Raw genomic sequence first — 135,251 nt, 5'->3', positions numbered from 1 at the left:
TTCGCATTCTGTCTTTCCTAAAAATAACACCCCCTTCCACAATAACTGTTTCTTTCCTGTCAAACTGAACAGTGTACCAAAAGCCCTTTGATAATGTAAACTCCGATAAGAAGCGTCCTCTAAACAGAGAAACTTTACTTGCTACAAACATGTCACCATTTCAAAAGATTTAGCAATTCTTAAGAATTACATTCTTCCTTTGAATGTACAAAATATTGAGGTGTCTATTTAGAGTTAGAGAAGAGAAAGCTGGAATTGGAAAATTTGTAAATTATTCAAACTCTGTCAAACTGAATAGTGAAGCACACTAGCAAGAAACAATTTTCTAAAGACAGTAAGTATTGTAAATGCTAAAATTTATTACAAATTGAGAACTATAAAAAGAAATATGTTTAACTATCCATATAGATATTGCAATTGTGCACAATTGTCTGAGGTATAAATTCAATGTAATAGAGCATAGTAGAATCTAAGAAAATGTCTTACAAATCCAAATATTATGAAAACCAATTCATTTGCACTCACTTAACTGCTTCTTTTCCCCTTTTAAGCTCAAGAATCTTTTACCACTATTATTACCTCTCACATCTGCAAGCTGCTTTTACTACCCTGTTTCACTACACATAATTCCTTCACCACTATTATACTGCCCTATTTCATTAACCCACTTTTCTTTATCACTTAATGTTAAAATTATTGAATAGTTTACATAAGTTTGGCAAACTCTTTAATTTTCCAACTGATGCAATTTTCTATCCCATGTGGAAATGACTCCCTTCATAAGGAACTTTTGATTTTATTGATGTTTGATAGGCTTTTTGTTCACAAATATTTTTCCTCTTCAAGCATTCTAGTTCTTTGATAATGTGTTTATCATTATGTTAGTCATTCCTTGGGTCAATTTGTTTGTGATAATATTTTTCAGATTGGAGTTTTAGTTGTATTGAACTTTGGTCATCTAACAAATTAATTTTGATTCATTTGTAATTGTTTTTAAGGGTCACATTAGAATAATAACTTGGAATGTGTTGTTGAAAGGGATATATTCAGTCACCTCTTTCCACAGTATGATCGTCTATTAAGGCAACCTTGGAGAGTGTCCACTGTATATTGTAGAAATTGATAATATTCTAGCAACATGGCCACCCCCAATCAGTACAAAATATTCGCCAGTTCGCTAGACAATATTTAGTGTTCGTGGTTTACTTACGAAGACTACATAAACGATAAAAGCTAGACAATATTTAATGTTCATGGTTTACAAAAAGGAGGAACTTATACACTCAGTAAGGACAACGTTATTATCAAAATGGAAGAGAACCATATACAGCTACTCATATATTACAAAAAAAATTAGATTTTCTAAAAAAAACATTAACTAACTTTTGTTCCCTTGCTTTCACAAATCTGTTACCTGTAGCAGAACTAGTCTTAGAAAATACATAACTATATTGTACATATGATAAACTACACAGTTTTGCTTTTCAAAGGCAAATTATCACTGTTTTCAAAGATACATATCATAAAGTAGACAATTTTGTTTTCAAAACATCTTTATGACTTCATGTATATTAAACAGCATTTTGTTATTCATTTTTTCTTAAAGATTTGCTTAAGGTTTCAGATAGTTTGAACTTTCATAGGTTACATATCCTAAATGACAATCATTAACATTTTCAAAATGGGCAGAAGACTTTGTCACTATTCTTTGAAACATATTATGCCTTCAATAAACTATTCATTTTCATGCAAAATACAGCCATTGCGGTGTAACTGTGATTTCTCAGTAAGCTCTTTTTACATATCCTGGACTGTTTGACCATGACCTCAGATTTTGCAAGAATCGTATCAGAACGGCTAATTACTATGTCAACTTCATGGTGATCTAGTAAAATTATGAATGCAAACATCTAAATAGTAAGTTTATTCGCAATCTACTTTGGGTTTATTATGTTCTTTTAAAAATCAGATTGATTTTGAGTACTTCTTAGGGACTGATATTGTAAACAGGTGAATGATTATGTACTAATAAAGGATAAACCCTTTCAGTTGATATGCAATTGGCTTTGGCAAAGCACTCTTATTGGTTATATAGAAGTGAATATATTTAGCTATGTAATATGTTTGCAAGGCTGTACATCCATTTAGGTGTCATCCTCTGTTACTAGCACTGTTGGGAGTTTAACCTTTGTACATTACCATATTTGGCTCATCAACTGTATACTGGTTTTCTTTTTATGACAATGTTATATCTAACATGCCTTAAAATAAAAAAAAGACATATCCATAGAATACCAGATCGTTTATGCTTACATAAATTGAGAGATTTGCCACAGGTCTCCTGTCTACACTTTCCAATTCCTAAATTACATATCATGAAATTAACATTATCGAGCAATGTTCAATTTGATGTAACGTAACCCCATTTCCAGTATGTAGAGATAATGGTATTGAGATTTTACTATTTGCAAGCGTAGGATAATTCCTCCTATCCATTTATGTCACCATCTTCAAATTGTCTACTGGGCAATGACTATCATTCTTTTCCATGCAATACCTTTAATCCTTGCTTAAATGATTTTGAGAGTAACATTCATGCTTATGAGCCCCTTACACTCTATCCTTCTCTTCATTTAATCATTTGCTAAGGCGGTGTCTTCTATGACAGTCATACTCTTACCATTCTTGAATCTTTATGTCCATGCATCAATCATCGACTGCTCACTCTGATCTTCTTTGTGTCTTTTGGAATTGCTAACTCATTGCTCTATCTATCTCTTTAACTGTTGTTGTAATAAAAGTTTCGCCTATGAATATGTAAAGTCTTCTATGACAGTCATACTCTTGCCATTGTTGAATCTTTGTGTCCATGCTTCTTCATGTCTTTTAGAATTGCTAACTCACTCAACCATTTCATCTCTGTGTTGCCATTGTAAAAGGCTTTCAAAAATTGCAAATACACAACTACACCATACTATCTTTGCTCTCTCTATCTCTTTAATTGTTGCTGTAATAAAAGTTTCTCCTATGAATATGTAAAATAACAAAACAAAGTTTAATTCTTTACTAAATGGGAAAATGTGATTCTCTCTTATGTATTAAAACTAAGCTCTAAGTTGCTTAAGTGGCTTGTTTCATTATTTAGGTATGAGATTGGCATTTGTTTTCTTTTAATTTTTTTTGTCTTTACCAAAATATGGAATTTTTCATTGCAATGTGTTGTCTATATAATGACAGTTTTAATGTATCTATTTTATAAAAAGAGACCTCAATATCTACTACAAACTTTCAACATACATTCAAAATTTATTGTTATATTACTTCCACTGTTTCTTCAAATAGGTCCTAAGTCAAAGTGGTCAGCAATCATTTTGTACATATTAAACTAAAATAATGGCATTTATTATATTAGTCTATAATGCATATAAAGTCAATTTACAAAAGCTTATAACATATATGTGTGTGTGTGTGTGTGTGTGTGTTATTCAAAACAAGGTTACCAATACACATAAAATATAAAATTACTTTCTATATCATACCCAAGGTACATACATCATATAAAATCTTAATAATATCTATCATTGCTCCAAATAAAATGATATAAGTCAAACACTTACAATACAAGAATACAATAATGGAAATATCTACCAAAAATCTAGTACTAAGACAAACATAATTACCAAACTCACAAAAAAAACTTTTCCAACACAAAACCTTTAATATAACTATTATATCATTAAAGGATATGACAATCCTAATAGTTAACACTACCAATAGTTGTTAATGTGTTATTCACCAAATATTTTATAATTATACGTAGATCGACTAGACCCTTCCACCATATAATCACTATACCACTTTAATGGTTTGTAAAATAATCCGCAATATATATGACTCCCTACCAAAATGACATTCAACATCAAAATATTTGATCATCGCATAGAAAGAAGATTTTCCATGCAAAAAAAAAAAAAAAAATCTAATTAAAACAATATATTAGTTACGATTAATAAATATTATTGATAACTATAACAAGTATTACTATTTCAACTATGCAAATTAACACAAGTACTCGCCACTACGTGGCACTTGTTAAAATAAGTCTTTCAATTGAGTTTTTTTTGAAAGAGAATATGTTTTTCAAAACTTTTAAGCTTATTTTAAATATATTTATTTTTCTAAGTGTTTATACTAATTTGTTATTTATCAAGTCCCATGTCCCCATGTTGCTGCTTAAATGTAAAATTTGCTTAAAATTAAGCAATTGGAGTGTTCCCATGGAAATTTTTAATTAAGAAGAAAGGATAAATTAGAATCTTTTCCTATTTTCGTGTAGCAACCACTGCTTAAAACTTAAAAACAAGATTTGAAAAAAAGGGGGGTTGAAAATAAGCAGCAACTGCTTATTGAGAAAAATGACAAGTGGCTCCACAATTTTTTTCCCTCTTTTTATGTTTCCATTTTTTGCTCTAAAATTTAGGTGAAAATTTTTATTTATTTTTTTGATTGGTAAGAGGTCGCAGCCAAAAAATTTATTAATCAAAATTTATTTTTACATCACTCCACTCGTGCGGGCGTCAGTGGGAAAGAGTGGAGGCGAGAAAACCTCCAGCCTTGCCCAGGACCGTAGTCCAGATAGTCTCTACATCTAATTACAAATAAGCATAGATTTAGAATAATACAATAACACCCTGGGCTAGGGTGAGCAAGTGGGAAGATATTTTTTTTCCCTTACAGGCCCATATTACTATTTTTCAATTGTCATTGTTCTCCTTGTACTTTGTTTAAGAGTTTAAGCCTTGATTGCATATAGTTTTTAGTCACTTTAGCAGCTTTCATCCTGTCATTTGTTCAAGATGGCCCTGCACCTCCTGCATGGTTAGTGTTCAAAACACTTGCCCAGATTGTTAGTCACATGTAGTATTCTATTTCAGATAAGAATTTTATCTTCCAAGCTAGGATACTTCCTTAGCCAATTGTCTGATTGGACCTATCATCCCAAAACTTAAACAGATAAATGTAAACATAAAATTATAAACAGCGTGATTTGACATCCTTCTCTGATGTTTCTAAATTCTTAACCTCATATATCTGAAATTATAAAGTCGCCAATATGACATATTCATAAACAAAGTTTCTAGATAATTTCCATTTTGAGAAGTGATCATCCATAGTTATGAATCACCTGTTTACCACCTTTTGCTTATGTACCCGGATGCTATCCCTGAAAATGGATGATATCCAGGATACAATAACAAAATGAGGTAAATGGGACTTCTGTCATGCCTGAGTCCAACTAAGGGTAATAGAGGTAGATGAGTTTTATGGCAAAATTTAACCTACATTCTTTACTCAAAATATTTTGCGTGCAAGCCACGTATTACCCGCAGTCTCTGGAGTGCCAGATAACCTTTCATTTATAGAAAGCTCAGCAGCAAGTATCAAATGAGTATATGGCAGGGCACTTGGGCGTTACAAATGATTTTCTCAGTTCCTATAGGCCAACACACGCAAAAAATGAGGGCCTTTATTTCCTTAACAGATCCCTCCCTGATTATGTATCCACCAATGTGAATATGTACCTATATATGAGTAAATCTTGTTGTTTATAATCATATATATGAGTATATATTCATATTTATGAATATCAAAACAGAGTAGGCATTTATTGGCCAATTTTCAACATATGTAGACCTATATGAACAGAAACAATCAATAGTAACTGAAAATGACACTTTCAGGCTAATCTTATGATGTTTATCTAAGTGAGCCATAAAATTAACGGTTAATGCATAGTGTTTAATATTATTTAAACCGACTATGTTTATCTTTAAGATTTGGTGAGATTATTATCTCCTCCGAAGTCTGTATTTGATCAGAAGTTAACATTGTTTTACTTGATATAATAATAAGCTAACTAACCAGTCTATGTTGAATCTATGGTGACAAGGAAGGGGCAAAATTGTCACATTATCTAACCAGGAACCGTAGCCTCCTTATTCCGAGCTTGAAGAAGGGGTCGCATTAGTATCCTCGTCCAATTCCAAGCCTTCATCCTTAAGGAAATCCTCGAACCAAGTGGGCTTTGGTGGGATTCTCACATGAAATAATGCAATAGAAAATTAACATTCTTGTCAATTGCATCACTCCTCTCCCTGGTAAAGGCTGCTTCATCCATAATGATAATGAGGTTGTTGGTGTAAATAAATATTCATTATGGATATTATTACACTTTACTTAAGTTAACTTAGGATAATGCATCTCTTCGTAGTTTGGATTTGAGACACTTAGGGAAGTGTGCACATAGCGATAGAGCTTGTAGGAGAAATTCCACTTTTTGTGGTCTTATTTTGTTGTTACACTCCACATTCGGTGGGTCATCCACCTCTTGTAGAACATTATATTATTTCTCCTACCTACCCCTAATATTTCTTACCTACCCTTGTTTCTCATTGAGCCACATGTCATGATTGTGTGCTTATACATCCATATGGCCTTGCCTATATAAGCAGGCCTATATTCATTATATTGGTGAATCCAATTGATCATTTTCATATTGACGAGAATACAGTTTGTTCTTGTCATTCTTTTGTCTCTATTTTAATACTTTTCATTGTGCCCTTGATCTTGGCAAAATCTCACGGGGGTATCTAGGAACTGGCTTATTGTTTCTTATGAAGACATCATAGTCTCTAGGCCTTGGAATTGTCCAGTCATTGTCAATGTCGACAAGAACCCTCTCCAAATCACCTAAGATCGAGGCAATGAAGACCTCCCTGTAGAGAGCACCTGTGTCATCTCTTTTCTTGGTGGAGGTCACCGTAATAGCCAAGAACATGGCCGCCACATTAGAGTTGGCCCTAGTTCGATCAGTATTTGTGAGATAGACAGGGCCGAGGATAGTTTCTACAACATGTATTACTAAGGTATGAGGCAAACGGATAATATGTTTGAGGCGGTCCCTAGTAATAGCACCATCAAAGGCCATCTGCCTCTTTGAATTGCTCAATTTGATTAGGGTGTCCATCTTTGGTTTCACTTCAAACCAGGAGGTATCTATATCACAGAGTTATACCGATCTAAATTGGTTTGAAAGCTTCTGAATTTTAACGTGAGGGCTTGGTTTAATAGCCATGTAGGGTAATTATATTAATGACTGAGCTGTCACATCCTTTCTTAATTCATCTGTACCATACATCCTCCTTAGACCTTACTAATTGATTTAATATAAATGCCAAATCTTCAAATGATGATCCGCCTGTGGGAATATCATTTTGAGTTGCCATATTTAATTTTGGCAAATGATCTTTCAGGTTACTGATTCGGACAGCTAGCAAATGCCCTTCTCATCGGGACACTAACCTGCCATAATGGCCCAGATATCTCTGAGATCAGATTTGTAATGATGATCGGGCGCTTTAATTAAGAGTTTGATTTTTTATACAGTTGTATCCCCATCCTAAGAGCTAATGATTATCATGTTCTTAGGAAGGTTAAATGTTTTATTATTTAATAAGCAGAGTGTATATAAATATGTGATAACTTATATAAATATGATTATAAATTGTATATTAATATATTTGAATATATGTTTAAAATTTCCCATGAATAGTTATAAATATATAAGTATATTTATGTGTATATGAATCTATTATATATAATATGTATTCATATATAAAATTATATATATAATGTGTGTGTGTGTGTGTGTGTGTGTGTGTGTGTGTGTGTGTGTGTGTGTGAATGTATATTTATATATATGTATCCAGTTGGTATACATATGCCTGAGTCTATACAAATTATTAAGTGTGTGTACATGTATTAATATGAATGACTCTGAATGATCTGAAGCACAGAGTGTTAAGGTTGAGATGTTTAATACTCATCCCCTGCCTCTAATTTTGAGCTCTGTCTATCTCTATGTATGTGGTGGGACAAAGTGTTTGGATAAACTGTGTGAATGCTACTATATGGTGTGAATACTACTGTTTTTATAGGTTTTGTGTCGATGTGAAATATTTTTTAAGGATAAATGTTAGGTGTCACATGGATCACTGTCTTACCATCAGTCCCCATGTTAGCTAAGGAGTCGGCTCTTTTGTTGCCCTCTCTGTAGATGTGATTAAAGATGACCTTGTCAAATGTTTTGATGTTCATCAGTATCTTAGCAAGGGAAGCATTTAGCTTCGAATCAGGCATTGCCCCATTTCTAAGGGCATTGATGATTATAGTCGAGTCCCCTTCAATGCTAATCCTCATTATATTCAGTATAATGCATAGGTTTATACCTGCAGCTAATGCTTTCATCTCGGCTTCATTGTTTGTGCATTTACCCAAGGGAAAGGCCATATAGGCCACTTCATCCCCATTTGAATTGTGAAGGTTGCAACCAAGTCCAGCTTCCCCTGGGTTGCCCCTAGAAGCCCCATCAAAGTTAAGCTTGATCCATCCAGCTTTGGGGGGGTGCCACTTGCATTCAGCATGTGTTATGTTGTTGGATGGTGGACCTTTTTCCTATGAAGGGTGGAATCTTTAGACCTTTCCACCTTAGTCTCATTTTTTCATCCCAATAGGACATATTGACATCCCTCTGATTGTTAAAGGTCTGGTTGTTTACCATTTCAACTATGGTTGCTTCGATTTTAATGGTTAGTTGGGCCCAGTGCATTTTACTATCTTTGAAAATCCTCCCGTTTCTCTCCTTCCAGATTTCCCAGATCATAATGAAGGGGGAAATAATCCATAAATTCTCATACATACACCCTATATTCTGAATGGGCCATGCATGGAATAGGTCAGAGATAGTGCTAGGAATAGAGGTATACCAATTCAACTATTTTTTCAACCATCCCCAACAATTGTGTGCATAATCGCATGCTAACAATAAATGATTAGTGTTTTCTTCCTCCATTTCACATAATGGGCATCTGTTGGGGCCTTCATATCCTAGTTTTCTGAAGGTTTCATTGGTGAGAAGCCTATTTTGAATTGCCAGCCATGCAAACAAGCCAGCTTTCGGTAGGCACCTTTTATCCCAACAAAGTGTTAGGGGTAGGTTGGAGCTCGGGTTATTTTCCTTGATTAACAGGTGTTTATATCCTTCCTTAGTTTCATACTTCCCCTTCTTGGACCCAACCCACATCAATTTATCTTCTTCAGAATTTAAAGCAGGGCTTCTTGAGGCTAGGATCCGTGCTAAGAGGGCTCTCTCCTGGTCCGGTAGGTTTAAATTATCCATTGATTTCCATCTCCATTGTTTGAGGCCCCCAATGCAAAATTCTTCCACATAGTCTTTTACTTTCACTCCCCATTATTCTTCAAGGATGGGTATTATTTTGTTGAAGTTATGAAGTTTGTTGATGGGGGTTTGAGCCCCACATGAGTCCCTCCAGAATAGGGCATCCGCCCCATTTCCAACATTCCATGTTAGCTTGTCCATTATGATATCTCTATATTCAAGCATAAAGTTCCAAATTGTGGAACCTTTGTGTGGGTGGGTTGTCCTAAAGATGCTTGTGGGGTCCTGGTTATGCAAGTATTTTTTATAAAGGATTCGCGCCCATTTGAATTTAGGGTTATTAAATATTCTCTAGACAAGCTTTTCTCCCAGGGCCTTGCTTTGGATTTTTAGGTATTTGATACCCAAACCCCCCAGATCTTTAGGCAAGCATATCTTATCCCATGCTATCAATGGGATTCTAAATTTGTCTTCAGAGCCTTGCCAAAAGAATGTCCTAATATGTTTTGTGATTTCCTTTCTCTTAGTTGAAGGAAGATCCATGCATGAGAGTTGGTAAATTGGCATTGCCGAGAGAACCGACTTAATCATGGTGGCCTTGCCGACAGAGGATAACCATTTCCCCTTCCAAGAGGAGATCCTTTTTGTAATTTCGGAGACCACCTGGTCCCACAAATTGGATGATCTAAACCCTTTGTCTAAGGGAAGTCCTAGGTATTTACATGGTAATTCTCCTATTTTGTATTTAAGAATGTTTAAGATTTTCCTTTGGAGTTCTTTATTTGTGTTAAACAAGATAATGTTGGATTTTAAAGTGTTGATTTCCTGTCCAGAAATCGTAGAATAGTTGTCTAAGATTATTTTAAGTGTTTTTGCTTCTATTGTATTGCTTAATCCAAACAACATGGTGTCATCAACAAATTGTTGATGGGTAATTGGTTCCATGTCAGAAGTAATTTTAATACCCTTCAGCTGTTGTGTTTCTCTCTCCCTGTTGATCATCCTTCCCAATGATTCTGCCATGATGATAAAAAGAAAGGGGGAGAGGGGATCCCCATGTCTGAGACCTCTTGAGATTTTTAAAAAACCTTATAAGGCCCTGTTGACTAAGATTGATACTCTAGGTGTTGCAATGCATTCATAGACCAGATTTATCCATTGCTTATTGAACCCGAATGATTCAAGACATTTGCATAGAAAGTGTCAGTCTACTTTATCATACGCCTTTTTAATATCCAGTTTTGTCATCATGCTCGGCACCTTGTTTTTTTGTACTGAATGGATTGCTTCTTGAGCAATGATTATGCCATCGTAAATAGATCTGCCTAGCACAAAACCAGTCTGTTCCTCACTAATGATTATGGGGAGAAGTTTGTGAAGTCTATTTGCAATTATTTTTGTGAGTAATTTATAAAGGGTATTGCATAGTGCTATTGGTCGGAAATCCTCAAAACAATCCACTATTTCCTTTTTTGGGATTAAAGCTATGAATGTGTTATTTAGTTCTCTTAGGATCTTCCCTGAGTTTCTCATCCCCTCAAGTGCTTCTGTAATTTCCTGCCCCATGAAGCTCCAACATTTTTGAAAAAAGTGTGCTAGGAAACCATCAGGGCCAGGAGCCTTATCCGGTCCCATTTGGAATAAAGTTGTTTCCACTTCTTCCATAGATAGTTTTTTATTAAACATCAAGTTGTGTTCTTTAGAGATTAATTTGGGAATGTATTTTAAGAATTCACTCTCATTTGTCCACCTAGAACCATCTTTATTATTAAGGATATTTTCAAAATACTCTACTGCTTCCCTAGCTATAATCTCAGGGTCATCACTGAGATCTCCCGAGTTTAATTTTATTTTGTTGATTCTATTTATAGCTCTTCGTTGTTTTGTGTTGTTGTGGAAGAAGCTTGTATTTCTATCCCCAACATCCAACCAATGTTCCCTGGATTTGTGTTTCCAATATATTTCTTCTCTGGCGAGGATTTCTTCATATTGGGCCATATTGGTTTTTTCCTTTTAATAAAGTAAGTTATCCATCCCAAGCCTGATTATCTCCTCATTAGTTCTTTCCATTTCTATCTCAATTTCTTTTTTTTGTGTAAAGATATTTCCAAAGTGCATTTTGTTCCATATTGTTAATTGTTGCTTTATCTTTTTTAGTTTGGTGACCACTTTGAAAGTTTTGGAGCCTATAACTTCTGTTTCCTTCCACCATTTTTCTATTAGCTGTATTAGATTTTCATCCCTAAGCCACATTTTTTCAAATCGAAAGGGGGTTTTGGTTGGCTTTAGTTCTTCTAATATGATCAAATGGACTGGGAAATGGTCTGATCCTAAGAACGAGAGAACTGAGGACTCATAAGACTGTGTGAGATTCCCACAAAGGAAGAATTTGTCTAGTTTTTCTGCAATGTTGCAGAAACCTTGTCTCCGATTATTCCACGTAAAGGCATCATTTTTCATCTTGAATTCCATCAAGTTACACTTATGTGTCCAATCTTTGAAGTCTTGACTTGTTTGGGTCATTTTTTATTACCTCCCCATTTTTCCTTGGGATCTAAGATTGCATTGAAATCCCCACCTATTATGTATGTTTGATCCGTATCACTTAAAAGGAAACTCTCAATTTCATTCCACACTTGTCTTTTTGCTTGTGTTTGGATAGGTCCATAGACATTAATTATAATAAATTTTAAGTTGCTTTTGATGCTTATAGCCCACCCGCACATCCAGTTTGGGCTTTTGCTTATTAGTTTAAAGGATATTAGCCTAGGATCCCATATGATGGCCAATCCACCCGAGGCTCCACAAGTGGTTTGTCCTTCTAATTCTTTGATACCTAATTTTTTGTTGAGATTTGTCATTTCGATGTTATTTAATTTAGTTTCCTGTATTAGGAATACCTCTAGATTGAATTTAGCAATGCAACATTTAAAGATACGTTGCTTGTTAGGGGCATTCAAGCCCTTAACATTCCAAGTAAGGAGTTTCATAACGCCATGGGAAGGTCCTTCCCCTTCCCTGCCTCAAAAAGGTTTGTGATTTTAATCTACCCAGCAAGGCATCCTGCTTTGGTTAATAATTCAGCAATTGATTTTCTCCCTCTCTTTTTTAGTTCAGAAGCATAATCCAGGGGTAAGCAAGTTTCTATGGTTTAAGCTATTCCCAGGTTGTCCATTTTATCTATTACCACATCATATTTATGGATCTGTACTTCTTCCTCGATTACATTAAGTTTTCACATTTTTCTTGCTAACAATGTTTTTTGTAATGCTGGTTCCTCCTCATCTGCTATTTCATTAATGAATAGTTCAATGAGGTCATTTGTAACTACATTGCCAACATACTCAAGGATACATTTATTTTCTCTTTCCATCCTTTCTTCTCTTTTCATATCCTGTTCACTGTTGTTATTGTTGGAGTTCTTTTTCTTTTTCTTTTTTCCTTTTTTATTTTTTATTTTTTCTTTTTTGTGTTCTTTTTCTTTTTTTAGAGCATCTTGCCTTCTCTACTGCGTGTGGTATGGGGTGATTTTCTGGTTCCACCTTGTTATCGTCCTTGTTTTCGATGTCTTTGATTGTTTCCTCCTGGTTGTCAATGTTAGCTTCATACCTCAGGGGGCTTAGTTCGACTCTAGAATTTATGTTCTGTTCCTTTGAATCATTGATTTGTTCACTCACTGGTTCTTTAGGTGTGTTTTCAATCTTTGCTTTATCTTTTTCATTTTCTGCCATTTTTTGAGTGTTTACTAGTTCCTTAGCCCTGGGGTTTTGTTTGTTGAACATAAAACCGCCTTTTGGGTTGAATTTTATGTTTATATCCTTATCTGTTCCAGAAACAATTTTAGTCTTAGTACTATATTTCTCAGTATTCTGAATAGGGGAGATAACATCCTTGGATGTGATATCCCCCATAAGGATCTCTGGATGAATCTGGTAAATTGAATAGTTTGTAATGATTTTGATGGGTTCGAATTTCAGTTTGTCTATCTCAACGCTAGCTAATATTTTAATGTCAGAGGATTCCATGTAATTTTCCTCCAAACACTCGAATCCTCCTAAAAAATCCCCTAATTTTTTTAGGGTATGATTGTGGATTAATTCAATCGGCATTTTAGGGAGTTGAATCCATTTTGGCACCCTAATTTTATCAAAATCTTTGGGTGAGAAGTTAGGTTTCCAATTAAAATTTTTGAAACAATAACCTTTAAAGAAACTGTGATTGTTCCTAAGTAAATGACTTTTAAGTTCACATGAATTGCATTTGATAAACAAAAAATCATTTTCTAGACAGGTAATACTGATCTGATTATCCGTGGCAAACTTCAACCAATGGAGGACATCAGAGGTCGACGCTCCAAATCCAAACCATTTGCCAAAGAGCCCAAGTTCATTGTAACGTGCACCCATAATTCATCTGTGTGTTTTCCGCTAATTATCACTATGTTATCCGTGTTGAAGCTTGGTGGCTTCTGAGTGATTTTAGGGCATTGTTTAGGGTTGAAACCCTCCTTGCACCTAGTTTGGCTGTATGACTTTGAGCTTGTCACGGAGGGTCTTCTTAACCCTAATTTTATTCTGTTAGCCCCAGAAGCAACATCGTTTTGGGCTCGAGATAAACTCTCCGCATGGGAGAATGGTAAATAAGAAATCCTTTCATTGTTAGGGTGCCATTTATCCTGAGAGGCCTTCGAGATGGGCTAAACTTCCCCTTTCTGCTCTGTTAAAGGATTTGCTTGTTTTATTAAAGGTGCCCAAGGGTTCTGCTGAGTTTGTCTCCAGACTAGCTTTACCGAAGTCAAGGGAGAATCATCTGTGTTTCTCAAGATGAGGAGGGAACCCTTTGGGACCCCGACAACCCTTTTGCATATCTCATTAAGTCGAAGATTAGTTAAATTTGCTCCTGTGGCATATGATTGAGAGACATTTAGGGCTTCGAATCTATTCGAGGTGCGCACATCATTTTTATGGACCCCCTGTAGATTAAATCCGCTCTACCATGTCCCGAAAATCCTCCCCTGCCTTCAGGGATGTTTCGAGGGTTTTGTAGAAATGTTTCTGCTTATCGCAATAGTTCGCATTTTTGCCATTTCTTTTTTAATTTAGGTGAAAATTTATTATTATTAAAGACTATATTAAAAATACAATTTAAAATAAGTGTTTGTTTTTATAAGTAACAAAATTCAACTTTCATGGGGCCACCAGCTCCACAAATTGCTGCTAAAAAATTTGAGCAGCAGTTGCTAGCCAAAATAAGCTAAGCAGTCGCATGGGGATCCGCCCTAAGGATTTAAGATTATATCTCTTTATTCTTTTTTAATTTATTTATGTAAATAAAAAAACATTAAAGTTTATTTTATTTGTGTGAGAATTATTCTATTATTATATAAAATTGAAGTTTGATGGAATTATTTTATTTACTATATGTTTGAAAATATAAGTGTCTTTATTTTATTATTGTAATGGTGGAAACCCTAAAAACCATTTTTTTTTTTTAGGACCTAATTACATTAAAGAGGGGTGAATCCAATAGATCTAGCCTCAATCCAACAAAGGAAGGGCTAAGAATTCTTACTAGATTCACTATTCGAACTGTGATTCTCTCTTTCTAAGTTGAATTGTGAAAGTGTTTGAAATTAGGGTAAATATGTGGATGTTGAAGATATCAGGCATAAATGGTGAGCTATAGTTGTCAAACAGAGCCACGAACCTGGATCTGAGCAATATGTGAATGTTTGGACCTATTCCCAAAAGGTCGACTTGAATTGTTAGGACCAGAATGTCGGTTGCTCTAGTCCTCCGCACTTTTTGTTGCCCAAAAGGGAACCTATTCATCTTCGTGAATTATGTCGATCCTAAAAAATTACAGCTCTGTACCTATTCCTACACATAGTAGAGAAGAAAAAATGGTTGGTAATAGGGGTTTGCCTAAGTCAAACCCCAGTTTAGGAATTAACTTTGAATGAAATAATACAAATACTTAAATAAATAATGAAAAGGTATACGTCAAATCTAAAATTGTTGATAGCGATGCTTTGCTTCTTGAATGTAATCACATATGTTGTATGAAATGGCATGAAAATGATAAAACTCTAATCACACACACATGCTTTCATGTGAATGATGTAATTTTGCTCCACAATAGATGAATGAAGAATATGCTACCTTGAAGATCTCTAAAAATACTTGATGATGAATGTTTCATGTATGCAAGGATGCTTGATTGCTTGAGGATAATGAATTAGGACATGGATAAATGAAATTAAGTTGATCAAATGTCTTTATATAGGGGTATCTAGGTCATTTGCCAATTAGGCTAACCTCCAACAGCCATGCGAAGCCACAAAATTGAATTCCCACTGGAGAGATAAGACCCTTCTCCCATTTAAAAATAGGGCCCAACTAAGAGGGTCCAGGGTGAAGGCGCTTTGGTCTTAGCACCAGAGCATGGGCACCTTGGTCCTTCCCAATTAGGGACCATCATTAAGCCCCATGGTGAAGGAAACCCCTCTAGAAAATCAATTAATGGGTATACATGGCATCAAAACTTAAGAATAAGCACAAAACAAACCTAGATAGGAGACGTTAAAGTAGGGGCACAAACATGAGATGTAAATTGGCCCACTGACAAATTATGACACTAAATTTAGCCCCCACTTTAATAGGAGTATGAGCCTATGCAAATACTCATGGTAAAGTAGACGAAAGAGATGAAAGAAAGGAGAAATTAGGAGCATAATCACAAGGAGTATAAAACATCACTAATTTCAAGGAACCAAGCCCCCAATCTTAGGATCTTAACAAATTCAAATGCATGCAAGGGCACACAAAACAAGACAAGGAAATAAAAAGATAAAAGACACATGAAAAACTAAAAACCAAAAACAAGACCTCAAGTCAACTAGTCGAAGAGACCTCGATATGAAAATGTCTCAACCATTAATATCATTCTTGAAAAATGTCATCTCAAGAACACAAGTGATCACATAAAAGAGCAAGGTCATGCATCATACATGAACTACAAATAGCAAAGCTATGAGCTTATGAGAAGAAAGAATGAAGCATGGATACACATTCTAGATGTGTTTTTCTAGGCAATCCATGAGAAGAATAAGAGAGGACATGGATACACATTCTACATGTGTTTTTTTAGGCGATCCATGTTGGAGAGGAGAGTAGGAATAGTCTAGATGTGTTTTGCTAGTTTCACTTACCCTTGTGCATGTGTGCAAGTGATGTTTGGTTTATAGTGTTAAGCATCTCGTATAAGAGTTTATTTTCTCTGGTTTCAAGTATGCAACAACTTGTGTAAGACATAAAATGAAAATGCCAAGGGGTGTGTCTGGTATCAAGAAAATCTCATGTAAGAGTTTGTTTGCTCTAGTTTTGAGAATGTATAACCTTCTATAAGACAAATATATGCTTGGTTTCAAGGACATCCCGTGCAAGAGTTTGTTTACTCTAGTTTTGGGAATGTGCACCTTGTATAAGACATATAAATTTTGTGTCTGATTTTGGGCATGAAACATCTCGTGTAAGAGTTTGTTTTCTTTGGTTTCAAAATGAACACCCCGTTTAAGACTTTGCAAAATAATAATACAATATAGTACAAAATGGGCGATATGTATGTCACCCCCTCCCCCACCTTAAGATGTCAATATATCCCTATGTTGATGTCTTAAGGAAGCTAAGAACAAGGATACCCAACCTTCAACACCAAGGAAATATCCCTTAGGCAATAATGTTCGTAAATCCAAGATAAAGAGGCAATACTCTTATAAGCAAGAATAAGATAGTTGAAAAAGAGATATATTGTAACAAGTGTAAAGGGGATCCTTGGAGGAGAAGAGATCTTTTCTCAAATACATCCACCTCCAAGAGGAGTTTCTTGAACAAACATAACATCTTCTACCAAAAGAAGGGAAGGAGAACAAGAATGCATACCTTCCTCTTATTGTTAGGTTTCTTGATGAAGGATGACACACTTTTGACCCAATGTGAGAGGTAAGTTTATAATAGGTTACATTGCCAAGTATAAAAGAGGTTGTAATCAATGATACACACCTCTTGCATGAGAGAGAATACTCGAGAAAACAACAACTTCACACAAGGAATGACATTTGTAGACACCCAAAATTTTCATGTCTAATTAAATAAATATTATTTATTTAATTATCTAAGCTTAATTCTTCTATTAATTAAATAAATCTATATTTATTTAATTAATTCATTTATCCTCTTCTAGCCTTATTTCTCATTTAAATAAATACATTTATTTATTTAAATTATCCTTTTCCTAAATTAAATAAATATTTTTATTTATTTAATTATCCCACTTCTTCTATTAATTAAATAAATCTTTATTTATTTAATTAATTCATTAGCCTTTTCTACCCATGACACATGTCGTTCATCTCTTAATTCATACACTACCTACCCCTTTCATTATTTTATTATTTCTTTTACCTACACTCTGATCATAGTCGACCTCCTTTTACACCTCTCAATCTTATCCCTCCATTTCATATAGTGTCTTCTATATAAGGAGATGTTTCCTTCATTATCAAACCCTAAGGAATCAATTTATGCAATTGACTACACTACGATCCTACTTGCAACCACATTCTGTTCTTTGTTGAGCTCTTGTGCACATAAAATCTGAGAGCAAATATATCAAGCAAGATCAATGGAGATAGGAAGAATGGAGATCAAAACCCTATTTGACATGTGATGGTATAATCTTTGTGATTTCATGTGATTTGCATTGTCTTAGGTAATCTTCATATGTTATGGTGGATCTTTGTTGATTGTTAGGCTAGGGTTTTGTGGTTCGATTCATTTAGCCTTTCAATATTGTTATTATTGTTATCCATTTTCACCATATACATTTTGGCACGCCCGGTGGGACTCTTGTCCCTTTTTGCATTTAACATCTTATTGCAGATTTTGTATTTTGAAGTTGTAGATCTGACGTTTTCGATATTTCCGCATCTGCGAACTTTCGGATCGCGTTTTTGATTTTTTGGCGCGTCTGCGACATCTTGGATCGCGTCTGTGTTATTGGCATCTTTTTACTTTTGCAGGTTCCAGGAAAGCGCGTCTGGGTTTTAAAGTCGCGTCTGAGTTGTTTTTAGACATGTCTGTGTCTTGGAAGCACGTCTGTGTTATTTGGGCACGTCTGTGCTTCACATAACCGCGTCTGTGTCACAGAGGCGCGTTTGTGTAGAGGGTAACCGCGTCTGTGTTCACCAGTTTTGAATTTCGCATTTTTCATTGATTCAGTTTTTCGGATTTTGCATTTAGGGTTTCAGATCTGGTTTATTTTGAGCTAACATTTTCAGATCTAGCTAACAAAATTGGTGCAGCTTGTCTTGAAGGCTAAATCGTTTGGTTGAAGGCCCCTATTTTCACAAAGTCTTGGGTTTAAAATTTACCTAACTTGTGTGCTTGCAGGAAGGGGTGATTATTTCAAACAAATCCAAACTACTAACAACGCTTTGTTGCAGGACCTTGGCAAGGGTTTTTGGATTTTTATTGTGTGCCTTGTTTTCATAGACTAGCAAACACTTCAATTGGTGCACTAAAATTGAATCATTGTCTTTTGTGTCTTAAGCAATAGGCTCTTTTTATTTAATCTTTAAAGGGTCTGTCTTCCCATGTGGTCATTAGGACTACTAGTGAGAAGAGAACGACCCAAGTGGTAGCAAAAGAAAAGCCATCTTCTTCCAAACCACTATAAATAAATGTATTCATGGTGAAAACTATGAGTAACGTGTGCTGATTAGTTCATACCGACACTATGTCTCCCCATAAACCCGTTTGATCAAATTTATTTGATCAGTTGTAGGGCGTAACCCCTACCAGCTGGGAGCCTTCTGTATTTACAGAGCTGAAAGTGCCGCATGTATGGCCACATGAGCGGATGCCCTTACTAGCACCATTTTGTTTTAGAAGCCCAAATCCTTCTAGTTGTTGGGGCAGGAGGTCGGACCTCTGGTAGCGGCCCACACACATACGGTTCTTAGTAGAGATACAAAGTTCGCCACGGGGAGTTTTCGTGGGGACTGATGCTTGGCTGACCCGAGAAGTGAGTGCCGAGGGTGGAGCCAGTGAGGTCAAGCATCTAAGTATCCGCTCTGAATAGCGTAGCTTCAGGGGTAAAACCCCATGTGGGATCAACAACTATTGTCTTGGCCAGCCATAAGAATTGTGCTTGACTTATTTTAAACATTCAAAACACTCAAAACCAAACAACAAAACATTGTGTCTTTTGTGTCTTCAAGTGTATGCAAAACATTTTACATCAAACAACACATTTTCTTGGAGTCATTTTGGAGTCTAGACACTTGCAAACATTAAGTCCTCATCAACACTGTGTCCTCTTGTCACGAAAAACAGTCAAAAAGTCAGATTTGGTCACAACAAAACAACTTCACAGATTGGAAAAATTGCACAAAATTTGCAGAAACGCGTCTGTGTCGGGCATAATAGCGTCTGTGTTGCCTAGCCGCGTCTGTGCAGGGCAGAATCGCGTCTGTGCTCCAACAGCAAACATTGCATTTGACAAAAAATCGCAGAGGCGCGTCTGTGTTAAACATAGTAGCGTCTGTGTCGGGAAGCAACGTCTGTGAAGTATACAGGTGCATCTGTGTCCAGAATTGAAAAACTGTTACAGTCCAGCAAACAACATAGTCAGTTTCGGAATTCTTGAGCTTCCTAGGTCATCTCTCTAGGGTTTCATTTAGCATTCAACCTGTCCTTGGGTCTCACAAAGTCAATCATTGCTTTACATCTCACATTACATTCACATTTGTCTAAACTTGAGTCAAAAGGTCACTTGCTTGTCCTCATCATACTTTGTCAACACACTACATATAACAACACTTTGCTAAGTGGTCCCTCATCAAGGTTTCTTACCTTTGGGTCTCATTTGGTCTTACTTAGAGTCAAGGTCAACTTACCTCATCAAGAGAAACTATCCTCTCTTTGGAAGTCACACCTACTCTACTACATACATACTTGGTCTTACACTTTGGACATTGCAAGTACACCTCAGATTCATTTACATTCCATCCAACTCTTGGTCTTCCATACTCTTTCTATTTTTTCATCTAGTCTCACGCATCTTGGTCAATACCTAGTTCATGGTTGAAACCCGTCTTCAAAAATCTAGGAGAGAAACTAAAGAGGCTCAAGAGTTCGCAAACATGAGTTCTTATGAGTATGACAATGATATCTTTTTCAATTCTAATCATACTACATTACCTGACATGGATGTCTATAGAAACATTCCAAATGTTGAGAACATGGACACTATAAACAACAATGCTACACACAATGACAATGTGGACAACTTTTCAGTACATTCAGCAGATGTGGAAGAATCCATTATGAATCCCCATTTCAATCGATTGGTTGAGGAAATAATGAGGAGGGATAGACAATACTTCTTACAAATGATGGCACAAAGTGGAGCCAAGATAGCTCATGATTTTGACATGTCTCAAATAATGGAACATAGACCTTTGCAACAACCTCACCCCAATATGGATCAAAGGAGACCTAATAGTGGAGGAAATAGAGGACCACACATGGTACCTGAATCACCATCAGCTCTGCTTCAAAAACCAGAGGTCCCACATACGCATGGTCAAGCATATGATACTTACCTTCGTAGACCATTATGGAAGTCTTATGTAGAGAAATATGCTCAATCACATACCAATGCTAAGGAACAACCACCAAAACAATTGGATGTTCAAAGGCATGCTCAAAATTTGGACACAAGGAAACCTCATGTCAAATTTGGAGGCAACACAATAGAACATGACATGCCTGTAGAGTATGGTATACATGCACAAAACAGACATGGTGTTCCTCAACATGAATCTATACCAAGTGGTCCATATACACAGCATCACTATAGACCTCCTCCATATGAACATGTGTATGATCAATATCATCCATATATGCAACATGCTCCTCCTCCAATTGGCGCCTCAAACATGGGGTATGGTCCAAGAAGTCGATCTCCACCTAAAAGCAGTTTGGAACAACAAATCAGGGACTTACAAAAGAAAATGGAGGACATAAATACACCAAAGCCAACATACACAATGAGAGACATATGTCCTTATCCATTTGACAAGAGCATTCCAGTGCCTCCTTTTCCTACACACTTTGTGACACTTAAATTTGACAAGTATAGAGGAAAAGGGGATCCTAAGGCGCACATAAGACAGTTTTTCACAACTTGCATTGAGGTAGCAGTAGAAGAGACATATTTGATGAGATTATTCCCACAAAGCTTAGGTGATCAAGCTATGGAATGGTTCTCCCAACTTCCACCTGGAATTAAGTCATGGGGTGACTTAGCAGAGACATTTATTCAACATTTCTCCTACAACATAGAGACAGACATATTAGTCACTACTTTGTGCAATACTAAGCAAAAAGAGGGAGAGTCTTTTGCATCATTTTTACAAAGATGGAGAAATCTAGCCAGCAGATGCTCTTGTGAAATTCCACAAAAACAAATGGTAGAGATGTTCACACAAAATGTTAACAAAGACATTGGCTATGATCTAAGAAAAGCTTGTTTGTCCACCTTCAAGGACGTCATTGAAAAAGGCTTAGCGACGGAAAAGGTCCTAATTGAACAAGGAGTCATTAAGATATTCAAGGAAAACAAAGATGACTTTAAAGGAAAAGACAAGCCAAGATTTTGGAATAAAAACAAGAACACAGTCAATGATGGTGTTGTGGATGCCAACATAGTGCGACCCAAATTCATCTTTTCGGGATCAAGTTCTACAAACAATCAAGTAAATACTCAAACAACTTCTAGATCACGAAGGAAGTACACTCCATTGGGAGAACCACTTGAGTCAGTTTTCAAGAAACTAGTGGCAAACAAGGTAATCACAGTTCCAGATTTTCCTCCATATGAACCAAGGATTAAACCAAATTGGTGGAATGATGATGAGTATTGTGAATTTCACAAGAGCAAGGGTCATAAGACAGGAAATTATCATCGACTGAAGAACATCATACAAGATCTCATTGATAGAGGTGACATTGAGATTAAGGGACATTCGTCTAATTAAGAACATGAGATGTTTAAGGAACCATTCCCAAAGCATGACAAGGGAAAAGCTAAAGTCACAGAGGATCAAACCAATTATACCAGAGCATCTTACAACTATGATTCAACCATCAAACACATCTCGATGGACAATTATGTCTCTACCATTATCATCAAGGACAAAGCGTCTGAGAATTCTACCCAGAGACCCAAGATTGTCCTAAAAGGTGTTCGATCTTCTTCCGAACCTACCTCTGAATGTCATGTTACAACCCGTCGAGGTAAAATCACTTTGCAAGGTGCTCCAACTAAAAACACCACCTCTTCATCAACCAAACCTGAGTATGACCTTGAAGAACAGTTAGGGAAGACACCTGCGCTCATTTCAATCCTTGAGCTATTACGCATATCTCCCGCACATAAAGCCATTCTTGACAAAATCTTGAGAGATACTGCTGTTCCTACTGATCTGAACGTGGACCAGTTTCAAGCCATGGTGGGATACCTTTCCATTCCACACTCCCTTGCATTCACTGAAGCCGATGATGCATCCATAAGTCAGCCACATAACGCACCATTACACATTGAAGCCTTCATACACAAACATCGAATAAAACAAGTCCTGATAGATGGAGGAGCAGGTCTAAACATCTGCACATTAAGCACTATTACACAATTGGGATATTCTGATAAAGCTGTGAATTCTACAAACAAAATCACCATTAAGGCATATGATGACGAAGAGCGTTCATCCAGGGGCACAATCACCTTACCTCTTAGAGTTGGGCCAGTTACAAAGGATGTGGTTTGTCAAGTCCTGGATTTAAATCTCACTTATAACATACTGTTAGGACGTCCTTGGATTCATTAAATGAGGGCAGTCCCATCCACATATCACCAATGCATTAAGTTTCCTCGTAATGGAGTCGAAGTAACAGTTAATGGTGATCCTAATCCATTCATATACTGCAATAACCTGAAATCAAAGACTGAGACCATCATTCCCAGTAATCGTGAGGCTATTCCTTCATCGGCATATATTGATCCCGAGTCATTAAAACCTTCGACATCAAAACAAGGTGAGCTTAAAGGCAAATTTCAGGATAAAGGCATGGGGGAATATACTTTCAATCAGACCATGTACTTACGACAAGTCATGAGTTCCCCAAAAGAATATGGAAGACCACATCCTAACAAGCAAATATCCATCATGATGCTCAAATGGGACCCTACTACCTTTCAAAGGTGGGGCGAACTAGAAGAAGAAGATTTATATAAAATGCTTTTCAGGGACAATGAAGAGGAAACACAAGATCACATCAACCTACCATGTGAGAAATATGGCAAAGGCTTCAAAATGCTACAAAAATTCAGCTATGATGGAAAAAGCCCTCTGGGGTTACGAAAGGAAGGCATCATGGAACCTCTATAGCCTGAATTGACTTTCAAGAAGGAATGCTCGAAAGGACTTGGTTTCTTAACTTCCAAGGTCCACACCAAAAGGACAGAAGAAACCTTACAAATCAAAGCTACCAAAATGCAACAAGAGGATCGCTATTCCACAGATTCTAACGAATGGGAATGGGGTTCAGACAAGTCTTCCAGTGACTACGAGCTCACCGAGATATTCAGAGAGCCAAATGAACCCACAGAAGAAGAGAAATTTTATAACAAGTTCATAGTTGGTCAAGACACAACTCAGCAGGATTCTACACAATCCTTGTCTCAAGGTTTTAGGTTGAAATCACATAGGATGAAAACACCTGTCCCAGAATGCGCTACTAGTGATGATAATTTGGATTCGCTCGTGATCGAGACTGATGAGGAGAGTGCCATCGATGACCTCGATAATTACCTTGACATACCTGAATATAATCACATCTTCACTCTTAGCTCCCCTAACTTCGAAGACATTAACGGCCTTCCCCTTGTTCACCGCCAACTCATTGACTGGGATCATGAAGGACCTGCACAATTGGATACATTCCAAAATGATGAAGCTTTCATTGACTGTCTGGGCATACGAGATGATCTTCCCCCTGGGGACCATAAAGCGGGATACACTATAGAACTCAATAGCGTGGCATATTTTGGCGAGGGTGTCGGACCTTCCAGTCGCAAAAATGTGAAAATAAGAACAACTCAAGGGTCTTATGGCGAAAACCACACTATGGCGCTATCTGACCCCAAAAAAGTAAAAAGAAAGGACGTATCTGAGGGCGAAAACCTCTCTGAGGCACCCGAAGATGGAAGGCTCGACATTCTCCCAGCATCATATGAAGAAAAGTCATCCATGTTGGTAGAAGAGACTATCAAAACAAACATTGGTACAGAAGAGGTTCCACACAACATATTCCTAGCTCAATCATTGACAGAGTTCGAAAGGTCAAAATTTATAAGTTTCTTCAAAGAACGACAAATTAATTTTGCCTGGTCATACACTGATATGCCTGGATTGGATCCGGATTTGGTAATGCATCATCTGACAGTCAAACCAGGGGCAAAACCAGTGAAACAAAAATTAAGAAAAATGCATCCACAAGTGGCATTACTAGTCAAAGTAGAACTTGAGAAGTTATTGGATGTCGGATTCATACGCCCAATTGATTATCCCGAATGGATCTCCAACTTGGTACCTGTTAGCAAACCAGATCGCAGCATCATAATATGTACAGATTTCAGAGACATCAACAAAGCTTGTCCAAAGGATGACTTCCCATTACCAAACATTGACTTGATTGTTGATCTCACAGCAGGTCATGAAATGTTATCATTGACGGATGGATTCTCTGGTTATAATCAAATAAGGATCGCGCCCGAGGATCAACACAAAACATCATTTACTTGTCCGTGGGGAACTTTCTGCTGGAATGTCATGCCTTTCGGGCTAAAGAATGCAGGTGCTACATATCAAAGAGCCATGACTACTATCTTTCATGATCTCATGCATGTAACCGTGGAAGATTATGTTGATGACCTCTTGGGCAAATCCATAGATAGGAATACACATTTGGACATACTTTCAGTCATCTTTGATTGGTTAGAAAAATACAAAGTAAGATTAAACCCCAAGAAATGTGTCTTTGGAGTAACCTCCGGGAAGCTCCTAGGATTCATTGTATCCAAAAGAGGAATTGAAGCTGATCCAGCAAAAGTCAAGGCCATCTTGGAAATGCAACCACCAAGAAATATCAGTCAACTTTGATCCTTACAAGGCAGACTCTAGTCCATCTGAAGATTTATAGCACAACTGGCAGATAAGTGTAATCCGTTTCAGCACCTGCTACATAAAAACATCAAATTCAGATGGGATGATAACTGTCAACAGGCTTTCTAGATGCTCAAAGATTATCTTCTAAATCCACCAGTTCTGATGCCACCAGTTCCAGATCAACCTCTGTTACTATACATATCAGCTACTCCAACAGCACTGGGGGCACTCTTAGCACAACAAAGCACTGAAGGCAAGGAAAAAGCAGTATACCATATCAGTTGCACATTGGTGGGATACGAGCTAAACTATAGACCAATTGAGCGTGCATGTCTCGCCATGGTCTTTGCTTCGCAGAAATTACGACATTACATGCTCACTCATAAGACTAAGTTAGTTGCAAGGATAGACCCATTGAAATACCTTCTCAATAAAGCGACACTTATTGGGCGATTGGCCAAATGGGTGATGATCCTAAGTGAATTCGACATCGAATATGTGGACAGAAAAGCAATAAAAGGACAAGCCATCGCAGATCAATTAGCAGAGGCTCCCATGATAGATGATGTTCCTCTAAGTTCAGAATTTCTAGATGAATCCATTTTGACAATGTCACATGCAAAGCCATGGCAACTGTACTTCGACGACTCTTATACACAGCATGGGGCAGGGGCTGGCATCCTCTTTATAACTCCTCAAGGAGATTCTATACCAAAATCATACCACTTATCATTTCCTTGCACCAACAATATAGCGGAATATGAGGCATTAACAACAGGATTACGAATTGCAGTTCAATGGAAGATCCAGGAATTTCGCGTTTTTGGGGACTCCCAACTTGTCATCCGTTAAGCAACTGATGATTACCAAACAAAAGATGAAAATTTAATGCCTTATAAACAAATGGTGGATGACCTGAAACAACACTTCACAAAGATAGACTTTGAACAGATACCGAGAGAGCAGAATCACGCTGCAGATGCCATGGCTACTATTGCTTCACTGATTGATTTACCTCCAAACGAGACCCGCTATGAGTTCTTGGTGGATAACCTTTTGGTCCCTTCATATGAGATCATGCCTACTGAGACAATATGTGTTGTCGGTCCCAAGTCCCAGTTATATGGTTCCATTTTCACATACCTTCGTGACAATACTTTACCTCCTGATTTATCAAATAACCAACGTCGCACTTTTATTCGCCAATCCTCTCGATATGTCATTTTAGCTGATATCCTATACCGGCGAGGTCTAGATGGCACTCTTCTTAGATGTTTAGAAAGCGACGAAGCTCAGATTGCATTATGAGAGGTGCATGAAGGGATATGTGGTCCACATGCTAGTGGTCCTACCTTGGCCAAGAAACTCATCAGGACTGGATATTACTGGCCCAATATGGAAAAAGACTCATACCAGTTTGTCAAGAAATGTAAGCAATGTCAAATTCATGGAGACCTCATACATGCACCAGCACAAGAACTTCAACCGCTTGCGTCTCCTTGGCCCTTTTGTCAGTGGGGACTCAATCTCATCGGCAAGATTCACCCTCCTTCTTCCAATGGTCATAAATTCATTATCACTGCCACAGAGTATTTTACAAAATGGATTGAAGTCGTGCCTCTCACACAAATTATGGGAAAACAGATTGCTACATTCATCCTTAACTATATCATTTGCCAATACGGTATTCCTGTTTCCATTATCACTAATAACGGGCGTCCCTTCAAAAATCAAGATGTTCATGAACTCTGTGACCGCTTCCATATCTCCCATCGTTTCTCCACACCATATTACCCCTAAGGTAATGGCCAGGCTGAGGCGTCTAATAAAACAATCCTTAAAATCCTAGAGAAGACAGTCGACGATGCTGGCCGTAATTGGCATATCCAACTCAATCATGCACTTTGGGCCTATCGCACAAGTGTCCGCACACCTACAGGAGCTACACCCTATTCACTTGTCTATGGCGCCGAAGCTATCTTGCCTATTGAGGTCAAGCTACCCTCTTTACGGGTTTCCCTACAAAACATCATCGGTGATGAGGACTATAGGGTCTCTCACTTACAAGAACTGGAACTACTGGATGAATGAAGACAAACTGCTTTTAATCATCTCAAGGCTTACCAACAACGAATGAGTCACAACTACAATCACAAGGTCAAGCCTCGCACATTTGAGGTTGGTGACTTAGTTCTCAGAAAAAATCCTAAAAAATCAGCAAGACAGAAAGAAGAAGGGCAAGTTCGAACCAAATTGGCTTGGTCCCTACATTGTTACAGCAGCATATGGATCTGGTGCATATCAGCTCTCAACTACAGAAGGTGAACCTTTGGAGGATCCTATCAACAACATGCACCTTCACAAGTTCTACGCATAGCTCTTCAGAGTATCCTAATTCAAAAAATACAAAAAAATCAAAAAAATTCAAAAATACAAAAAAATCAAAAAAATTCAAAAATAAAAAAAAATAAAAAAATGTCAAAACTACAAAAAAAATTATAAAAAAAAAAAAATCGTTACTTGGTGAAAACCTGACAAACAGGTGCCTTGTGACACAAAAAAACATTGAAAAAATCAAAAAAAGTAAAGAGAAATAATTTCGTCCAACGGTGAAAACCACTTCGGTGGCGCCCTGGGCAAGTACCATGGTGAAAACTGGGTCACCAGCGCCATGCGTAGAGACATTGCTCCTCCCTCCTTCAGGATTCTCTTTCATCATTTCACTTTGCACACACTCACAACCTATTTGTTCATAATAAACTTACACATTCCCATCATGGCTTGTTATTGATCTACCCAAAATTGGTTAGCCATTCATAATAAACCTCCCTTTTCACATCCCTTTCCATCCATAATAAATCAGATCCTATCTGTGGCTAAGGCAAATCCTGCGTCTAGTGATGGGTGTGGAACTAAGAACATCACATGTTGCGAGGAGTACAGTTTCTTCCAGCTTTCTTCAGTTTATCCGCGCACAATCCGCAATAAAGCAGCATTTGCATCACAAATACTCAATAAAGTTTCATCTTCTCCACAATAAAGTATCAGTTTCATGGATTCAGTCAGTTTTAGATGAGACACAGCAGCAACAATGGGCTTTGACAAATCAAATCTTTCAACAGACTCAGACAACATATGGTTCAGTGCTATCTATCCATTTTGTGAAAGTAAACATTGTGACCACAATCAAATAAGACTTATACAAGTGACAAGAGACACAAACTTGAGGACTACAGTGGATGTTGGTGTCGAGTCTTGGTTTTCTTTTGATTTCATCTTTTTTTTGGTGACATGTCTTTTAGCTTTTCTGGGATGTCTTTAACTAGAGATTCTATCTCCAGGATGTCTTTGACTAGAAAGGTGAGGATGGGGTATCGTCACCTATTTGTATTTGCTGTCTGTGGATTGTCTCTTAGTAATACTATGACTTGTCCAAGGATATGAGGACACTATGAGTCTAGTGTGAACTAGGGCATTCCTTGTTTGACACTGTCTTATCTCCATGCAAACGGATACAATGACTTTCTGGGTCGAACATATGCCTCGATTGTCATAACCTACTTGCCATAATAAAGCTCAATGATGATTACGCACAAGAAGCTCTTTCACTTTCATATCTTGTGTCTTCCATCCCCCTTTCTTGATTCACTTCCATCATCCTTCTCGAGTCTGCGTAGCCTGCTATCACATGACTGAGTATAATGACACACCAAAAACATTTGCATTTCATGTAGTTGCACCTGCATTACCACATATAAGTATTTCATACATACATATAGATATCACAACTGCATCACATCCTGCACACAACACATATTAGCACATTTTACATTTTCATCATGTAAATAATTATTTGCATTATCATATTCATTTACATTTCATACATTCACATTTGCATTGGCATAACATATAAAACATAAAAGAAAAAAATAAATATATATTGCATTGTATCATATACATATTTGCATCCGTATCATAAGCATCACATAGAAACATACATCACATAGGTACGCATGCATATAGCTGCCGCAAAGATGAATCATCTCATATATATATATATATATATATATATATATACTGTCATGATACAATGATGTCAAAATCAAATGGCTACAATCACCCACAGGTGTCTATATCATCATACAAAATGGTACAAAATTGATACAAAGGAACCCACTGATAACTCCTACCAACACTGTTGGTAGTGCTAATCCTGTCCATGTCATGGTATCCCATGCCACTTGTCCCACCCTCATCTCCAGTCCCGGATCCTAGAACACTCATCTAAGGGCATCCCTATCTCCGTCTCGATCGTACAAAATCAGCTCCCCATCAATTGGTATCCGCATAATCCTGTATACATCCTCCAGGGTGACTGTCATCTCCCCCATCAGCAAATGGAATGTGCAAGTCTCGGAGTGCCATCTCTCCGCCAGTGCAGTCAGCAGTCCCATGTTCGCCCGAAACTCAGGCACATACAGAATATGTCACAGACCCATAACCTCTATCACAGCTCGGTCCTCAGCTGTCAACTCAGGTCGCAACCTCTGAGTCGATGAGAATCTCTCCCGTGACTCCAACATAGGCAAATACTCCTGCAGTCAAGCAAATCAATCATGTCAGTCATCGTGACATTCACTGTTCATCACAAAATGCTACTTTTTATCTAAGTGCATGTGGCATTCTATCCTAGTGACACTCACTGTTCATCACAAAGTGTTGCTATCTATCCTAGTGACACTCACTGTTCATCACAAAGTGTTGCTATATATCCTAGTGGTACTCCCTGTTCGTCACAAAGTACTACGTGTGTTGCACTCCTTGTTCATCACAAATTGCTAATCACATTTGCACTCCCTGTTCATCACAAAGTACTACGTGTGTTGCACTCCCTGTTCATCACAAAGTGCTGCTCACATTTGCACTCCCTGTTCATCACAAAGTGCTGCTCATATTTTAGTACTCCCTGCTCATCACAAAGTACTCTATTTTGGTACTCACTGTTCATCACAAAGTGCCTTGATCTATCCTAGTCTTCCCTAGAGGACCTGCTTGAGTGTATCCCCTCAGCAGCTTATCCAATCGACAATGTATGTTCATCACAGAACTGCCGATTTGACCTAGAAGACAAAACTTCACACTTTTTAAACACAAACACGCTTTCTTGACATAAATGCACATTTATTACATTACCTACTATGCATTAATGACAACAACAAATGCATCAAAGTACGAGGAGGTTTTGTGGTACTCACTGGCTCTCCTGCCTCAGCTGGCCTCTAGAATCGACGAACACGGTCGAATCTGTAAACAAAAGCCATCGCTGTTGACTGCTGTTGATCTTTTCTCTCTCTGCACTTTAATCTCTTGGATGTGTAGATGACAATGAGGATGTATTTTCCCTCGTGGTCTATCTTATAGACTACCCTAGCCCTAGCCCTCGCCTCCCGAATCAGTCTTCATTATCCCGTGACTCTGTCACTTTATCCAGCTAGTCCATTCTATCATGTATTTCTTATCAAGAGATTGTCTGCAATCTTTTCAAACATTTTCATCCAATCTCTCGAGGGGGCATATCATTCCCATCTTGGGGCAAATTTGTATCAGTTCATCTTATCTTCTTTGAAACAACGCGACAAGCCGCATTGTCTCAAAGAGGGCAAAATGTAGACACCCAAAATTGTCATGTCTAATTAAATAAATATTATTTATTTAATTATCTAAGCTTAATTATTCTATTAATTAAATAAATATGTATTTATTTAATTAATTCATTTATCCTCTTCTAGCCTTATTTCTCATTTAAATAAATACATTTATTTATTTAAATTATCCTTTTCCTAAATTAAATAAATATTTTTATTTATTTAATTATCCCACTTCTTCTATTAATTAAATAAATCTTTATTTATTTAATTAATTCATTAGCCTTTTCTACCCATGACACGTGTCATTCATCTCTTAATTCATACACTACCTACCCCTTTCATTATTTTATTATTTCTTTTACCTACCCTCTAATCATAGCCGACCTCCTTTTACACCTCTCAATCTTATCCCTCCATTTCATATAGTGTCTTCTATACAAGGAGATGCTTCCTTCATTATCAAACCCTAAGGAATCAATTTATGCAATTGACTACACTACGATCCTACTTGCAACCACATTCCGTTCTTTGTTGAGCTCTTGTGCACATAAAATCTGAGAGCAAATATATCAAGCAAGATCAATGGAGATAGGAAGAATGGAGATCAAAACCCTATTGGACATGTGATGGTATAATCTTTGTGATTTCATGTGATTTACATTGTCTTAGGTAATCTTTATATGTTATGGTGGATCTTTGTTGATTGTTAGGCTAGGGTTTTGTGGTTGGATTCATTTAGCCTTTCAATATTGTTATTATTGTTTTCCATTTTCACCATATGCAACATTAAATCATAAGCAAACACCACTTAACAAAGGAAAAGTGGATCCTTAGAAAGGATATGACAGAGATCAATGCCCCCCGAGCGTAGGGACAATGAGAAGAATTACACAACCTCTAAGGAAATATCAGGCACGAGAAAATGCACAATGTACTCACATGAAGCAATATTCAACGCAAGAAAAGACATCAAGATATGTAAAATATAACTCTAAAAAAGACGTAATCTTTAAAGAGAGGAAGAGAGAATTAGATGAAAGATCATAAAATACCCTAAGGAGAGATTATTCATAAACTCTAAGCATGCACAAGTTAAGATGAGAAGTGTCCCAAAAGAGGAATGAACTAAAAGATTGACTTAGCATATAGGAATAAAAGTGTCAAGTGAACTCATCTTGACGAGGGAGTGGCAAGACCTAGCTCCATCAATTCTTTTGGGATAACTAATGAGACGACTCATAGCAATGTCTCTCATAGGAACAACTCTTATTTTGTCATCATGTGCCTTTGAACTCTCATAAAGGGTCAAAACTTTTATCATGAACTTACTAGTCATCACGTGCCTTTGAACTCTCTCCATTTGCGTCCACTTTGTCTAAGATGATGTTGTTACAATCCTAGGATATTTATATTCATTTACGTCTTCCCAAATATTTCCTTCAAAATAAAACTTTATGTTGATTTATGTTGACTTTTCCCTTTTATTAGAGTGTATCATGGTTTTGGTCTTTCTAAGGCAAGGGTCCCATGAGGGACACGACTAAATTGGCTCCAAAAAGTGGTTATAACTTTGGGTTATTGATTTTTTCGAAAAATTAAAGTCGCAACTTGTTCTGCTGATCGTGATCAAAGATCTTGATTTTTCAAAAAAATCAATAACATGAAGTTTATAACCACTTTTTGGAGCCAGTTTAGCTACGACCTCTTATGAGGAGGAGTTTGAAGAGGTGGTCTCATGATTATTTTTTTTTGCTATGGGATTATTTGAAATCTTTTCCAAAAAATTAGGAGCCCTTACTTTTTAGGCTTGTAAATTTAAGTAAGTGAAAATGGGTTGGAACTAGAAATTACCCCACCAACTTACTTAGCTTACTTGTCACATAAAACTATTAGCATCCTTAAATTCATGGGATCACCACCTTTAAAATATTCCTAAAAAATCTCAACATCTCAACAGCTCCAACTCTATTTTTTAGAAAATCCAACCTAAATTCTTTAAAAAAAAAAAAAAAGCCGTGATCAGCCCAGCCCCCTTCCATAAGACCCCAGCCTAAAAAAAAAACCCTTCACCCGCTAACCAGAAAGCACACAACGGATAGAAGATATTTTATTTCGCCGACTAAAATATTTCCCGGCGCGAGGCAGTTTTTGACCTTTTTAAGTTCGAACAAAAAGCTTATCGACTGATAACCAGAAAGCACACAACTGTTAAAGGGAATATTTTAATTAGTTAATTTCTGAGTAAAAATAGAGAAAGAAATCAGCGATGGGCGTTTATTTGGTCCAGCAAATGTTCGAAGGGCAGGGTGAAAGCAGGTGGTAACAGGTTTGCAATGGCAAGGGTGATGGCTGCTTCTCCGTCCATGTCACTCTCTCTCCCTCTAATCAAGGACTGTTCATTCGTCGTCCGCTTTAATTCCAAGGTATTCATTTTCTTCCCTTCCCTCGTAAAGAAGCAGCTGTATATGTATAGCTTAGTTTAGAAATTCGGAATTCAATGTTCCATAACAGAGGAAGAAAACCCATTTTGAAAAAGCTAATGAATTATTTAGCAGGGGTCCACCCTGCTATTCAAAAGGTCCGGGTATATCCCACAAGAAAATGCAAAGACATGATTCATAAGCTATATCGAAGTAGAAGAATTGTATCAACTAGTCCTGTGCAGTGATATAGGGTCTCTTACGCATAAACTCCATAATCAGAGTCAAAAAAAGTTTTCTAGCCATCAACCTCTCGCCCAATATGCAAGTTAAAACTGATTTAACGAGGTAATTGATCTTATTATTTCCCTGTATAGTTGGTGTCGGTTGAGTGAGGTAGTCCTCTCTTTGTTCTGTAATTTGTTACAAACTACACTTGATCTACAACCAACCAATATTTACTTATGCTCTGCTTGGGAATTATTTTTAATCTATCTTTCGACAGGGACGCTTTCTCTGGGCATTTCAACCTGTCAATGCGAAGATGCGGAGACGGGACTTTGGCGGGTAGGAAACGCCTTAGAAATGGCAGGGGACGGCTAACTGTCCTAAGGAATGCTAGCTGCTCACTTCAACCTAGCCTGGAAAAAGAGTAATTAGAAAAAGAAAAAAAAAGAAAAGAACGCAAAAAAAGAAAAAAGGGTATAACTGCTGTGTAATTTTCAGACTCAATTGAGAAACTGCATCATATAACTGTTGTTATGCTATGTTGCACCAAGTTTCCGGGATGGGGACAACAGCAGACAGTAGAGCAAATTACCAGGACAGCTGGGATATGAGGTGACAACAGCAGACAGTAGGACAAATTTTCAGGACAGCTGGGATAAGAGGCCATTTTTTATATATAGTTTTTAGGATGTACTGATGCATAAGTTATGATGTATGAGGGTAACTTATATATTGGTGCATTCTGGTGTTGGATAACCATTTCCATTTTTTAAGGGATGGTAGTTAAAAAATTTAGAAAAATAAAAAATAAAAAATTTCAAATATTTATATGATAAGACATTCACAATATTTATTATCTAACCACATTTTGGACTATTAGATCCGAATTGAGAATTCATGTGAGCAAATTAATAACATTTCAGTGTCTAATCATATGAGTTACGAATCTTCATTACCAATGTGAACATAAAAATTTAGCCTCGTTTTCTGTTAATGAAGTTTTTTAATATTAGATGATAAAAAATCAGTTACCTCTAGTTTAGGTTTGATTTCTTTCTTTTCAATGTCATTTTGAGCTTAAATGAAACATTATTTTTGTGGGGTTCGTTTGTGAGTTATAGACTGTTTGTACCTTTAAATAAAGACGTATGCTAAGCCTCAATACACTAGTTTCACTATATTTGATTGATTTCCAAACTAGCAGGTCCCTTGGGGTTCGTTTGTGAGTTATAGACTGTTTGTACCTTTAAATAAAGACGTATGCTAAGCCTCAATACACTAGTTTCACTATATTTGATTGATTTCCAAGCTAGTAGGTCCCTTGTGAGTAGAAACGTCAATCTACCTAGCAAAAGCTATCTTTCAGTAGCCAAATCTAAACATGACCGAGCCTTGGAGGGATCTTCTCTTTTTTAAAGAGAGGTATGCCCATGCAGGGATCAGAATACACCTTTGACCATTTTTTAATTAATTGAAAATAAAAAAATAGTTGTATTCTGATTTTCAATTAATTAACAAATACAGACAAATGTGTATTCTGATCCCTGCATAGACAATTCGTTTCAAGAGAGTGTCTGACCACTTACGTGTATTGATGTACACTTTTGAAACTCAATAGTTGACAATAAGGAGCATACAAGTTGGCCTCTATAGGATCATACATCAAATTGACAACCCTTATGAGACCTGTCTTCACCTTAGCATCCTGTATGGATGTGACTCTACTATGCCTTTGCTTGTACCACTTGGGTTTCAATGCATAGGCAACCATGTGCAAGTGAGTGTTGAGCTTCTCTCATCTCTGTTGATTGATTGGCTGAATGGGCTGATTGTAGAATGCTAATGTGGGGTACTCTCGCACAACAATGCTCATTTGGTCTAGCATAGAATCAATGCACTCATACTCCTCTCCAAGGCTAGGGGCATTGGCATCCTCATATCGAGCTACTTGGATATCTAGAGTAATGATGGAGACTATATATTTTGTATCACCCCAAAAACATCTCTCTTGACTACATCCTTCACTCTCTTCCCTTGCTTTGTCTTGGATTCGGGCCGCTGATTCCATTTTGCAGTCATAACCATTAGTTTTAATGCCTCTTGCAACTCAAGCATTTTCTCCAAGAGAATGAAATAGGATGCATATCTCATCTCATTAGGTTTTAAAAATTCCTTCTTAGAGAAGGTCTTGAAGAGTGCATGTGAAGTTTGGTGGTTGCAGTTAAACGTTTGGACAGATGACCATACCATTTTAGGGGTTAGGTTAGCTGTATCATCAATATTTGATGTCTTTTTTAATCATGCAATCAATGAATTATTCAGATTTGTTGTATGTAATCTTGTGAGTGGATATTTGTCACTCAAAATCCTGAAAAATAATTTTCTAGTTCAGCACATCAGCATTGGTATTTGTTTTAGTTGTTACAGTTATATAAAAATCAGATTTGTGTTTACAATGTTGGTGTTTCCATGTTTACAGCTGCTGTCATAATTTATCCAGCAATTCATTATCCAATTCATGCACAAGGGTGTCATATAAATATCGGTGAATGATACTATTTGTATCCATAAGAAATCAGTCATAAATTGTAATGTCCTTGCTATTATATTAATGGAACTAGTTTAAAAACCTTCTTCAAAAAATTATTTAATCAGCTGCTCCACTACCCAAGTAATATCCCCAATTGCTATTAACATGTAACTAAACTAGAGTTCCCTCGTTTAACTAGAACATATAGGACTGTATTGAGCTAGAACAGATCCGTTAATGATTCATTTGTTTGAGTTAGATATATAGGACTGTATTGATCTAGGTTCATCAATCTTTAAGTTAATGTTTGAACATTGATACTAAGGTAGCATTCTCTGCTATCAAAATGTATAGTTGTTATGATCCCAAATGGATCATCAGAGATTAAGGCATAAGTGCGATAATTAAGACTCAGGCATCATTTCTTTCTCATGAACAATGGTACCCTTTGGGGTTTTAACTATATACAAATATTTCTATGTCAAAGACACTTCCTTTATTACAATTAAGCTGAACTAGACATGCATGATTCATCGATGCATAGAATAAGAGATCAATCTTAAGTATACAATGTTCTTTCTTCCTAATTTTTCTTTTTCACAGACAAAAAAACCATATATTTGTTGTTACTATTCCAGAACAGAAAGTGTATGCTGGAAAATGCGGTGACGAAAATGAACAACTCGAGTCCAAAAGACCCACACACCAGTGAGACTCTTGGTGCAAGTATGTGAACAAATCAATTAGTTCAACTTCCCAAGGGGTGTCCCATTGTTCTCTATCTCACAAGATCCCTAAAGTCAATGTTTTTTCTCTCAGATCATTGAGCAAATAACTTAGGAATGACAACTCCAAGAATGAGTGATATTTGATTTATATGCATGAATGCATTCTAAGATATATATGATGTTAGAATTATGATGATTAAGCTAGTATGAAGATGATGATATGATAAAAGATTAGCAAATTATCCTAGCATGATATATTATCCTAGCATGACATATTTTAGGATATGAAAATATACTTCTAAATGCTATTATGATGATTTATCAAAGAGAGGCTAAAATACTTAGTTAATTAGACTATAATGTAGATGCATAAAGACTTGGATATATGAAAAATGAAGAATGAAAGCTCTATTTATAGGGAAAATAGGGCAATAGATGGTTAAGATTTGAATAATCTTAACAAGGGTTAGGATTGAAAGTTAATCAATCCATGTTTACAATTCTCACCAATGAAATGGTGACAATTGTCAACAAGAGGTTGCTTGAAAGGAGATGCAAGAAGCATTAAATGGCTGAGAAGACACGAGGGTTACCTTAGGAGGTAAAGGTTAAGGTTAAGTTAGGGTTATCTAATGGATAAAGCTTTTACCCAAGGGGTAAACTCTTGTGGAAGGGTTAATAGGATAACCAAGGTTAAAGCCATGAATGCTTGATGAGACCCTTGGGTTAGATGAGGGTTAAGTTAGAGAGAAATCTCTAACCAGAGGTCAAAGATAAGTTAACCATAAATGGTTATGTAAGAGCCTTTAATGGTTTGGAAGACTTTTAGAGGTTAACCATTTGAAGACACAAAGCCTTTAATGGTTATTGAAGACTTTGGAGGCTTTGAGAAGTGACTTCTTTTTGCTTAGGAATGTGACAATAATTAGGAGATGAATTAGGCTAAATTGGAAGTGGTTAGAAGAATCTAGAAAGGGTTTAGGAGGCAAGTGGGAGATGTAGGAAAATGCAAGTGGAGGGAAAAGGATTTTAATTTTAAAAAAATTACTTTATTTCAACTAAAATAGGTGCAACTTGCATAAATACAAGTTGGGGGATTTTAATAAATAAATTAGATTTATTTATTTGCAAAAATCAATTTAATTAAATGTAAATTTAATTAAAAAGGGAGAAAGGGGAATTAATTAAATAAAGTGATTTATTTAATTAAAGGCTAGAAAAGGTTTAGGTGAATCTAATTAAATAAATTGAGTAATTCATTCAATCAAATAGATGAACAATGAAGAAATTAATTAAATAGAATTTGATTAATAGGAGGAATGGGGTTAAAATAAATATTAAATATTTATTTAGGAAAGTGGTCATATTTATATGTCTACAGAAAGAATACACAAGAATTGAATGATGATACAAGTTTTTTTTCTATTAAAATACTTCAAAACATATACATCATAACCATTCCGAAAATGTCATCAGAGTGGTGTCCTACATTTTACATGTATTTTACTATCTAAAGTATCATTTTTACATGTATATCAAAAAGGCCATAGCCCTATGTCAGCTCACTTGGTTTTACATCATGAACAATATATAAGAGGATTAGTACAACAAAATTGCCTGCTATGTCAGTATACATATAGCAAAAAGGACCACACTGTTCAATGAGCTCCTAAAACTTTCTCCCCAATCCTAGGAGAAGGCTCATTTGGATCTTCAATGTTGAGTCTCTACATATACTGTGCCAATGCTTCAATCTCCTTTAGATGTAGCATATCCATATGTTTCTTTAAGTATTGAACAAACTGGATATCTTCCTTGCAAATCTGAAGAGCACCTTCGCGGACCAAAATCATGAACCTGTCTTTAGAGATCTCCAAGACAGTAGAAACCTGAGACATAATGTAAAATGTGTAAGTTTACTATTAAACCCAATAAGCCTCATCCTCTTGTTTTGAAAAACCTCTCCATTTCTTTTTTTCTAGATAAACCACAGGACTTCACAAGATAGGACAGACTAGAACCGGTTCATCCTAAGGTCAAAAGATTCTACAAAACCAGCAAGGATTTCACTCCAAGAAGGACCAGTCCGAAGGTTCCAGATAATAGGAGAGCCAAGGAAGATGGACCACACACCACAAGCAAAATCACATTCAAAAAACAGGTGTTCAAAAGACTCTTGGACATTACACACACCACACCTAATAAGTTTAGGACCCTCAGCAGATAAAAAAGAACCAACAACTAATTTTTTTAAAAGAAGAAGCCATCTAAAACAAGATTTCTTAGGATCAATGGGGGAATGCCAAAAAAAACAAAAACAAATTGCCACCTAGACTTAGGCCAATCAAGACCCCATCATTGATTAACTCAAGTGAAGATTGAGTAGTCATCCTTCAACATCATGTAAATCTGCTTAGTAGAAATGTCCAAAAAAGAAGAACCATCCAGCGATTTTAGTTGCTTCAAAAAGGAGTCAGTATCTAGAATCTTACCAGGGAAGAAACAACCTGTAGCCTTACTAATAAGAGAGTAGGTTTTCTTTTGTGAGGGAGGAATCCCATATTTAGAGCCGATCTTAGTCCAAGAGCCAAGTACGGTTGTCAAACAGTACATTGCTAATAAAGGAAATACCTTTTTCATTCCAGATCTTAGCAGAGTAGCTTTGAGTCAGAGCAAGAGGTTTGTTATTTAAGTTCACCCCCCACCAGATAGATCTGTCCACAACAACATATGAAGGAGAGTTGCCTATAGCATCCTTAGAATGGAGTAAACTCCTTACTTGTGACCATGTCTTCCATAGTGAAGCAAATACATTAGAGCCAAACACCTTCATGTTCTAATCCCCCAATTCAATATCACATAAAGGGATATTCTTCCACTTTTTGCCTTTTTTAATAACTAACCTTTCAATATTATTTCTGATCAGCACCTTCCAAGGTTCATTACCATACAGAGCTTTGACAATACATTTGGAGGCTAAGGCAATGCCATGGGCCTTGATATCTTTGATACCCAATCCACCCATAATCATTGGTCTGCAACACCAAATCCAATTCACACAATGTCTCTTATTATGACCCATCCCATCAGACCATAGAAAGTCCCTCGTGATCTTCTCAAGCTTATTAGTTTGGTAGTTAGCAAACACCCATGCAGAGGCACAATAGATATGATGAGAGGAAAGAACCTTTCGAACAATTTGCACTCTTCGAGCCAAGGAGAGAAGGTGAGTCTGCCATTTTAAATGCTTCCTCTCAATTTTAGAGTATATCCAATGCCACATATCTTGAGTGGAGGGGTTAATAGCAAAGGGAATACCAAGATACCTTACAATAGAATTTGGACCAGCCCACTGCCAACATTTGCAAGGGACCCAACTTGGAGGAACATCAGACCAACCAAGCACTATAGATTTGTGAGGAGCTACCTTTGCTCCAGAGGCCAGACAAAAAAACTGTAGTCTATTCATAGCATTATCAAAGTTTTCCTCATTCAAAGCCAAAAATAAAGCAGCATCATTAGCAAATTGGGCTTTGATTAGATCATTAGCATTAGCAAGAGTAAGTCCTCTGATAGAAGGCCCAAGTGCAGGAGCCCTCAGAATGTAGAAAAGAGCATCAACAACAATGACAAACAAGGCCGGGGCAATGGGGCAACCTTGCCCGATAGACCTCCTTAGAGGGATAGGTTCAGAGAATTCACCATTAACCTCAACAAGTGTGGAGGAGTCCTTAAAAAGAATATCAATCCATCTACAAAAGTAGGAAGGAAAACCAAAAGCTTGCAACATTCCTCTAATGAAGGGCCACTCAATTCTGTCATATGCTTTCTTAAAGTCCAAAAGAATCATTGCAACATTATGCTTATCAGCTTTAGCCCAATGCATTGCCTCCCAACTAGTAACCAAGTTTTCTAGAATATATATACCTTTAATGAATCCAGTCTGGGTGGCAGAGATGAAGTTGTTCAATAACCCAACAATCCTCCTTGCTAATACTTTTGCAACAATTTGGTAGGAGATATTCAGTAGGGTAATAGGTCTCCGGTTTTTAACCAGAGTCTTATCCCCACCTTTAGGTAACAATTTGATGACACCTTTATTGATGTTCTCTCCAAGGGATCCCTGTTTAAATACATCTTCATATAGAGAAAATAGTTCCAAGCTTATCCATTCTGAGTGCTTATAGAATTCAACAGGTAACCCATCTAACCCTGGGGACTTACCATTAGCCAGTGAACTGATAGCACCCTTAATCTCCTTCAGAGAGATCTTATGACTTAGAGCCTTAGCCTCCTCACAGGAAATTTTCTTAGGGATTAACAACAAGCATTTCTCAAGGGCCTCCTGATTCATATCACCATGTTCAGAAGAAAAGAGGCCACTGTAAAAACTGAAGAAAGCCTCCTTAATGGACATCGGGTCATTGGTGATAGAATTGTTGACTTGAATGTCTTCAATAAGTTCCCTTCTATTCTTGGCTCTAATAAGATTGAAGAAGTAGTTGGTTCCCTTGTCACCATCTTTAAGCCAGTTCATTTTAGCTCTAACCTTCTACCCTTGGATCTTGAAGTGTTGCAATTTCCTTAGGAGATTTTTGACCGAAGATAATTCTCCCTCTAGGGTCAGGGCATGCCCCTTACTCTGAAGTTTCTTCTTGATCTCATTGAGCCTAATCAAAAGAAAAGATTCCTCTCTAGACCTATCTAATGCATATTTCTTACCAATGATCTAGAACATTTTCCTCCAAGTAACAGTGAGAGCCTCCCATTGCGCCCTAGGTCTGAGGTTAGGAATATTCAGCTTGGTCAATTGGGAGACCATCTTAATAGCCTCACTAATGTCCTCATCATTAAGCAAGGAGACATTAAGTTTGAAACCATTCTCCCTTTTAGGCCGGATCACAGAGGAGGGATCAAGGTCCAGATTAACAATGACAGAGATAGGAGAATGATCCAAGATACTAGCAGTGAAACACAAATAGGGGCCTGCCCCCCCTGAGAAGGGAGAGAAAAAAGTGAAGCATTTGCATAGCATCTATCCAATCTACAATACATTCTCTGCTTACCACTTTGGTTATTGCACCATGTGAACCAAATACTAGAAAAAGAGCCCTTTTTCTTCTCCAGGGGATCTACCAGATTAAATCTCCTCTTGAACTTAGCCCAGAAGAAATGTTCATTACCCTTCCAACAATGCTTATTGCCACCACTTTTGTCCTCACCATGTTCTATCATGTTAAAATCAGCCACAAAACTCCAATGGGCATTCGGGAGACCGATTGTCAACCAATTCCAAAAACTGGCTCTATCTTTGTAGTCATTAGTAGCATAAATATTGCAAATACCAAAAACACCGTCTTTCTCTTTAAAAGTGACCCATAGAGCCCTTTGGCAGGGGGAAACACCATTAGCAATGATCTTATCTGCCCACTTAGGACCAACCAAAATGGTAGTACCACCTTTACCCCTATCATGATTGGAGTGGAACCCTATGGCTTGAGCCCACAAGAATTTCAACATAGTATAAGCATGGAACCCTACCACTTTGATTTCTTGGAGGCAAATAATGTCTTTTTCCTTTATACTGTTACACCATTTCCTAACCACATATTTTCTATCATACGTCTCCAAGCCCCTAACATTCCAGCTATGTATGTGCATCATCATAAAATTATTTGGTGGAGGGTTTTTTATTCTTGCACAACCTATTAAAGCACTCTGGTACCTCATTGCCTTTTTTACTATTGTCATTAGAGAGAGATTGTCTATCAGATGTTTTCCTTTTCTTTCTAACCTTTTTACTAACCACCTCTATAAATTGCTCAGCATTACTGATAGCCATACCATCAGCACCAAAAGGCACAATTTGTTTATCAGAAGATACATCCGCCATGGAGTTCATGATACCAGGTAATTAGTTACTCATCTTCAATTCAGATGGGACTTGGAAGGCATTCCTTATTAAACCAGCTTTCTCCTTAATACTTGCAAGGGCAAGTTGTTGAGCTTTCAGTTTGGGGTGAGCGGAGGGATTAATAATCTTCACTTGATCACAATTAGGAAGATTAGCCTGTATTGGGTGGCACTCGACAAGGATGTTGGAGGGATCATTCATGACAGAGGCTTGGACAACTTCATACTCATCCTCAAACAGAGGATTGGAGAGACTAACAAATTTATTACCATTACTATCATCAGTCGGGCAATCAAGGCCAAAATTGGCCTTCTCAATGCCATTGTCAGTTGGGATATCCACTGGTAAAGTATTACCTTCTTTAGTTATATTAACAAAATTTTGCATTTTTCTAATATCACTTCTCAAATTGCCTTCAACAACAATGTTAAAATTAGCATTGTGAGAGTTTTTCAGAGAAGGGCAATCCTTCCTCATATGCCCATTAATTTTGTAGAAGAAACAGGACCCCAAATTGCCCAACATGGACAATTCCCAAGCAAATCTTTCTCCTTCAAAATCAAGAGAGATAATGTTGGGAAACACAACCTCGGGATCAAGTGCAACAAGAGCCCTAGCATTCAAGTGAGGGAGAGTGGTTCTCGATTCCTCAACTTGCAGAACCGAGCCCAACGGTTTCAGAATCTGAGGAATGAATGGCCAAAATTCGGGCCGGAGGTTTTTAATTTCAACCCAGTTAGGGGAGGAGTGAGCAATAACCTGCTTGACATTTCCTTTAGGAGACCAAGGAAATGCCCTAAACAAGGAGTGCCCAACATTCCAAAAAAATTTCTTCAAGACCCTATCTTGCATATTATGGGATTTCAAAAAAATTACAAATAAACCCTTCTGAATCATTCTGCAAAAATTGACATGAATACCTAATTTCTTACCCCAAACATTTGCAATCCAGTCATCAAAAAAATTCGGCGAAGGCAAAGATTCTCTATCCATGCATACAAAAAAATTTGCAATATTTCTTAAGCGCGATGACTTAGACCTAATGGCTTTTATCATATCTTCATTTGGCGACAAGGAAAGAGTCTTCAACCCGAGAGGACGTGACGTACCATATCCTTCCCCTCTGGGGTTGTCGGCCGCGCTACCATCACCAAATCCGAGTCTATCTCCATCGGTTGAGGACCCTCTTGGACCGTTCTTTGTATCCATGTGCTCGTGCCTGCAAAATGATCCATCAAAGCTAGCAAAAGGAGGGCAAACCATGGCCGATTGTTCCAAGACCACTGCTTTGTATGAGAGCTTTTCATGCTTGCCCTTCTGCGAATTAACAACCTCATTCTCCAAACCCCCACTACTATTAATGATATGCTTCTCATCATTCTTGCAACTGGGTTCGCTATCATTCACACTACCCATCCGCCTTCGCACGAGCGGCCTTAGGGAAGGGGCACAATCGTCTACCTAAGCCTAAGAGCAATTTGTTAAGAAAACATGCAGAGGGAGAAAAAAGACTAAAGAAACAAGGAAGCGAATAGAATGAAACACAAGGCAACCACAAACAAATCAATCAAACACCAAGGAGGCGACACGAGGAAAACATTAAGCACACACAAGAGTGATGCAGGACACCAAGGGAATCGTAGGAGCGCTAGCAAGCCAGGTCCGAAATCCAAGGAGGGTGAAAAGACAGCCTTCCTGGATTCGTACCAGTTGTAGAGTGCCTCCCCCTTTGATTTGCAAAAAAAAAAAATGATGATACAAGTTTTTGATTGACTTCATTAATATATATACATGCAATCGATCACATACAACAAGTTATGATTGATTATTTAACAACATAGACGTATAAGTCTATTGATAACGAATTAATTACTGCTTGTTGTGACCATTTCACACATCGCCCCATTGAAATGGGGACCCCCTCTTTTTGCTTTTGTTTTGCCTGTTCTTCTCTCTGCTTTTAGGGTTTTGAGTAAGTGAGTGAGTCGTCTGGACTAGGGTTAAGCCTTAGGGTTTCCTTTTGATATTTTCAAGCCGAAGTCCAGTCAAATTTTGAAAGATTATTAAGCATCCTCGCGCAGATTGCAATTTTGAAATAGGATAAGCCTGCCAGGAAGTCAAGTATGTCTCAGGATGAGTCCAGTCAAGATTTTGAGGGCAAATTCAAGTTAGGTCTAAGTGATAGCATTTTGATGATTAAATTACACATTTTGTCTAGGTGAATTTTGACCAAATTTTGGGAGTAAGGTAACCAATTCTTGGCCTTGGAGACGACCTAGCCCTGCATGATGAAGTGATCTGAAGACCTAGATTTTGATATTTTAACTCCAAAAGGGCAAAATCGCTCCTGTCCCTCTCCCAGGGACCAGGACGAAAATGATATTTTGTGCATTTTGGTTATTGACTTGTTTTATTTGCTTTTTGCAGGGTCGCCAGGAGAGACAATCGAGCGTGAATTGAAGATTTTGAAGAATAAAAAATGACAAGTTTTTAAGGTTTAAGGCCAAATAGCTCCTGTCCCTTGCTGAAGGACCAGGGTGAAATGGCTCATCTAGATTGTTTTGGGCCTCATTTGATCGAACTGAAGCATCAAGGATGCAACGAAGGATGAAACGAGCATCAAGGAGTATCCAGACTTGGTCATTGACAATGAAAGATTGAACTTTTGGCCTAACAAGACAAGTTCGCTCCTGTCCCTCACCCAGGGACTAGAGCGATTTTCTTCAAACACACCTTCTTGGACGTTTTTTTGGATTTGGACTCTTGTTCATAGCTTGCAAAACGATGATATCTTTCCCAACAAAGGATATTTGAGAAGAAAATTGTAAAGATTTGACCTTTAAGATGACAAAAATCGCTCCTGTCCCTCACTGAAGGACTGGAGCTTGAATTCTAAGTTCGCCTTATCCTTGCAAGATTTGAATGATTTCGCGATTTGAGAAGAACAAGGAAAGTGTGTTTTATTCGTTGAATATAATTTGAGCGACCAACTAGCAAGGAAACATGCTAAGATGACAAAAATAGCTCCTGTCCCTCTCTCAGGGACCAAGGCGATTTTAAAGGAAGCTCCTCTCCCTCTCCTAGGGACCAGAGCGATTTTCTGAAAAGACAATTTTTTAGCAAGGGTGAAGCAAGTTCTACGTTTGGGATGAGTAAAGGAAGGCATAATAGCTCCATTGAAGATAATTTTGAAAGATTGTAAAACACAAGTGAAGCCTAAATGGCCAAGGCGCTCCTATCCCTCACCTAGGGACCAGGGCGAAAAATGCATTATCAAGTTTCCCTTCCAACTGTGGTCGAATCCAGGTCAAGGCACAATATGAAGATGATATTCGAAAAGCTTCAAGGGAAAACAAAGTTGCAAGGACCGCACAACTGGACGAATAATGGCCAAAGTGCTCTTGTCCCTCTCCAAGGGACCAGAGCGAAATATTCAACTATGCCTAATTTTAAAATGCCAATTTCGTTTCCAACATTCGAGATGGAGTAAACAATGACGTTTTTCACCTTGAAGGCAATTGGAAGTTGACACGATCAAGGGTTTGCACCAAGAACTAAATGGCGCTCTTGTCCTTCACTCAAGGACCAAGGCGATTTTCATAAAAACAATCATTCCTTTCCAAAACCACGTCAAGGCGAAGTCATGCAAAGTCCAAAATATCTTTAGGAAGACGATGAATAAGGAGCCAACCTTAAAAAATTGACTAACTTAAGCACAAATGCAAAATCGCTCCTGTCCTTCACTGAAGGACCAGGGCGAATATCCTTGGGAGAGCTCATTTGGTCTTGAGAAAGCAAATTGGACATGCATGAAACGAACAATAAAGATCATTGCCTGCCTCACAACTCGATTTGGCAATTAAAGAGACAAGGACCAAGGGTAAAAAGTAAAGATCGCTCCTGTCCCTCACCAAGGGACCAGGGCGAAAATCTCTAGAATATCAAGTTTGCCTTGCAAAGGACAAGTTAAGCATGTATGGAATGGATGGATGAAATCATCACTTGCCCTGTAACATGAATTGGTGATTAGAAGATAAAGATCAAGGGCAAAAGTAGAAAATCGCTCCTGTCCCTCTCCAAGGGACCAGGGCGAAAATGTTCCAAGGTACGCCTCTTCCAAAGATCACATGAATCAAACTCAAGGTTCCAAGCGAAAATGCCATTTTGAACATCAAGGATGAAGTTTCAAACGTAAAAAATTGAAAGATGGAGGACCAAAATGCATGGGCGCTCCTGTCCCTCTCCCAGGGACCAAAGCGATGTTGATAGATGTCCCTTATATCTCCTATGCCTAGGCGCCAATAATTTTTTGAATTACATTAAATGCCAAATTTGCTAAAACGTGAGATATTTAATTAAATGGGCATTTAATAAGTTCGCATAAGGCATTTAATAAATAATTTAGCCTTTTAAAAAATCGAAATTTAATTGCAAAGGCATTTAATTAATTATTAATTTAAATAAAAAAGAGAACGCTTGGGGTTTTATTTTAAATATTTTAATAAAGGTCGGCCTCCTTTTTATTTAATTTGTGTTTGTTTTCACCTATTTTCTAAGTCGGCCTATGGGCAATGGCAAAGCATAAGCGCCTATATATGGGAGGTACTTTGAGGCATTTTAATCCATCATTCAATCATTGTCTACATGCGATTTGGAGAAGCAATAAAAAGTGCGAATTTTGATCCAAGGAGAGGTGCGATTTTTCAATCCAAGGAGAAGTGCGAACTTTGCTAGAGGTTAGAGGTGGAGCGAGTTTTCCTCAAGACGTTGAAGCCCCAAGGGTGGTGAAGTTGATGAAGGAGGCGCCTTTGCTAGAAGTCTTCGATCTTCATTTTGCCTAGCAAATTTCTTAATTTTTGCATTGTTTTTTAGAGCTAGTTCTCAAAGAGAGGTATGGCAAGATCTCCTTCGTTCAAATTTTGAAATTTTGAATTTCCAATTGCATAGTCATATTTAGGAAATGATAATTCAAAGACTTATCATGAAGTTTTCTAAATTTTAAAATTTTAATCCAATCTATATTTCTACGTTCCAAGGTATATTGCTCATTATGAAATGTTATGTAGGTGTCAAGATGGCGACCCCAAAGGCAGGAGCATCCAGCAGTCGTCCGGCTCTCATGAAGGAAGATCAAAGGAATGAAGAAATGGAGACCAAGATCGTGTCAAAATGGAGCAACATTGGAGATACCAACTTGGGAAACTTCAGTGTGAAGAAGTTTCGAGAGGTCCCTTACATTGGGAAGCCATCACCTGTCGCGAGGAGAATAATTGAAAGTGGCATTATCAAGGCGGCCGTCTTCCCTCCAGCAATCCAGTGTCATGAGCTGATGATCGAGTGTGCCCGCCATTACGACCCACAGTCAAGATCGATCGTGTCCAAGGAAGGAAACACTTTAGCTTATCTTTCAGAAGAGGCTATAAGTGAAGCTCTTCACCTACCAGAACATAAAGATATGATTTACAAAAGTTTGGAAGGAGCTAGATCCATGTACGAAGATGATCCAGACACTTGCTTGGGCATCATCAACAAGAATTGGTTACTCAAAAGTCGTCCTCGCCTGAGCAAGATTCCCAACACACCACACAGGATCGACTTCCAGGAGGAATACAGAGATTTGATAACCTTACTCAATCGAGTTACAGGGGCTCCTCAAGCCTTCTATTTTGAGAAGTGGATGTTCTTCTTCATCCAAGTGATAGTTCAGGGAAAGGGAACAATTCATTGGGCTAGAATTATTAGCCATTGCTTGGACGTGCAGTTGAGAAGACTGAAGGCTACTAAATCCTTCCACATGAGCTCGTACATCATGTATGCCTTGATCAGGAGTTTTGAATATGCAGGACTACCTCACAGAGGAGTAATTGGAAGAGGACCTGGAGAAGTCAGAGTTTGTGATTCTTATGTTCATTTGCATCATCCACCAGGAAGCAACTACAAGTTAGTCAATGATACCTTCACGATGAACATCACCAGGACACTACAAGGCGGGATTCACAATCGGATATCTCAAGAGGCACAAGAGCTTGTAAAGAGGTACAGTGCTTGGTTTATCCAATTCCAGAAGTTTACATATATTAGAGTTCATGGATGTCCTTCACTTCCATATATGTTGCCAAGATATCCGACAGACCAGATAGTATTACTTGAGGTAACTAGACAGTTGGCAGCTTATGCAAAGGCATTTAGACACAGGCATGGAAATGGAATTCTTGTACCTATCTTACTAGGAAATTCAGTTGAGGTATGTCCTAATGCTCCAGCTTTAGATGATGCAGAAAGAGAGTTGGCCTTATATTCATTTTCATTCTTTTCATTAAGGGAGAATTTCGATCCTTATGGGTATATAGAGGAGACAGTTGGTAGAAAGTACAAGCATGAATGTCAGGTAGAGGACTTTTGGATGAATCTCTCAGATGATTTAGAAGTGAAAAGAAAGATGCATTCCAAATTGCCTTTGGATTTCATCAGGAAATGCAAGGTTTATAGAGTGGCCGATCAAGCTCAGGACAGTGGCAGGCACCTCCAGTCATCTTATGATAGAGAGGACAAGGCAGTGAAGATAGATTGGAATGAACCTGAGGTTGTGGACTTAAAAGCTATGATGGCTCCAGTTTTGTCCTGTACTCGCAGATGGGTTGATGTGCAACATCAAAAGTCGAGAGAGCAAAATATATCTATGACTTTTACTTTGGAGGAAAGATCGACAGAAGGAGGAGCAAGCGCAAGTGAAGGCCATCCTCATCCTAGAAGCACAAGCGAAGGCAATCCTCACCCCAGAAGCGTAAGTGAAGGCAATCCTCATCCTAGAGGTGCGAAGAGGAAGAAAAGACCTGAGAAAAGAGAATCTTCCAAGAAGAAGCAAGAGGCCAATCGAGATCGCTCATCCGGCACATCTTCTTGACAAGAGAAGAGGACACTTGAAGTGGAAGAATCTATGGAATCCATGGTTCAGAATGATAAACATGAAGAAGGACAGGCATCTCAACGTTCATCAAGTCAATCTCCCCAGGTCAATGAGCTACATGAAGGCAAGAATGATGATGAAGCGACATCTCCTCTCCGGAAAGAAGAGCCATTGCCTAAAGAAATACAAGTTAGAGAGACGAGGTCCGCTATTCCAGATTGGTTGAAGGAGAGATTAACAAGGGCGATTGTGATCGAAGACGAAGATAATGTGATTGATTTAGATAGCCTTGTCGGAAATCCTCAGGGAGTAACAGAAAGGAGGAAGGCCACCAAAATGTCCAAGATGATCAGAGATGAGACGGGTTCCAGGAAGTTGCAGATAGCTACACCGGCAGTGGACAAGTACGAGGGTGAAATCCTTGCAGAAGTGTATGATGTAGAAACCGTTGAGCTTGGTCCACTCACCACTGAGCAGGCAATGGATGAGGCAACTGATTCATTTGAGGCACTTAAAGATAAACTTAAGGAAGAAATGGAAAAGAGTAGAAAACTTGAGAGAGAGGTCGGTGCTTGGAGAGGCTACTTTAGCCATCTCAGTCAACCTTTGGGACGTCAGGATCCAGCAGTATCTCCTGTGCAAGCACTTCCCCTAGAATCAGTTGGTGAGGCAGAGAGAGTTAAGAGCTTGGTCCAGCTTATGAGCTCTTGGATTGACAAATCTCATACAGTTGCAGTTGAGGTCGCAACAAGAATGATGCAGACCATTCATCGGGCTATCCAGGTCCTTGAGATCATCCACAACCTAATGATAACAGTAGCCGCTTTTGCTCATACTAAAGATGTTATCATTCCTGTTCTTCAAGTAATCAGACAAACACCAAGGAAGACCTTAGCACAAGAAAAGATAATGGATGGAGGAGCTCATAATTTACTCCAGTGGTCTACTTTACTCCAGATGAAGGAAGTTCTTTTCGAAGACACCAGTGCCAAATGCAATCAAGTGGAGGAGGTCATCCATCCAATCCAGGACAAGGTGTTTGGGGTTTTATGTACTATTCTTGGCAGAAGAATCGAAGTTGAGACAGATGTGGATCTTTAAGAATTGGAAGAAAGGGTCAAGGTCATCTTTTGCAAAGATGAGAATGTTATTACAGATGAGCAAAGAGATCAAATGTTTGCTACTATGCTCCTGATTGAGAAAATCAAGGAACTCGAACCTGAATGGGACGCAGCTCTTCTCAAGGCCTTTGATCAGATTATTCACTTGGAGGAACGAATGAGGAATCTTCCCGAGATTCCTATGGCTGAGATTGAAGGAATCGTGTCCAGATTCATTGCATATGCTAAAAAGGAGCATTGGAAAGGGAACAAGGTTCTAGAAGAGAGGTTGTTATAGATGACGTGGCACCTTAATTGTCATTGGTCTATGTTTCCTAGATTTTTGTGCCAAATTAAATATTTGGCTATGCATTTAATATTGTTCAATAAAAGGGGAACTTTTGTAATAAAACCCTAATTAGGGTTTAGGTGTCAAAATCTCAGCCGTTGATCTTCTTTTGATCTGGGCCGTTCATTGTAATTGAGGATGCTATTTATACCCTCATTCACTTTCATTTTGTAATAAGAAATAGTTAGAAGTTTAGAGCTTTGAGAGAAGAAAATATTTGTAGCAAGATTGAGCTTTGAAGAAGGAATTTCAAGCAATTGTTGTCTATTTTGGCTTTGAGATCAATAAAATATTGAAGTTATGGTGTTTTATTGCAATTCTTGTGGCTATCTTCATGGTTGTTTGTTTTTTTGAATCATTCTCAATCGAAGTAGTATTTAAGTTTAAAGGACTAAGTGTTGGGCTTGATCTTTGGTGAGATTCACATTCCAAACCACTAGCTTCTTACTGATTGTAAGAACGCTTTGTGTGGTCAACTGGAGAGATTTGAATTACTTAAACCTTCAATCGTCATTGAGCTTTGGATATGTGCCTTTGTGGTAGTGTCCATGATCCTTGATGAATTGAAAAATCATTCATTACCTTAGAAGATCGCATCAATTTCAGTTGAGTTGTTATTTCATGGCAATATTGAAATTGGTAGAATCTTGCCAAGTCTAGCCTACATTGGGTCATTCTTAGGATTAGATTAGAATTTACCCCTTGCAAACTCTACCTTTTGATCTTTTTGAGAACTTGTTAGTTTAGAGAAATCTTGTTCCTGCAGCTCGGATGATGTAAGGCCCCTTGAGGAAACAGCATTCACAAGGACCACTGGTGCTTATCCACACGTAGAGACCCTACATAAAAGAACATTGGAGTCACCCTGATTGATCCTTTTTTGCGACATCTTCAGCAATCAGAGGCTTTATTCAAGAGAGGATAAGGTACCCTTGGGTATTTTATTCTGTGTATGATTGTGTACAAAATACACGTCAACACTACTCAAGATGAAAAACAACATGCTTGGTTCTCAGTTGAAGACAAGAGCTACAACATAGACTCTTTTCATGTCCCTGCTTCCCACTCCTCCTGTTGTTGCAATGACTTATGAATAGTAATGATGATTCTGCGTTAGTTTTGCTGTATTGAAAATATAAATGCTTCTTGTGTTGAGAGCATAACCCCTCTCGCATTTTTCAACATCCATAAATAAGACTTGACCTGCTCCAAGGTAACTTACGGTTTTGGTTGTTACCTCAAAGGTAGTGGGGTGGGCATTACACTCGTGACCCAAGCTAAATTCAAATGTAATGGTAAAGATGTTATGACTTAAACAACCATTGAAAGGTTAATCTCCATACTTGCTCAATATCCATATATATATGTATATGTATGTATGCATTGGTCATAACAATTTGCAAATGCATATATATATATATATACATATTTATTGCATCTCATATGTGTGTGTGTGTATATGTATATATATATTCTTGTGCAATTATATGATTAAAAGTTGAATTTATATAATATCTTGTTTTAGTTCAATTATTACAAGATAAGATTATAGTTCCAATTCTCTCTTTTTCAATCATTAAGACAATCGAAGGATTAGACCAAAACCTGACCAACTAACTGACAAGGTCATGACTCAACTGCCCTGACAAGGAAAAACATCTCTATCCAAGGCCAACTTATCTCTAGATTCATTGTTCGATGGCAATTTTTTCCTCTTCCAAGGTCTACATTCCTCTCCTTGATGGTACTTTCCCTCCCTCTTGAGGGTGTTGGTTATCCTTCATCCACTTAGACATGAAAAAGGTAGCTAGGCTCAATCTTAACTTTTCGAGAATCTTTAAATTAAATAAAACATTATAGCCAACATCAATATAAATATTCATGCCATTAATATCATTTCTCTAATGTTCATTTCAATTGTAAATGTTAGCAATGTAGATTTTTAACACAAAATAAAATCATTCATGTAAAGAGGGATGCAACATTTTGAAGGTAGTTGCACATTGGGTTGTTGATCTCGAAAATACTACATAGGTTGATGAGGAAGAAGCACGTGATGTATTGCTTGGGTTCCATTGGATGAGACAACTTCTCATGGTGAGGATGACTTGGATTTTGATTTTGATGTAGTGTTAGGGGAGGTTGATTAGGGACAATTGCATATTGATATTTCTATATATTTGTCATTTTGTAGTTCATATTTGCAGCCTTTGAGCATTTTGATGTAATTTTTATATAATATTTCATGTGTTTTGTCAATGAATGCAATTAATTTTTTTTTAAATTTTATTTGTTTGTTGCTTTCTATGAATGAAAATATCAATTGAACTCTAATATTATGTGTTAAGGTTTTATGATGTATACTATGATTGCCTTATCAATGCTATCATATGATATTTGAATTTTTCTATATTTTTTAAATTTTCCCTATTTTTTTAATAGTTGTCCCCTACCGTCCCCGAAAACATGGCTCCCTCCCATCCTTGTACTTGAAACGCGTCCCCCCCCCTCTCACTGCTCTTCCTCATCCCCAAAACTTGGGGTAACATAGCTTAACAACCTTTGGACACTGCTAGTTCTCTCATAGATGCACATAGACTTGTGAGATGATGTCTCTAACAACTTTAGCCTCAACGAGTTATCCCTCTACATCTTGGTCCTATTTCTTCTTTCATTAATCATTATGATTAAAATATGAGGAGCTGCATTATAAAGCACAAAACTTCCAATAAAGACTACAATAGAAGACTTGTAATAGTTATCAAATTATATCTAACTGACAAGACAATTTAACATGAAAATAAAAACACTCTTTGAATTACATTTTCAGCAACAAGTAGGCCTAAAGTAACTATTTTCTCTATATAAGGATTTTGAATAGCAATCCTTGCAACAAGTAGGCTTAAAATTACAAATCTAAGTGCAAATGACACAAGTCTTTACAAAATTTTGCATGACAAACAATAAAATGTCGAACTAAGGGTTCTAAGCCATGAATAGTTTACTTGCACACAAAGCAAGCTTACTATACAATTTTGTCCACAAATACCAAAACCTAAATCAAGAAATCTTCAAATATATTTTTGATAATGAAAGCTATCAACTAAAAAAGTGTTAGGATAACCGGTGGACAACTGAGAGGGGGGGGGGTTGAATCAGTTGTCAACAAATTATGAAACTTTAAGCACTTAAAACCTTTTATCGGAATGCATAAACCAAATACTGGAATAGCAAATAAGTCAATTAAGCACAAACATAAATCATAATCCAAATAGCATGCATCCACAACACAACACCAAGATTTGTACTTGGAAAACCCGGTAAAGGGAAAAACCACAGTGGGAAACCCTACCCACAGTCAGATGATACTTCTGCAATAAGTATGTGATTACAATAAGGGGCGTGCACATGCAAGAAGGCACACTGCTTATCACAAAGGAGCTTCATTGACTACAAGAAATCTTCGGATTACAATCCAGAAAGAAGATTGAACTGCAAGAATAACATCTCCCATGCTTGAGTACAGTTTCGGTTAAGCTCAATACCGGAGGTCTTAAACCTCTTACACAAACCCAATTCGATCACCTATGATCAACCAAATCCTTTGCATATGATTACAACTTTATTCGCACATAAATAATCCCATAACCATAATCCCATGACCATGATCTACAAAGAGATCTTACATCATATTTATACAAACCCGAGACCTAAACAATTAGGTCGGCCACCTAAAAGATAATACAATAAATCCATTATATAAACCCGCAAACTAATGATAACCCAAGTCGGCCTGAGGCAGAACAACATTATCCAATCAATAAAGCCAATCGATAATGCATCGGGAGCATCCACCAACATGTTACACAAACCGGTCCATAACCTAAGACAAAATAGCACCGAACCTAAAATAGATTACCATAAGCCAAATGCAACACCACCAATCAACTAAAACATGAACATGATAACCATCAGCATCCTAAGAACCTTCTAGAAGCCGCACCAACACCACTACACAAATCCATCAAAAGATCTTCAACAAAGCTCTGCCGGTAAAACCGTTACTAGTAACCAAAAGGCTTACTAGAACATATGATAGCTTCCGGATCATCAAATCTCGAACCAACTGAATGTGACATGCATATGAATCTCACGAGTGACTGAACCAAACCAATCAGAACATACCAAAGACCAATCTCCTGATCATTATCACAATCCAACCACTCTACTGGGACTCGGTAGACAACCAAACAAGCTAGTGTTGACATTAATGATAAACATCAACACATAATCAATTCCTTCATATTGCCAACAATCTCCCCCTTTGGCATTGATGGCAACACTAGATGTGAAAAACATCCAAGTGCCAAGAAATGCCAAACAAGTATCCCCCAATGGAAGACATCCAACAAATGATATATCAATGAAGTTCTGAATCAATTAACCAAACCATAGACCTGAACCAAACTCCCCCTTTGACTGATATCTCTGTTTAGCTCTGTTTTTCACATGTAAATATCTCCCCGTTTGACATCAATGCCAAAATTTTGACATAAACATCAAAGAAAAACCATAGATCCTCTGAACCACAAAGCTGACTACTCTCCTTGAGTAGTAGCACCATCACATCAATCCGGAATGAATAATAGCTCTGATAAATGCTTACTGGACTAATGCCAATCAACATCACTTAAGTCTCTACCAGAGGGGCAGAGACCCCCAATCTGTCTCTAAAGTACTCAAATGATTCCCTGGGCAAAGGTTTAGTGAAGATGTTTGCAATTTGCTCTTTAGTGTTCACATAAACCAATCTGACTTCATTTGCTAATACCTTTTCCTTCAAAAAGTTATACTTGATTGATATGTGCTTTGTCTTTGAATGAAATACCGGATTCTTTGATATGTCAATAGCAGCAGAGTTATCACAGTGAATAACTACCGGTTCATTATGGCCTACCCTTATGTCTTTCAACATTTGCTTCGTCCACATAATTTGTGTACAGTTACTAGCAATAGCAGCAGCAACATACTCAGTTTCTAGCAATAGATAAAGAAGTACATGATTGTTTCTTGCTGATCCATGAAACAAGTTTCTTTCCAAGAAAGAAAGCTCCATCGGATGTGCTTTTCCGGTCATCTTTATTTCCAGCCCAATTTGCATCTGTATATGCGTAAAGTCATCATCTTTAGGATACCATAAACCATATTCAGTTGTTCCTTGTAAATATCTGAAAATCCTTTTCACTACACTCATGATTCTCTCTTGGATCACTCTGATATCTTGATATAATACAAACTGCATTCATTATATCCGGTCTAGTCTAAGTCAAATATAACAAACCTCTAATCATAGATTTGTACCTTGTAGGATTTACCGGAGCTGATACATCTTTCTATGTCAATTTCTCACTTGTAACCATAGGAGTACCAACCGGTTTAGAATTTTCCATACCAAATTTCTTCAACAACTCTCTAGCATACTTAGTTTGACAGATGAAAATACCTTTATCAGTCTGCGTAATCTGCAAACCTAAGAAAAATCTCATTTCTCCAATCATAGACATCTCAAATTCATTCTTCATATTACCAGAGAATTCCATACATAACTTTTCTTCACCTCCAAAAATGATATCATCAACAAAGACCTCAACAATCAATATGTCATCATCAGTGATCTTATAATACAAGTTACTGTCAGCATTACCTTTAGTAAAACCAAGCTTCAAAAGGTATTTGTCCAATCTGGCATACCAAGCTCTAGAGGCTTGCTTCAATCCATATAAAACTTTCTTCAATCTACAAACCATGTTTTTGTCATCTGAAAGTGAAAATCCATCGGGCTGCTCTATGTAGACTTCCTCTTCAAGATCTCCATTTAGAAATGCACACTTAACATCTATCTGATAAACCTTGTATTTCTTATGGGCAGCATAAGCAAGAAATAATCTCACAACTTCAATCCTTGCTATCGGAGCAAAAGTTTCATCATAATCAATTCCTTCCTTTTGAGAATATTCTTTGCAGACCAATCTAGCCGTGTTTCTCACAACTTGTCCATCTTCATTCAATTTATTCCTAAAAACCCATTTAGTTCCCAATAACATTCTTATTTTTAGGTCGGGAACTAAAGTCCATGTATTGTTCTTTTCTATCTGATCCAATTCCTCTTCCATAGCTTTCATCCAACATTCATCCTTACATGCCTCAACTACTGATGCTAGTTCAATTTGAGAAATTAAGCATACCTTTTCAGCTACCAACTTTCTTCTTGTCATCGCTCCTTTGCTCGTCTGATCTTCTGAATGATTCAACCTTACATACCTGGGACTCTTCTGACTTTCTGTTCCTCTACTCTGATCTTCAGTTACTGTTGAATTTTCTGATATTGCCAGGGTAACTGGTTCAACATTCTGTTCCGGGTTAGGCATTACTGGATCAGTTATGATCATTTCCACTTCCGGTTCCCTCTCATAAGTTTTGATTTGACCTTTGTACTTCTTATCCACCTTGACATTAACGCTCTCCACAATTCTCTGCAATCTTTTGTTATAACATCTATATGCTTTACTTTCATTTGAATAACCAAAAAATATCCCTTCATCACATCTATGATCAAACTTTCCAATGGAATCATCTCTTTTGCTATAGCATTTACTACCAAAGATTCTGAAGTACTTAATTGTAGGTGTACGACCAAACCATAACTCATAAGGTGTCTTACCGGTATCTCCTTTGATGTGAACTCTGTTGAATGTGTATACCACCATGCTCACAACTTCTCTCCAATAGCTATGAGGCAAATTGGCTTCCATTATCATAGTTCTAGCTGCATCCAAGATGGTTTTGTTCTTTCTTTCCACAACACCATTCTGCTGAGGTGTCTGGGATGTAGACAACTGTCTCCTTATGCCATGTTTCTCACAATAACTGTTAAATTCACCGGATGTGAATTCACCGCCCTGATCGGATCTTAAGCATTTGATCTCCAACCCTTTCTCTGTCTCAACCATAGCTTTAAAGATCTTGAACTTTTCAAAGGCTTCAGATTTCTCCCTTAGAAAAGTATTCCACATCATTCTGGAACAATCATCAATGATTAGAATGAAATATCTATCACCCTGAAAGCTTCTTATTCTAGCAGGACCACACAAATCAGTATGAATAAGATCAAGAATATCATTAGACTTGTCTTGTATACTCTTAAAAGAAGTTCTGACTTGCTTACCCATTTGACATTCCTTACATACCGGATTATAAGGCTTCACAATCTTAGGTATATCTCTAACTGCTTTAGTTGAACTGATCTTTACAATGTAATCAAAATTTACATGACACAACCTCTTATGCCATAGCCAACTCCCATCAATATGTGCAATTAAACATGTCTTCTCACCAGAGTTCAAATGAAAAATGTTACCTCTAGTCTGAGTATCGGTTGCAATCTCTAATCTAGATCTGTTGATGATTTTGCATTTTCTATCCTTGAATTGTAATTGAAATCCCTTATCCACCAACTGTTCTACACTCAAAAGATTATGCCTTAAACCTTCTACATAATAGACATTATCAGTGTTATGCTTACCATCCAATGATATAGTTCATCTTCCTCTGATCATGCATGCTTTGTCATCTCCAAATCTGACCAAACCTCTATCAAATTCTTGCAAAGATAGAAACTTCCTTTTATCTCCAGTCATATGATGTGAACATCCACTGTCTATCACCCATTCATCCTTGTCTTCAACTTTAGTAGCAAGAGCCTTCTCTTCATTTTGAATGACAGGTTCCGGAGCATCTTCCTTGATAGCTAAGAATACCCATTCTTTTCCATTGTCGGGTCCACTAGCTGAATCTTTTGCCGGTTCATCATCAGAATCATCAGTCATACCTTCCTCATCAGCATAGTAGCATGATTTGTCTCTGTTCCTCCTGTACTTATGCTTGTTCTGATATTCATGGTTAGGCTTAAAGGATCTTCTAGCTTTTTTTTCAAATCTTGAATTCCTTTCAAGACTTCTAGATGCAAAATGACCTATCTTATTGCATGCAAAACATTTGAAAGGTGATTTTCCTTCGTACTTACTTCCTACCAGACCTTTAGGTACCCTTCTAGCAAATAAGGCTTCAAGTTGCTCAAGCTCTTCATCTTCTTTTTTCATATCCTCTAGTTCCTTTGCATATAATGCTTTCCAATCTTTGTCGATTGATGATGTAGATGCCTTGAAAGCAGAATCCGTCTTTGCAGCTCCTTGAGGACCAAACTCTTCAAGCTCAAAAGTAGATAACTTTCTAACCAAAATGTTCCTATTGACAGAAGTGTTAGACATTGTTCTCAGCTCATTGATTTCTGTAGCCTTCATTTTGTATACTGGTGGCAAGACTCTCAATACTTTAGAAACAATCTCATGTTCGCTCAGTGGTCCACCACAACATTGAAATCCCAAGACAATTTCATTGACTCTTTCTATAAAAGCAGCAATTCTTTCATCTTCCTCCATTCTCAGGTTCTCATATCTCACTCGGTAACCATCAAGTTTAGCAATTTTAACAGCAGGGTCACCTTCATTCAGAGTCTCCAACTTATCCCATATAGCTTTTCCAGATAATTTGTCCGTTAATCCTATTATTTGTTGATCTGAAAGGGCGCTCAAAAGGGCTTCTCTAGCTTTGCAGTCATTTTCAATATTCTTATCCAAGTTTTCTGGTGGAGGATTGCCAGATGCCGGATCATAAGGAGTATAGCTTTTCTCAGTGATCTCCCAAATCTCTTTGCCGAGACATCTTAGATGTGGCTCCATTTGAAGCTTTCATACTCTATAATTTGTTCCTTCAAGCCTAGGGCTATCCTTTCGGTAAACAGTTGAAGTTGAATGATTATTCGTCATAGGATCTTCCTCAAGTAGTTAAGCTTTTGTAGAGAGGACCAGGCTCTGATACCAATTGTTAGGATAAAAGGTGGACAACTGAGAGGGGGGTGGGGTGGGGTGAATCAGTTGTCAATAGATTATGAAACTTTAAGCACTTAAAATATTTTACCGGAATGCATAAACCAAATACCGGAATAGAAGATAAGTCAATTAAGCACAAACATAAATCATAATCCAAATACCATACATCCACAACACAACACCAAGATTTGTACGTGGAAAACTCGGTAAAAGGAAAAACCACGGCGGGAAACCCTACCCATAGTCAGATGATACTTCTACAGTATGTGATTACAATAAGGGGCTTGCACATGCAGAAAGGCACATTGCCTAGAGCACATCGCTCATCACAAAGGAGCCTCACTGACTACAAAAAATCTTCGGACTACAATCTAGAAAGAAGATTGAACTGCAAGTATAGCATCTCCTATGCCCGAGTACAATTCTGGTTAACTTCAATACTAGAGGTTTTAAACCTCTTACACAAACCCAATTCGATCACCTATGTTCGACCAAATCCTCTGCATATGATTAATGATTACAAATTTATTCGCACACAAATAATCTCATAACCATAATCCCATGACCATGATCTACAAAGAGATCTTACATCATATTTATACAAACCCGAGACCTAAACAATTAGGTCGACCACCTAAAAGATAATACAATAAATCCATTACATAAACCCACAAACTAATGATAACCCAAGTCGGCATGAGGCTGAAACAACATTATCCAATCAATAAATCCAACCGGTAATGCATCGGGAGCATCCACCAACATGTTACACAAACCGGTCCATAACCTAAGATAGAATAGCACGGGACCTAAAATAGATCGCCATAAGCCAAATGCAACACCACCAATCAACTGGAACACGAACATGATAACCATCAGCATCCTGAGAACCTTCTAGAATCTGCACCAACACCACTACACAAATCCATCAAAAGATCTTCAACAAAGCTCTGCCGGTAAAACCCTTACTGGTAACCAAAAGGCTTACTAGAACATATGATAGCTTCCGAATCATCAAATCTCGAACCAACTGAATGTGACATGCATATGAATCTCATGAATGACCGAACCAAACCAATCAGAACATACCGGAGACCAATCTCCTGATCATCATCACAATCCAACCACTCTACCAGAACCCGGTAGACAACCAAACAAGCTAGTGTTGACATCAATGACAAATATCAATGCAACACATAATCAATTCCTTCATATTGCCAACAAAAAGACCTTCTAAAAGGTTGTCGAACGGTATTCTTTCCAAACACGGGCTTCTTAGAGTATGACTTGTTTAAAAATAGCATCAGCTCGAGCTAAAAATAGCCAGTCTTGATAGTTGGCTGTTACATTGATCCTAACAAACCGATTCCTTTGACCATTGCAAATCCTCTGAAGAGGTCGTTGGACCTTGAAGATCGTTGTATGACTCACCAAACAATCTTGTTGACTTCAATCTGACATCTCTTCTCAGTTTTTCTCTTTAACCAAATCTTAGCTGAATTGCAACTTTGAATGCTTTGAAACCCTAACATTCATATCCATTTCTTGATGGCAACCTTCACACAACCTTGAATGAGTGAAGGGAATAATAACTTTTCAACATTTGCTTTATTGGAGGAGTTGTCATTGATGTAAAAAACATGGAGCGTGGAGGTAGCTGATTTCAAGGAATGGTAAAAGGAAACTAAATAAAGTTAATTGCTATGGCAGCCAACCTCCCTCTAATGATGGTGCATTCAATAAAATTTAAAATAAATTAAAGATTGCATTTGCTGTGAGCCAACCTAGACTTTGAAATAAGCTTTGAAACAAATTAAAGTTGGCACCAATGCTTATGCTAATGAAGAGGCCAACCCTCCTTGGTAGATGCGCCCATTTTTGGGCAAGGAAATTAATAATAAAATGAAAATTCTTTATATCTGGCAAACCTTATTCTTGCTAGCCAATATCAAGAAGGAATGGAAACAAAAAATATATAATAAATAAATTCTTTCTTTCCGACCTTATTGAAGAGGTATAACCCTTGGCATGAAAAGGCACAATGGATGGTATAAAAGAAGGGTTTTTGAGGATCATTTAGGCATTGAATTAATTACACATCCTTTCAATCAGAGCAGACTTAAGGAGCAGAGCTTAAGAGCATAAAATTTCAGATCTTATGTGATGGAAATGTCAAAGAATATGAACAGAAAATTACAGACCTTTGAGCAGATCTAAGAGTCCCTTTGAGAGCAGATTTTGATGGCTAATTCCAGACATATGGAGCAGATTTAGAGCAGAGGTAAAGAGCAGATAAGGAGGCTGACTTATGAGAAATATCAGACCTTAGAAAGCAGATTATAAGAGCAGTTAATCAGACCTTCAAGAGCAGATCGTAAGAGCAGGAATCAGATGTTTTAGGGCAGATCTATGAGCTAAAGTCAGGCCCTTTGTCGAAGCAGAAATCAGAGCAGACATTGGGTAGATTTTTTAACTTCCTTTGAAGATTATATTTCAAATCTGAGTGGAGCTTTTAGAGAAGTTTTTCGAAAGGAGTGCGCAGATTTTGAAGTCCTTCAAAGGATTTAGGGCAGATCCAACAACATTGTTATCACCCTAAATTCAAAGGTTGTAACCTTCTGCTTGGCAAAATCTGAGGTTGAAGCCTCTTATTCAAGAGATTGGAGTCTCTTGCTGAATTGGAGCTCAATGGAGGGGACTGGTTTCTCCTGTGGGTTGGAGCCTATGGAGTTGCAAGAAGTTATATATGAAAAGCAATATTTTGCCGTGATTTTCTCCGGCAAGGGTTTCCACATAAAATCATGTGTGCATCTTTTCTTCTTTTGTTAGATCTTAATTGTGTGAATGCTTTGTTCATTACTCTGAGCTTACTAAAATTAAATTGAGAAAGTTGATGCTATACTGATTCATCCCACCCTCTTAGTATAAGCGTGTGTGTTTTCTTCAATTGGTATTAGAGCGGGTTCCTTCGAAAAAGCCTAATCACTTGAAGGAAAGATCTAACACATATAGCGAGTCAATAAGGCTTTTCTTCAAGACGAGCTCCATTGTTTGGTGGGAACAACTATGCTTTTTGGAGTTTTAGAATGCACACCTATTTGATGATCTATAGATTGGATATATGGCAAGCAATTGTGGACGGCTATGTGATGCAATCTACTCCACCTACTGATCAAGTTGGAATAAGAGTATTCAAGAACAGTGCAAAAGCTATGAATGCAATTCTAAGTGGACTCATAGAAAATGAATTAGTCAGGTCATGCAATGCACATTAGCAAAAGAAATATGGGGAAAACTTCAAAAGACTTATGAAGGAGACAACAAAGTGAAAAAGGCTAAGCTCCAAACCCATAGGAGGCAATTTGAAAGCTTAAAGATGAAGAAGAAAATGTTGCTGCCTACAATCTTTGTGTGGTTGAAGCTGTAAACACTATTTGTGGTCTTGGAGAAATGATTGAGGATGAGGTTATTGTGCAAAAAGTATTAAGATCTCTTCCCATGAGATTTGATGTGATGTCCCCATCTAAGTAGCAGATTACGAGAGCCAATTACTAACCTTGGAAGACTGAAGATTGCAACTCCCTATATCAATGTTGTCATATAGAGCCATCGATTACATTGAACTAGTATGGACAACTTAACCGACAACAATCCCACATATCAATCATAGCGTTCACTCCATATATCGATCATCATAGGAAGAAGTATGATGCATACTGATGTTATAACATTGATCTAGCTTAATCATAGTTGATAGTCATAATTACATAAAGCAAGGAGAGCGTTCACTATATTCAATAATATTGTATTGAGTCTATTGACCATTTGCGAAGGCAGTTCAACATCGATATCATCATCTACAATATGCAGAAGTAACATTGTGTTTACAACAATGATTCCACCACACCAAGAGTTCGGGGTAGAAGGAGCAGGCTATATATTGAGCGATTGTTATAATCACTCTATTATCAGTGATTCGTGTTAAAGAAGACTTAGTCTCAAAAATATATCGACTATCACCAAAGAGGATGACTGTAGTCAGCAATTAAAGAAAGGTACTCATTAGGCAGCGAGTAGTTAAAGGGAGAAGTGCAATTGCTAGAAGAATGATTAATCATTAAACAATAGGGGCAATTAAGAAAGGGGTAAGGCTGTGTCCAGTCCAAAGCAAGAGATGCAACCATTCGATGTTATAAGCATATAAGAGGATTGATATTCATTTCAAAAGGGGAACCAGACATCTTTTATTTCTTATTCATCCTTGATGGATTCGCTCATCTTGAGCAAGCAGCCCTTGGCTTTGGTTGCACATTTATCAGTGATACAAATCAGATACACCACCATTTGAAATTGCTACAATTCATAAGACATATTAGGAAAGCATCCATATGTGAAGATCATATAGAATCGCTACTCAAGCACATATATCAGACAAGCATTCATATATAGATCAAAGTTCTTATTAGACCAATACAAAGTATATCACATATCAATAGAGTCAAATCAGACACAGCAATTATGTGGTGTCCCCATCCTTGACCTAACAAGTGAAGGACAAAACAAGCTGTGTAATCAAGGGTGGCAGCCTCGATCAACCTAAGTAGTTACAATTAGAAACTAATAAGTGTACATAGTACCAACATTAAGTTGTAAAATAGTAAAACATTGAGGAGATCATCATATTCCAACAAGGATAAAGACAAGTAAGAAATTGATACGTGAGCATCCATCAAGGCATAAAGACTTGCAAGCATCCAAGCTCATATCGCCATGAAGGTGACCTTGCTAATTAACCATCTTATAGGTGTACAAAGTTGATCTTCTATCAAAAGAGGGTTTCAAGAAATTGCAACAAACCAAGCTACAAGAAATCAAGCAGCTGTTCACTATGACAATCATCATGGCATCCCAGCATACAATCAGAAGTTAGTCATCAAGTCTTCATAAGCACTGATATAATATTAATCAATTTAATTAAGTGGAGAACGGTAATGTTATCAATGAAGTCATTATGATAGTTAGCAGCATTACTAATTGTAAACTTAAGAATGATCGATATTCATAGTGATTATCCATATCAATGGAATTGTAAAGAGTTTGATGATTGTAGGCAGCGGATGACGTTAGATGTCAATTATGATCTCTATCAAGGAATGAAGATTGAGTACAATTACCAAGATGTCGACTAACGTATGGACAAATATTAGTAAAAGATGTTGACTTATTCAAGGTATGAAGGATCGAATATGGTCATAAGGATATCGGCTAAACAAATGCCAATGGAAGTCAGCGACTAATATAATAACTAAATGATATCAATGGTGATTGGATCGATATCCATTCGGAGGCTAACACAGTTAATTAAAGATTGTTAATTATTGATTACAAAATACACACACACACACACTAATCGACATCTTCATAAAGAGGCATGACATAAATAGTTGTTATGAAGATAATAAATAGCAGAAATCTACAAAGAGACTAATTGGTAGTCATAACATAACCGATTACATATGAAAGGATGCGATTAGCATAAGATTAGATCGATTAAGAATGCAAGTCTACTCAATAACAATAATAGTCATGAAATGGTGCGTATAGGACGTGATTATGGATAGGCAAGAGTTATGTCTTTTGCAACGTGACTTATCATTCCAATTACAAGATATAAGAAGGCATTCAAAATCATTCAACCAGGCATCGATTTGAGTTTATATATGTGATTTCTGAATCCAGTTTGGATCGCTCGTGAAGAGCAGAGGCTGAAGGCCCATAATCGGGTGCATAGCTGTATCGTCACCAATCAGAAATAGCCCCCCTCCGTTGCAAGCATTTAAATATCTATCAGGAACAGCAATAGATCACTATTTAGTGATACGAAAATATTATCTGCTTATAACATTGACAAATCAGACATAGCAGCATACTAAGGAGCAGGAAGACATCATTTGCATGCAACCAAAGGCCAATTCAGAGACAGCATATAGATATTATCGAGCTGCACACTTGTGACAACAACCTTTAGCTCAAGAACTTCTATATTTGCATGTATATATCAATATCCATCAGACAAAGCATTGTATCAGGAAGTAATACTTATTTCATAATTCATTTGTTAACAGGCCTATCACATTGTAGACAATAAAAGTAACAAACCAGAAATTGCATTTGATAAATATCATTTGATTCCATTGCAAATTATGTACAAAGTAAGAAGATTATATTAAGTAATTGTCTCCTAAGGGTTAGGATCCGAAAAGGGACATTACAAATTACCATATTGCTATAAGCGACATTGAGGAGATCATTGCATAGTTCAGGAAGTCTTAATCAGAAACAACAAATCTACATCATCATAAGCAATTGAGAAGATATTGTTGATACTTAATAGCTTCGGTAAGATAAATGATTGAATGGGAGATAAATGAAGTCTCCCATTCAATCATCTATCTCATCGATAGATAAATCCAGATCTCAAATGATTATTCCTTTATCTATAATTGCTCTCCTTATTCTGTTACAGTCAATTACGTTACTCATGTAAACTGATCGAGTGCAAACTATTAGACTGATAAACCGATAATGATCCGGTCTTATTCTAACCCTCCCGATTCATTATCGGGTTATCACTTTAATAGCCACCGAGTTTATAACCATCGGGCTTAATGCATTTTGCCGACTCACTAATGTTATCAGGATATTGATAAACCGACTAACTTATGTTATCGGGCTTAAACCGATTAATAGTAACCACCGATTGATATTGCCACCGATTATCATCGGATTAATTATATTAATCACCGAAGTGACTTCGATTCTTTTGTATATGTGATGACACCGATTATGCAATCGGTTAAGGAGGGACACGACCAAGGGGTATCTTGATCGGTCATGTCCAAGGGACATGATCGATCAAGGTACCACTTGATCGGTTCCTGCCTTGATATATATACCCAATGATATGTTGTGGAGAACACATAGAAAATATAAATGTGCTCTCTCAACCTGCAATAAACAAAAATCAGATTCATTATATTGAGAAATAACATATACTTCAAAAGATAAATAACCTTGAATATACCTTGCACCTTGAATTGTAAATTGACATACATTTACATATACATACAGCATATTAACATCGATATATCAGGGAAGGCTACGAGCAATTGAGATATAACTTGCAGCATAACCTACATTGTCCTATCAGGAATAGGAAACTCCACCATTGCAGAACAAAGATCATCCTTGCACAATTATCATCGACCGTATCAGTGCAAGCAGAGATGCTCTATCTATACTTTAATATTGCACAATTCAGATTGTACTCATCATATTTTATAGCAGAAGTGCAAGATCAGGTATATAGATCAAGATCATCTTTGCATACATCTAATCGTTGGATCAGATATAACAGTGATATTAGTTCTTATATCATCATATTATATGTGGTAACAATCAATTATCATAATCTATCATTCTTGTATTGAGTTGTATCAAGTATTATCAATCTATGTGTTTCAGAATTTTGATTGGAGAGAAATCTCTTGCAATTGATTTACAAGTCAATTGTTCTAATTTTCCTTGAGTAATAAGGGGACATTACAAGTGGTATTATAGTATCTTTCCTGCCATCCTGTGAAGAGTAGTTAATGCAAACCTATCAAAGAAGGGGGACTAGATCTATAACATGGGTGAGCAATTGGGTAACGAATTGAGGGCTTTCATGGAACAAACCAATCAAACCCTCATTAGTCAAAATGAAAAGTTTAACAGAACAATCCAACTCCTCCAAGCCATCCAAAGCATAAATAATAACTATTCTAGATCCAATCAAAACCATGGGAGAGATACTCATTCCAATCACTCCGAAAATGATCACCCCACAAGGTCGTCAACTCTTAGACCTACTATGCCTCCTTTCTTACCAAGAGAAGAACACAAGTTGGAAGAAGAGGATCCAGCTATAGATAGCGTAGAGGATCTTGTTGAAATATACTCTAGGTTAGACCCCAAAGTACAAAGGTGTATATCCTTTAGGGATTATTGTGAAGCAAAAACCTGAGTTACCCCTAATAGGATAAGGAGGCACCTCAATAGAGATTTTAAGGAAAGGGTAAGTAAGATGACCATTCCAAACTTTGATGGATCAGGGAAATGCTTAGCACGATCACGGGTCAAAAAACTATATACCTACCTATCACTTACTCCTATGACCGACGAAGGCAATGCTATTAAGTTCGTTGTAGTCCATTTAGGAGGGATAGCCCATGATTGGTGGCACCATGGCCTTATTACTCAAAACCACCAACAAATTACTACCTATGATGAATTTACCCAATAACTCATCGCAAGGTTGAATCAGAAACATCCCGAGTGGTATTTTTAGAGAATATACTCAACTAAAGCAATATGGACAGTCGAAGAGTATGCTACTAAATTCCAAAACTAGGAGTGATGGTACCAAAAATCTCTCGAAGAAGACTCACATATTTATTCATAGGACTAAAGGAATCAATCAAAAGCATAGTGAGTGCCCTAGACCCACCAAACTTAGATGAAGCAATCCTAAAAGCTACTCGGTTTGACAATGCCAAAAGAAGGGAAATGGATCCCTCTAGAAAGGAGATATCAAAGGACAAACACCTGTATTGAAAAGACAGGCATGAGGGAATATTTATTCCTCAAGGCACTCGAGAAGAACTTCGAAAGAAAAATGTATGCTTCAAGTGTAAAGACTCATGGGGGCATAGGCATGTTTGTAACAAAGAACACCAAGAGGAAAAGTTGTGCTACAAGTGTAAAGACCCCTGGGAGGAGGGGCATACTTGCAACAAAAGTGATTGTAAGAGTAAAAACTTGTGCTATAGGTGCAAAGAAAGTTTGGAGCCAGGACATAAATGTGGGAGAAAAAGTCAAGCCCACCATTTTGAAGTTATATCCAATAAAGGAGCGAGTAGGGAGGAAGGGGAAAGCCCTTGCAAGAAAACAAGATATGATGAAGGAAATCTTAAAATCCTTCAACCAAAAGAGGACGAGATAGTAAACAAGTGGAGTTTTGTGGAAGAGCCAATCTAGCGATCATGAACCCATACATCCCCAAGATCTACAATATCTAACCAGTTGCTACAGTAATGAGTAAGGAAGGATGAGAGAAAACTTGTCTTAAAATTACATAATTATGGAATGTATGTGTAATTCGTATTGTCATTTGTATGAAGAATACCCCATGATGAATATATTGAACAAACTAACATGATAGTAATATAAGGAAGTACAAGAAGGAAGAATGGTGATGAGGTCCTCTTCTAGGTACTCCACCTCATGTTAGTTGATCAATTGCCCCATGAGGCCAAGGGGATGTAGACAGAGTCCACCGCTCTTGGACTTAGAGGGGAAGGACGTCCAAAACACCTTATTGTATCTTTCCAAACTCTATGATTGTTGATTAGGATGGAAGTGATGAAGGAGAACAGTGATAGGATACCTAACTAGGTAGACCACATCGTGGTAGTTTGACCAATGGCCCCATAAGGCCAAGGGGGCTCTGGCTTTCACTTCGCTCTTGGGCCTAGGGTAGAGGGTCTCTTGGACACCTTATCATTCCTCTTACTCCCACTTTTTTATTGTTGAGTTCCTATAAGGAGTTGGACAAAGTCAATGTTCCTAACCCTAAGTATAAAGAACTTATGCTTAATTATCTTTCTTAGAAGATTTACATTATTAATTATATTCATTTCAATGGTTTCCTAACCTATTATAGGATCTCAAACAAAGTTTGACTCTATGGTTGAACCAAATCTTCTCATTTGTCAAGATGAGGCCAGCCATGACACCTATTTCGATTGGAGGAAGGATCATCAGATTATTGAAATTAGAGTGGTGTGGCATCAACAAGTTGATACACATATAAGGATGAATTGGAAACTTAGAATCAGTTGGAGTTCAAAGGTTGTTAAAAATCAGACAATCTATGACGGATATATTAAAGGGGTCGAGATCATCCAAAGACATTCTTATAAAGAGTTTGTACATCGTTGGAATGTTCTTCTTGGTAATTGTCAGAAGATCATCCCTATTAGTGAACAACAACATCATGCTGTAAACAAATGGCGCTACAAACCTTGGGACCCAGGTATCAACTTTACTATATTAGTGACAGCAGAGATACTCTATCCATACTTTAATATTGCACAATTCAGATTGCTCTCATCATATTGTATAGCAGCAGTGCAAGATCAAGTATATAGATCAAGATCATCTTTGCATATATCTAATCGTTGAATCAGAGATAACAATGATATTTGTTCTTATATCATCATATTATAAGTGGCAACAATCATGAATCATAATCTATCATTCTTGTATTGAGTAGTATCAAGTATTATCAATCTACGTGTTTCAAAATTTTGATTGGAGAGAAGTAATCTTGTAATTGAATGTTTATATAAAGAAGTCTCTTGCAATTGATTTACAAGTTAGTTGTTCCCTTATTCCCTAAGTAATAACATAAGGGGACATTACATTGGATGCAAAAGTTTTGGCCATTGAAGAAATGAAAGATTTAAATACCTAGATGATGGACGAGTTGGATGGCATTCTTACAGCATATGAAATGAGAACCGAGAATGGAACAACATCAAAGTGAGAAATCACTTTTAAAGCATCAAGAAATATGAAGAACAAAGTTCCAACATCAAGCAAAAGCTCAAGTGATGAGGAAGTGTAATTTCCCCTTCCTAAGCTAGATCAACATGGAGTCATGATCCTATTTAGTTGATTCCCATGGGCTAATCATTGGGGTTAGTGAATCTTGGAGGCAATATCAGGTGTGATTTCATATTCTAACAGTTGGATGACCATAACACTCTTTTCAGGAGCCTTTTCGAGTTAATTTTTCCACACATACTATTTTTAGTAAGTCAGTTATGGTCACTGATAGAGTCAATTGGCATGCTTGCTATTTTTAGTATCGTCGGTGGGTTCAGTTTTGATGATCATCTTGACTTTTCATATAGTCGAAGGACTTTAAATTAAACTTTTGACAAGTTATAAGTTAATAAAGTTATTTTAAAGATTTAACTTTATCATTATTTAAATATATTTGATGAAGGGACTATAGAGGCCAATTATTAAATTAGAGGTGAGTTATGGGCCTTTATTATCTAATGCTTCTTTGGGAGATTAAAAAGGGAAGTGATTTTTATTAAATAAAAGCAAAAAAACATCCCAAAAAAATAGCAAAAAAAACAAAAAAGTGTTTTTTTTATATAAACAATGAAAAAGAAAAAAGACACTTTCAAAAAAAGTAGCCAAAAAGCCAAAAAAATATAAAAGGAGGATCGGGGCTCTCATTTGGGGATATGTTGAGTTTGGATTTTGATATTACTTCTATTTGGAGAAGATTGCTTCTTCATTTTTGTTTTGTGAGGTTGAAAACCTTTGCAGGTGACATTCTCTACATTGTTGAGAGATACAATCTAGAGAATACTGGGTGATTTCATCCAAATGTTATACCTGTGCTCATAGGAAAAAGATCTACATTTCATTGTTGCAGAGTTTATTGAATATCTGATTGATAGTGGTCTATTTGGAAGGTGATTTGGAGGGTTTTGTTGATGTTTATTATTGGTTGTACTTCCTCATGTCAGCTGCATCATTTCAAGAGCTTGGATGTGAGGGTTTTATGGCAAAAGATTGGTATTTGAGGGTTTAAATCTGCATTCTTGGTGCTTTATTATTTGCTGCTAATTAGTTCAACACCCATCCATACCATTTTGGTGTCATTTGGTGAAATACCTAGGGTTTTTGAACATTGGATTTGCTGGTCATTGCTGTATTAGACTTTTATTTTACCAAATCAGCAAATGGGTATGTTGAAATTAGATATATAATATCATTTTATGAGCTGGGTTGTGTTGATGTGTTTTTTATGACATCATGCAACACAAAATAAAATACTAAGTATTCTATCCTCTCTTGAACAAAGACCTCTCGGATGCTAAACTTTGTGATCAAACGAGACAACTCCAAGGTTCCGATAGCTAGGTGTTAATCTTATACGTGGATAGACACAGTGATTGTGATGTGATTTGCTGGAACCACAAGGGGGACTTACATTGAACCTGATTGTTTGAATGTTGTTGGAACATGGAAATTCACTTAACTTAAAAATAGAAAGGAAAATGAGATAGGGTTGAGGAAGCTAGTCTAATCCTAGGAGTGTAAGAAAGTGTGAATGATCTAGTGGAATTCAACCATGCTTTGTTTCACCATGCAAAGAACAACTAGGCAAAGTTGGTGCAATCTTCTAAGGAGAGCAAAATGATGTTCAAATTACTACTAACAACATAGACACCATCGATGTAATGCATATCAATGACTGAGTAGCATTTGAAGTTAATCTCATGTAAGGAGTTCAGTTGACCACACAAGGTACTTTACAATAAGCAAAATACTAGTAGTATGAACATATGAATTTCACCATTAATCATCCACAATAGCTTCCATCCATCTAACATGAGGATATAACAAGAAACCATGCAATGTCTAGAAGAAACAACACATTCCACCATAAATTCAATGAAAAGGATGTTTGTTTGCAAGCTTGGCAACAATTTCTACCTTATCCTACTTTACTCCTAACTGCTTGCTACCTACTAACTATTGACTATTAACCTTTACAAATGAGGAAGTGGAACCTTATATTGATAGCTCTTTACAATGAGTGGCTCAGATTGATTCACAATCAATGGTCGAGATTACAAGATGAAAACCCTAAGTAGGGTTTGTCACACCCATTACATAGCATTTAATGATTGACCAATGATAGAATTACAATAAATAGGACACATGTCCTTTTTGGAATGATTGATCAATAGATGATGAGGGTAGGTATCTTGATCTTTGTGCCTACATGTGGTACTTATCTGCCTCGTTGGATGAGTTAGGTGCATTGAATCTGGATGTCTTGACTTAGAATGATGTGATTGGATAGGTGATGACTTGGCACCACCTCAGTTTGCTCATCCTGTGACTCATCACAGTGTAGGTAATTGAGGCATATCTCTCGATGCTCAACATTTCCAAGCGCCTCCAGTGATGATGGAGGGAATGAGATGATAGTGGGAATTATTCCCAAATTGCATCATCTTGCCTGACTTGATCACCTTCGCCTTGAAGCTTCCGTCTTGGATTACTTTCTTGCTATATTGGCAATGATTCTTGGATTTCCAGAGGAAATTCAAGATAGTTGTATGTTTACCTTTTGATCTTTACTCTTTGCCTTGTAGCATCCTTTTTTGATGCCTCCAGGATGTGACATCCCTCCCTTACATTCATCAATGTGAATATCTTTGATTCTTTCTAATTGTAATGTCTTTCCTCCATTCTTCCACATTTTTACTTCTTGCATTAAACCTTTATGTCGCTGGCAGCCAATCCTTCATTTGATCACCTGCAACAACAATCAAGACAGCGTCAAACATATATGGTATATGTCGATTTCATACATTTTTCTAACTTTCTGATCTGATATGCATTTGTAATAGGGTGAAATGATGTTTTGATTCACATTTCAAGGTCTGATTTTGTAATGTTTTATGTCTGATTGTTCATGTACTCAGACTGAGACTTCATTCTTTGAGGTCTGATTCTTATCTACTTACCCTTGGCCGTGGATTCAAGGGGTCTTTGGAAGTGATTCCAAAGGTGGTCGGGTTTCTTACCCCCTACTGGAAGTGCTACATGCTTGGACGAGCTTTTAGGCTCCTACTGGAAGTCACAGCAAGTTGATTGGGCTTTTTAGGGGTCACTGACAGTGACTATAACATAGTCGTGGTTTTTGGGGTCCATTGATAGTGCTCATAAGGTGGTCGTGGATTTTGACCCCCACTGGAAGTAACGACTTCTTCCTTTAAACCTTTGCATCTCTTGCATCTCTTCATCAATTTGATCACTTGTTTCCTTAAACATTGAAACCATTCATCTCTAGTAACGCAAACATATCTTCAAGTCCTTAGGCCTGGTTTTTAAGTGCTAAGTGGAAGTGACAAGAGTTGGTCATGGATTTGACGAGGGACTGGAAATCACCCTCAGCTAGTTGTGGATTTCACCCCCAACTGGAAATGCTATAATGCTATAAGCTGGTCATCGATTTCACCCCAACTGGAAATGCTATAAGCTGGTCATGGATTTCACCCCCAACTGGAAATGATAATAAGCAGATCAGACTTTTGGAAGGTAAGTGGAAATGATACCAAGGTATCAACATTACTTGTTCAATGAATTGCTCAAGGCATCTTCATTCTTGCTTGGTAGATTTTACCAGCCTCAATCAACAGCTTCCCTCAAAACATTAAGTGTTCAACTTCAACAAGCATTGATCTTAGCACAATGGAGGGCATGCTCCTCCTATACGGGCATTTGATAGCCAACTAGAAGTCATCCAAGGTGGTCGGACTTTTGGAGAGTCACTGGAAGTGACTCGAAGAAGCTGGTCAGGGATTTTGGCATCAACTGGAAGTGGAGATGAAGCAAGTCATGGATTTGGGGGGTTGATGGAAGTGACCTGACTTGTTCTAATTTGCTGATTGAAGCTCTTACTTCATCCATTTCAAGGGTTCTCCATTCATCTCATACAAGTAACCCCATCATCAATAGGGTTTCTTCATTATTGCTTATAGCCTAACTACCCCCTCACCAAGCATTTCACTTCATCCGAAAGTTCTCCACACTTAGACTCAACATTCCTATCCTAGAACTTGAAAGCCGCATGGTGATGATCAAATGAAATGATCATCCTAAATTGCTCATCACCAAGGCATTGAAAGCTAAAGTGACCTCATTCTAACTTAAAGAGGGACATGATTTGATCACTTCCTGACAACCTAAAGCACTGTACCTCCTCAAGTGGAAGGTTAAGAACATTGAAAGTCTTAAACTACTGCCAAGCCAGACGACTAACTAAGACAACTTGTTGAATATCCTGGACAATTGAGTTGGGGGGGGGGTGAATCAATTGTATGATAAAATATTCTACTTCTCCCACATAAACAAATCCGGTAAATTATAAACTCAGATTACTTAACCATAAGCAGATATGAACATAAAAGATCACACATAAAACACCAGATATGACGTGGAAAACCCAAGAAGGAAAAAACCATGGAGAATGTTAGTTCTCAATATAAAAACACTTCTTAGGGTGACACTAGTTCAAGTGATTTTTACAAAAATGGCTCATTGCTAGAATGCTCACTACAAGTGGGCTCATTGCTCGGCTAAAACCGTTAGAAAAAGGAGTGCTCACTGCCCAGAAGAAGAAAGAAAGAATCCACCACAAAGGTACAATTGCCACACAACTGTAATGCTGAAAGAAACCTTAGGCTCATTACCACCGGTACCAAACAACATCAGCATACAACCATATTGATTAACAACTTCACATCAACAAAGATAGATCTTCCTTATCAAATCAATTTCTTTTTTTATCACTTCACACCCATATTTCATTACAATCACTCTTTATTTATACTGATCTCCGAAATAGAGTTTTCCAAGTCGGCCAAGGAGATAATAAAACATAGTTCAAGTTAGATCTTCACTAAGCATTCTCGCAGTGGAAAGGAATGAGAAGTGGGCCACACCACAATGCAACAACACGTTATCCAAACGCCGCAATCACCGGAGCAAAAGATAGAGCATCTGGGGTCAATCGGACTAGGAAAGAACATAGACAAAAACATATCTCTGGAGCACACCAACACGTGCTAAAACAAAATAACAAAGATAAATGAATTAGTAATGTCAATCCAAAATCGCAACAACAAAACTGGAAATGCGAAGCAACACGGATCTCAACAAACTCTGCCAGACAATCATCATCATCACTGCATATGTTTTCGGAGCATGAATTCCAAACCACCAAAACATGATGATAACATCTTAAGGCAATATCCAAGAACATATTGACACATCATGAATACATCTACAACAAATCAGAAATGCGGAGCAAAACCAATCACTGAAACACAAAATCAGTATGTTATCTGGTAGAAGATTGTTCCTTTCCTCTTAACGTTTCTTTTGTCTGTTTTACCATTTGGCATTCTTTGCAGATACTGTTATCCAGTTTAGTGAGTCTTGTCTAAATCTCTCGTAGCTCTTATCATACTAATCTTCACCAAATTATCAAAATTGATGTGACACATCCTCTAGTGCCATAGCCAACTTTCATTGATCTGAGATAATAAGCAATGTCTTGTAGTAGCTTCCAATTGATACATGTTTCCACGTGTCTTTTTCCTCGCAGCAATAATAGTTTTGGATCTCTTCTGGATATCACAACCACCATCTTGCAAAACAACATTATAACCATTTTCGCACTTTTGTCCAAGAGATTATGATGTAATCCTTTCACATAGTAAAAATTGCCAGTGTTATGCTTTCCATCAAAAGTAATAGAACCAATTTCAACAATCTAAGTAGTTTGATCATCTCCAAATCTAATTGAACCACCATCATATTTTTCAAGTTTCATAAATTTGCTTTTGTCACTAGTCATATGATTTGAACATCCACTATCAATCAACCATTCATTTCTATCTCTCCTAACATGCATTGTTGAAGCAACAGTCTCAACAATCTTAGAATTGTTAGGTTTAAGTCCATCTTTTTCTACCAAAAATAAACAATCACCATCCTCATAATCTAACTCATCATCTGAAATACCAGCATCATCTCTAACATAGTAGGCTTTCTTATTAAACTTTCCTTTATTTTTCTTAAACTTTTGTTTTGATCCTCTTTTCAGACATCCAGATGCATAATGACCAGTCTTTCCACACTTAAAACATTCAAGAGGTAAAATACCTTTATAATTTTTGGTTCCTCTCTTCAACTTTCTCACAAAGTTTGCTTCCATTTCATCCAGGCTCTCATCATTATTTGAATCTTCATTCGCAGCTTTTGATGCTTTAAATGTTGTCTTAGTCTTTGTTTTGTCTTTTTCAAACTTTCTCATCTCAAATGCTGTTAAAGTGCCATACAATTGTTCTCTGGTAAATTTTGACATGTCATAGGTTTCCTCAATAGCTGAAATCTTTTCACTATAACACTTTGGTAAAGTCCTCATAATCTTTTGTATCACATCCTTGTCATCCAAGACACCACCAAGATCTCTGATCTCATTTACTACACTATCAATTTTTTAAAAATAGCTTGTTATATCTTCCTTTAGCAGTTTGCATCTTAGCTAGCTTTTCTCTATCATTTCCTTCACAGATATTCTTCAATCTTTCCCAGACTTCATAAGCAGTATCTCAAGCAACAACCTTCACCAATTCAGTTTTAGATAAAGCACTAAAGATAGCATACCTTGCTTGCTCATTTTCTTAAGAGGCTTCAATCTCATCTAGTGTAGTAGGTCCATTTGCTAGCTGCACATACTTGGTCTCCACAGCTTTCCAACTTTTGTAACTCATAGAAATCAAATATCCCCGCATCTTCACTCTCCAGAAGCTATAGTCAGATCCTTCAAAAGTAGGAATAGTCAATTTATGTGCCATTGGATCTCCTCGAGCAGTTAGTATCACTTTCTAGGAACCAAAGCTCTAATACTAATTGTTGAATATCCTGGACAACTGAGAGGGGGGGTGAATCAGTTGTACAATAAAATATTCTACTTTTCCTACAGAAACAAATGCGGTAAATTATAAACTTGGATTACTTAACCATAAGCAGATATGAACTTGAAAAATCACACATATAAAACACTAGATATGACGTGGAAAACCCAAGAAGGGAAAAACCACAGAGAATGTTAGTTCTCAATATAAAAACACCTGTTAGGGTGACACCGGTTAAGGTGATTTTTACAAAAATGCTCAATGCCAAAATGCTCAATGCCAATGAGCTCATTGCCTGACTAAAACTGCCAAAAAAAGGAGGGCTCATTTGTTAAATTTGTGCCCTAGCAATCAGATTTGTAACATTTAATTATTTGTTAACATTTAGTAAACCATAATCAAGTAAATCCAAGAATGAAACAAGAGAGCAAGAGACAAACACAAATACCTTGGGAAAACCTCCAAGGAGGAAAAACCCAGCACTAAAGACCCTCAGGTCAGATTATGTATTCAATCTTAATTGCACAAATACAATACTTAGCTTGATTCTCCAGATCTAATCCCTTTTAGTATATCAGATCTGCCCTTCTAAATACACCAAGTCTGCACCAAAATGCCTTATATCCTCTTGGACAAGTTCACACAATCCTCTTCTATATTTCACACCTTTAGTTGCAGAGCTAGTTCGCTGATTGCATGAGAGATCAAGATGATTGAATTGTGTTTGCAATTTAACTTTATTTATATGAGTCTTTAACCCATATACCCCAAGTCGGCCTTAATCCTTTTTGGTGCCAATTTGTTTTATTGAGGCGTGGTGCATTTAGTGTGGTGTGGAGGTATGGGGCCGGACTTGACTTGGGGGCACGTTACCCCTTTAATATAGGACCCAATCCTATATGGGTTCGGATGTTGCCTTAAGGCAATCCGAACCCATCTTACCTAGTTATAAACAACACTCCCTCTTAACTAGGGAAGAAGAGAATACATAATCTGAACCTTTAGAGTTCCATCTAGCACACAAGCATAGAATGGATCTAGCACACAAGCATAGAATTACATCTTCCACCTAGCACACGAGCATAGGATGGTTCTAGCACACAAGCATAGAAAGTGCAATACACAAGTGGGTCTTTACATAATTACAATTTTCCATCTAGCACACAAGCATAGATTGGATACTTTTCATTCTTGCACACGAGCAAAGAATGATCAGAGCGCTGCAGGTAGAGTCATTGAGATTGGAGCTCCCTCTCAATTAGAGTTTGGTAAGGATATCTGCAACCTGTTCATCTGTGCCAATGTATTTTGGTTGAATGGCGCCTCTTTGCACCATATCCCGAATGAAGTGATAGTGCGTTTCCACATGTTTGGACCGGTCATGGAACACAGGATTTACTGACATCTTTATACAACTTTGATTATCACAATGAATGGTGGTAGGACCACTAGCTTGACCAAATAATCCAACAAGGAGTTTTCGAAGCCACACTGCTTCTTTGGATGCAACAGATGCTACAATGTACTCAACTTCTGCAATGCTTAATGCTACCGAAGATTGCTTCCTACATGCCCAAGAGATCACTGTAGAGCCCAAATTGAAGCAGATACCCGAAGTACTTTTCCTGTCCTTGACATTTCCTGCCCAATCTGAATCTGAATAGCCTTCCAAGAAGATTGAGGTATTAAGTGAATACTTCAGTCCATAACCAATAGTGCCACGCAGGTATCTTAGAATGTGCTTGGCAACAACCAGGTGAAAAAGTTTAGGCAAGCTCATGAACTGATTGAGGGCATTCACAGCATGATAGATATCTGGCCTAGTATTGACTAGATACATCAAGGATCCAATCAACTGCCTGTACTCAGATGGATCTACAAAATCAGAGTTAGCTGCAAAAACACTTAACTTCTTTAAGTTAGATTTTATAGGAGTATACATGGGTTTACAATCCATCATTCTAAATTTTTTTAGAATATCAATAGTATATTTTCCTCGACTTAGAAAAATTTCATTGGATTTTTGCCATACTTCTAACCCTAGGAAGTAATGCATTAGTCCTAAATCCTTCATTTCAAATTCTGAGGCTAATTCTTTCTTACATCTTATGATTAGTTTATTTTCACCAGTGAGAAATAAATCATCCACATACAAAACCAAAATAAGCATATCATCATTATAAATCTTCAAGTAGATGTTAGCATCAGCATCATTCTTACGAAATCCTAAGCTTAGTAAGTACTTATCAATTCTTTCATACCAAGCACGAGGAGCCTGTTTGAGCCCATATAAGGCTTTCTTCAACCTGCAAACATGAGAATCTCTTTTATGGATTACATAACCTTTTGGTTGCTCAACATAGACTTCCTCCTCAATGACACCATTGAGGAAGGCTGTTTTAACGTCCATTTGATGCACCTCCCAACCTTTGGCTGCAACAATAGCTATTATAGATCTAATAGAAGTATATCTAGCAACAAGAGCAAAAGTTTCTTCATAATCTATTCTTTCCTTTTGAGAAAAACCATGAGCTACAAACCTAGCTTTGTATTTTTCAATACTACCATTAGCATTATGCTTAATTTTAAACAACCATTTAGAAGAAACAACAGACTTACCTTTGGGTCTGGGTACAATGTCCCAGACATCATTCTTAATGATAGACACATACTCTTCATCCATGGCTGATTTCCAAGCATGATGGGACGTAGCTTATTCGACATTGTGAGGTTCAGACTCAATGATATTACACATCACAGAAATGTAGTTGGCGTGATTTTGGAGTCTATTGCTATCTCTAAAGGTTCCTCTGGGAGTAGCAAATCCTTTAGCATCTTGAATCGTGTTTCTAACCCAAAGTGGTCTCTTCTTGCAGACCACAATATCCCGAGGTATATCGGTAGAGTCCATGGGTTCTATTGGGTCATTCTGAATTTCCTGATCCGGAAGGTCAGTGGACTCCTCCTGTATCTCAAGGTTAGCATCAACTATTGAATCTTGACTTTCAATCACCATATCATTATTGTCAGATAATGAACCTTTAGATCTTTTGAAAGCAATATCTTCCTCAAAAGTTACATCTCTACTTACCTCAACATACCTTTGACCTGAAATGTAGATCCTGAAGGCTTTGGAAGATTCATTGTATCCCACTAAGATGCCTTTTTTTCCAAAGGGATCCAACTTGGTTCGTTTTTCTTTAGGCACATGAACATACACCGGGCTCCCGAATATCCTTAGGTGGCTGATGTCAGGTTTGATTCTTGTAAAGGCTTCTTCAGGAGTTACATCTTTTAGAGCATGATGAGGACATCTATTCTGAATGTAAACTACTATTTTGGATGCTTCTGCCCATAGAAAAAGTTGCAGGTTTTGATCATGAATCATGGCTCTTGCAGCTTCAACAATGGTCCTGTTTTTTCTTTTAGCAACTCCATTTTGCTGAGGATTGTAGGGAACACAAAACACCCTCTTAATTCCTGCCTTAACACAAAAGTCATAGAAACTACATGAGGTGTACTCACCTCCATTGTCAGACCTTAAACATTTAATTCGATTTCCTGTAGTGTTTTCAACTAGGGCTTTGAATTCTTTAAATCTGTTTAGGACTTCTTCAGACTCTTTAGATTTAAGAAAGTAAATCCATGTTTTCCTAGAGAAATCATCTATGAAGATAACATAATAAAGGAAGCCGCTAGGAGATGCTACAGACATAGGACCACATAAATCTGAATGAATAAGTTCTAACTTTTCTTTAGCCCTACTATCACTTTTATGAAAAGGGTTCTTTACATTTTTACCCATTGCACAACCTTTACAAGCATCATCATGAGATAAACTAAGTTTAGGCATACCTTTAACCATTTTACCGAGAGTGGGAAGAGCTTGAAAGTGTAGATGTCCAAGTCTTCTATGCCATAGCTCGCATGATTCAGGGGCCTCATGGATGAGAGCTTGAATTGGATTAGCTGCAAGCTTATATAAACTATCACATCTATTTCCAATAACATGAGCAGTTTTGAAATTAGATTTCTTAGACCAAGCAAGTACTTTCCCTTCAGAAAATGCTATTTGCAAACCCTTATCTTCTAAGGCAGAAATGGAAATAAGATTTCTTTTAATACCAGGTACAAAAAGGATATCACAGAGTTGTAAGGAAATACCAGAATCTAGTTTTAAAGAGGTAGTACCAGAACCTTTTACCGAGTATCGAGCATCATCACTGATTACCACATGAAGGTTGGTATCTTTTTCAATCAGATCTGAAAAATGCTCACGAAAACCTGAGATGTGTCTGGAGGCACCATTGTCAATTATCCAAGTATTACTGTCCGTAGGAACATTGCTTGATAGAGCAGAGATAAGAAGATAATCCTCACTTTGTTCAACAACTTCGTTTAAATTGACTTCCCTTTCCTTGGGATCATTCTGACAATCTCTGGCATAGTGACCATACTTATCACATCTGAAGCAACGAATGTGAGAGGAATTTCTTGACTTCTTCCTTGGATCATAGGAGGAGGATCTAAAATCTTTGCTTCTCTTTTCTTTCTTCCAATGTCCACCTTTCCTAGATTTAGCTAAGAGAACATGATTATCATCTTTGTGAGAGTTCTTGAGTTTTCCTCTTACCTCAATTCGAGATTCCTCTTCAATGCAATCAGATTAAAGACGCTCAAAGTTGGGACGATCAACTCTTCCACCAATGCTACGAATGAATGGTTCCCATTCATCAGGTAGACCATTTAATGCAATCATAACAAGATCTTTATCCGAAACTTGGCAATCAAGAGTACTTAGCTTGTCCTTTAGTTCATTGATCTTCATGAAGTAGGCCATGATAGAGTCTTCTTCTTTCATTTTCATGTGAAGAAGCTGTTGCCTTAGAGCAAGAGCTCTGCTGAGGTTGTTGACTTCATACATCCCTTCCAAGCGTTTGATCATTTCCCTGGCAGACGCAAATTTTGATATGACAGTGACAAGATGATTCTTGACGGATTCAATTATGATCTTCCTAGCCTTGAGGGAGTCTTTCTTGAACTGCTTCATCTCTTCAGCATCTTCTGGAGGGGACAGCCTTTCTTCTTCTACAAATTTCAGAAGATCATTCTCTTCAAGGATCAATAGAATACGGACTTTTCAAGCAGCAAAATCAAGGGCTCCATCAAGTCTATCTTCAGCCCTCAAACCTGATATTTTAATCTGAAAACAAACAACTATAAGCAACAAATGATTTACCAAAATCTGAAGTTAGTGACACCTTAGCTCTGATACCATGTTAAATTTGTGCCCTAGTAATCAGATTTGTAACATTTAATTATTTGTTAACATTTAGTAAACCATAATCAAGTAAATCCAAGAATGAAACAAGAGAGCAAGAGACAAACACAAATACCCTAGGAAAACCACCAAGGAGGAAAAACCCAGCACTAAAGACCCACAGGTCAGATTATGTATTCAATCTTAATTGCACAAATACAATACTTAGCTTGATTCTCCAGATCTGATCCCTTTTGGTATATCAGATCTGCCCTTCTAAATACACCAAGTCTGCACCAAAATGCCTTATATCCTCTTGGACAAGTTCGCACAATCCTCTTCTATATTTCGCACCTTTAGTTGCAGAGCTAGTTCGCTGATTGCATGAGAGATCAAGATGATTGAATTGTGTTTGCAATTTAACTTTATTTATATGAGTCTTTAACCCATATACCCCAAGTCGGCCTTAATTCTTTTTGGCGCCAATTTGTTTTATTGAGGCGTTTTGCATATAGTGTGGCGTGGAGGTATGGGGCTGGACTTGACTTGGGGGCACGTTACCCCTTTAATATAGGACCCAATCCTATATGGGTTCGGATGTTGCCTTAAGGCAATCCGAACCCATCTTACCTAGTTATAAACAACATCATTGCCCAAAAGAAGAAAAGAAAAAATCCACCACAAAGGCACAACTGCCACACAGCTATAATGCCGAAAGAAACCTTAGGCTCACTGCCATCGGTACCAAACAGCATCAGCATACAACCATATCGATCAATAACTTCGCATCAACAAAGATAGATCTTCCTTATCAAATCAATTTCTTTTTGTATCTCTTCACACCCATATTTCATTACAATCACTCTTTATTTATACTGATCTCTGAAATAGAGTTTTCCAAGTCGGCCAAGGAGATAATAAAACATAGTTCAAGTTAGGTCTTCACTAAGCATTCTCGCGGTGGAAAGGAATGAGAAGTGGGCCACACCACACTGCAACAACATGTTATCCAAACGCCGCAATCACTGGAGCAAAAGATAGAGCATCCGGGGTCAACCGGACCAGGAAAGAACATAGCCAAAAACACATCTCTGGAGCACACTAACACGTGCTGAAACAAAATAACAAAGATAAATGCATTAGTAACGTAAATCGAAAATTGCAACAACAAAACTGGAAATGCGAAGCAACGTGGATCTCAGCAAACTCTGCCAAACAATCGTCATCTCACTACATATACTTTTAGAGCATGAATTCGGAACCACCAAAACATGATGATAGCATCTTAAGGAAATATCCAAGAACATATTGACACATCATGAATACATCTGCAACAAATCAGAAATGCAAAGCAAAACCAATCACTGAAATACAAGAATCAGTATGTTGACATCAATGACAATCAATGACAACCATACTGACACAACAAACAACTTCACATTTGCAACACAACTAACCTAGAAAGCAAAAAAGTGGGGGTCCCAATTTGCAATGGGGCGATGTGTGAAAACGTCACAACAGATTGCTCTTACATTTGATAGATTTTGTAATAAAAAATTAATTCTAGAATTTTCAGCTACTTGTATTTGTAAGTTTCTTTAATTTTCTGAGGAGTTCATTTATTATAAAGTATATTATTATCTCACTCTATTTGGCAACTCAAATCCATTGTGAAAATACTCAAAATTAAAAAACAAACAAAAAAAACAAGGCAAAATAGGGCTGCTTATTACAAGAAGACACCTACTTTGTGAAGAAATTCAATAAAGGATCCAGTGAGCACAAAGGTAAGTACACTCTTAAATGTTTTAATTGTGGTAATACAGGTCATTATGTTGCCAAATCTCCAAGTTGAAGTGTAAGCAGTGAAGAGGAAAAAGTATATTATGATAAGAGAAAAGACAGAAAAATCATCATAGTAAGAAGCAAAATCAAAGAAAATCCAAAAAGAGTTTTCAAAGACACAAGAAGAACCTATATGCCTGTTGTGATGTTTTCACACATCGCCCCATTTAAATGGGGACCCCCTCTTTTTGCTTCTGTTTTGCCTGTTCTTCTCTTTGCTTTTAGGGTTTTGAATGAGTGAGTTGTCGTCTGGGCTAGGGCTAAGCCTTAGGGGTTTCTTTTGGATATTTTTCAAGTTGAGTCCAGTCAAATTTTGAAAGTTATTAAGCGTCCTCCCGAGAATTGAGATTGAGTCGATAAGGTGAGTCTGTCAGGAAGTCAGATATGTCCCAGGTTAGGTCTAGATTTGGGAATTTTTTTAGGGAAATTTCAAATTTTGTTTAAGTGTTAGCATTTTGAAGATGAAATTGTATATTCTTGCCTAGGTAAATTTTGATCAAATTTCGAAGGCAAGATGATGCCTGAAACAGAGAAAGTGCTCCTGTCCTTCACTGGAGGTCCAGGGCGTATTTCATTCCAAGTGCAATTTCTTGTTTTGTGAGGGCTTGCTAACTAATTCCGGGCCTTGAAGATGACCTAATTATGCCTTGTGAAATGATTGAAGACCTAAATTGTGGATATTTTAGCTTAGAAAGGTGAAGTCGCTCCTGTCCCTCTCCCAGGGACCAAGGCGAAAATGTTATTTAGTGCATATTTGTCTCTGACTTTTTTAAAATTGTTTTGTGTAGGGTCTCCAGGGGAGGTAATTGGACGTGACTTGATGATTTTGAGGATTTTGAAGGTTTGAAAATGATGAAATTTGAAGGATTAAGATAAATTCGCTCCTGTCCCTCCCTGAAGGACCAAGGCGAAAAGGCTTATTTGAGTCATTCTTGGCCTTGATTGGTCAAATTGAAACGTCAAGGGCATGGTGAGAGATGAATTACACATGTTAGAGCATCCAGGCTTAATTAAAGGCAATGAAATGATGGAGCTTTTGTCTAAAAAGATAAATTCGCCCTTGTCCCTCCCTGAAGGACCAGAGCGATTTTCTTTATACACACCTTTTAAGACCTTTCTCGGACTTGAACTCTTGTTCATAGCTTGTAACTGGATGATATCTTCCCTAGCAAAGGAATTTCGAGATGAAAAGTGAAAAGATTTGGCCTAGAGGGCAAAATTCGCTCCTGTCCCTCACTAAAGGACCGGAGCTTGAATTTCAAAATTTGCATTATCCTTGCAAGATTAAAGTGATTTTACGATTTGAAGAGGCTTTACTCAAGAGAGGATAAGGTACCCTTGGGTATTTTATTTTGTATTTGATAGTGTACAAAATACACGTCAACAATGCCCAAGGAAGTAATAGCTCATCTAAAAGTGATGAAAGCTTTTTGGAAAGTGGAAGAGAAGAAATTCTCTTTGTGACTATGGACACGAAAGAAGAAGCTCCAAGATCCAAAGAAAAAGAGAATGAAACTTGAAAGTGAGGATGCGGATCTTGAGGAAGAACTTATTATTGCCATTAATGAAATCAAAAGACTCAAGAAGAGGAACTTGAAGCTGAAAGATCAAATTTGAGAGGATGGTGAGAAATCAGATAAGACAATTATGGACTTAAAGAGTCAAGCTGAAGAAGCCAAATGCATTGAGGATGTCTTGAAAGAGAAGCTAAAGACAAAAATCTTGGAATGTGAGAAGCTTGAATCAAAGATTGTTTCTCTAAGGAAGGAGCTAGAATAGAGAAAGGAATAGCTGAGCAGAAACATACAATTTGACAAGAGCTTGGGAATGTTAGAAGATCTTGGTAATTTACAAAGATCACCCTTTGTCAAAAGTGGTCTTGGCTTTAGTGGCGAAAGTTTACAAACCACAAAGCAGTTGGATGGTAAGAATTATACCGCAACCCTCTAAAGCTCCAACAAATGAGTAAGCAAGGATGTTAACAAAGAAGAAAGTAAGGAGGATAAAGCCTTGCAGCCTCAAAGAGCCAACAAGGATGATCTCAAATGGACATTCCCTAAAAGAAAGCCACGCACTATCAGGTTCAATTATTCCTTTCATGGTTATTGTTTTTCATGGAATCAATGTGGTTATAAAGCAATAGAATGTAGAATACATACAAGGAATGATTTCAGATTCTCAAAAAGGAACTTCAACTCATTTGCTCCTCGAATGGATTATAATGTCATATGTTATAAGCGTAAAAATTTCGGGCACATAGTCAAGTTTTGCAAAAGTACTTTTATTGAGTTGCCAAGACAAGAAAAGAAAGAGGATGCTTGTCACAAGGAAAAGAATGAATCAAATAAAGTTTAGGAGCAAGAGATTAAGGAGAGATCCATGCTTGTACATGTTGTTTACATGCTCGAGATGAGAGAAACCAATGGTATGTTGACAACAGATGCTCAACTCACATGAGTGGTGACAAGAGAAAATTTCTCTCTTTGAAGAAGGTAGATGAAGGAACGGTAAAGTTCGAAGACAATGCTACAACAAATATAAAGGCAAAGGTACACTCAGTTTGGACAATAGAAGAACCAAAACTGAAGATGTTTTGGCCTGAAGCATAATCTACGAAGTGTGAGTCAAATGTGTGATGAAGGAAACACCTTTACATTTCATTCTGGAGGATACAAAATTATGAAAGATGGAAAATTAATAGCTGATGCCTACAGAATGGATGGAAATTTCTACATTCTCAATGAGGTCAAAAGTGAAAGTTGCTACATGGACCAAGAAGATGAGAGTTGGTTGTGGCACAAGAGGTTGGTGTTGATGGATGGCTTCGGTCAGATCCTTCAGTGCTGATTTTACCATCAAATGTGTGAAGGGCCTTTCGGCCTTGCACATTTAATCAGGTTAGATTCCTATATTGCCAACCCTTGTTTTATAGTGGTGATTTCATGAAGCGGTTATTAGTAAAGCAATAAATAATTACCTTACCCGCCACCTTGATGATAAGACGTATTAATTGGCATTCAAAGTCGTGACTCTTGGCATAAGACGTGTTAATGGAAAGTCATGTTGATTAATATAATAAAGCCAACTTATGGATAAGTCGCATTGTTTGAAGAAGACGTGGTTGGGTATATATAGATGGGCTCTATCATTTCTCCTGGGTAATTCAGATCAACACACCTCACAGCAGATTGTATTATCATCCTAAGTGCAGATCAATATCTCTCTACCAGTAGTTTGTGATCTAATATAACAGATGAATATATCTTCTTCACTTACCAGCACATTGTGTATATCTGTAGCAAGCTGTGTTCTATCTCCAGCAGTTCGGATTATTCTTCTACATATCGCGGTTGATGTTCAACAGATTGTTAACTTGTCAGCAAGTCGTGATCTTCATACAAGGCGTATAGAATCGATATGGTATTGACTGATTCTAGATTGAATCAGCTTATTGTATAGCTTCAAAGTGTGAAGCCTTTGTAAGAACATTTGCTAATATATTACAAGAGATTAATTGCTAGGTTTTTCACCTTCAAGAGGAAGGTTTTCCTAGGATATATTCTGTGCATTTGTGTTTAATTTACTGTCTATCTAATCTGATCATAAAATTTAATAGTTGGGACACCTAAAGTTTGACAATATTATGAAGATTAGCAAAAAGCAAGTGGAAAGAGACACCCCAGAGTTAGCAAAGCCATCAAATATCATTTGCAAACAAGGTCAATATCGGAAATAGACAAGGAAAAGTTTTTGATCAAAGGAATATTCTACATCAAAGCCTTTGGAACTCATTCACATTGATTTATGTGGGCCCTTAAGGACAAAAGGCTTACAAGGTCAGTGCTATTTCATGTTGTTAATTGATGATTATTCCAGGATGATGTGGGTAGCGTTCCTTAAAGAAAAGTTTGAAGCATTAGAGAAGTTTAAGGCATTCAAAGCTTTAGTAGAGAATGAAACAAGGCTGAAGATAAAGTGCCTTAGATCCAATAAAGGAGAAGAATTTACCTCAAATGAATTTGAAGAATATTGTGAAAGGCATGGGATAAGAAGACAATATTCGGCCGCAAGGACTCCATAGAAAAATAGAGTAGTGGAGAGAAAGAATAGAACCATCTGAGGAATGGCAAGAGCCATGCTCAATAAATCCAAGATAGTTTGACACATTTTAAAAAGAAGCGGTTCATACAACGATGTACATCTCCAACTGAGCTCAAATCAGGGTAAACAACAACAAAACTCCATATGAACTTTGGAACCGAAGGCCTACATCAATAAAATATTTCAAGGTTTTCTGAAGTAAATGCCATATAAGGAGGGACAAGGAAGATCTAGGTAATATGATTCCAAAAGTGATGAAGGTATCTTCCTTGGATATTCCACAAGGAGCAAAGCTTACAAGTGCTACAACAAGAGACTACACAAAATTGTTGAAAGTGCAAATGTAAAATTTGACAAAGAAAGGTATCAAAAGGAGATAGTACAAGAGATTGATTATCAGAAGGAAGAAAGTTGTAAAGAAGAAGAAACTGAAGAAATTTGATCCAAAAACACCATCAAAGGCACCACCCAAGACACCATCTAGATTTGTTCAAAAGAACCATCTTGAAGATTTGATTATTGGAGGCAAAGACACTGAGATTCAAACAAGAAGACTTGCAAATACAAGACAACATGCAAATCTATGTTTGCTTTCCAAAATTGAGCTGAATAATTTTTCAGAGGCAAGTGAAGACAAACACTGGATCAAGGCTATGGAGGAAGAATTGGATCGGATAAAGAAGAATGAGACTTGGGGGCTTGTTCCAAGACCTAAAGACAAGAACATTATTGGAACCAAGTGGGTGTTTTGTAACAAGCTAAATGAAGACGGGGAAGTCACAATGAATAAAGCAAGGCTTGTGTGCAAAGGCTATGCACAAGTGGAAGGAATAGACTTTGTGGAAGCATTTGCTCCTATTGCAAAATTAGAGGCCATAAAAATGTTCTCAGCTCATGCAAGTTTCAAAAATTTCAAAGTTTATCAAATGGACATCAAATCAGCTTTCTAAATGGAAATCTTGAAAGTGTATATTGAATAGCCTGAAGGATTCATTCTATCAAAGAATGAGGATTATGTGTGTAGATTGAAGAAAGCTCTCTATTGACTAAAGCAAGCCCCAAGGGTGCGGTATTCAAGGTTAGACAATATCTTCAAGAGCAAGGCTTCAAAAGAGGACTAGTGGATAGCAATCTATATATCAAGAGTGGAGATACAATATTAATCGTTGTGGTATATGTCGATGACATCATTTTTGGAGGTGACAATGTTAGGATGTGCTAGGACTTTCTTTCAAATATACAGAAGGAATCTACGATGTCAATGGTAGGAGAGTAATCTTTCTTTCTTGATTGCACATTTCCCAATTAGATAAAGGAATTTTCATCTCTCCAACCAAGTATGTTAAAGAAATGTTGAAAATGTTTAGAATGGAGGATTGTAATCTAGTGAGTAGTCCCATGGTTACTAGTTGCAAGTTGAACAAAGATGATGAATCTCCTACATCAAATCAAACTTTGTATAGATCCATGATTGGAAACTTCCCATATCTAATAGCTACAAGGCTCGACATTATGCAAGCAATTGGTTTAGTGGTATGTTTTCAAGCAGCTCCAGAGGAAAGTCGTGTTAATGCAGTCAAGAGAATATTGAAATATTTGAAGGTATACACTAATGCGGATTGTGCTGGCAATATTGATGATAGAAAAAGCATTGGTGGAGGTACATTCTTCCTTTGCAGTTGTCTTGTATCTTGGCTTAGCAAGAAACAAGCATTAGTTTATGATTATATCTATCTATAGTAGAGGCAGAGTATATAACAAAAGCAGCATGTTGTACACAAGTTCTATGGATGAAATAGACATTGAAAGATATTAAGGTTGAGTATGAGCACCCCATTCCAATACTCTATGATAACACAAGCACCATCAACATTTCAGAGAATCCAATCATGCATTCAAGGACTAAGCACATTCTGATTAAGTACCATTTCTTGAGGGAGCAAGTACTTGAGTAGCAAGTTAAGTTGGAGTATGTTGCCACAAAGGAGCAGATTGCTGACATCTTTACAAAGCCTCTTCCAAAAGAGACCCTTGAGTACCTAAGAGACAAATTTGGAGTAATGCCACTCTCATCCATTCTCTAAGTTCTCATGAGATGCATGTGATTAGGGGGAGCTATTCACTATCTTATTCAGTTAGCCTCGGATACACCTTGTTATTGGTGTCAAAGGGGGAGAAGTCATAGTCAAGGGGAGTTGCATGATTCAATTGTTTGGGTTGCCTTCAATGGCAAAGGGGAAGATTGTTGGACAAGTTGTCATTGATGTCAAAAATGTGGAGCATGGAGGTAGCCGATTTCAAGGTGTGGTAAAAGGAAACTAAATAAAGTTAATTGCTGTGGCAGCCAACCTCCCTCTAATGATGGCACATTCAGTAAAATTTAAGGTAAATTAAAGGTTGCATTTCCTGTGAGCCGACCGAAAGTTTGAAATAAGCCTTGAAAAAAATTAGAAGTGGCACCAATGTTTATGCTAATATAGAGGGTGACCCTCCTTGGTAGATGTGCCCATTTTTGGCCAAGGTAATTAATAATCAAATGAAAATTCTTTATAGCTGGCGGACCTTATTCTTGCTAGCCAATTTCAAGAAGAAATAAAAACAAAAATATATGATTAATAAATTCTTGCTAGCCGACCTTATTGACGAGGTATAACCCTTGGCATGAAAAGACACATTGGATGGTATAAAAGAAGGGTCTTTAAGGATCATTAAGGTATCGAATTAATTACACATCCTTTTAATCAGAGCAGACTTACAGAGTAGACCTTAAGAGCAGAAAATTGCAGATCTTATGCGATGGAAATGTCAAGGAATATGAGCAGAAAATTACAGACCTTGGAGCAGATCTAAGAGTCCCTTTGAGAGCAGATTTTGGAGGCTAATTCCAGACATAAAGGGTAGATTTAGAGCAGAAGTAAAGAGCAGATCAGACCTTTGAAAGTAGATTATAGTGCAGATAATCAGACCTTTAAGAGCAGATCATAAGAGTAGGAACCAGATGTTTTAAGGGCAGATCTATGAGCTAAATTCAGGCCCTTTTTGGAAGCAGACATTGGGCAGATTTGTGAACTTCCTTTCAAGATTATATTTTATATCCGAGTGGAGGTTTTAGAAAAGTTTTTCAAGAGAAAGAATGGGCAGATTTTGAAGTCCTTCAAATGATCTAGGGCAGATCCAACAACATCATTATCACCCTACATTTCGAAGGTTGGAGCCTTCTAGTTGGTGAGATCTGAGGTTGCAGCCTACGAAGTTGTAAGAAGTTATGTAAAGCAATTTTTTTGCCATGGTTTCCTCCTAGAAGGGTTTCCACATAAAATTGTGTGTGCATCTTATCTTCTTTTGTTAGATCTTAATTGTGTGAATGCTTTGTTCATTACTTTGAGATTACTAAAATTAAAAATTGAGAAAGTTGATCTTATACTAACTCACCCCCCCTCTCTGTATAAGTGCGTTTGTGTTTTCTTCACGCTTTCCAAACTCTCATTGTTTCATGTGTAATTGGTGAACTTGGTGTTATGAAAATTTGAAACCCTAATTACTTTTGTAAATTACTCATTGTGCATCTAGTGATGTCTGCAACTTTGTCTTAAATTACATATCATTTAAAATTAGGTTACCGGGTTTGCCCTTGGGCCGCCTTGGTATGGGTCCAGGTTCAACCGGGTTCGTGGTACGGGTCTGGTTCGACCAGGGTTCGAAAAACCCAGAGTCGAACCCGGGTGAACACAGTCGAACCCGGGTGAACCTAGTCGAACCCGGGTGGCTGGGTGGCCCATAAAGTCAAAAAACATTGCAAAATTAATTTTTTTTCCAATTCCGCCTTGTAAAAAGTGAAAATTATAACGTAAGATTGACTTCTAAATCATTTTATTGACTCATTTCATCTCATTTGTGTTGCAAACAAAAGTTTTATGAGAGCAGGTTGAAGAAAGGGTGAACAAAATTTGGCTTCCAAGATCAAAGAGGAGTTGAAGACTGATTTTTGAAGCTTCAACACGTGTTGCAGCATCATTTCCATACATTTTCAAGCTTCCATTGGCTGCAAGAGGTAGGTTTTTAAACATGTTTTTCCAACTATTTTTGTTTCACAAATTGTCAAACATGAAACTTGAATTTTTTTTCATTATTTAGTTTTTCTTTTTGAATATGTTTATATTATTTCTTACCATAGGAACTAGAATGGCATCTACATCTTCCTCCATTGGCAATGAACAAATAATTGCAAAACAAAGAAATGATCCAAATTCTCCCTTATGGAATATGTGGACATTATAAAACAACTTCCGGGATGTGGGGGATTCCATTGGAAATGCCATGGATGTGATATTGAACGTAATAGTTCATATTATCGGGTGGTAGGCCATTTGTGTGGAATAAAAGGAAGAGGCATAAAAAAATGCTCTGGAAAAAATGGTAGACCTTTACCAAATGAGACAGTGATGAAATATATTAGGGAGCATGAGGCGACAGAAGAGAGGGAAGCTCGTAGATTGAACCAAACCGCATCAAAGAAAACAAAGGGAATGCAAGGCCCTTCTAATCCCACTATTGTAGTAGAAGACCACCTCTTCTTTGCCACAAATGAACCTCAAAGTGAACCACCCTTGACACGTAAAAGAACAAAGGGGCCTTTAGAAACCGCATTCCAAAATGAGAGTAGAGACAATGCTGACGAAGATATAGTAAGGTGCATTTATGCAAATGGGTTGTCATTCAATGTTGTTCGCTCCCCATATTGGAAGCAAATGATAAAAAGTGTTAATGAGGCTCCAAAAGGGTACAAGGGCCCCGGTTATGAGAAGGTACGTGGAACATTATTGGAGAAAGAGGTGAAGAGGGTTGAAGATGCATTGAAACCCATAAGGGATTCATGGGTTGAGACAGGTGTAACAATTGTTTCAGATGGGTGGAAAGATGCTAAAAACCGTCCCTTGATCAATGTCATAGCGGTGTCCCCTAAGGGGGCAATGTTTTTGAGAGCTGTGGATTGTGAGGGCCAAATAAAAGATGGCCAATTTATTGCAGAAATTCTCATCTCTGCCATTGAGTCTGTGGGATCCCGCAATGTTGTCCAAGTCATAACAGACAATGCAAAAAATTGTAGAGCTGCTGGTTTGTTGGTTGAGCAATGCTATGATCACATCTTTTGGACACCTTGTGCGGTACATTCACTCAATCTTATGCTACAAAGGATTGGGCAAAAAGAAAAATGGATCAGAGATGTGTATGCAGAGGCTGAGGACATCAGATGTTCATCACAAACCACCACATGTCTCAAGGGATTTTTAGAACTTATTCGAATTTGGAGTTATTGAAGGTAAGTGTAATAGTAATTTAATTTTACATTTTCTGATTTTTTTAAATTTTCAATGTTCATAATATCATTGTGTAAGCTATATTGTGTATTCTTCTTTAAAGTTTGGCTTTATTTTTTTATCATTTGGCATTAATTTGTGTTATAGGTTGCTGAGACTCGTTTTGCATCAAACACAATCGTCTTAAGACGACTTGTGAAAGTTAGAGTGGCACTATGCAATATGGTGATCAACACCAATTGGACTGTATGGAAGCAAAGTAGCACTGAGAGGGCAGAAAAAATTAGGGATAGAATATTGAGTGATAAATGGTGGGATCTTGTTACATATCTCCTAAGTATCACTGAGCCCATCATGAGCATGATTCGCTATACAGACATGGATAGGCCTTGCATAGGTGAGATTTATGATGGCATTGACTCAATGCTTGAAAAAATGAAGGTCACTATAAATGAAAAAGAGAATGATTCTCAGGAGAAATTCTTCAAAGAACTAGAAGTAATTATTGTAGAAAGGTGGAATAAGATGACCACTCCTTTGCACCTTCTTGCCTATGCCTTGACACCTAAGTACTATAGCAATCAATTTCTTGATAAACCAGGAAGGATTCCACCATGGAGAGATCTAGAAGTATCTGATGGGTACAAGGCAGCATTTCTTAGACTATATCTTGATGATGATTTGCGAGATGATGTTACAAATGAGTTCATAGAATTCGCAAATGGGAATGGTCTAAGTGTTGATGCACTTCGTCATAGATCCAAGAAGGATGCTCATAGCTGGTGCTACTTCCATGGCACATGCTTCCAACACCTACAACCCCTCGCTATAAAAGTTTTATCACAAGTAAGTTTAATTAATTAAAATTTTTAATTTACAAGTTTTAGTTTATTTATAGTTTACTTTGTCTTCATAGGTTGCTAGTAATTTTATTTTTATTAATGTATAACTTTAATTGTTTACTTTGTCTTCATAGGTTGCTAGTTCATCTGCTTCAGAAAGAAATTGGAGCACACTCTTTCATCCACTCTGTAAAGCACAATAGGTTGCTATCAAAAAGAGCGGAGAATTTAGTATATGTGCATTCCAACCTATGTCTTCTTTCACACAAACAACATGACTACACACAAGGGGAAACAAAGATGTGGGATATAGAGCCAGAGCATACTGATTTGGATGCTCCTGCTTCTCAGCTTCTTGCATTGACACTTGATGACTCGGAAATTGAGCCAACTTATAGTGCAAGTGCAAGTGGCATTGGCTCATCTAATGTCAATGTCAATGAGGAGGAGGAGGAGGATGAATTAGATGATCCATTTGATGATTAAACTTTAAGTTTATATTGTTGAAAGTTGAAACAATGATACTTGAATATTTTGTCATTTTGATATTAAACTTGATGTATATGATGCTATTATGGTATGATCATGATGCTATGACAAGTTTATGTTTGTTTTGTTGTTTATATGATGCTACGTGACATGCAAATTTTAATTCATGCTTATAGGCTTCACAAATATATATATATATATATATATATATATATATATAAAATTTACATGTTTTTGTACTAACGAACCCAAACGAACCCAAACCCCTTTTCAAAATTTTGCCGTACCGGTGTACTGGGTTCTTCGAACCCGAACCCGAACCGGCAATCTAGATTTAAAACAGTTGTTAATGCTGATTGTACTTTGGAAACTTGCTGCTATCCACTATCTTAGTGATAAAAACTTCTTGAAGATGTGCTGAAACGATGACAAAACTCATTGAAGAATGTGCAAACACTTGGAGATTTTGTGTGATGGAGAAGATAAATAGAACAGATTTGCAAACTAATTTTATCCTTCCTCCGTTGGCATCTAACTATAGTTCTACCTTTCCTTTTTGTGGAATATATCCTTTTGTAGGGAGCATGCCATGAAATATAAGTTCAAATTTTTAGTGTTAAAAACCTGGCAAGCCTCTACAGGATGAGTGCTCCTGTAAATCTCTGATTTTTGTGTTTATGTTAGTTTTTCCTTATAGGGTGCACACCACAAGATATACATATTTTGGTCGACATAAAATTTGCTGCTCTTCACAACAGAGCATGCCTGATCATTAACTTTTTTGAAAACATGCCATCCATCACAATTGTACATGCTATTGTTGTAATGTCCCCACTTCTCTAGTTGCCATCCAGATGCTTAAATTCACCTATCACCCATCTCCACAAGTGAAGTTTAGTGTTGGGAGATGATTGATTAGCCAAAGGGGACAATTACTTAGACATAATTTGCTTTGGTGAGCCATTAATAATAAAACTTTATAATTTTATGTTATAAAGTAACTTTTTCTAATTTAGAAAAAGTTAATAAAAGTGACTTATGTTGGTTGAAAATCTTGTATACTTGGGGAAATATACAAAATTGTGGTTTCAACCTGTTGTGACCATTTCACACATCGCCCCATCGCAAATGGGGACCCCCTCTTTTTGCTTGTTTTTTTTTTTTTTTTTTTTGCTCGTTTTCGCTTTCGTTTTTAGGGTTTTGTAGTTAGTTAGTCGTCTGGATTTAGGGCCTAGCCTTAGGGTTTTAAATTTTGCCTTTTCAAGCCAAAATCCAGTCATTTTTTTTGAGAGCTTTTGAGCTTCTTTTCTAGAATGCAAATTTTGAATGCAATGAATTCGCCAAAATGGTCTAATTTTCAATTGGAATGTTCATGCAGAGCTTAAACTTGTCTAAATAATGACCGTCAATATGAATTTTTGTCTGACTGAATATTTTGACCAAATTTTGACTTTTTGAAGTTTGATCCTGGGCATTGGAATTGATTTGTTTTCGCCTCGTGAAGTGTTAAAATGTGAAAAATCTTGTTATTTTGGCCTGTAGGAGCAAAATCGCTCCTGTCCCTCAGTGAAGGACGGGAGCTCAATTTCAAATATCTCATCATCCTTGCAGAGTCCAGACAAATTTTACGTTTGAAGTGATAGAGAACGACAAGATTTTTCCATTGAATATAAATTGAAGATTTTCATGAGCACAGAAAGGCCTCCAGGAAGAAAATCGCTCCTGTCCCTCAGTAAAGGACCGGAGCTACGATTCAAATTTCGTTTTGTCCTTGCAAGATTTTGATAACTTAACAATTTGAGGACGCCCGAAGGAAGATGCTTTGCCAGATGAATATAATTTGAGATGCAAAAACGAAGGAAAATGACCTATATTGACTAAATCGCTCCTGTCCCTCTCCAAGGGACCAGGGCGAGGTACCTTGTAGCTCTCGTCCCTCTCCCAGGGACTAGAGCGATTTCCTCCATTTTGCAAAATCCAGACAAGGGTCAAGGCAAGTTTACGTTCAAAAACGAAGGAGAACATGAGATGAATGCGTTGAATATAAATTAAAGATTTTTGGGACGTCCATAACAGTGTTAAATGCCTAGTTCGCTCCTGTCCTTCAGGAAGGGACCAGAGCGATTTTTGATATAATTGCTTTTCTTGCAAAGTTACAAACAATGTAAAAGCATGGGCGGATAGAGTGAAGAAGGACGACTCCGTTGAATATAAACTTGGAACCTGGCAAAGTAAGATGAAGGCCACAAAGGGAGGATCGCTCCTGTCCCTCTCCAAGGGACCAGGGCGATACAATGGTGATGATACGTCCCTCCAAAGTTCAAGGTCGTCCCTCCAAAGTTCAAGGCCGATCCAAGTCAAGACGAAGGGTGGCGAAGACATCTCAAGGCATTTCCATCAAGCGCAACGTTGCAAAGATCATCACATGGAAGGATTTGCACTCTATAACCCAGATCGCTCCTGTCCTTTGGGAAGGGACCAGAGCGATACCTACATAATGGCGTAGATTTCAAAAGACAAAAAAGTTTCGAGTTACCAAGAGGGTCGAAAGGACATCATTCCACGCAATGAAGATAATTGCAAGTTGGTAAAAAACAAGAACAAGCACCTAATAATGGACTTCGCTCCTGTCCTTCAGGAAGGGACCAGAGCAATATTAGATGTATTGATCATTTCATGCAAAATTCACATAAGGACAATATATTGCAATGTTCTGGAGGGTCCATGGTATGATAACAAGGTGATAGACAAGAGTTTTGAACGTCCAAACATCGCCAAACGGTGTAAAGGCCTCACATCGCTCCTGTCCTTTGGACAAGGACCAGGGCGATCCTATCAAAAGCGCTCATATTCCTCCAAAATCGAACCAAGGCGAGGTTAAGCAAGACAAGGGACGGCGTTTAGAAAACATCACAATGAAGGATCGAAGGTTAAAAATGCATATTGAACGTAAAAAAATCAAGATCGCTCCTGTCCTTTGGACAAGGACCAAGGCGATCCTATCAAAACACTCACGTTCCTTCAAAGATCAAGGCGAAATGAGGATAGGAAATGCAAAGGACATCGTCGGGGAGACATTGCAAAGGAGATCGAAGTTTAAAAATCGCCAAGACCAAGGAGAAATGTGGATCGCTCCTGTCCCTCTCCAAGGGACAAGGGCGATGATCCTTATAACATCGAAGGTACCTTGCAAAAGCGAGTGGGACGTGCGCAAAGGACACAAGCGTTGATAAGTTCGAAGGTCAAAGATACAAGATGAACATAAAGACATGGAGATCGCTCCTGTCCCTCTCCAAGGGACAAGGGCGATGTTAGATAAAACACATGACATTCTTTGAAAGTCACGTTAAGACAAGGACGCACAGGATTTTAATTGGCATTTGGAAGATGATACAAGGAGAGGATCGTACCAAAATGGAGAATTTCAAGTAAAAAACTTAGGATCGCTCCTGTCCCTCTCCAAGGGACCAGGGCGATAATGATCATAAGATACATTTGCTCGCACAAGAGAGGCATTCAAATTCGAAGGACCACCAGATGATCGATTTGGGAGGTGAAAATGAAGGAGTTGAACGTTAAAAACGCAAGAATCTAGACCAAAATCATGGATCGCTCCTGTCCCTCTCCAAGGGACCAGAGCGATGAGGTACGTCCTTTTATTTTCATATCTTTGGCGCCAAATTTAAACAATTCGAATTTCTTTAAATGCTAAATCAATTTAAAAAATCGAAAATCCATTTTTTATTGGCATTTAATATGGCGTTAACATGTATTAATTATTTTTGCCTTATTTAAAAATCGAAATTTGCAATAAAAAACGCAAGGCATCAAATAATTAATTAATTAATAAAAATCGATTTGAGCGCTCATATGTGGAGGTCGGCCTTGTTATTTCATTGCAAATCATTTAAAAATCGTTTGAAATGGTTTTATTTTGTTAAGTCGGCCTAAGGGGTAAAGGATGCAAGCGCTATATAAGGGGGTAAAAGTTATCATTTCTACATCATTATTTTACCTTCTCTACATGCGAATTAAGGGAGGCGAATATAGTGCGAAGTGTGTTCAAGGGTGGTGCGAGTTTCATTCATCCAAGGGTGGCGCGCTTAGACATTCAAAAGTGGTGCGATTGCAAACCAAAGGTGGCGTAGACATTCCCAAGGTGGTGCGAATTTGAAGATCCATCCAAGACCACGCCTAAGGCGAATTTGCTAAAGACTTGGAGATTTATTTGTGCGAACTTGAAGATCCATTTGAGACCACGTCCAAGGCGATAAGTGAAGATCACATTCTATCCAGAGGTGGCGAAGTCAATTTTGAGGAGATCATATTGAAGACTATCTTTATACCTCAATTTTGCCTAGGCAAATTTTGTTTTTTGCATTCTAGAGTTAGCTCTCTATCGAGGTATGGCGATTTAATTGTTATTGTTTTATTCCTTTATCGTCATATTTCAAATTTTGAAATTTTGAATCTTGAATTTCTTTTGGCTCAGTCGTTGTATTTTTAGGAAATGATAACTCTAGAGACTTATCATAAGGTTTCCTAAAATTTATCTCTTTTATCTACGTTATTTATTGCAAAAATCTATTTCTCATAATGAAATGTTGTGTAGGTATGGCGACCCCAAAGGCGGGAGCATCCACCAGTCGCTCGGCTCTCATGAAAGAAGATCAGAAGACTGAAGAAGTGGAGACCAAGATCGTGTCCAAGTGGAGCAACATTGGAGATACAAACTTGGGGAACTTTAGTACGAAGAAGTTCCGAGAGGTCCCTTACATCGGCAAGCCATCACCTGTCGCCCGGAGAATAATAGAAAGTGGCATCATTAAGGCGGCCGGTTTTCCTCCAGCCATTCAGTGTCACGAGTTGATGATCGAGTGTGCCCGTCATTACAATCCACAGTCCAGGACAATTGTGTCCAATGAGGGAAACATTTTGGCATACCTTTCAGAGGAAGCCATAAGTGAAGCCTTCCATCTTCCAGAGCACAGGGACATGATATACAAGAGCATTGAAGGAGCCAGATCAGTGTACGATGATGATCCAGATGCTTGCCTAAGCATAATCAACAAGAACTGGCTACTTAAGAGTCGTCCCCGTCTGAGCAAAGTACCGAACACACCACACAGGATCGATTTCCAAGAGGAGTACAGAGATTTGATCACCATGCTCAACAGAGTTACAGGAGCACCTCATGCCTTCTATTTTGAGAAATGGATGTTTTACTTCATCCAGGTGATTGTTCAAGGAAAGGGTACAATACATTGGGCTAGGATAATTAGCCATTGCTTAGACGTACAGTTGAGAAGACTCAGGGCTACTAAGTCCTTCCACATGAGTTCATACGTCATCTATGCCTTAATTAGGAGCGTTGAGTACGCAGGACTACCTCACAGAGGAGTGATTGGAAGAGGACCCGGCGAGGTCAGAGTTTGTGAATCCTATACCTACTTGCATCATCCACCAGGGAAGAACTACAAGTTAATCAATGATACTTTCACGATGAACATCACAAGGACGTTGCAAGGAGGGATTCACAACAGATTATCTCAGGATGCCCAGGAGTTAATCAAGAGGTACGGTGCTTGGTTCATTCAGTTTCCCAAGTTCACTTACATTAGAGTGTATGGATGTCCTTTACCTCCATACATGTTGCCGAGATACCCGACAGACGGGATTGTGTTACTTGAAGTAACAAGGCAGTTGGCAGCATATGTGAAGGCATTCAGACACAGACATCAGAATGGAGTTCAGGTACCTATTATTTTGGGTAATTCAGTTGAGGTATGTCCCAATGTCTCAGCCATGGATGACGTAGAGAGGGAGTTAGCCTTGTATCCTTTTTCATCTTTTGCTTGGAGGAATAGTTTTGATCCACATGGACATTTAGAGGAGACAGTCGGTAGAAGATTTAGACATGAGTACCAGATTGAAGATTTTATGATGAATCTCCTAGATGATCTCGAAGTGAAACGAAAGATACATTCTAGATTGCCTTTGGATTTCATCAGGAAATGTAAGATTTACAGAGTGGCCGACCAAGCTCAGGACAACGGCAGGCACATCCAATCTTCATATGATAGAGAAAGCAAAACAATAAGTTTGAATTGGAATGAGCCCGAGGCCGTGGATTTAGATGAATTGATGGCACCAGTCTTGTCTTGTACTCGCAGATGGGTAGACGTTCAACATCAGAAGTTGAGAGAACAAGGCATAGCCATGTCTTTTACTTTGGAAGAAAAGCCAGCTGAAGGTGGAGCCAGTGTTAGTGAAGGCAATCCTAATCCTAGGAATACAGGTGAAGGTAACCTTCGATGTGCCAGTGAGGGCAATCTCCATTCGAGAGGTTCAAAGAGAAAGGAAAGATCAGAAAAGAAAGAGCCTTCCAAGAAAAAGCAAGGTGCTAACAAAGATCAAACGCCAGGTACTTCTTCCAGGCCAGAGGATAGAACAGTTCGAGTGGAAGAATCCATGGAATCAATGGTACAGAATGATAAACAGGAAGAGGAACAGGCACAGCATGTTTCATCCGATGGATCTCTCCAAGACTATGATTTAGATAATGATAACGAAGTAACATCTCCTCCCAGACAAGAAGAAATAGTACATAAAGAAATTCAAGTTCAAGAGACAAGATCAAATATCCCAGATTGGTTGAAGGAAAGATTGACTAAGGTAATCGTAATTGAGGATGAAGACAGTGCAATTGATTTAGAGAGCCTCGTGGGACGTTCACATATGACAATAGAGAAGAAGAAGGCTACAAAGATGTCCAAGATGATTCGAGATGAGACTGGATCTAGAAAACTGCAGATAGCTACACCGGCAGCAGACAAATATGAGGATGAGATCCTAGCAGAGGACTATCATATACAGACTATTGAGTTAGGACCGTCCACAGCAGAGCAGACTTTAGATGATGCCACCGACACATTTGAGGCATTGAAGGATAAGTTTAGAGAAGTAGAAAAGAATAGAAAGCTTGAGAAAGAGGTCGGTGCATGGAGGACATATTTCAGTCACATCAATGAACCTTTGGGACGTCAGGATCCAGTTAGATCACCATTGCAGGCATTGCCCCTTCAATCAATCAATGAAGCAGAAAGATTCAGGAATATGGTCCAGCGTACATGTAGTTGGATGGATAGATCTCACACGGTGGCCATTGAGTTTGTTACAAGGATGTCGAAGATCACCCATCAGCCTATCCAAGTTCTTGAGATTATTCACAGATTGATGGCAACGGTAGCTGCATTTGCCCATACCAAGGACGTTGTCATTCCTGTCTTGAAAGTTATAAGACATACATCCAGAAGAATTCTAGCACAGGAGAAGATCTTAGAAGGTGATTCTCACAGTTTGTTTCAGTGGTCAACCTTACTCCATATAAAGAGTGTTCTCTTTGAGGACATCAGTGTTAGATGTGGTCAAGTTGAGGAGGTGATCAATCCGATCCAGGACAGAGTATTTGAGGTACTTCGTACCATCCTTGGCAGAAGGATCGAGGTCGAGACAGATGTGGATTTACAAGAATTTGAAGATAGAATCAAGATCATCTTTCGCAAAGACGCAGATGTTACAGATGAGCAGTATGATCAGATGTATGCCACCATGCTCCTGATTGATAGAACGAAGGAACTTGAACCCACTTGGGACACAGCTCTTCTAGATGCATTTGATCAGGTTATCCACTTAGAAGAGAGTATCAAGAATCTTCCCGAGATTCCAAGCACAGAAATCGAAGGGATCGTGACAAAATTCATTGCATATGCTAAGAAAGAGAATTGGAAAGGGAATAAGATTCTAGATGAAAGGTTGTTACAGATGACATGACATCTTATTTCTCATTGGTTGATACCTCCTAGATTTTTGTGCCAAATTTAATATTTGGCTATGTATTTAATATTGTTCAGTAAAAAGGAGGTCATTTGTAACAAACCCTAATTAGGGTTTAGGTGTCATGATCTTGTCCATTGATTTACTTTCAATCTGGACCTTTCATTGTAACTGGGGATGCTATTTATACCCCCATTTTCCATTTCATTTGTAATAGAATAGTCAATAGAAAAATAGAGAATAGAGTTGAGAGTGAAATAGGGAGATTAGAGTTGTAAGCAATTTTTATTTTGTAGCAAGATTGAGTCTTGAAGAGAGAAGTTCAAGCAATTGTTGTATATGATGACTTGGAAATCAATAAAATATTGAAGTTATGGTGTTTTGTTGCAAATTTCATAAGTTATCTTCATGGTTGTTGGATGTACTTGAATCATGCTCAATCAAAGTAGTTTGTTAATTTGAAAGGCTAAGTGTGAGGTTTGATATTTGGTAGGATTCACAATCCAAACCACTAGCTTCTTGCTGATTGTAGGAACGCCTTGCGTGGTCGACTGGAAAACATTTTGAGTCCTTAACCTTCAAGCATTTTTGCATCTAGGAGATGTACTTTCATAGTAGTGTCCTCGGTCTTTGATGTATTGAATACCATTATTACCTTAGAAGATCGCACTAATTTCAATTGAGTTGTTACCTTATGGCAAAATTGAAGTTAGTTGAGTCTTGCCAAATCTCATTCATGCTAAGTCGTTCATAGGGTTAGACTAGACTTCCTTAAACCCTATCTTTTTCATTTTTTTTTTTTTTTTTTTTGAAAGTACCTTTAGATTAGTAAAATCTTCGAGCTTTGAATACGTAAGACGCCTTGGAGGAAACAGCAAATCACATCATACCACTAAAAAAGCTTGTCCACACGTGGAGACCCCACTAAAAGAACCTTGGAGTCCATCTAACTGATCCTTTTTGCAGATCTTCAGCAGTTAGAGACTATTTTCTCAAGAGAGGATAAGATGCCTGTCGGTATTTTATTCTGTGTATGATTGTGTACAAAATACACGTCAACACAACCACAGCACACGAGTAAAAACTCTCCTAATTAAGGGAAGGCTCCCCCTATCTAACTACAACTTGGAAAATAAAATAAGATGGGACAACAATCTTTCTTTTTTTTTTTAAGAAAGACAATATCCTTTTCTCTTCACAGAAAAGGATAGCGATTGAATATGAACAACAATAACCGCTTTCAAGTGAAATAAGAGAAAGGAAATGAAGTTTCCTGAAAGCGCAAAGACTTCCGTCACTTCCTTCGGGACGGGACAGCAATATCAAGCTCAAAGACTTGACTATTGGAAGTCCTATCTACCTTTTGCTATACTAAATTTTACAACGAATAAAAGATAACAGCGCAAAGATTGGAATAATCTATTCTTTCAACACAAAGACAAGAACTAATGCAAGCTCAAAGACTTGCTGCTCCTTCAAGAGAGTTTCCTATTTTAATTAATCTTCTCTACTTGCAGCTCAAAGACTTCAAATCAGATTGGACTAAGCTCCTTTAGAAACACTTTGTATAGAAGAAATAAAAAGATTCAAACTCAAACATGTAGTTCAAAGACTCAAAACTTGAGTAATCCTTCTTTATTATTCTTCAAAAACTTTCAATCCACGTACATAAGCTCAAAGAGTTTTTGCTGTAAATTTGGCAGAGTTTTTGCTTGCTTTCCAAAAGATAAATATTACAATAGACCCCTCAAGTATTTATAGAAGAGGAGCCTTGAGAAAAAGGTGGGAAGATCCTAACTAACTTGAGAGATTCTCTCAACCACCAAGACTCATTCAATAACTAACTGAGACTTCATTAACTAACTAAGAGTTACTCCAACTAACTAAGACTTATTCCAACTATAGTCCTAATCGGACACAACTTGTAGTTGCCTTACATGTAATTACAAAAGTGCAAGTAATGTGTACCTTGCTTTTTACAAAAAATACTTTTACATGTAACTTGTCAAAACTAAATTACAACTAAAGATTACAAAAGAGGGAAAATTCAACGAAGTGTTGAAAAACACTTAAGTTGCATTTTGTGAAGACACAAATCCTTGAAATTTCTGGATGCTCGCTTGTAGTTCTTGGGGATTCGTTTCATGGGTGTTCTTGGCAACAACCATAGTCTTCACAATAGTGTCGTGACAGCGGAGGAGCGCAGAATTGTTTTTATCCAAGATAGACTAGATTTCATGCAGAAAGGCTTGGTGTTTCATCAACGCTTGAATCAAAACTGTCGAGAATTGTTCGCTTCTCCATTCATTATGAATCCTCATCTGTAAATCAGCAAGAACTTCTTCTTCTGGAATCAACTCTCCATCTTGACTTACTATGTTGCAAGAGGCCCTTTCACAATGTGAGACAATATCTCGGTAAACTTCGCCGCGAAATCTCTTTGCATCACCGATCTCCTCAATGAGGGATTTAAGAACAAGGGTCTTGTTTTCCAGGAGTTCTTCAAATTCCAAGTACATGACCCTGGAAGAGATGATGGCGTGCTCCTGTAGAACACTCAGCTGTTGTTGGGGCATGGTACGCCAAATTGTCAAACTTTCTTCAACACTTTCTAGATTCTTTTTGAAAGTATTAGAAGTTTGATCTAGTTTCTCCTCAACAATTTCCAACTTAGACATTATCTAAAAAATGTCTTTCATTACTTGTGCACATAGATCATGAAGCTGATCAACCCAGGAATCCAGTGCTTGCACTTTTTGAGCAGCCCTTTCCACTCCACGAATTGATTCTTGGGAACCAGAGGAACCTATGGAGCTACTCCCTTCAGCAGCAGGTTTTGTAATTTTATGAACGGCTGCCATAAGTTGTCGGTTTTCCTCTTCTAGCTTGTCTTTCTTTGCTAGAAGATCATCACACCTTTGCACCAGTGAAGCAACAGAAAATTGAGCATCACGTTTAATGACCTCATGCGTTTGGTTGCCCAACTCTATCTTTGCAACCTTATAATCAGCAGCTGACATTTCATCAAGTGGTTTATCTGCAATAGGTTCCACAATTTCAGCTACCTTCATCTTGTTGCTATCAACAGTTACCCTAGAGATAGTCTTGGCCTTCTTAGCAACTTTGGATCTGGACTGTTTCAGTTGCTGATAGTCAAAGGCGTTAGGTGAGATTTCTTGCTTCTTCCTTTTCGGGGTGAAAGAACTAAGCCATGGAGGCAAAGTCATCAACTCCTCTCCAATAGCAGCCGTAGGCAAAGGAGAAGCAGTTTGGACATCCTGGGAGGAATATTTGTTTGGACAGCGACCACGGTTTGCTCAGTTACCAATGGGCATGAAGATTGCCTCATGAATTCTTCAAAACCAGAAGTGGAAGTATCAATTTCTAATAACTGAATGCAAGTAGGAATATTTTCAGGAACTTTCAAAACACTCTCTTGTTGATGATCAGGAGATGGCTCGTATGCTGAAATGGGAATTGCATTCTGAGATGGAAATTGGAAGGACGACCTCATGAGGCGAGTCTGAAACTGGAGACTTGGGAGCATCATCAGATTGCTGCCCCTCTTCTGGATTATCCAGATCGATCACCTGAACATGGAATCGTGAATTTTTCTTCCCACGAATAGTCGTCTCCTCGGGAGGAAGCACTACTGCACGACTTACTCGTAACTTGGTCCTTGTGCCTGAAGATGAAGCACCCTCCTTGTGGTCAATCTGAATCTCAGACTTCCGTCCAAGAGGCCCCGTAGAATCATCTTCTTTACCAACCTTGATTTTTATAAGTCTAACAGCATTACTTTTCAGCCATGCGTTGGTGTTGGCCAAGATAGGTTGAAATCTGTCAAGGATGGATATGCACTCCTTGTGTGACCATTGGATCAAAGGAAGTGGAGCTTCCTCAACCCTCCGTGAAGTGTATTTAGGATCAAGTATATGCCCGTCATCAATCATCCCTTGTGGGATATCCACCAAGTTCAAATCAACAATTTGCTCAACAGTGAGCCTGCAGTAATCCATCTTGAGGACTTCGGCTTCTGTGCGGAGATCTACCTAGATGTCTTCAATGCGATGAACATGCACAAAGTATTTTTTGATCTTCTCCTTCATACCTCTATAATCAAAATCAGCTTTAGGTTTAAACCTTTTGAGCTCGATTTCCTGCAATTCAATCTCCATGGCCTTAGCCTTCACAGATGTGACAAGGGAGTACCGACCAATTTTCAATGGGTTTGTGGTAGAGATCCCCATTCCAACCTTGTGCTTAGCAGACTGAAAAGTGTGAACAGCCATGATCTTTCTTCCCAACTCCATAAGAATGATCTTATCAGTTGGGTATCTGGGAAGCATGTATGGCTGACCATCATAGCATCCAATCCTCATATAAGTGAAGGTGAGAAATTGCAGAAACAAACACCCATACTCAGACACCTTGTCCCATGCCTCATCTGATACTCTCTTGTTCCTGAGATTTCTGTCAAACTGACACATGAAATATCCAAAGAATGCATCTTGGACCCTTCTGAAATGCAGTCTGCTGGGTCTCAACGGCAACTAGTCATAATATTCCCAAATTGGTATAAGTGAGCGATCACCCTTGGTAGAAAGACCTGGAAAGTGTCTAAGTGATGCTGCTAAATATATCAAATAAGAATTCATGAAGAAGGTCATGGTGGTAGGAATTGCTGCAAGTTGTTCACACAAGGTATTGCTGATGACTTCCCCCAATGAAATGTGATGTGACTGTCGTATGAACATAATGAACTGATACATCCATGGCTCAAAGACATTGGAATGCTCAAGGCCCATCATCCTGCTGAGAAGAGTGATGGTGTCTCCTATCTCCCATTTGAAATCGCAGCGGTTCAACTTCACCCACCTTGAGAAGGAGGCTCGTGGCTCTTGGATCCACCTATTGATGTGTCGCTTGCAATCTTTTTCCCTCTTTACATAATACTCCGCTGCACTTTCTTTGGTGATTTCCATATAAACAGGTGCAAGAGGTATTCTGAAGACCTTCTCGATCATATCTGCATCAAGACGGATTATAGCTTCATCATCATCATTTTTGATGACTCTTGATTCCTTGTCAAAATGATGGGCGCATGCAAGAACGAACTTAGATTCTAGGGCAGCCACTGGGAAGGAAGATGCATGATGGATATGGCTGTCCAACAGCCGCTGCAATTTATTATCCTGTGGATCTTCTACCCTGTTGACAAATTCTGCCATATCAACGTGCCCTATCTTCGTGTCTCTGATGGGATCCAAAGGAGAAGAAACCTGGGAAGGTGCAACTTCGTTCTGATATTTGTCATATTTGTATTTCATCTTCTTTGGAGTTGGAGATGCCGACAAATCTGACATTGATTGTGAACCTGGAATGCTGTGATGAAGACTTAAAAGAGTTAAGGCAACATTATAGTTAGCTGCAAATATCATTCTTCCTTCTCCAAATGGATAAAACTTTGATCCTTGAACTTAACGATTTTGTGAGAGGAAGAGGGGAAATATGTAGAAATGGGAAAATCTTGACTTTGACCAATTTCGGATCTTGGGGGAATTTTTGCAAGTATACAAGTTGGAAAGAACATACACACAATCGGGGTTTTAAAACCCGAATGCAAGTATACTTGTAAATTTGAAAATGGAGAAATGGACGGAAAATAAGATTTTGACTTGCGGAAAATGACAGAAATGGAAAGTACGGATATGGGGAACATGGATGGATAGAAATGGGAAAATCCGGGAAAGTCATTTTCATGAAAATGGGAAGAACTCTTCAACATGTAATCCGGTTTTCAAAACCCAAATTTGCAAGGGAGGGGTATTTCACACTTTTCAACTTGGAATTTTAACAAAAAATGGTTAAATTCGTTAATCGTAGGGGAAGAACAAGAATTTCCAGCGAACTTGTAATCGGGATTAAAAATCCCGAATACAATTAAAGAGGGAAAATTTAGGGAAGAACAATGCAATTCAAAAATTGCATACCAAGGGAAGAATTCTCTCACAAAAACCGATTTTTGGGGGAAGAACAACACATTCCAAAAATGCAACTAAGAAAGAAAACCAAGAGAACAAGAAAATAACAAAATGAAGGAAAGAAAGGAAAGAGAACATACCTTTCTTCAAATTGAAAATGCCTCTTCAAGAAATGCAACCAATTCTTGGAAAGGAGGAAAACCAATAAATAGAAGCAATCCGCAATGCCAAACCCTTAACACGTTTTTGCAAAAATGCCCCAAATTGATAAATGAAGCAGCAATTCCAAACTTGGAGAACCGAAATGCCAATGAGAGAGCACACCCAAGAGGATTGGAACAAAACGCCTAAGGAGGAGTAGAAGAAATAGTGACAAGTGTTTGCAAAACGTGGCCAAAGGAATCATGTGGAGAAAAATGTGGCCACCATTTGCATCTTCAATGACATCAATAAATAGCTCAAACTCCTCCCAAACTCCACGCCTAGGTGAGAGAGAGCAAAACGTTTTAGGAGATTGCAGCTTGTTGGAGATTTAATCCACTAAAATGTGGCATTAAAGAAAAACGTGACTGCTGATCTAGAAAGAAAAACGTGACTGCTGATCTAGGGCGAAAAACCAGTAAATGCAACTTCCATTTGGCGTGAAAGGTGTCCAAGAATGCATGAAAATAGGATGCAAGCCAAAACGCCTTCCTCCTCCAACAATTTCTCCACAAAAATTGCCTTGAAATGGTCAAAAACCATTTTTCCTTGCATTTCGGGTTTCTTGGAAAAAAAGACAAGTTCAATTTTGCATAAGAGAATGAAAATCGGGTTTTTTGATGACAAATACAAGTTTTAATTACACTTTTTCATTTGGCAAGCCAAAATCGGGATTTTTTAGACAAATGACAAGTTTAAAATTGTCAAAAATGTACTTGTAAGGCAAAATCGGGTTTTTTGGAGAGGAATACAAGTTTTAATTACTTGTAAAAGGGAAATAAAATCCCTACAACAAGTTAGAAAAGCTTGCACATATGTAATGCGGATTTAAAATCCCTATTACATGCAAAAACCATTAAAGTAGGGGTTTTTTGACCAAACTGCAAGTTTACTTGTAGTTGAGTCAAAAAATCCCTATTTTAACTAAACAAGATAAAAACAACAAAGGGGAAATTTAAAACAAATTGCAAGTAACATCTTTTAATAAAAGTGCACATGTAATAAGCTAAAAATTTCCCTACAACAACCAAAACAATGAATATCATTAAAACTTGCAGTTTGAAGAAAATTCTCCACCTGCAGTTGGGATTTTAAAACCCGAAATTGAAGGAAAGACATAGCAAACGAACCCAAAATTTGACGAAATTCGAAACGCAGTTAAAGATGGACTGAGGATTAAGCCAGTCCAAGGATTAGTCGAAATTTTGTCTCGGGAAGCGTGCCATAGAGTAATTTTTTTTCATTTTTTTAACAAAAATTTCATGTAGTGGTCCTTCATTTTTGGAAACAAAAATGAGGACAACTTATAAGTTACTTTATTCTTTTTAATTAATGACTTTATATTAAAGTCCCTTGCACATATCCCTAGGAGTTAATAATTAAAAGGTGGTACGATTTTCATGAAGAAGACCGATCTTTAAGTTGGCGCCACTTTCTAGAAAGGAAAGACTCCATTGGAATCTTATTTTGATGCCTTTAGGGGTTCGACTTGGGAGATGAAGGCATAAGTTGGGTTTGGGATTCATAATTGAGCATTCTTGGATTATTTTCTTCATCAACATAGCTGGAGCAAGACTGCAAATTCATATCTGCAGGTTTTGGCAAGGATTTGGGAATGAAATCTCCCTTATTCTCGCAGGTTGGACGTAGCCCCTACCTGATTTGGCACGATTTTCAGTATTTCAGGTCATTGAAGGACCAAATTGTGTGATTGATCAACTAAGACAGCAAGTAGAGGGTTTGAACAGCAAATTCTGATCAACTTGGAGGTTCTTACAGCAAGCAATCCCTTTCTAGATGCCAGCCGTACCACTTCTACTTGCCTCGAATTCATTAAAAATAAATTGAAGGGTTTACCTTTGGATTTTCTGTACAAATCTCATTGTCAGCATTAGGAATAAAGATTAGAATCATTCTTTTAGGCTTATGAAGTCCTTGGAGAGAGATATGAACAAATCAGTGTGGAAAATTGACCATTTTCAGTGAAGTCTCCTGGGGGCCTGAAGGAATCAGCAGCAGTTGGGTCTATTTGTGTTAGATTTGTTTTTGGTAATTATTATATAGAGGAATAAAACTCATTGGAGCAGTTAGGACACATTGGTAGCTACTGTAGCAGCATCTGGACTCATTTAAGCTGATTAAGCAGCCCTCCAGGCAAGGCGTTGGACCCCTGGTAGGCCAATTTTGGCATATCTCTATTGAATTCCACTATTAGTTGGCATTTGTTAATTGCTGTTAGAAAATCAGACAATCTGAAATTTATTTTCAGTCATTAGTTTTTGTGTTATCATTGTTATTTAATTGCATTGTCTAAATTCCAAGGCATATATATTGCAAAAACACAAAAAAAGCATAAAACCACAAAAACAAACATATGAAACCAATTTTCTCTACCGCTGGCCAAAGAAATCAGAATCAGAAAACTAAGTCAGATTGCTACATTCAGTAGTCGGCATCTTTCAATTGTATATAGTTTGTACTTTTTGTTTTGTCAAAACATGTCATTCCTCCTATGATGAGCATGCCACCATATAAAGACCTGCAGCCTCTTGTTTAGAAATTCTGTCATCCTAAACAGTTGCACACACCCTGTAAAGACCTATTGCGATTTTCAGTTTGGAACTTTATGCCCACCTACAATCAGGTGCATGCCTTGTAACTCCAAAAAAATATTCTACTGCCTTAGTGAATTTCTGCCAATTATCTACTGTCTAAACTCTGAGTTTTGCCTTGCAAGATGTATTGGTAAGCTCATTTCATTGGCCCTGCAGAGACATGAACAAGATTTGACAAAAATAACATAGATGACCACTATGAAGATTGAAACATGACTCGTGGCTGAAAATGACAAGGATTAATATTGAAATGCGACACAATACAAAGAGTGTCATATGGGTACAACAGTTAATTAGAATGCTTAGGATTTCTTGTTATATTTACTCTTTTCTACCAAAGGGGTCATTTCTCCTCTTTCTATCCTTGACTTACATCATCAGTTGATCAAAAATTGTTGCTTATATAATATATTCCAGTCTTTATTTCAACTTCCTGGAATTGCAAGTGCATTCTGATTGAATCCACAACTATTCCTTCCATTTAGTTCTATTTATATTTGCATTGATTTTGTCTAATTTCTTTGTTATTGTTGGCATGTGGTTATGGTAAGGTATATTTGCATTGGTTAAGTGCAACATTATTCAGATAGCAGACAGACGGTTGGTAGATATCAGATTTAGCATATAAAAAAGTTTGGTCCATTGTCAGAGGCAACTGATTGACAAGCCTTTCTTAGCTGAGAAGAAAATAATCAGATTAACAGAGATTTATATTTTTCATGATTTTTATTGCCAATTTAGTTTTGCCTCTATTGAAGAAATGTGGAATCCAAATCCTTAGACCTATGCAGCTCTGAACACAGCTGAGTACGCTGTAAGTTCTACTTCCAGCGTTGTCTTTTGATGGAACTCAATCAATTATATGGTAGTCTTTAATTCTAGATATAGTCTTTTCTTTTATTATAATGAGACTTATACTTGAAATTTTAAATAAATATACCTTGAGTCGTCATTTGACACATTATTAACTTGGAAAAACTGAAATAATGGATATGATCTCTTATATTTTTCAAAAAATGTTTACATAGATTTACTGTACTTCAGTATCTTATTGAATTTTTCTGTTGCCCTGTATTTCCATTGTTTTGCAACTTAAACTGATGCTTCTTGATTGATATGGTCCTTAACTCAATGCTTTGCTTTGCATTGCTTATAGTGTTTTTGTTGTTACAGGGTTGGCATGTGGCAAAGGATGAAGGAAAATTGATCTCGGGTATCTCCAAAACTATACCAAGTAATCTACTTCCTTCAGGATCTTTTCAGTCAGTTGGAATAGTTATCAATGCACTGAAATATCATCAGAATGTGGACCTTCCACCTGTGTTGCCAAAGCGGAAAAAGAAACCATATCCCAGACCTATCAAGGAGATAATACGTGATGCACGAAAAATCAAAAAGAGGAGTAAGCTAGAGGAAGCAAAAATGGAAGAAAGAGTTTTGGGACCCCCAGAAAATGGATTACTGGTTCCTGACTTGATACCAGTTGCACATCAGGTCTTGGAAGCAAGAAAAATCTTGGTGAAGAACCTTGTGAAGCTGCTAGATGTGATTCCTGTCTTTGCTTGCAGGTTAAATACTATAAATTGTTTCTCTTTTAGTCTCATTATTTATCTATCATTTTAGACACTAATTCATGTTGCCAATGAAAATAAAGATCTATTAAGTAAATAAGAGGTGATTAGATCATAGTTGCTCTGCCGGTGATCTCTGAATTTGAAGATACTAGAAATCTGATGCAGATACTGTTCAAATGTGCACGTTGGTTTCATTGGCAATGAGATTAGAGATTGCCAGGGTTCAGGAAATGGAGCTCGAAATTCATCACATGTGTGGATAAAAGGTTGCATTGATGGCATTCTTGTTCCTATTGAGACCTTCCACCTTTTTGATCGTCTGGGAAAGCGCATTAGTCATAATGACAGATTTAATGTAGATAGTATACCAGCAGTTGTTGAGCTTTGCATCCAAGCGGGTGTTGATCTTCCAGAATACCCAACAAGGAGAAGGAAGAAACCATTGCATATGATTGGAAAGAAAGTAGTAGACCCCAATGTGTTTGTGGATGAACCCAAGCAGACAAACCAAGCAGGGCTAAGTGAGGAATTGGATCCATGTGGAATTCGTCCACAAACCAGTCCTCCGCCTTTGTCTTCACAGGAAATTCAGGAAGTGGCAGAAACAGCACTTCAGGCATTCGATACTATGAGGGGTGGAGTGTGCAAACTATTAAAGAAGTATCCTGTAAAGGCATGTGGCTATTGCCCAGAAGTGCATGTTGGCCCGTTGGGCCATAGAGTCAGACTATGTGGAGCTTTCAAGCATCAATGGCGTGATGGAAAACATGGGTGGCAAGAAGCAACTGTTGATGAACTAATACCTCCACAATATGTCTACCATGTCCGTGATTTGGCTGGTCCCCCTCTTATGAATCACCTTAGAAGATTTTATGGTCAAGCTCCTGCCATTGTGGAGCTTTGTGTGCAAGCAGGTGCAGCAATACCTGAGAGATTCAAACCTATGATGAGGGTCGATATTGCAATTCCAGATTCACAAGAAGCAGAAATGGTTGCTTAACTCATTGTGATTTGTAGCCAAGTTTGGCTCCTCCACTAAGTTTTAATATATATTGGGCTGGTGGGAAGTTAGAGAAAGGTCTTGCACAACCCAAATTCTTAACCTCCACGGGCTCCAAATGTACAAACAAGCAGACATTGTATGTGATATTGATTATTAATGATCCAATATTGTTTCCAAATCATCCATCTCATGTACTTGTGCATTTTCTAAATTTTTACAAAAATCACATCGGTATTCATGTTTCACATTTTGTATTTTCTGTTAATGACATTCAAAATTATAGTAGAACCATCATTTCGAATTCTCCCTGTTGGGATGTTTGTTGAGTTGAATTACAAATTTAACATTAGTCTGAATTCCAAAATTCAAGATAATCCAATTTGGAGAAGAGTCGGTTTGTTTGAGAAGGTGATATCGTAGCTTGGATATATGGTTATCTTTGCCAAAGTTTTCATGTTTGGTTGGTGGGTAAGTAGAGAGATATATTTATAGGGTTGAAAGATGGAAACCATGGCTTGAGAGAGGAGTGTTCTCCCCAGTTCTCCCCACAGCCACAACCCACCATTCAACACCACCTCCAATTCCTTTGGAGAGTAAAGTATGTGATAAAGAAACCCCTAGCACAAGGAAAAATCTCAATAGTGCCAACAATGAGAGTCCTCCAAGACTCCAAAATCCACTTTTGCAAGTCTAGGAGAGAAAGCCAAAAGCTTTTAATTTGCAAATCAAACTTCGAGTGTAAAATACTCCATTTTCAACCACCTCTTGCCTACAAGCCGCAACAAGGGGATCACAAGAATAAGAAAGGGGAGTCTTTCCAAAATGAGAATGGCACGTAGAACCAAAGGGGGTCCTTGAGTTGACCATGGCCACATAAGATCTTGCCAATCCGCCCCAACCACCAAACCAAGGAAAGGCAACCAAAAGATCCCACACTACCCTCAGACATAAGCTCTAGGAAGAGCATGACACCAACAGTAGGAACACCAGAAACACTCCATGACACGCAAAAAAGGTGACTAGGATAAACCTTAATCACCAAAACACAACCATACAAGGGTGAGATGCTAATATCAACCCTAGAGACTAGGCCATTACCATTAGAAGGTGCACAAAGGTTGGGCACAACAAATTTGTTGCCATAGAGCTGCAGAAAATCAATTGGAGTTAGAGAAGACATTGTGGAAATCTTAGAAGTACAAGCAATGACCAAGGAAGAAACAACCCACAAACACTATTAAACCTATAAGACTCGTTTGGGTGTGGCAAGAAAGAATTTTTTGAACCAAAGGTTAGGATTCATGAAGGAGATGTTGGGTCCCAAAATTGTTGCTCCAAAATCCTAGAAGACAATTCAACTTTCAAGGCAAAAGGTTGTCATCATGAAAGTAAAACTAAAGTTCATCCATATTATGGATGATTAAAGGCCAATGGATGAGAGTGGATAAGCTCTTTTTTGCTTTGGGCTCAGCTTCAACCCAAGATGCCATTTCTAGAAGTAATCATATATGGGATTGAAAGTGGGAAAAGGTAAAATAATAAAGTAGCTTTGCAATTATATTATGGGCAAGTTCAACTCCCAAAAATTTCAGTGGATTAAATACAAGCCAATCACACATATACCTTTTGTAAATCTAATAATAATATCATTGTACTTGATATGCAAGATGATGACACAAGGACATGATTCACAGAATATTTCTACTAGTAATGCTCATAGACAATTTTTCCCCTATTTATTGTAATTGATTCATGACCTAAAAGGATATAAAAATCAACTTCAAAGAATTAGTAATTGATTTATTAATTTAGAAGCATGATTAAATCATTTGTTTTCAAGGATTGGTACCTATTGAAATGGACAACAAAGTCATAGTTTACAAGAGAGGAGAAATAATTATTAGAAACATAGAAGGATGATCTAAACATAAATGCATCAAATAGTATATGTCATACATAAAACATAATTAATCATCTAGAGTTAAAAATATACAAATACATATGCAAGAAATATATGTTTACAATGTTTCAAATATGCTATGACATTTATCAAATATTCTTTATATTCATGTTAGCAAATGTGGTGAGAGAAATCGTACAAACTATTATAGATTCATCTCAAGACATACATACAACACTCTATCCTAGATGCTTCAAAACCCATTTTACTCTTGGAAACCTAATATTCAATAGTTGAAACCCTAAAAAATTCATGATACTCAAAATAGTCCACTGGAAATGGAAATGATCAACCTCGTGGATGAACAATCAACTTCTACATATAGGAAAATGGAAAATGATGACTCAAAAGCCTACAAACATCTATAGCGGCTCTTGCAATTCTATAAACAAACTGCATTGATGGCATCCCACCTCATAGCTCAGCAAAACAATAATAAATGTGTGCAACAACTTTTGCAACATTAGATCTCCTCCATTTGATCAAGGAGTACAGATTTGAAATGGCACAATCAAACGAAGCCATAATAGCAGACTTGTAGTAGCTAAATAGATGCATACACAATTGTGGCTATGAAAAGGACTCATAGGGTATCAAAAACTTGGTTCTACTTGCTCATTGGACACCTACATGGATATAGATAATATGTTATATCAATAAGAGTGTTGCATGAGTAAATAAAAAATGGGAACAAGTAAAGCTTTTAAGAAAACAAATAATTATCATGGGCACACATTGGTGAATAAGACAGGGGTAATTAAAACCATGTGCCTTAAGGGCATTAACTATACCACTTAAGTGATTACTCTAGATAAACTAGTTAGCATGAAGTTAGAAAAGCTAAACAACAATACAAAGTGCCAAAACTCAAATATTTTAGTGTTTTAGCAAAATAGAAAGCATAAAAAACTTAAGGACCTCCCTAGAAAATTGGACATTCAAACAAATCCAATAGGAGACACGAGTAACACCATTACTGAGGACCCTTAATAACATCAATATTTGAAATAACAAAAGAAACAAATTGAGAACTCTTAAACCATAACACAAAGCACAAAATGTATGCAAGTCACAAAACAAACTCATAAATATGAATAAAGATCTAAAAGAATCTCAAAATCTACATTTTAGCTAATTTAACCAAACAACAATGAGTTGTATACTTTGAAAGAAAGAGCACACTACTATGTATTGAGGATTCCCCTAATAAGACTAATGTTGCCTCCAAAATAGAGAAGCAAAATAAAGTGAATGGATATACTACAAGGCAAATTTATTTAAACAAGAATGATTTAAGATAGAAAATGTGACAATATTAGCACATATTTCCTCTACTATGGAGAATATATTTGGAATCCATGTTACCAAAACCCCTTTCTCAATATTTCAAACCCCATCAATAGATTGCATAAAAGCAACATATTAGTTGCATTTTTCAATATAGAACTTGTTTCAAATGGAAATGTTATTAAATTGTACTTGAAAACACTTTAAAGTATGCTATATTAGAAACCTAATGATATTAGTATATGACTTGTGCTACTCATTTCATGAAGAAGTTGTAATGTTTGTTATTAAGGCAAAAATAGGTTTTGAAGGAACTCGAAACCATTTGCAATTAGATTTTGAATGGATCTGGAACCCTCAACTAGAAAGTTGTCTTAACAAAATGAACATGAAAGCTCCAGACAACCATGGGTTGAAAAGGCACCCATAGCCCAAAAACGTGGGTTTTAAAAACAGGCTCCCACAACCTAAAACAAAGCTGCAAGAAGAACAACCAACAACCGGCCTAAAACCAGTCCCCAACCAAGAACCATCAAGATTTACAATTAGAGCTACTCTTATGTGAGCGAAGAGTCATGCCAAAAGAAGGCTTAGAGAACTTAGCTTTCTTGCCCTTAACAGAAATCCAACCCTCTTCCACTTGTGTTGCCTTAACATGCCAAGCCAGCAAAAGACAACCAATATCTTGAGATTGAAATCCTGCAACCATTGTCTCAGAGATAACATCAGTATTCCTCCCTACAGGCATATCAGAAGAGCCACCAGATCTGATAGCTGAGACGTTATCACTAGAACTTGCAATCCGAGGCCCATTCTCTATCTCTTTAGGGGTTTCAACATGATAATCTTGCACAACTTCAGCAACCCCACCATTTGTGACATCCAGATAGGATGCCCCGAGACCCTATAAATCCATTGCAACCACCTCAAAAAAACTCCTATATTGCTTAGATTTCTTCTCAACCATGTAATGTTGTTGGGAAGCACATTTCCACCATGTAGTCGTCATTGCCTTTTTCTCAAATCCACATTGCGCAGCCGCATTACCTGTTTTAAAACATCTTCTACATCGGAAGGAAATCCCTTCATAGTCCAAAGATTGAACCCAAGAACCCTTAGAAGATTTGAGTAAAACCTAAGCTGGCAGCCCTTTTGAAACATCCATTTCAACCAAAATGCGGGCAAAGGTGGAGTGAAAAATATCAGAGGATTCATCATCCACCATCAAAAACTCTCCAAGGGCATCACCCACTTCCTCTAAAAGAGGATCAACGCATAAATGAAAGGGGGGATTAGGAAGCCGAACCCAAATAGGGATCTTATTAAACATTTCAGAAGAAGGGTTGAAGTCAGAGTGCCAAGGCTTAATCATCAACAAAAATTTGTCCTCCCAGCTGAAATAATGATCACATAAAATTTTGTTTCTATCCTGAGCATTAACAAACTTAGCAATATAAAAACCCTTTGCCATGGGAAAAATATGAACTTTACTAGTAATAAGAGGCTCCCAATGGTTTGAGATCCAAGTATGCAGCTAAGGGGGGCTAGGCCAAAAACCTTGAAACCGACAAATCACACCATGTAAGGAAAGAACAAAAGCATTATGATCAATTTCCTCTTCCGTCTTTACTTCCAGCTTAACATAAATGGCATTTGCAACAAGATTGAACCCACCATCAAATGATCGTTTTCCTTGTCAAGACCTCGATGCCTCACCAATCCGCCTCTACCCGACATTAGCAGAAACACCCCTAGGAAGGGTATCCACGGGGGGAGGGCAACTCGTAGATGAGGGCAAAATAAGTGTTTCAGTGTGACCGGAGGGAGGAGCGAGGAAGGGCGAGTAGAGCCATGACGAGCAACAACTTTCAGACGTGCAGAGCCGTTATAGGCATCAACATTCAAACAGGAACGAGCGGGAGCCATGCGAGTGGGAATTGAATTGATTTCAAGTTGTTGCAATCACTCTGATGTTAGTAAGTTCTCTCCAATTAGGCTTCCCATGAATTGGTGAAGAAGTTGTAATGTTATCCATTAGTTTAAAGAGAGATAGATTTTAAGTCTTCCCTTACATTAGGGAAGTTGTTACCTCATAAAAGGCTTTGAAGATATCAATGCTCAATTCATGGATGGTACAAACAATTGTCCATCTTGTATCAATAGTATTTTTATTACTATTCGCATAACAATGCCTACCAAATATGCATCCAATCCTTATGTCAATTAATTGATAAACACATAAGGATTTACAACAACCCTCACAGAAATAAATATTTTGTGATGCCCTGTAGACAAACCAATCACTACTAAGAGATCCGTGAGTAAATTTACCAGAGGGTGTAGCTCCACCAATTTCATTAGATTCTCCACAAACTCCTAGAATTTCATTAAAATAATTCATACCTAGAAACACCTAAATGAGGAATGAGCAACTCAAAGCTAATGAAATTTCTAGGACTAAAAAAATGAACCTTTCTAGTTCCTTGATCTCTTTCACTTGACAAATGAAGCCAAAAAAATTAAATAGAGGATCCATGAATAGTTACATATGGTTAATTGATGTGAAGGCATCCAGTGGTGTAAGGGCAATCTTGCACCATCCAAAAATATTGTATTTTTTCTTCTTTTTTTGTAGTTTGCTTTAGTTGTTTTGGAGTCCATGATGACACATGTGAGGTGTTGGACAATCAAAAGCTTAAAACAACAAACAATATTCATGTGTTCAAAACAACCAAACAAACAACCTCTACTAAAAGCAATTGTGGAGTTATTGAAGTGAAGCAAAATGACTATGAGCTAGAGAAGAGGATGCAGAGTTTGTTCAAATTTGAAGAGCACATCTTTATGCAGATTAGAGACATTTTGTCGAGTGAAAATTTAATTAATGCAGAACATAGATATCGTACCAATATCGATATCATCTATGTGGTGTTGGCTCAAGGTTTGGAGCTTGGAGAGAAGGAAGAGATTGAGTGGGTGATGCAAAAGTGCATCAAAGAAGAATGGTTGTTTGGTATGTGGTCATTGATGGCAATGGTGAAACCAAGGGTTGAGTTTGTGGTGAATAGTAGGAATTGGATACAAGTCAAGGAGTTATGTCCACCCCTACAACATGTCATCCATTGGAGTGCATCATTGAACAAGGAGGAGCAAAAAATGGAGGCACGCATTGGTTCAAAAGCACTCAAGTCCTTTCTATGAGAGAAAGAAAAGGAGCGAGCCAAGGACTTTGACATGCAACAGAAAGGAAAGATGCGAGTGAAGTTCGAGCTAAGCGACCATTGGGTGAATGGACCTCTAAAAACAATGAAGAGAAAATGAGGGCATGGCCCCCGTTTAGTTTTTTTATATTTATGATATATATGTTTTATAGATATTTAGTGTAATGGCGGCTCTAATGGTTTTTTAGGGCAAATTTAGTATAGAGTTTACACATACATAGTACATAGTTTTTGTATATTTTTTGCTACATTATTGCTTTGTCAGATGTAATATGACAATTTGGTTAGTGTTTAGTAAGGAGGATGATGTTTTTTTTTGTAAAATGGGTAGTAGACAATTATTTGATTGGTACTATAGAGGGTACAGTTTGTTTCAGCGGGATATTGCAATTGATGATAACTTTGATAAATTTTAATAAAATATACAACTATTACCAATATAAAAAAAGAATGTCAACCATTGAAAATGTATATCAATTTGCTTTGAAGGTAGAAGAGAAGTTGAACCAAAGATTTGAGAACAAGGAAAATGGAAGAGATCATAGTGGAAGGACCGGCAGACAATCTTATGGAGGTCGAAATGAAGACCAGGAGAAGAATGAAGAATCTAGTAGTAGTCAAAAGTAGAATGGAAATAATGCCTACCATTCCCATGATCAAAATAATGGAGATCAAAGAGGAAGAGGATGAGGACGAGGACTAGGAAGATGAGGCTTTCATGGAACATGTTTTCAATACGGAGAATTACATAGAACCTTTTAGTGTCCCCAACATCAAGTGAGGACAAATAGAGCACAGGTTGCCCATGTAGATGAAGATGTTGAGTCTTTACATTCTGAAGATGCAGAGAGAGGAGAGGTTGGCATTACTAGAAGAACCTTGCTAAATGATGAGAAAGAACTAGTCCAAAGGAAGCATTTGTTTTGCACAAGATGTAAGTGTAATAGTAAATTTATTATAGATGGTGGTAGTACCGATAACCTTGTTTCGGAGGAAATGGTTAGTAAGTTGAAGTTAGAAAGAAGAAGGCATATGAATCCCTATCAAACCACTTGGTTGGAAACGGACCACAAGGCTTTGGTCAACAAACAATGTTTGGTAAATTTCAAGATTAAAAACTATCATGATGATGTATGTTTGTCATATGGCAATTTGATTGTCATGTCGTACATGATGGGTATACAAATGCATATTCTTTGACAAAGGATGGAAGTCAACATAAGTTGAAGTGATTGAAGGAGACAAAAAGGTATGTAATTATGCAAGAATATCTTTTGTTCATGGAAGAAAATTTATAGATAACATGAAGCATGAGCATCTGTGTTTGTTTTAATTCCCAAAGCTAACAAAGAAGAAGTAGAAGATATACCTATGAAAGTTAAAGATTTGTAGGATGAGTTCAAGATATTGTATCTGATAATGTACCTATTAGCTTACCGCAAGTGAGAAAGATTAGAAATCAAATGGACCTAATTCTTGGAGCCATTTTTTCAAATAAGGCAACTCATAGAATGACTAGCTAAGAGTGAAGAGTTGAACAAACAAGTGCAAGAATTGTTGTAGAAAAGGTTGATTCGAGAAAGTTTTGAGTCCATGAAGTGATTTAGATTGTAGAAATGTAGTCTTTGAAAAGGAGAGAGGAGAAAGAAGATGATACATGGTGAAAAAATAAATGATTTAGATTGTTGAACTATAGTCTTTGGAAAGCAGAGGACACATGATAAGAGTACGAGAAGTTACAAAAGTAATATAATATATGTAATATTAATAATGATGAAAAAAATATTATTAATAATATGATCAAAATAAAAGTCATCTCCTAACTAAACACTTTTTTCTTCTTAGAAACTTCTCTATTTAACCTTCTTCATTTCAACATGTGTATCTTGTGTTGATTCCTAAAACATGTGTTAAAGAAATCGCAGTCTACAAGTTTCACAAGCATGGTACTACAATTTATGAAACATTTGAATTTTAAAGAAGCTAGCTTTTCTTCCGTTTTGGGGGTTTTTAGAAAAAGGAGAGAGATACACTGAAAAAATATAAGCCAAGATTATAATCCTAAGACAATGCACCAAAATTAAATCGAGTTTCTCTTCTTATAGTGTATAATGCAGTTCATAACATCTATTAGATTTGTCACAATTTTAAAAAGAGCATATGGGTGATTTAAAACAAATTTTTGATATTTTTATTATAATGAATTGCAAAAGTTGAAACTAAAACAACATAAAATAAGTTATCTCAAATAAATTGAGCACAAAACACCACAAACTCTTCATTGTTGGAAGGAGAACAAAATACAAAAAGCCATGACGACATAGAGTACAATATTCAAATCCTCCCATGAGAAACACTCGCTAAGGTTTGTTGGGATTAAAGTTCCTATTGTTTCTGAAAAACTAAATGCCATTGAACCCCTATTACATAAAAAACAATTCATTTTATAGACCAGCCAATTCTACAATCATGGTGATGAGCCAGAGTGTAACTGGACTTTATTGGGTTTCTTGGTTGTGTTTGCATGAGAAAATGGTGAATATAGAGCTAGAGTTGTTGATAGAACTCATAGTTAGTTTCCTCTGATTGTAGCATGCATTAAGTGGAAGTCGTGCTAAGAATGGACCAGTGGGGCAACTTCAAGAAACTATTAGATCCTCCTTTGCTCCCAAAGAGCGGTGTGTTGACAAGTGTCTTGTTGTGTTTCATCTCATGATGGTCCCACTTGCTAGCCCTTTAATATTATCAATGTATGGCATAATTATCTTATGTACCTTTTATATCAAGCTCCCAAAACGTGTCCCTAAGTGACAAGTGACACAATATAAAGTGGTCCTTCAAAAAGCTTTTGTGGCCCCCACTTTTACCGAGCACATGTGTAGCTGCCATGTGTCTCAATGACCTTACATGGAGAAAAAAAATCTCATAAGAAGAGAATGTGTGTGGAGATGATGCATGTCCCTCTTCTGAAATGCATTATATTGTAGAACACAAGTTTTACTACTAAGAGGGGGGAGGGAATCAGTAGTAAACAAAATTTAGATCTTCAACCAATTAAACTTTTTGATGAACTTATTGAACTTCAAATTGAAAGCTAAGATGAATGCAACTTGAAACTAAAATCTGAAACGAATGCACCAAACAATAAAGTCAATGCACAAGAAGATATGTGGAAAACCAAGAATGAAAAAAACCACAATGAGAAACACTACTAGGATCTACTATCCTAATCCAGCCTCATAGAGTAAGAATCTTTAGATAATTTTAGAGCACCAACACTAAGGAATCACCAAATCCGTTGTCTAAGAGCACCAACTCGTACAAATTCACAACTTAACAACCTGAGCACCAACTTAGCATCCTTCAAATCTGAATTTTACAACACATAATCAAGTTGTTACAAAATAAATGTTATGATTCTTCAAATATAAACCAATTTTATACTTCACAAGATTATAAATCTGCAAGAAGCTTTTATGTTCTATCTGCAACTTTAACAAAGTCCTATTCACATAAACTTAATACAATTTAATCAAACAAGACATTACATGTATGGTGGTTGTTTACAATCTAAATCAATCAATGCAATCTTGTTACTGCTTAACACATTCCATGAAACAATTAGATCTGACGCTTTGCAAAATGGGAAGGTTAGTCATGATAACAAAACAACACAAACAAGAAGAAAGCCAATTTGTTAGGTGTTAGAAATCATAAACAAAACACTTTCCTAGACAAGCATATCAAGAAAGACACTACGAAATAGATAAAAAGCACAATAAATCTACAAAATGTAACCAAACATCTCCATATGCTCTCTACCATGTTGGTAGCTTCTCCTTCTTTGTTCCTCTCCTCTCCAAGTTCCAAATTAGTGTAGCTCTCAGCAGCTTTTTGCACTATGGATGTCTTATGGAGATTCAAGATTGAAATGATGATTACTCTAAAATACTATGTAAATGTGAACAAAAGCTAAAATGAGAGATTATCTAATTAGCTAGTGTTGATTTTAAGCCAAAAGAGTGAATATGAATGATTTATGCTTAATGCTCTCTATCTAAAATGACTAATTTAAATGCATACAAGTTTTCAGGATCTGGATTATGAAGAAATGGGCTTTATTTATAGGGAAAATGGAGCAATGGATGGTTGAGATTGAGTAATCTCAACAAAAGTCGGGATTGAATGATATTTAATCCATGAGAGGGCTTTCAACCCAATCCCAAGATGACAAGTGTCAACATGAGATGGGTAGAAAAAGAGGGAAGAAGCATTAAATGCTTGACATGACCTAAGAGTTAAATTGGGAGTTAAGGTTAAGGTTGGATTGAGTGAATAAACTCATTATCCAAAGAATAATGCTTTTGTCCAATGGATAAACTCTTGTGCAAAGGTAAAAGGGATAACCATGGTCAAAGCAATAAATGTTTGACAAGACACATGGGTCACATGAGGGTTAAGTTAGGGGTCAAAGTCTCTAACCATGGGTGCAAGTGGATTTAACCATTAATAGTCATGTAAGAGCCATAAGTGGTTTGGAAGACTTTAGAGGTTAGCTTGTTGGACACATAAAGCATTAAATGATTTTCAAAGACTTTTTGAGTCTTTGAGAAGTGACTCCAAGTTGTTTAGGAATGTGACAATAATTAAAGGATGGATTAGGCTAATTAGGAAGGGGTTTAGAAGAATCTAGAAGGGGATTAGGATTGCAAGTGGGTTTGGTGGGTGAGAGAAAAAAAGATTTTTATTAAAATAAAACTCATTTATTTCAACAAATAGGTGCAAGTTGCATTTTTAGGAAAATGCAAGTGGGGGGGAATTTAATGATTTAAACAAATGTTTTATTTAATTTATTAAAAGAGGAAAAGGGGATTTAAATGAAATAAATAAAATTTATTTATTTAATTGATTGTGATTTTGGTTTAATGAATTAATTAAAATAGATTGAATAATTTATTTAATTAATACGAGAATGTTTGGAGATAAATTAATTAAATATTAATTTAATTAACTGTTGGCTAGTGGATTTTTAATCAAATAAATAGCAAATATTCATTTAATTAAACTGGACAGATTTATGTGACTACATTTTCGCGTCGTTTCAAAGAAAGAAAAATAGGTGTGAAGAAATATGCCCCATAAAATGTTAATTTAATGGGTGGTATGCCCCCTCGAGAGATGGGCCGAAAATTTCAAACAATCGGGCGATCTTTCGAAAAAGAATGAAAATTGGCAGGATGGTAGAAGAGAAGAATTTAGCAATACTGGTGAAGAAATAGAAGAAATTAGAGATAAAATGAATAAATGGGAGGCTCGGGAAGTTCACGGGAACCACAGCGGTGAGCGGGGGAAAAATTAGGGTTACGGTGAAGGGTATATATGGGGAGAAAGGGGTGAAAACAGACTCATTTGCATTCGCGTCCATAGTGAAATTGGAGCTCTGATAGGGACCTTTTGGAAGAGCAAGCAATAGTCAGGATGTTGATTCCCATAGCAGATCATCGACTAGAGCGAGTCCGTCGATTCCAGCGGCCAGATGACTACGGACCAGCGGTTTGTGAATTTGAATTTTTGAATTTTATGCATTTTTGGTATGTTTTTTGTTTGGTCCAAGTTGAGTCAACACAATAGCGCTAAAACGGTGTTTTGGTGCTATTGTCAACTAATTTAGCGCTTTTGTGCCGCTATGGCGCTATTGTATAGTCTTTTTAGCGCTTGTGTCAAGTTTAGCGCTATTGCATAGTTGATTTAGCGTTGTTGGGTGTGTAGTGCTTTTGATTCTAGGTGGCGCTATTGTATAGTTGATATAGCGCTATTGTTGGCTTAGCACTAATGGGTAGTTGATTTAGCACGTTTGTCAGTGCTTTAGCACTTTTGTGTGCAGAATAGCTCTTTTGTTAGGAAGGTAGATGCCCCAGTGTTTTTGAACAAGAATCTCCTGATGCCAATGACAGATGGATGGAGATGTGAGGTGAGAGTTGTTTTGAACCATAGCAGCCTTGATGAGACTTAGGTCATTAGGATAAATGATTGTTGTAGTCTAGGTGTGCCATGATTGCTTACCTGTTGAGACTCGAAGATACTTGGTCAAAGTATCTGTTGATAGTCTAGGTTTAAACTTAAGAAAGTTTGAAACAAAACAACTGATGATGATGGTTGATGCATGTGTGTAGAAGGATCTTCGCGTCTTACAGATGTGCGAGAGTCATCCCGCCACACGGGTGTTGCATGATTGATTGACAGAGGCCGAGGTGGATTGCATTGCAGCGACAGGCCTGTACGATGTTATGTATATACCTGTGATTCAGACGAATCGCTGGTTGATCACAGCATTGGTAGAGCGATGGCATAGTGAGACATGCATGTTTCACTTGGCGCAGGGGGAGATGACAGTGACACTGGAGGATGTATAGTGCATCCTACACATTCCCATTCGAGGAGAGCTCGTGACGTATGACTGAGCTTGGGGGACAGCAGCAGTGTATAGATTTTTTTATGAGGATGTCTTCATTGATGATGGGTCAATAGCCTGGGAGGATATAGCCGCCTTGTATGAGCCATTACCATCAGTGCTATCAAGGATTGTTGGGGGACTGCTATGTCTGGATCGACGATCACATGGACTTGTCGTTGGTTGGGGTCAGGTGATCGAGCAAATGATGACAGAGGGGACCCGGTTTGCATGGGGACCGTGCGTGTTATCGCACTTATATCAAGATCTACATGAGGTAGCATACCGAGGGGTGGGCTCATTGGGAGTGGGGATCACTTTGCTACATATTTGGGCGTGGGAGAACTTACCTGTTACCCAACAAGTTAGTCTGAGATTCTGAGCAGTGGACCAGCCATATGTATACATGTATGGAGGTATGATGAGTCAGCCCCACCTAGGGAAGTTAGAGTGGTGGCGGCGGGCACTGGACGATTTGGATACAGTGATCTGGAGGTCATACATTGAGTATGAGCCCTGGGAGGATGATGCAGAGGCGTTGCCGTATGTGTTCATGACACGATACCTCATTGGTAGGACAATCTACAATGTGGAGAGACATCTTCCAGGTAGAGTTTTGAGATAGTTTGGGTGGCAGCAGGGATTGTCTAGGGGATCAAGAGAGTATGCACAGGTTGTACGAGAGAGGTTCTTATGGGGGCCTATGTTACCCTATGATCAGGCTTTGCCAAAGTTCTGCACACTAGAAGTGAGACCATGGCAGATGAGGCCGGGGGTGGTAGATGGAAGGGTGTCAGATGAGTACACTCAGTACATTACGGCACATCCGTTTCCTCGGATATTGGATCCAGCGGAGCCTATTCCATCCTTTGAGGAGGAAAGGAGATAGGGACGGAGGAGGAGAGGAGATCATGTAGGTGTACGAGGGAGAGGAGATGGTGGTGGTGGGGATGGAGGAGGGGGTGACGGAGGAGGAGGAAGTGGGGGTGGTGGTTTTAGAGGAGGTGGGGGATTCAAAGGTGGAGGTGGGGGTGGTGGACATTTACAGCAGAGAGGGAGAGGTGGGCAGCCTTTGTGGCTATCTCAGGGACCTTTGATGCAGGGAGGCCTGAGATTAGGTGGCAGGGATGTAGATGAGGGACAAGTACCGATGGAGACAGGGGAGGGAGCCACTAGAGAGGGACCTATGGATATGGGGGAGGGAGCTATAGGTGGAGATCTGCGGGACCATATGATACTATTTTTGTAGACTCGACTAGAGGATATGGAGGCAGAGGTGGCCGCTAGAGATGTGTAGTTGTTTGCATGAGAGTCAGAGATGACGGTAGTGTTGTGGGAGAGAGATCAGGTCATGGAGAGATTTGCAGCGTTGCAGGAGAGAGTATGGGTGGGAGCAGGAGTAGGAGCACAGGATCCTACTGGGGATGCGATGAGGGAGATGTGACGAGCACAGGAGGATATAGATTATTGGCGGGGGTTATATGAGCAGGTGGTGCCAACTAGTTAGCAAGCACTTAGCTATTCCCAGATGCGGTGGGCAAGATCAAAGCGATCTTAGAGGATGCAGAGTAGTGGTGGTGTGATGGGTCCTCCATGGAGAGATAGATCGGGTGGTGTGGGGGCTAGTGGGGGAGCAGGTGGTGATGGTGGTGCAGCATCTGGTCAGAGTGGCATCTAAGAGGGCATTCTTGTATGCTTTTATGTTGTTATTTTAGAGTGTGTCTTGGATGGCTCTTGGTAGTCGATATGTTGGACTTCATTGTACTCTGATACATGTATATTTTTGTCAATATGATATGATATATTAGGAGATCCCATATTTTGTGATATGTATTTTGATGATATCTATTGATGTTATGCAGGATGATCTTATGATGTATGTTTAGATGGATACTTGTACTTGCTATATGTATGCATTGATGAGATTATTCTTTTATGCATGTTTGTATGAATGTGATGCTAACATGTGGATGCAGGTTGATGTGCATGATTTGTTGATGAAATGCTTTATGTATGTAATGCCATGATGATGATGTATTCATGATGCTTATGATGATATAGACAATATCTTGTACTTTATGTTGATGCAATTATGAGATAATGATATGCAATGAGGTTATGATGTAATGCGTGTTTGATTTGTGTAAATGCATCTAGATGGTTAAAAATGAATGCAATATGGATAAACAAATGTAAAGTACAAATGTTTATATGATGATATCTAAATGAATGTATATGTGTAATGTATAAACCAATGTTGAGACAAATGGTTTTGTTATGATTCTAATGTTGATGAAATATAGCTAAGTGAAAATGGTAATGTAATGGTAATGTAATGGTAATGTAACTCACGGGTAATGAATAACTACATTGTAATGTAATAAAAAAAGGAGAATGAATGCATTTTAATGAATCCTAAATGAAATGAAATGAATGAGTATAATAATATACTAGATGTATAGATGAATGCACTTAACTAATGGATATATATATATAAATGCATGCAACTATGGGAATCTAAACAAATGCAGGGTGAACAAGTTTTTAAATGATGGTAAATGATGATCGGTAAATGACATTAAATGAATGCATAGTAATTGTTAATAATGATAGTAAATGCAATGATGAGTAATTTATCATACAAATGAATCTAAACGTCATGATGTGTGCAATGATGAAATGATATAATGATGTTAATGTAAATAAAGGATAATGAACTATATGTATTTAAATGCAACTAAATGATATGAAATGCATGCTAATGAAGATTTTAAGATTTTAATAAACCTATATGCAAGTACATGATAATGAACTAGGTTTATGCATATGCAACTAAATGTAATGCAATGAGGATTTGATTATGATAATGAGTGCAAGGTGGTGTAGACTTTGCATGATGCATTAATGATGTATCAGAGAACTTTGTCATGATTGTATCCAAGACCAACTCTATTTTCATATAACTTCTCATGTTGCTCTTGTTCACACTTTCATACAAGACCATGCATATGAATAATGAATGATTTAAATGGATGGGTGAAATGCAACGGAATGCAATATAAACAAATGAGGTGGAATGACAATCCATAGTGCTTTATTCTCATCATTGGGCATGGTAATATCGAACTTGGATGAGGCAGTAGGAACCAAGGATGGAGCATTGTACCTGTAAACAAAACAACATAAATAAAGAACACGGAATATGCACCCTCCATAATGGTTCATGCTCATATGGTCGAGGTATACGCTGTAGTCAGCAAGCCATAGTGATCCATGACTGTATTTCGCAGAATATATACAAAAAATTGCTTAGGAACCATCCCGGCCACTCTAATCACTTGTGGATATCTCGGAGTAGTGTAGGAACTTGATATAAATGAAAAAATAACCTACAAATCAACCAAGTACTTGATAGCTTAAGCATATTTTTCTTGTCAAAGAAAATGTTATCATGTCTTTGTTTTGGTAAGGAAGGATGCATCCTTGTGAAGACAGTTTTGCATTTTGATGTTGATTGTTTGGTCGATGTAATAAGTGGTCATTGTTTGAGTATTTCACAATGTTTGTTTGGTATCTGCTTGGATGCGTATGTACAGGGTGTTGCCATGTTTTTGATTGATTTGTGATGTTTTATCGTGTTTTTGAATTTTGTGAAATAGTTTTCCAATGTTTTTGGTATTTTGATGATTGTTTTGAATGTTTTTTGGAATTTTGTGAGATAGTTTTGAATGTTTTTGGTTTTTGTGAGACAATTTTGAATGTTTTTGGTTTTTGGTGAGACAATTTTACATGTTTTTAGTTTTTTGTGAGACAGTTTTGAATGAAGAACTCAATGAATCACAAGTAATGCAAAATCCACTTCCATAAATAGGTTAAGGGCACTGCCCCCAGTTTTAGGCATGACTATGAAAAAGCGAGATGCAAGACGCATGAAATACTATCCTTGATTGCAGATCAATAACAAGCCATGGTTTTGGATGGATGGATGTGTGAATGTAATGAATGTGATTGCAACAAGTCTGAAAGACAATGGAGCCATAGCCTTTACGAGTGGCGCCTGTTTGCCAGGTTTTCACCATCGCACTGACCCAAGGTGCCACCGGAGTGGTTGTTCACCGTTTGGATGCATGATTTTTGTTTACTATTTTGATTTTTTTGTTTTTTCTTCAGGATATTTTTCGAAATGTTTTTGGTGTTTTTTTCGGTATGTATGGGAGCCTGATGCTCTGTGTAGCTTAGGTATAAAACTGTTTGAGGTGTATGTTGTTGATTGGATCTGCTAGCAGTTCTCCTTCTGAAGTAGCCAACTGATATGCCCCAGACCCAAATACAACAGTGATAACATATGGACCCAGCCAATTTGATTCAAACTTTCCCTAATGTTCTCAGTTTGGTTGGTTACGAGGATTCTCTCGAAGAACAAGATCACCTACCTCAAATGTATGAGGTTTAACTCGATGATTATAGCTCCTGCTCATGCACTGTTGATAGGCTTTGAGGTGGTTGTATGCAGCTTGTCATTCCTCATCACATAGCTCCAAGTCTTGAAGACATGATACTCTATATGCTTCATCATCTATGAGCTTATGCAAGGAAACCCGTAGAGATGGTATCTCAACCTCAATAGGTAAAATAGCCTATGCTCCATAAACTAGTGAGTAGGGAGTTGCACCTATAGGGGTTTGAATGCTAGTTTGATACACCCATAGTGCTTGATTCAGTTGAACGTGCCAATCATGATCGACATCATTGATTGTCTTCTTGAGTATTCTTAATATGTTTTTGTTTGATGCTTCGTCCTGACCATTTCCTTGTGGGTAATAGGGAGTGGGAAAATGGTGTTGGATATGAAACTTCTCACAGAGTTCACGGACATCCTGATTCTTGAAAGGAAGCTCGTTATCTATGATAATGGACATGGGTACACCATACCGGTAGATGATGTAATTTAAAATGAATGAGGTGATCTGCTTGTCGGTGACTTGGGTAAGTGGAATAGCTTCAATCCACTTTGTGAAGTATTCGGTGGCGGTAATAATGAGTAATAATGAATTTGTGGCCATTGGATGAAGATGGATGAATCTTACCCACAAGGTCAAGACCCCATTGACAAAAGGGCCATGGTGTTGTGATCGGTTGCAATTCTTGTGCTGGTGCATGTATCAGGTCTCCATGAACTTGGCATTTCTTGCATTTTCTGACAAAATAGTAGGAGTCTTTTTCCATGGATGGCCAATAGTATCCAGTGCGCATGAGTTTCTTGGCTAGTGACGGACCACTTGCATGAGTTCCATAAATTCCTTCATGTACCTCTTCCAAGGCCTTTGTTATCTCATCCTATTCTAGACATCAAAGGCGAGTACCATCAAGACTGCGTTGGCATAGGATTTCAGCAATAATGGTATATCAAGCGGTTTGGCAAATGAAGGTTTTACATTGGTTATTCGATTGGTTAGGAGGAAGTGTGTGATCGCGGAGGTAGGTGTAGAACTCACCGTACCATGGGGATTCAAAACCGAAAAGGTGACATATCATCTCGGATTCGGGGATATCATAAGTGGGAATCCAATGTTGTTCGACCAAGAACTCATAGCGTGTTGAATTCTATGGAAGATCTAGGAGAGATGCAATGGTAGCCATAGTGTCGGCAACTCGATTCTGATCTCTGGGTATCTGCTCAAAGGTGATAGTAGTGAATGATGCCTTGAGATTGTCCACCATTTGCTTGTATGGCATGAGTTTGTCACCCTTGGTCTGATATTTATCTGTTACTTGTCAGATGACTAGTTGGGAGTCATCATATATCTGTAGCTCTTTCGATTTCCATTGTATGGCTATTCTGAGTCCTGTAATCAAGGCCTCATATTCGGCTATGTTATTTGTACATGGAAATGTTAGCCTGTAAGACTTCAGGATGTTGTCACCTTGAGGTGTGATAAACAGAATGCCTGCCCCTGAGCCATGCCTAGTGTATGAACCATCAAAGTATAGTTTCCATGGTTGTGTTGTTGTGATCATGAAGATCTCCTCATCTAGAAAATTGGAAATGAGAGGGCGATCGCCTCGGCCAACTGATCTACAATAATGGTGCAGGAGCACCCTTCCAAGCTCTTCCTCTTTCTTTTCTTTGTTGGTTTTATGCTTCTTTTGGAAGCCATTGTACATGAATAAGAGCCATGAGCTCATGTGTGCTAGACTAGGTCCTAGTTTTAGGTCCTTAGTGTTTGTTGTGATTTCTTGTGCAGGAGAGGTTGAGTGTGCCTGGAATGTGTGTTAGGCCTTATTGGAATGTTGATGTCCTTAGGATAGCCCAAAATAGGCTTAGGAGTCATGAAAAGCAACAATGGAAAAGTTGCTCAAAAGATGCAAAAGTTGCATGACAACTTTTAAAAGTTGTCAACCAACTTTTCCACCCAAAATGGTCATAGACCCTTGTTGTGCGTGGAGAGCCCTAATTTTGGCACACCGACTGAGGTATAGGTGGTATAAGTATTTGCAAACCCTAAATTAATGGTTTGGATGTCAGAGATTGTACGACCTAAGCAAGAAGAGCTTGACTGTGACTATTTTTGAGTTACCAATCAGTTTGAATGAAGTTACCGAGCAAACTAATGGATTGATTTGCGAGAAAACCTATGTGAAATGTCTTATTTGGTGTATATATCTTCATTGTGAGTGATTAGATTAGCTTTTTGTTTACCAGTTGAGTGTGTTTGTAAATAGTTTGTAATTTGCAATCTCACTATCCAGTTTTGGACCGGTTTGTGAAAATGAAGTCTTAACTCCATTCCTCGTTGTGGAACCACCATGAAACCATGGGGAATGGATGTGAATACCCTGTACTATAGTCCCAAGAAAGCAGGGCCCTTAAAAATGCAGGAAGGCCAAGCAAAGACCCACTCCTAGGCGAGACTGGATAGTGCTCGGTTAGGAGAGGTCAAAATTGCAGAGGTCTTGGAGAGAAAGGTTGGCTAGTGGAGAAAGCATCCTTTGGAGGAGGTGTAGAGGAGTGTTTGAAACATCATTGGTGTGAAGGAGGAGCCTCCACCAATCCAAACAAGGTGGATAAAACTCAAAACACTCACTGTGACCCAAGCAAACCCTAGAAACCCTCACAAAACCCTTAAAAACCCCAAAATTCGCCCTAGGCACTGTACGGCCACTTGGAGGCCCAAAACCTAGAAAATCCTTGAGCCCTTGCCAATTGAATGGCAGTCCATTTTGGGAGTTAGGGTTGTTTGTGCATCATTTGTGAGAGGGAGCCCTAGAAGACCGGTTAGGAGACCTAATTGGTCCTAATCCTTGTAGCCCTATTTGAAGGCAAAAACACAAAATG

At 37.6% G+C, this 135,251-nt stretch overlaps 1 protein-coding gene across 1 annotated transcript; it reads left to right on the top strand.

Annotated features, from left to right (window-relative positions):
* The first annotated feature begins 33,324 nt into the window (after positions 1 to 33,324).
* Positions 33,325 to 115,177, top strand: LOC131051185 (APO protein 1, chloroplastic). Its single transcript, XM_057985578.2, has 3 exons — positions 33,325 to 33,600; positions 113,593 to 113,987; positions 114,159 to 115,177. The coding sequence occupies exons 1-3, from the start codon at positions 33,511 to 33,513 to the stop codon at positions 114,991 to 114,993; spliced, it is 1,320 nt and encodes a 439-aa protein (XP_057841561.2). The 5' UTR covers positions 33,325 to 33,510; the 3' UTR covers positions 114,994 to 115,177.
* Positions 115,178 to 135,251: the final 20,074 nt, after the last annotated feature.

The sequence above is a fragment of the Cryptomeria japonica genome, chromosome 8 (assembly GCF_030272615.1).
Source record: "Cryptomeria japonica chromosome 8, Sugi_1.0, whole genome shotgun sequence".
Classification (NCBI taxonomy): domain Eukaryota; kingdom Viridiplantae; phylum Streptophyta; class Pinopsida; order Cupressales; family Cupressaceae; genus Cryptomeria; species Cryptomeria japonica.
Note: the sequence above shows the minus strand (reverse complement) of the source record. Positions and strands in the feature narration are given on the sequence as shown.

What these genes read in the sequence shown, in the direction of transcription:
- LOC131051185 (XM_057985578.2), top strand. Translation starts at nt 33,511, where the DNA reads ATGGCAAGGGTGATGGCTGCTTCTCCGTCCATGTCACTCTCTCTCCCT. An exon ending in TCGTCCGCTTTAATTCCAAG is followed by an intron (nt 33,601 to 113,592) that starts GTATTCATTTTC and finishes TTGTTGTTACAG; the next exon opens with GGTTGGCATGTGGCAAAGGA. An exon ending in ATTCCTGTCTTTGCTTGCAG is followed by an intron (nt 113,988 to 114,158) that starts GTTAAATACTAT and finishes AATCTGATGCAG; the next exon opens with ATACTGTTCAAATGTGCACG.